The 135,849-nt window shown below is 44.4% G+C and overlaps 3 protein-coding genes and 1 long non-coding RNA gene across 12 annotated transcripts; 1 reads left to right on the forward strand and 3 right to left on the reverse strand.

The window, feature by feature from the left end:
• Positions 1-864: 864 nt before the first annotated feature.
• On the reverse strand, positions 865-24,046 carry SPARC (secreted protein acidic and cysteine rich). Of its 2 annotated transcripts, XM_061424105.1 has the most exons (11): positions 23,802-23,915; positions 14,742-14,955; positions 12,562-12,631; positions 11,636-11,698; positions 10,945-11,032; positions 9,448-9,569; positions 7,552-7,672; positions 5,701-5,834; positions 4,546-4,694; positions 2,540-2,688; positions 865-2,070 (listed from the first exon to the last, which is right to left on the reverse strand). In XM_061424105.1, exons 3-11 carry the CDS (start codon positions 12,616-12,618, stop codon positions 2,042-2,044), a joined length of 912 nt encoding a protein of 303 aa, XP_061280089.1. In that variant the 5' UTR covers positions 12,619-12,631; positions 14,742-14,955; positions 23,802-23,915; the 3' UTR covers positions 865-2,041. The 2 variants fall into 2 exon arrangements, with proteins under 2 accessions (XP_061280089.1, XP_061280088.1); XM_061424104.1 differs by lacking the exon at positions 14,742-14,955 and having other exon boundaries at positions 23,802-24,046.
• Positions 24,047-33,488: 9,442 nt separating this feature from the next.
• ATOX1 (antioxidant 1 copper chaperone) lies at positions 33,489-84,282 on the reverse strand. Of its 4 annotated transcripts, XR_009737662.1 has the most exons (5): positions 84,145-84,282; positions 76,420-76,495; positions 72,541-72,709; positions 71,211-71,348; positions 68,825-68,964 (listed from the first exon to the last, which is right to left on the reverse strand). XR_009737662.1 is itself a non-coding variant. In XM_061424107.1 (4 exons), the coding sequence occupies exons 1-3, from the start codon at positions 84,148-84,150 to the stop codon at positions 72,585-72,587; spliced, it is 207 nt and encodes a 68-aa protein (XP_061280091.1). In that variant the 5' UTR covers positions 84,151-84,255; the 3' UTR covers positions 33,489-33,756; positions 72,541-72,584. The 4 variants fall into 4 exon arrangements, 3 of the variants coding, with proteins under 3 accessions (XP_061280091.1, XP_061280092.1, XP_061280090.1); XM_061424107.1 differs by lacking the exons at positions 68,825-68,964; positions 71,211-71,348 and adding an exon at positions 33,489-33,756 and having other exon boundaries at positions 84,145-84,255; XM_061424108.1 differs by lacking the exons at positions 68,825-68,964; positions 71,211-71,348 and adding an exon at positions 62,588-63,822 and having other exon boundaries at positions 84,145-84,255.
• A 9,083-nt stretch (positions 84,283-93,365) lies between these two features.
• LOC133251518 (uncharacterized) lies at positions 93,366-99,349 on the reverse strand. Its single transcript, XR_009737664.1, has 2 exons — positions 98,839-99,349; positions 93,366-98,259 (listed from the first exon to the last, which is right to left on the reverse strand). It is a non-coding gene; the product is annotated as an uncharacterized LOC133251518 (long non-coding RNA).
• Positions 99,350-99,507: 158 nt separating this feature from the next.
• On the forward strand, positions 99,508-134,830 carry G3BP1 (G3BP stress granule assembly factor 1). Of its 5 annotated transcripts, none has more exons than XM_061424101.1 (12): positions 99,508-99,590; positions 112,031-112,143; positions 114,646-114,727; positions 115,182-115,355; positions 119,142-119,232; positions 120,004-120,097; positions 121,417-121,618; positions 122,816-122,917; positions 123,418-123,529; positions 123,745-123,873; positions 124,701-124,810; positions 127,790-134,830. In XM_061424101.1, exons 2-12 carry the CDS (start codon positions 112,049-112,051, stop codon positions 127,994-127,996), a joined length of 1,398 nt encoding a protein of 465 aa, XP_061280085.1. In that variant the 5' UTR covers positions 99,508-99,590; positions 112,031-112,048; the 3' UTR covers positions 127,997-134,830. The 5 variants fall into 5 exon arrangements, with proteins under 5 accessions (XP_061280085.1, XP_061280082.1, XP_061280084.1 ...); XM_061424098.1 differs by lacking the exon at positions 99,508-99,590 and adding an exon at positions 99,834-100,257; XM_061424103.1 differs by lacking the exon at positions 99,508-99,590 and adding an exon at positions 110,408-110,474.
• The last annotated feature ends 1,019 nt before the right edge of the window (positions 134,831-135,849 follow it).

The following is a 135,849-nucleotide window of genomic DNA, read 5'->3' on the forward strand; positions in this document are numbered from 1 at the left end:
AAATGTTTCTGGAGTGACTGAGGGACTGAATTTTAAATTTTAAGTTAAATTTAAATCTAAATAGCCAGGCATGGGGAGTGATTACCGTGGCACAAGAGTAATCCTGATTCCTTCTGTGACATACACTGCTGGTTTCTTATATTCTCCCTTCAGTGTGAAAAGTGAAAGTATTAGTCACTCAGTCCAACTCTTTGTGACCCCATAGACTGTAGCCCACCAGGCTCCTCTGTCCATGGAATTCTCCAGGCAAGAATACTGGAGTGGGTAGCCATTCCCTTCTCCAGGGGATCTTCCCAACCCAGGGATCAAACCTGTGTGTCCCTCTTTGCAGTTGGATTCTTTACTGTCTGAACCACCAGGGGAGCCCTTCAGTGCTCCTATCACATATTATCATTTGTATCTAGTTGGGCATTTTTAAAACCCATTCCTCGTTAGACTGTAAGTTCCAGAAGAACAAACGCTTTATCTGCTTTGCCACAGCTGTGTCTGTAGTACCTGGAATGGGATCAGTCCATAGTAAGTACATCATAAACATTTCTTGATGGATGGGTGAATGAATGAGTGAATGCTTAGTGAAGGCATTGCTTTCATTGGTGCTTTCCCTGGTTGCTTAGCCCGGTGCTCTGATAATGAAATGCAATCATGAAAAAGGTCAGCCTCCAGGTCATAAAATTAAAAGCTAAATCCATGCTTATAGGCACCACACATTCCCGTGTATAAGTAAGCTTGTGTGTACGAAAGGGTAATAATGCATCTGCGAGGCTTTGCCTCTGTGTATTCACGTGTGGACATGTTACGTCCACAAAGCTCCAGGTCAGGGAAATGAGGTCACTAGGACACATGCAAAGTCACTCAGGGAGGCAGTTTCTAAATCAGTACTTTTTATTTTGAAAGATTTGTCAAACTCTTCACACCGTGGCAAGAGTTTGCATGATTAATAAGAAGCAGCTTTTTCATGAAATGCTTGGAGGTGAACGAGTTCTCAGCCTGTGAGATCCGACCATCCCATTGATTTTGAAATTTCTTTTGATTAATAGAAAGAAAAAGTGGGGAGGGGAGAAGAGGAGGAACATGCTAGCGACTGAAAGATCTCTGGTGACAGCCATCCAGATGTGAAAAAAGAAAACAGAAAACCCAAAAGAAAACCAGTTTGCCACCTGCCCTTTTTCTGTTTTACCACGTTCTGCTCCTCGCTCTTGATTTTGGTCTTTCTGGCTGAAACAGCCTCCCTGTTCTGCATCTCCTAAAGGTAGTTTGGAGGGGAGCAGCCCTGCAGGACGTCGTGATCCACCTCTCAGAGGTGTGGGGGATTCCAGAGAACGGATGGGCCATGGCTCTGGAAAGTCTGAGCAAATTGCCTAATGCAAAAAGAAATGGCACTGCAAAGTGAGGAGGGGAGATGGTGAAGAACTGGGTATATGTGAGAGTTTATGTACTTTCAGAACACAGCCTCAGTTTCCTTCTCTCAGTCACAGCCCCTGACCACAAGATTCGTTATCTGCAGTTCTGGCTGGTGGATTCTGCAGCTCTCTCCCACCACTGATCCTCTAGCCCTAGAAGCATCCTTGCCAACATCACGTGCCTGTTACTTCCCTTTGTCCATCTTCAGGCCACTTAGGGATGACCCCCTGGCAGCCAATACCCTGATATAAAATTAACACAAAGTCTGACTTGGTGAATATTAGTTTCGAACAGAAAAGTAGAAAATCTGAAGATGCAATGTGTGTTGAAGGCAGACTCGAGCAGATCAAGTGTTCCACCCATGTGCCACCAAGACAATGGGCGGAGGTGCACGCGGCAAGAGGAAAACGGGACCATTCATGGGTGAGCAAGAGGCCGTGAGAGCTGAGTTACAGCTAAGAATGTCGTGACTTGGGTTAAAATGTCTGTGTTTAGCACCGTTAATGTATTCGTTTAAGTCTATATTAGCACCTTGACCCCAGGCAGAACAACAAACCATCCAAACATTTTAAACATTGGGGAAAACAGGAGGGGGAAGGTCAAAGAGAGAGAATCTGGTTCTGCAGGAGGAGGCATGGCTTTAGATCACGAGGTCCTTGTCGATGTCCTCTGCAAGGCAAGAAGGAGCAGAATTAGACTTGGGGGCCGGGGTCAATGAGGAAATGCTTCCCAAGGAGTTGGCGGATCCCGCCCATCCCGGGGGCCGGGGGCCAGGTAACCAATCCAAGGTCACCAAGGGAGTCTGTGACTGAGAACTTTGGTCTCCCCTGTCCCTGGCTGGTTCTTGTCACTTGTGCTGCCAAATTACACGTGCTGTTTCCTGTAGGTGCCTGTCAGTTCCCAAAGCAGTGCTAGACACAGAGTGAGTACTGATGCTTGAAAAGGGAGAGAGAGACAACAGATGGATAGAGAAGGACCAGGAAGTCACCTGAAAGAGCGAGGCCCACCCAGGCAGGGAGAGCAGACAGGAGTTAACCAGGCACAGAGAAGAGACGGACAGGAAGGACAGACACACAGACAGCAGCAAAGAGGGAGTCTTTGTCCTCTCGGACAGTGGATCCTTTGCTCAAACACTCACTCTCCTTGATGCCGAAGCAGCTGGCCCACTCGTCCAGGGCGATGTACTTGTCGTTGTCCAGGTCACAGGTCTCGAAAAAGCGGGTGGTGCAGTGTTCCATGGGGATAAGGGGGGCGCGCAGTGGGGCCAGCTCGGTGTGAGACAGGTACCTGCAGGGGTGAGGTGGGGAGAGGCTGAGGCTGAGCGAGCCCCACAGCCCTGCTTGGGGAGACAGAGGGAGGGAGCCTGCCCCTTGGGGCTGAAGGAGAGGATGTTCCACGGGCTCTGCCACTGACCTGCTGTGGTTCTGAGCATACAGCACTGCCCTACTCTGACCATCAGTTTCCTCCTCCATCAAAGGGGGAGGAGTTGATCATAATGTCTAAAGGGCCCTTCCAGGTCTGAGGTCTGAAAGACTCTGCACTTTCACTGCTAAGGGCCCAGTTTGATCCCTGGTCAGGAAACTATGATCCCATAAGATGTGTGGCTGGAAAAATAAAAGGAAGAGGGTGCCGACTTCTGGGGAGGGAGCGTGGGAAGGGACTGGAATTGGCAGGCAGAGGGTGAATAGAACTTTATCTTTTATGTACTGTGTCCCTTGTGAGAGGGAGGCCTTCTGGTTTCTCTCCCCATCTCCTGTTCCTGTCCTCCCAGCTGGCCTGGACTCCAGAGCACATGTAGGATTTTTTTTCCCTTGTTCCCCAGAGCCCTCCATTAGTTGTCCTCAAAACACTCTTCCCCAAGGAGCCCCAGGCCCTCCTATCTGGCCCAACTCGTGGAAGGGATTGGTTGAACTGAAGCTCCTCCCCCTTCTTTGTATATCAGTGAGGAAATCGAGCCCCAGGGAGGGGCAGGGACTCAGGCAAGGTCACGGGGCAGCTCTGGGACAAGGAGAGGGGAAGGACGGAGACTCTGACCCAGGATGCTTTCCCAGATGCAGGGTCCTTGCAGCCCCATCTGAAAGCCTCCCTCCAGGCCCCTTCCTTGCTCAGCCTGAGTCCAGATGTTCCTACTTCTCCCCTCCCCTTCACGGTATGACTCAGATGGATCCCAGCCATGGAAAGAGCCTGGGAGAGAAGCTACAGGCAGTTTCCCAGCACTCAGGAGACCCCAGCCCCCCAGGATCACCCACAGGGTAGGCTGGACCAGGAGGGAGGGTTAAGCCTCCCAGAGGGGCGCAGCCCTGGGCATCCTGTGCAAGCAGAGCGGCCCTCCTTTTGAGCTGCTCCAGGAGCACACAGCAAGGGAAGGCAGGACATGAGGGGCCGGTCCTGCTCAGCTGCAGACCATCAGCCACCACCTGCAACTTCTGGGCACATTCCTTACTTTTTCCTTCCATTGTGAGAAACAGACCACCACCCAGAGGGTGAGCTCCATGGGGGCAAGGGCCTACGTGGTAGTTCTCACTACAGTTAAATCCCCTGCCTGGAATTGTGCTCGACATGTAATAGACACTCAATAAATGTTGGTTGGCTGACCAACTCCTGGCCTATCCCACAGGGCGTTTACACAGCACTTCCTAACTCATTTCAACATGGGGCAGGAGTGATCAAACCAAAGCCTTGCCATGGAGACGGGATGGGCACTCTGATGGTCTTAAGAACTTCCAGAGCCAGTTTGCCCCATTGGGGCCGGGTCTCAGGGCCTTGCTGCCCCACCTCAGCCTTGCCAGCCCACGGAGTCTGGCGCTCCTTCCCAGCTCCTTCTACCTTGCTGAATGGATACCCAAGGCTGGCACTCACGGGGTTAAGGAGGGGTTTTCAGTTCTGATGGCTTCTGCCTCTTAGGCAGTAAGGAGGGAGTGTCTCATGGCACTAAATCCTTTCTACATCCTTTCTCCTACACCTATCCTTTCTTGTCGCAGCCCTTAGGCAAGCTATGGGCCTCCAGGGCTGGGAGCAGCAGAGGCCACCGAGAAGTCTTCTGACCACATCTAGTGCACCTAGCAGCCCTGACCAGCGACTGCCCACTCCAGGGCCAAGCTAGAGGCAGCTCCCCTCCGTGATCCTGAGGTTCTGGGGTCTTACCCGTCAATGGGGTGCTGATCCAGCTGCCCGAACTGCCAGTGCACAGGGAAGATGTACATGTTGTAGTTCTTCTCGAAGTCCCGGGCCAGCAGTTCCACGGGATGGTCGCCAGCCTCCAGGCGCTTCTCATTCTCGTGGATCTTTTTCACCTGTGGGAGCAGAGATGCTGTGTGACAAAGGGTCCAGGGAGGTTGTCGGGGCCAGTCAAGGTCCCTTCCCCCCGACAGGAGGCCAGAGTAGGCAGAGACCAGCCAAAGTCAGGGTTCAGAATGAGGGAAGGTGGTCCAGGGGTTAAGACTGTGCTTCCACTGCAGGGGGCACAGGTTTGATCCCTGTCAGGGACCTAAGATCCCACATGCTGAGCAGAGTGGCAAGGAAAAAAAAAGACCAAATGAGGGAAGGAGGTGGTTAGATGAGTACCAGCATTATCTCATCCACAGAAGTGGAGGCATGGGGCCATCTCAATCAGAATGACTGGGGAGTGTGTCAAAATGCAGCTTCCCGGGCCTTCCTTCACAGAGACACTGGTTCATTGTGCCTGAGGTGGGGCCCAGGGAGCTGTATTTTATCAGTACTCCTAGTGCTTGATATGTGCCTTAAAGTCCACAGACTCAGAAGGAAAAAGGAATAGAATTGTTTATGTCTCGTACTTAACATGGAGCTAAACAAAGTGAGCAGGTCCTTTCATTACAGGACTCCTCAGAGCCTTTAAGACGTGAATGTGCTCTGCCTGCATGCTAAGTCACTTCAGTCATGTTCGACTCTTTTTGACCCAGTGGAGTATATAGCTTGCCAGGCTCCTGTGTTTGTGGGATTCTCCAGGCAAGAATACTGGAGTGGGTTGCCATGCCTTCTTCCTCCAGGGGATCTTCCCAGTCCAGGGATTGAACCCATGTCTCTTATGTCTCCTGCATTGGCAGGTGGGTTCTTTACCACTACGCCACCTGGGAAGCCCCTGAATGTGTTCTAGGAGCTTTCAAAGGCCGCACGGAGGAGCCTGGGACAGAGGTGCTCGTTGGAGCAGGGATGTGGGCTTACATTTGGGGGCCTCGATCTGGGAATGGGACTGGGGATCTCAGCCAGCCTGGGGCCCGAAGTCAGGGCCAGCTCAGGGTTGAGCAAGTGCCCTGAGACAGAATGAAAAAAGACCCTTACTCGCAGCTTCTGCTTCTCGGTCAGGAGGTTGTTGTCCTCGTCCCTCTCGTACAGCGTGACCAGGACGTTCTTAAGCCAGTCCCGCATGCGCAAGGGGAATTCAGTCAGCTCGGAGTCCAGGCAGGGGGGGATGTCTAGGGTCAACACACAGAGGTGGTCAGCACAGACCCTGACTCCCTGCCCGAGGGCCAATGTGCTGGCCACGTCGCTCTCCCCACCCCCGCCCTTCTCCTGCTACTGCTTCAGTCTGTGGCCTTGGCACCGGGCTCAGCCTCTCTGGGCTGCAGTTTCTTCATACCTTTTGAACAAAGGAGATTGGGGGGGTGGGGAGAATACTCTGCAAATGGACAAGTACAAAGGCACATCCCCTGTTCCCTTGACTTTGATCTGATCTGGGGAGGGAAATGGTTTGCTCCAGAGACTCCTGCTTTTCTGGGTGTTGGGCCCTGAAAACAGAGGCCAGGACCCACCATGATGATGTTGACCCTTGAGAGGTGTTTGAAGCTGGGAGACTGAGGAACAGCATTCACTCAGAGGCCCAGCTTAGCCGGGGTGGGGGTTCAGGTATGCTTAATCACCAGAACATTCTTAGTGATAGGATTTCATCCTGGTCTTTGGAACTCAAGGTGACATAATGTCGGTCCTGGAGATTTCATCTAAGTCCACCCTCATGGAATTATTAGAGATCAGTGTGGAGAGAAAGGGCTTGCTTAAGGCCACATTATCAGAGCCTCATTCAGCACCAGGGCATGTGGGTGCCAGGGGACCTAGGGGTCCATTGTTCCCCAATCCTTGGGCCTGTGGAAAGTCCCCTCTGTGGTTAGGACCATGACCTTCTTCACCAGCAGCTGGGGAGTGGAAGAGAACATCTGAGAGGGAAATGCTAGGAGTCGGAGCAAGCGATACGCCCCAGAGAACAGAAGAGCCACTGGCACAAGCGTCAGTCTCACTGCCCAAGGATTCCTCCCCTGCCCTCCTTCCCCAGGCCTGAGCTGTCTCTTTTCACATCCAGGGCCCTGTAACTAGAAGAGCGGTGCTGACCACAGGAGAACCTGGTTCCCCCTCCTCCACCTTTCTGCACTCTGCACACCTGAGACAGGTGAGTGGCCCTCCCCGGTGTCATCTGGTGCCAGAATGTACCAGACACACCATGCGGATGTTGTCTTGGAGGGGAGCAGAGGGGGCCTTGCCTGTCTCGGATGACAGGGAGGCAGACACGCTGGAGCCTGGCCAGAGCAGGAGCCTGGGCCAGCTGAGTCTGCACCTGGGATCACTCCCCAGAGGCCAGGCAAACCCTGGCATCCCTGCCCCCAGCACCTGGCTCCCAGGTTTCTAGAAGCAGGTGCTTAATCATATGTTTTACACAGGCAGATGGGAATGTAGCAGAGTAAAAGGGCCTAGGATATGACAATATTGAGTAACAGGGCCTAAAGGGAACTGACAGGATTGCTTTGATTTTAAAGCATTCAAATCAAGTATTTTTAGGCCTAGAAGAACATCATTTTTGCTTCACAACTTTGAAGCAGGAAAGATTGTGGTTATACCTATAGAAGAACTTCCTCGTCATTACAGAAAAGAAGTGAGCTGTCTCAGATGCCAGTGAGAGGCTCCAGAAATCCGCCCTGATCCTGTGTTCCCTCCACTGCTCAGTCCTTTCCTGGAGGGGTCCTGAGTATAGATACCAGCTCATAAACAATCATCTCATTTTATAACTGGGATCCCTGATGCTCAGACAGGGGAAGAGAGGTGCCCAAGATCACACAGCACAGAGGTGGCAGAGCCAGCATCAGTGCCAGGTTGGTGCCTCCTCCCCGAGACGGGAGGCTTGGCAGGGCCCGAGGAGAGACTCACATTTGCAAGGCCCGATGTAGTCCAGGTGGAGTTTGTGGCCCTTCTTGGTGCCCTCCAGTGTGCACTTGGTGGCAAAGAAGTGGCAGGAAGAGTCGAAGGTCTTGTTGTCGTTGCTGCACACCTGTCGGCAAAGCAGAGCGCCTCACCCTCATTCCCAAAGCCCTTCGCCAGTACTGCCATCCATGCCCATTTCAGAGATGGGGACACTGAGGGCCAGGCAAGGAACGTGATTAGCCCGGGGTCCACACAGTGAGTTAGGGGTGGGGCCCTGGCAAGGAGCCACTCTTTAGGCTCCTAAGTCAATGTTCAGCCCATGCTGAGAGCCGCTGCTGGTCTCTGAGCAGCAGAATGACAGAGTCAGGGCTGAGATATGGGAAAGCAAATCTGGGAGATACAGAAAAGATGAATTGAAGGTGAGGATGAGGGAAAGGTAGAGTACGCAGAAGAATTAATACAGCAGGCCTGGGACTGTTATCCTTAGAAAGGCCTTCATGCGATGTTGGCCCTTGGCTGGTGTCTGGGAGCGAGGCTGGTGAACAGTTGCCTGCACTGTTAGAAAACTGTCCACAAATGATGCAAGTGTCTCAATTTGCCTGGGTTGCTCATACAGACAGTATGGTTCATGCTGAACATCTCTTTTCCTGCTCGGAGTCTGGCATTTGGGTATATGCCAGGCATGGGATGCCTGCGTGGCCAGGCTTCAACTAAACAGTGGGTGCTGAGTCTGTAATGGGCTTCGTTGGGCAGAAGCCTTGCTCGCATGAGGCTGCAGTTCATCTTTGTAGCCGGGGAAAGAGACCCTTCATGGCAGGGGGAGAATAAGCAAGACTGTGCATGGATCCCTCCACATTCAGCCTTTTTCCAATTCCCTTTTCATCCAGCTACATATCCTTAACTATTAGCAGTGAGTGCAAAGATGTGGTGAGTTATGTTGGTCCTTCTTTCGAATCTCTGCGCATGAGGATGGCGGTCAGAGATGCTGTGGGCTGAACAAGGGCAGTGACAGGAAGGAGTTGTGTCAGGAGGAGAGAAGCCTTGTCTTGAACACCCTGCACATACTTACTGTTTACATATCACTGCAGAGGGATTACTGATGGGCACTGGTGACCAGTGTGATAGGTGGTGAAGGGGTGAGGAGGAGGGAAGAGCTGACGAAGATGCTAAAATTTGGACCTCAAAGGGTAAGTTGTACTGGGGAGAGGTTGAAGATGGAGAGATCAGGTGGAGGTTGTGGGAATCATCCTGGAACTCAATTTGTGGCCCTGAGCTAGGTGACCACTAGCAAAATGGTTGATATGCATGAGTGCTCAATAAATATTTACTTGGATAGATGGATGGACAGATGATTCCTATTGGAGACTGAATGGACAGCTTTGAAAGTTTTTTTAAATAGTACATATTGGGTACTTACTAAGTACCAGGCATTATCTGACAAATCCCTGCAATAGCTCTATGAGATAAAGTCTATTTCTGACCCATCTTTAGAGGTGAGAAAACTTGGAGAGGATCAGGAACATAGCTAAGATCTCACACTTGATGTCAACCTTTGCTGTGACCCAGAACCCACATGTTTGGACCTGATGCTTTGCCAAGATTCTCCCACATGAGAAAGTCCCTCGTGTGTGTTCCTTTCTGAGTCTCAGTAGGGCTGGAAGCTGGTGGTGCTGAGTAAATTCTTGCCCGTTGCTGGAGAGTCCAGTGACAGTCACTCTCCAGTGACTGCTGGAGCATCCCAGACAGAGACCCTCTCTGGCTGTGTCTCTTGCTGTGACTAGACCTACTGAGGGGACTTCTGAGCCTGGAGCTGCCCTGTGGGATCCCCCAGGCTGGCAGTGTTCTGGGCAGACGCCCTGAGGGCCGCAGTCCTCATCCCCCGCCCTGTCCCTTGGGCCTCACCTTCTCAAACTCGCCGATGGGGGCAGGGCAGCTGGTAGGGTCCTGGCACACACACATGGGGGTGTTGTTCTCGTCCAGTTCGCACACCTTGCCGTGTTTGCAGTGGTGGTTCTGGCAGGGGTCTGGTACAGCACGAGGGCAACGTGGTTAGCCTCACCTGGGCTAGCACATCCATCGCGACCCAACCCACATGGATCCTTGGACAGAAGTCCTCAGCGTTGGCCCCCAACTCAACCTTTGGGCAGCCCTGCACCCTCCCTTCTCTTCTGCTGAAATCAGCTTGTCGGGGAGCAGTTGGCTCTGTCTGGAGACTAGAGATTTGGTCTGAGGTCAGGGCCAGGCATACCTGCGGGGGCTGGGGATTCAGTCTGGGACCCAGGAGCACTGGGTGCCATATGGCTCCCCAGAGGATAGAAGCAACCACTGTGTTCTCGGCTGTTCATGGATCAGTGACAGTGAGGTATTTTGGACTTCTAGAATAGACTTTCTAGGATGACTTGGAAAGTCAGCTGTTGTCACGGAGCCAGGAAGCTATGCAGCCCAGCAAAACAGACCTGAGTGTCCGTAGCGGAAAAGGGAACAGAGCCCCAGGACCAGACTGAACAATAGAGTCTGCCTGTGTCTCGTAAACACCGGATAAGAGACATGGAGGGGAAGGAACAGGACTCAGTAGATGCCCTTCTGCTCCAGTGGATACTCAGGCCCTGAGGATGAGAGCTCATCTAGCCTTTCCTCCTGGTGCTTGACTACGGTGTCGTAGTCTTCCTCTGTTAGATGCCTGACCTGCCAGGTCCTGGGAAAGGGTGCCTCTACTTTCATCTCGTAGTCCCTCGACAACCCTGGGGCAAGGGTCCACTGTCTTCACCCTTCCCCACAGAAGACATGAGCAAGCTGCACTCAGAGAAGGTTTGAGGGCTGTCAGAGGACATTGCAGAAAGTTTGGAGGCAGACCTTGGTTGGTCCACCTCCAGAGTTGGGACTTTAGCCCCTGGAGTGCGGTGAGTCCCCATTCTGTGGGTTAGGGATGCTGGACTGTGGGCGGGAGCCAGAAGCCCCAGGTCATGGTTCTCACAGCCTTATAGGAGTTGTGTCAGGCTTCCAGGCTTATTTCCTCATGGCCATGTGAAAATTAAATAAGCTTATAAGTGTGAAAGCGTCTGGGGCCATCAAGTGACCAGATGGGACTGGCAATCTCAGTAGGAACCTGAAACCCAACTCTGGAACTAGATTAAAGTGCTGCAAGGGTACAAGGCCACTTCCAGCTTGAGACTTCCCTTCCTGGCACTCACAGCCTGGCTATAAATAGATCTTTCCAGATTCCAGAAAACACTCCCAATCTTTCAGTCAAGGCAGTTTGTCCTTCACAGCCCCTCCCACAGGGAGGACCCCACCCTGCGTTTCCTTGGGAAGGAACCTCACACAGGCTTGGCCCACACACCAGGCCTGGGCGGCAGAGGGCAAAGGCTTGGTGTAACAAGATAAGGAGAAGGGACCTACTCTCGGCCACCACCTCCTCCTCGGTTTCCTCGGCACCATCATCGAATTCTCCTACTTCCACCTGGACGGGGTTGGCTCCCACGGGTACCTGGGGTGGAGGGAGAAGAGTGAGTCAAATGCCCCACCCCACCCCAAGACCTGGAGGAAAGGGGCAAAGGCTGGAGGGGACTTGCCCGAAGCCTTGGGTACCCACAGGGGATGGGGATAGACATGCTGAAATGGGTGCTGGGTTCAGATCCCAGGAGGCACAAGTGCCAGGTCCAGAATCGAGACTGAATCTATGGACTCGCTGTACCTCAAGGGCCCAGAACTCTATGGAGATGCCCTAGAGGCCACCAGCGGTGTCAGGCCAAGAGGGGGTGCCAAGCTCCCTCCCCTTCCAGCTGCACCAGGGTAGTCTCCCTTTCATCAGTTGATATTTGGGGAGACTCTGGATGACCATCTGAGAAAAAAATGTCACACAATTCAAACAGTAAAAAACAAATTCAGAATCATAGCTCCCACCTATGAGGTTGCAGGGAGAGTCTGGGGAGCACTCAGGCGTGTGTCATCATTGGGGGATCCACAGGATTTACATCTGTGCTGTGCATGCACGTGGGAAGGGGAACAATGGCCTGCTCCGACGGCCCCCGTCTGGATTCCCCAGCGAGCGGGTGTTGGCAGAGAGGAGTCTGGGGCCCCCACCACCTACCTCAGCCACCTCGGCCACGGTTTCTTCCACCACTTCTGTCTCATCAGGCAAGGCTTCCTGTTGCTGTTGGGAGGTGAAAATGGGGTTCAGAGAGGTTGGGGCCCGGGCCAGCTTCCCACCACTAACATACCTCAGCCTAGACCACTGAAGCTGGGGAGCTAGGAGAGAGGCTCATGGGAGATCCCCTGAGGCTGTGCCTCAGGGCCTGCCATGGGTAGACAACTCGGGCACAGGAGAAGCCAAACACGCAGGCCCTGTGGGGCTCCGGAGCACCGCGCTTTGTATAGTTATATCTGGAGTGTCTATCAAAACCCAAAAAGCATTTCCGCAGCTTAGACTCCCATAATGATAGGAGACCAACTGGTCTGATGCAGACCAACTCCCTTCAGATGGGAACACTGAAACCCATAGGGGATGAACCCTGAATTTTAACAGATGTCAGTATCTTCCCCACAAGTGTGATACTATCATCATCATCATTATTTGGCAGTTCCTTCTTGGAGTCAATTTGGAGTGAGAAGAAGCAAGATAGCACATGACTTTGAGGTGCCTGGCTGGCTGGGGCTTGTTTTCCCATCACTCCCATCAGCATCCCCTTCTCTTCTGGAAGTCTTCATATGATAAAGAGCTCACTTCCTTCTAAAACAATCCTAGTCGCTTTCTGGGGAAGCTCTGATCGCTAAACAAGTACAACTTCACATTACATGGAAATCTCTCTTCCCTGGAATCTCCTCCCAATGATCCTCATTCAGTTTTTATTTTGAGCTTATTAGTTTAAGGGAAAAAAATCTTAAAAAAAAAAAAAAAAAGACAACTCAAGAAGGGGAAGTGCTTGTCCCCTCTGAACATCCAGGGCTGGTAGATTCAATGCCCCTGCGCTGGTGGTGGGAGGTAAGACCAAGAAGATGTGACTTTCAGGTACTCACAGGGGCTGCCAAGGCCCTCCCGGCCAGGCAAAGGAGAAAGAAGATCCAGGCCCTCATGGTGCTGGGAACCCTGTTGGGAGAAGATAGATGAATAATTCAGTGAGGGCGAGGTTTCTCGATGGAGAGTTCCTCCTGACACTGAATTCCTGTGATATGCAAAATAATTTTAGATGATCCATGGTAAACGATAGTGAAAGACAGGGAGAAAGTTGCTTCTACTTGGTTCTCTTTTAATCCTGATGGTATGAGAAAGTCTCAGTTTGGTGCTAACGAGTCTTTAACATCTAACACTCATCTCTCACCCTTTTGAACAGAGGGCAGGCCTCTGGCTCAGAGCCTCCGCAGGAAATGACATCCAGCTGGAATTTAGTACAGTTGTTCTGTCTCCTTTGTATCTAGTTTAACAGTTTCCTTCTATTTATGACAAAAGTACGCAGGTTTTTCCATTTACGGTAGGGATCTTGTCTCTTTCCTCAGTACATTTATTTAAATTTTTAAACAGTGATTGGACAAAGACAACTGGTTAATTAATCAAGTCTGGGCAATGTTGAACCGGATCTTGTTCAAGGGCCCTTCAATCGCTGATGTTCTAGGATTCTTTTCTTCCTATACCCCAGACTCTTCCCCTCCTCTTCCCCCTCTCCTGTCTTTCCCCTGACCTCCTTCTCCCTGCTGCTGCTGCTGCTGCTGCATCATTTCAGTCGTGTCCGACTCTGTGCGACCCCGTAGACCGCAGCCCACCAGGCTCCCTGATCCCTGGGATTCTCCAGGCAAGAATACTGGCGTTGGTTGCCATTTCCTCCTCCAATCCTTCTCCCTGCTGCTGCTGCTGCTGCTAAGTCGCTTCAGTCGTGTCCGACTCTGTGTGACCCCATAGACGGCAGCCCACCAGGCTTCCCCGTCCCTGGGATTCTCCAGGCAAGAACACTGGAATGGGTTGCCATTTCCTTCTCCAATGCATGAAAGGGAAAAGTGAAAGCGAAGTCGCTCAGTCGTGTCCGATTCTTAGCGACCCCATGGACTACAGCCTACCCGGCTCTTCCGTCCATGGATTTTCCAGGCAAGAGTACTGGAGTGGGGTGCCATTGCCTTCTCCGATCCTTCTCCCTACCCCTCTTTAATAAGAGAATTTAATAGGCAGCAACCCCTTGCCAATTTGAGACAGTGAGGCCTACATTCTAAAACAAAGAACAATAGTTTTCAAGTATAGCCAGTGGAGACTTATGGCATACTTTCCTCCATTCTGCCCAGGAGGGATGGCACTTCTCTAGATTCTGTGTGGAAACTACCCAAATGCTTGCATATGTTTTGTGTTACCTTCTGTTTCCCCTTCACAGCTAAACGATGTTAACTGAGATCCAGAAAGTTCTCTAGAAAATTCTCCCACTGTGGTCACTGCTGAAACCTTCCTCTTGATGCTGAGCTCTCGACTCTAACAATCTAATGACTGGAGGGCATCTTGGAGCAGAATCTCTGATGATTTGCTGCTAGAATGCTGTCCCTAACCAAGGAACTGCGGTGGGGATGTTTTGTTTCTTGTCCTAACTCAAAGAACTTCCGTTTCCAAATGGCTTTAGAAAGTCCTTCCTTCTACTGTTCAGCTTGCCTCCCTTCAAGCTTCTCCTGGTCTGCTGTGATCATCCATCTGTGCCACACAGAGCAAGCATGCTCCCCTGCTCCTAAGCAGCTTTTAGTCAATGTGGGCAGTGGCCATGTCTTCCCCCATTTGTCCCTGGCTCCTTCCAAGATTTCTCAACTGACCAAGCACCTCGGTGGGAGGTACTGTGGCATCATGGAAGAAACACTTAGCTTGGAGCTAAATCCCAAGGATTCTGGTTCTGTCTCAATATTAACTTGGTATATTGGTTCAATCCTTCATCCTCTCTAGACCATGGTTTTCCTCTTCTATTACTTGAGAGGGTTCAACTAGCTGAGCTTTGAGGTGGTAGCCTGAGCCCTTGAGATGCCCTTTAACTGTCTCAAGCACATGCTGGTCTTGACATACATCATCCCCTCCATTATCCCCATCTTCACTTAAATTATGGTATTTGCATAGCAGAAAGAGGCACCAGAAGGGAAGACTTCATAATGGTCCTCTATTGGGGTTGAAATAGACACTAAACCTCAGTATTCCATGCATGTATAAGAAATAAAACCAACAGAAATTTAAAGAAATCAACCTGGGGGCTTGGCTTTGCTTCACGGTGTCCCCAACTCCAATCTGAATGCAGTCTTCCCTTTCCAGGAGGTTTTGGAAATGTTCCTCACCCCTTCCCCCCGACACAGAGTTGTATGTTGTCTTCCCTCCTCCACTTCTCTCAAGCCTAGAGGTAGAAAAATCTCCTTTCTTGCTTCCCCGCTTGGAGACAAAAGCAAAACAACGCCTGCATGTGGCTTTGGATGAAAGGAACAGGAGAGAAAGCGTGAATGAAAGGCTTGTCTGAGATCATTAGAAGTTGAAGGGTCAGAGACTCATAACAGGAATAAAAAAAGTCACCTTGTCTGGGCTCCAATGACAGACAAGTCATACTGTTAGAGAAGCAGCCCAGCTAGGGCTGGAAATGCAATAAGCCTCAGGTTGGAGAGCCAGGAAGACTAGCGTCTCCAGGGTTTGTGTCCTTCATCCGAGCAGAGGAACTGCTCCTCCTCTGTGACCAGGGAAAGATATGTGGGTCGGCTCTTCTGTCTGTCCTACCTCACCAGCCTTGCTCTTTCCCAGTGGCACACTGACTCTTTCTGCCACCCCCATCCTTGGTGCTGCAGCCAGAAGAGAAAAGTCATTCTAGATCTCATGGTGCATTAAAATTTCTAAAGGCCTCACACACTGGCACCACGGCATGGGAGGGCTGTGAGTCCCGTTGTTCCGATGAGCGGTCTGAGTTGGAGAGGGAGGAAGTCAGACAACATTCAGGCCCCTTCCAAGTTGACAAAATTCCTCCTCATGGACTTGGGTTGTGCCTCATAGAGGTTTTCTTTGAGACTGGGGTGGGGATCGGGGAGAAGAGTGGGATGTTAAGAAAAGGACACACAGTCTTGGAGGAGGAGGTGTTTCCCTAATTTGGGGGTTTGCCCAGTTTTCTCTCATCCCAAGATCCTCTTCATCCAGATTGTTTGATGGGAGGGAAGAGCAGCATTGGACGGTTCTTGAATGTATGACCATATTCCCTGCATACCCATGAGCTTCCTGTCTGAGGTTCTCTAACCACCACTGGTCAAAGAGGCCAGGTGCCCATCCTGCAAAGGTCAGGGTGTGCATCAGTAACCCTAGCAAGGTCAGAACACAGGGCCAAACCCCAGCATCCAGAAATGATCAGCTGTGCACACATCCTTTGCCAGTCAAACCTAGGCCTGGCATGCCCATCTGGTGAAAATATAAACACCTTTGTATAAATGAGCAGTATTAAATAAAAACTCTGTATCTCTTTAGTTTGTAATGATGCCTGTGTTTATCCTTTTAAGAATGTTTTCATACTCTGGCATCCCACTGGGGGCTGAAGGCATGTTTTTCTACCTTATAGTACAGAAGAGAGGGCTGAGGCCCAGAGGGGAAAAAACCTGCCCAGAGCCCCAGGGAGAGGGTGGCAGGGCTGAATGAAGACCAAGGCTGCCCCCCTCCACCTCTGGCCTGCCCTCTGCCTCACCTGCTGTTTCCCTTGGCAGCAGTTCCTCCGCTAGGTGCTCACCTGATGGGGCCCAGTTGGGCTGTGAACTGGCCCAAGGTACCCTGGAGGAAATGAGACTGGGGGGGGTGGGCGGGGGAGCAGGAGGTGTGTTTCCCTTGGCCCAGTGGTCATCAGATGCAGACTTAGCTCACTCCCACCCCGCCACTGCCCCTGCCTCTTGTTCCGAACATCCAGTCCTTTCCTTTTGCCTTTATTTGCTCTGGAGACGGCTGAAAACCCGTCCCTGGCTGCCAGCAGGACCCGAAGCTGAGGTCACCTCTCCTCCTTTAGAAAGAGTCTGGGGATGGAAAAATACAGCCGCCACCCCCCCCCACCCCACCCAAGTTCATCTCCCTTGAAACATAAAGGGCCTCCTGTGGGCTTTCTCTGGACACTGAAGGGTTGCTGAAGGACAGAACTAGGGAAAAATCTTGGAATCATTAAATTTTAGACTTTGGATCTTGGAATCATAGACCCCTGAGGACATGAAGCACAGAATCTGGGTTACAGTCATCAAATCTGATTTGAGTAGAAGAGTTTATGAAGCAATGCAGTCTAACAGAACTTTCTAAGATGATGAAAATATTCTATATCTGCATTGTGTAATGTGATGGCTAGTGGCCACCGGTGGTTATTGAACACTTGAAATGTTGCTAGTGCAAATGAAGGGCTGAAGTTTTCCTTGTATTTCATTTTAATTAACTTAAATTCTACGTAACCACATGTGGGTAGTGGCTACCATATTAAGACAGAGCTTGCTTAGTCCCTCAGTCATGCCCAACTCTTTGCAATCCTGTGGACTATAGCCCACCAGGCTCCTCTGTCCATGGGATTCTCCAGGCAAGAACACTGGAGTAGGTTGCCTTTCCCTTCTTCAGGGGATCTTCCAAACCCAGGGATCAAACTCAGGTCTCCTTCATTGCCAGTGGATTCTTTACTATCTGAGCCACCAGGGAAGCCCATATTAGACAGAGTGGTTATCAACTTTTATAGAGGCATTATGGCAGAGAGGTAAGCCCAGGCGCTCTGGAGACAGAATATATAGGTTCAAACCCTGGTTCTGTCATATAGCAGTTGTGTGACTTTCAGAAAGTGATTTTCCCTCTCTGGGCCTCAGTTTATTTCTCCATCTTTAAAATGAAAATAACATACTTACCTTGAAAGACTCATGGGTGATTACAAGAGATAAGCATCAGAAGAGTATCTTAAAAAACAAAGATCCCAGAATCTCCATTCCCCTTGAAAATCCAGGACAAGAATCCTAGCTCTTTGTTCATGGCCCAGGGGAACAGGTGCTGGGCTGGAACAAAGTAGGCATTGCTCCTTTTGGTGTCGGGCACTCCAGCCCAGCCTCCACAGGCACAGTGAGGAAGCCAGGCCCCAGGCTGCCCTCTCAGTTGGGCTGCTGACGCAAAGCAGGCATCTTGCTTCCACCATTTGGCTTACTAACAAGGGTTCCCAAAACACATGTTCCTGGTAAACAAGCCCAAAGAGAGGAAAACAAGTCTAGAGGCTAATAAAGGAACTCGTGAGTGAGCCAGGCCCACCAGAATGCCAGGACTCAGAAGGAGGCCTGAGACAGTCCAGAGAGGTGCCACTGTGGCCAGTGTGGCCACGTGGGCACTCACACCCCAGGGAGCACACACAGCCACTCAGAGGTGATGTGGAAGTCAGGAGCCCTGGGATTGAGTCTTGGCAGTGCTGCCCCCAGCCCACCCTTCAAATTAGGATAGGCTCCTCTGCTCCTTGGCTTCACCTAGTGCCACTCCTCTGCACAACGCAGAGGTTGTTTTAGATCAGTGGTGTTCAGAGTCATACAAGCCAGGGAGCCTTTCTCTCAATGAAGTCTTCTGCGGAAGTCCAAGTTTGAAATAACTAAGAGCCGTTCACTTTTGTTGTACATATGAATGCACTATTATCTATTCAATGAATCAGCTTGAAATTAAAAAAAAAAAAAAAAAAACATTGTTGAGATGGGAGCTGGCACTGGGACACTCCCTGAGATGCCTTGGAGAACCTCTAAGTTCTTTCATGAGAAGAGTTTGAAGACCCTGAGGCCATAGTCCCTAAGGTTCCTTTCAGCCCTGATGTTCCAAGTCAGCTGAGTCAGAAGCCTATCAGAGGACCGCCTTTCCCAGCTTGGGCCTTGACTCCCTGCTTCCACTTCTAACAATCCTTGCTGGAAGGGAAGAAGCTAAGGGAAACATTTAGGGCAGCAGTCCCCAACCTTTTTGGCACCAGGGACCAGTTTCATGGAAGACAATTTTTCCACAGACCAGGGCGGAGTGGAGCATGTGATTAAAGCACATTCTATTCATTGTGCTGCTGCTGCTAAGTTGCTTCAGTCATGTCCGACTCTGTGCGACCCCATTGCTATTATTATTACATCAGCTCCACCTCAGATCATCAGGCATTAGGTCCTGGAAGTTGAGGACCCCTGTTTTAGGGTGCTTAAGCACAGGTTTGAAGAGGTTCAGAGGCAACTCAGAAATAGCCCCAGAGCATGAGACTGGTATCAGTCTGACAGATGTTCCATAAACACATCTAAGATGCCACGTTTTGCTGTGGTTAGAAGCCCCAGGGTGGAGCTTTAGGCTCTCCCCATTGGCTCCCCCTAGCGACCACTGGTGCATCTGGGTGACCACAAATGGAAGGGATGAGAAATAACATCAAAGTGTCCAGGCTGTCACATCCTAAACATAGCAAGCAAATCCATGGCACATGTGGCTCCACCTGCCCCTCCTATGCATGTGGCAGACATTACTAATCAATCATATGACCTTTCCCCCTAAAGTCCAGTTCAGTTCAGTCGCTCAGTCGCGTCCGACTCTCTGCAACCCCATGAATCGCAGCACGCCAGGCCTCCCTGTCCATCACCAACTCGTGGAGTTCACTCAAACTCATGTCCATCGAGATGGTGATGCCATCCAGCCATCTTATCCTCTGTCGTCCCCTTCTCCTCGTTGGACTCAAATCCTGGACACAGTTCTTTTGGCAGTTGCTACCAATGGATTGGTGGTATCATGCCAAGCAACACCTCTTTGCCATGCTTCTGATTTTAGAGATAGGAAGACTGAGGATCAGAGAGGGAAAATAATTCACTTGAGGTCATACGTGGCAAGCTGGTATCTGGACTGAACTTCCAGATATTCAGAAATATCAGGACGTTTGGGAAATTGTTTATTTTTCCATTTGATTAGTCTAGGATCCTATGGCCATAACTAACACATAAGGGGCCAGAAAGATCCTCATAATAAAACATAATAACATAAAGGGTGCTGCAGTCATGTCCGACTCTGTGCGACCCCATAGACGGCAGCCCACCAGGCTCCCCCGTCCCTGGGATTCTCCAGGCAAGAACACTGGAGTGGATTGCCATTTCCTTCTCCAATGCATGAAAGTGAAAAGTGAAAGGGAAGTCACTCAGTCATGTCCGACTCTTAGCAACCCCATGGACTGCAGCCCACCAGGCTCCTCCGTCCGTGGGATTTTCCAGGCAAGAGTACTGGAGTGGGGTGCCATTGCCTTCTCCGAAAGATCCTCATATGAAATGGGTTAATACCACATTTCTGAAACAACCCAGCTAGAGTGAGAGTTGGTATCTCCATTTCTACTTTGCCTACAGACATCAAGGTCTATAACTGGACAAGTGAGTGCAGAGTTAATGTCCTGTCTAGACATCTCCTGGATAAGAAGGAGACTGTTTTCCTAAATAATTCTGTCAAGTCACTGGTTGCAGTCACCTCTTAGCCACTTCCTGTTGCCCTAATGACAAAGCCATGTGGGCTGTGTCAGGCCATGGCAAGCCAGCAAAGGAGGAAGAGAGGTAGCTCTTACTACTTGTTATCCATGGGGCTTGTTGACTACAGGGAGGAGTGTCAGGAGAGTACCAAACTGCTCAAAGGAAACCAACAAAAAAAGCCAAAATGAACATCTGGATGTTTCCAGATGTCTGAAAATTTGGCTCAGACATCAGTTTGCCGCGTGACTTTGAGTTATTCTCCCTTCCTGAGTCTCAATTTCTGTCTATAATATACAACAGGTGCTCAGATGGTAAAGAATCTGCGGGCAGTGCAGGAGACTGGGGTTCAATTTATGGGTTGGGAAGATCCCCTGGAGAAGGAAATGGCAACCCCATCCAGTATTCTTGCTGGGAGAATCCCATGGACAGAGGAGCCTGTTGGTTGACATACAGTCCATGAGGTCGCCAAGAGTCAGACGTGACTGAGCAACTAACACTCAGGCGTCTATCCCTCCGCCATGACCTGTAGTTAGGTCTGGCTGTGCATGTCTGTGTGTGGCTACAAATGGCGATTGTGTATTTGCATAAGTGACCAGTGACCTTGAGTGACCAGTCACTGACCAGTGACCAGTGACCACTGTGTGAAGCTTTGTATGTGATGCTGCGTGTCTACCTGACTCAGCATCTGTGGGTTTCAGCCCATATAGGTGAGGGTCAGAGTTTGCATATGCATCAGATGGACATCCGAGACTTGTCTGTGAGTCAAGGTATTCCTCAGAGAGAGCCGTGAGTACGTGACCCCCTGTGTCTGCTCTTGTATTGAAACATTTATTTTCAGCTGTGCCAGTGGGTGCCTGTCGGTGAAATCAATGTTTATATACTTGGCATCCTCGTGGGTTTGTGTCTGTCCCTGTTTATCCCTGCACACATACCTGTCTAAATAACGTCAAAAATCAAATATTTTCCTGTTTACCTCACATCCTCAGCTCTTTCCTCCACCATCCTTTTCTATTTATAGCTTATTTTTTTAGCAAGGAAAACTGCTCTTGTGAATAGCAAACCCCAGCCACACAATTGGTTGACAAGTCTCTACAGATGGATAAAGATTTTAGCACAACTATTATGCAATCCAAGTTCCCCTAGCCCCTCCTCTCTTGTTTCCTTTTCAACTAGGGGGCCAGGAGCTGTTAAAGGGGGCAGCCAGGGGGCCGACTATTCTTTCTAATGAAAGCAGCACCTGGCAGTTGGGTTCACAGGACTTCAGAGCTGAAAGGGCACCTGGAGACCCTAGGTTAGATTCCCCATTTAACAGATTAGGGAACTGAGTCTGGAGATGGGAAGTGTCTTTCCAAATGTCACTGTGAGTTAGGTTCCACCTCTGCCTTTGCCTTGGACACTGGAGGGTGCAACACTCTTGGGAAATATGAAGGTGCCCAAATCAAAAGAATTTGGACAATATTTATTTTGCTTAAATGTGCGTGTCACCACTTTTAGTAAAGGGAAGTTGTATCCAAACCCTAAGATGATGAAGCTGCCGAACAAAAAAGCCGGGAATGATGTCACCAAGTCTTTGGATGCCATCAATTCATCCATTCTAAAAACCCATCTCATCAGGTGAGAGGGCCACAGTGTAGCAGGCGCTTCTCTGTGTATCATCCCCGTTTTGTCCACATAGTATCCCTTTGAGGTGGTGGTGTTATCACTTTTTGAACCAAGGAGGACCTGGTTCCCCTTGAACCTGGGGTTCAGAAAGAAGAAGCCATTAGTTCAAGGTCAAATGGCACCTTTGAGGTAGGGGTGGTTTTAAAACTTGGGTCTTCAAGTAGCCTATCCCAGGAAGCAGGAAGCATCTTATAGCCCCACAGCTGCCCTGGGGTCCCGGGAGATTGGGAGATCGGGAGGGCAGGACCTATAATTTGCCCTCTTGGGATAGAGTGGAGTGGGGGACATTCAGACCTACAGAGCCTGATATTCTGTTTCTAGTGTCCCCTCCCAGCCAGCAGGCAGAGACCCTGAAAAAAAGGTTACCGTGGCAACTCGCATTCCTCCTAGAGTGAGTCATAGCAAAGAAGAGCCTTTTGGTGGGTGGGACTTGGAGAAAGTTTCAAAAGTTGATTCCTTCTCCAGGCACCCTCCCTTCCCTCCCCCTCCCTCCCTCAACTCCAGCTCCCGGCTTTGTCGATGTGGCAGCTGATGGCTGCGAGTTAACTCTCTCTTCCCCCCAACCACTCCCATTTCAAAGCTTTTCATCCTCCTGCAAATACACCTTCACTTCCAGTCCCCACCCTCTCCATCTCCCACATCATGCCCTCTGGCTACTTGGAGGGGCAGGCGTCCATTTGAGAATATTTTTAAGACTGAAGGCTGTGAACACCCTCTTGGATATTGCCACTAACTCTGTCTCTATTTCTCTCTGTGTCTATCTCTCTCACACACACACACAACTGTATATACAATTTTAAGGGGCTTGCAATTTCCTCGAAAACTAGCCAAAGGCCAGTCCATGAATTCTGCTTTAAGAGACCTTCATTGGAAAGTTCAGAAGTCGTCGGGCATCCCAAACATCATTGAGTCCATTCCTCTTACTTTACAGACAGGGAGACTAACTCCAGGGGAGACATTTACCTAAGATCACATGTAAAATGTATGTCTTCAGTCTGCCCCCCTACTTCAGATGTGCTTCTCATCCTCTCTCAGCACTCGGGGTGCACAGAAATTCAACCGCAGAGAAAACCCTTTCTCTTTGTGTTCTGCATAGAATAGCATTTTCTGGAGGAAAACATGTGCCCCTCTGTTTCTTTTTGGGTGGACTGGGCTTCCTGGAAGACATGCCTTCCCCAAGGCCCCCCTTTCCACTTGGTGCTCTTAGGGACTCAGGAAGCCTGCTCATGAACCAGCCAGTGAAGCCATAGGTAGGAAGGGCTTTACCTGAAGACCTAACAGCAGCCTAGACTTTGAACTTCTCATGGCAAAGGTGTGAGAAGGTCACCCTGAAACCCTCTCCATCTTGCCTTCTCCCTCCCACTCTTTGCAGCACACCACCACCACACCCAGTCTCCCATCGGACCCTGCGCCTCTCTGGACCCTATCGGATATCAGGGGTCTTCAAATCTAGACACACGGAGGGCTACTACTGCTGAGTTTCCTGTGTTTACACCCTGGGGAGCCCGGGATGAGAACAATGCCTAACCCCGGGCTGATTGTCTGACAGTGCTATTTCAGGCTGAATGGCACCGGAATTGGTGTGTGTGTGTGTGGGTGTGTGTTGGAGAGGGTGGAGGTTGAGAGGGGAGAAATTCCAGGGCAACAGGAGCCTTCACAGAGGTGCTGATGAAAGGTGAAGACCCCCTCTTATCCCTCCAAAGATCAGTTTATCACCCAGGCCAAGTCCCTTTAGGAAAACAGAGTGCAAGAACCAAGTTTAGAAAGTTTCTCCTCCTGGAATGGGAAGCAGGGCAGACTCTGGTGGCCCATCCCTCTTGCAGCTGTGCCCAGATCATATTCCCAGGAAAGGAAGAGGTGGCCCCTATTTGTAAAGGCAGCGTCTGAAACCCGAGAGACAGGCGCAGAGAGGGACAGGGAGAAAATACTCTCTCAGAGACAGTCGGATTACTTTCTGCAAATCCAAAGGGGAGACCACATGATCTCAGTTTCACCTGAGGAGTTAACAGGCAGCAAGTCTGTGTCCCTTGCCCTTCAGGAGAGCAAGGATGGAGTCTCTCGCCCAGAGACCTCCCAACACAGCTTCTTTTCCTTGTACACAAAGTGAGGAGTGGGCCAGGGTGCAGGGGGTGCAAGCCTAGAAGAGGGACAGGCAGGGCAGGGGTCGGACATACCTCAGTGGCAGGCAGGCAGGCAGCAGGCAAGCTCCGGGCAGTCTGGAGGTCTGCAGGAATGTGAGGGGCTTAGAGCCTGGCAACAGGAAACCACTCAGAGCTCTGGGCTGGGTCTGTCTCCCCCTCCACCCCGTGGTCCCTCCTCCTCCTGTGTCTCCTCCTTCCCCTCCCCTCCCCTCCCCTTCTCCCCACAGCCAAAGCTGTCTCTGTCTTCCAAGCCTTTCCTCCTCTCCTCGCGGTGGGCTGTCCTGACCCGCCTCCCAACCCCGCCCGCCACATGGGTTCTGGAGCTCTTGCCTAGACAGACTGACCGAGCAGAGCGCTGGGACTGGAAAGGCTGGGGGAATCATCTAGAACAGTCCCCTCCTCATTCAGAGGGGAACTGAGGCCTAGAGGGGACAAGGGATCACCCACCCAGGGTTCCCAAGGGGAATATCGAGGCCCAAGTGTCTGGAGTGTCTGACCGATGATCTTTACAAGAGCTCCCTGGCATCATGCAGTGCTGAGGAGGGCAGAGCCCTGCGAGGGGGTTGTATCTGTGGCAAAGGCAAGGCCAGGACTTGCCTCTGTACAGACTGAAGAAGCTGCCATTGATGGCGTCGTCACTGATGGTTCGGGATACTGTCTAAAAATAACCACTCAAACTCTTAGCTGTGCCACCGATAGACACAGAAGGGGTTGGCCATCTAGCTGGGGAAATCTGTGTCATCAGTATAGAATAGATAAGGTGATTGCTGATACATATTACGATCACAGAGATAACAATGACCAAGGTTTACTTGGGACTTAGAATTTTCTCGGCAAACCCTTGACATAGATACTGTTACTATGCTGATTTTACTAATCAGGAAACAGAGGCGCTAAGAGGCTGTTACTTGCCCAAGATCACCTGTCTAGAAGTGGGGTAGGCAGGCGGATTCTACATTCAGTCCGGGTCACTTCTTTTTTAAATTAGGTATTTATTTTTGGCTGCCCTGGGTCTTTGTTGCTGCAGGTGGGCTTTCTCTGGCTGGCGATGAGTGAGGCATACTCATCATTGTGGTGCTTTGGCTTCTCATCGTGGTGGCTTCTCTAGCCGCGGAGCACAGGATCCAAGGTGCATGGGTTCAGTAGTTGTGGCACACGGGTTTAGCCGCTCCACAGCATGTAGGACCTTCCCAGATGAGGGATTAAACCTGTGTCCCCTGCATTAGCAAGTAGATTAGCCTCTAGATACCAGGAAGTCCCAACCTGGTTCACTTTGATGTGGATGAACTCTTGGTATGACAGGTCTTAGTTGAATATTTATGAGAATATCAGTGAGTGTATGAATATTTATGAGTGCGCAGCTCACATCTGGAGAAGTGTAAGAACTAATATCTGGTCCTTGTCGTCAAGGTGCTTGGATCTTGCTGAGATCCAAGCCTTAGGCATTCACCCACTCATATGAGTGGTTCAGACTCTGAGGTTTATCCCTGGGGGGTTAGAGTGGCAGGGTTTCTGAGTTGGAGCAGGCAGAGAAGGCTTCCTGCAATAGGTAGCTCTCAAAGCATGAACTGGGTTTGAATAAAATGAAAAGGGAGAAGGCAGAGAACATTCTCATGAATTTCTGCACAATGTGGGCTCTGCCTTCTCTGCCATCCTCTCCTCCTGTCACTCTCCTCCTTTTTTCACTCTACTCTATCCTCACTGGCTTCCTTTCAGTTCCTCAACAATTGAAACATTATTGCCACCCCAGGGGCTTTGCACTTGCTCTCACCTCTGTTGGGAACTTTCTCCCATCTGATTTTCTTGTGCCTGGAGTTTTTTTGCCCTTCAGATCTCTGTCCTAATGTCAGCTCCTAAAAGAGGCTCTCACAGGCTTAGTTCAGCACCTTGCCCTGCTTTGCGTCCTTCCTGGCACTTGTCATGATCAGGAGTGATTTGTCACCTGTGCTGGACAGACACGGCCTGAGAACAGGCACTTCACGTGTCTTATCCGCTGCAGCGCTCCAAGTCTAGAGCAGTGGTCAGCACAGAACAGGCACTTCACGTGTCTTATCCGCTGCAGTGCTCCAAGTCTAGAGCAGTGGCCAGCACAAAGCTGGCTCTCAGTCAGAGTGGAAGCTGTCTTTTACTAAGGTTCCAGCCTGCAACAGTGCCCAGTGCTGGTCTTCACTGGTCTTCAGGTGCAGTAAAGTCAGGAAGAAAAAGATAAATAGCATATGATATTGCTTATATGCAAATCTAAAAAGAATCATACGAATGACCTTACATACAAAACCAAAACAGACTCAGAGACTTAAAGAACGAATTTATGGTTAGCAGCGGGGAAGGGTTGGGGGGGCATAAATTGGGAGATTGCAATTGACATAGACACACTGCTGCTGCTGCTGCTGCTGCTAAGTCGCTTCAGTCGTGTCTGACTCTGTGCGACCCCACAGATGGCAGCCCACCAGGCTCCCCCGTCCCTGGGATTCTCCAGGTAAGAACACTGGAGTGGGTTGCCATTGCCTTCTCCAGTGCATGAAAGTGAAAAGTGAAAATGAAGTCGCTCAGTCATGTTTGACTCAGCGACCCCATAGACTGCAGCCCACCGGGCTCCTCCGTCCATGGGATTTTCCAGGCAAGAGTACTGGAGTGCGGTGCCATCACCTTCTCCCATAGACACACTACTATATATAAAACAGATAGCTAACAAGGACCTACTGTATAGCACAGGGAATGTTCCTCAATATTCTGTAACAACCTAAATGGGAAAAGAATTTGAAAAAGAACAGATACACTTACATGTATAACTGAATCACTTTGCTGTATACCCGAAACTAACACAACATTGTTATCAACTGTACTCCACTATAAAATGCAAAGTTAAAAAAAAGGGAGGGGGGAGATTCTTGAACCTGAGAAAGTCTGGGTGTCTGTGCATTTTTCATTAGAGAAGGCCCATGGCTTCCTTCAGGTTTTGAAAGGGATGAGTCAGAAATCCATGAAAGTATTTCTGCACCAGCTGACCACCAAGACCTCTCCCAGTTGCACAGATCAAGAGCTCTGCCTCAGCTGTTTAGTACAGGGTGCTGGCAGATTCCTCAGATATCTGTTTGCACTGTGGACAGATGTGTGCTTTTATAGGATTGGTTGCTATAGCTCCCAGGGATCATGGGGACTAAAATTAACTTAAACATTGTGTTTTTCTTCATAAACTAAGATAATGATTCTGATGAAAGTGAGCTGATGGAACCATTCCCAGTGTTTGGCTGGAGTTCTCACGAGGCCTTCAGCTCAGGAGCTAGAAAGCTGACTGGGGCTAGGCCAAAGCTCTGGGACAAAGATCCCATCTGGGGGCTCTCTGTGGGGGGACCCTGAGCCTGGATTCCTCAGAGGAAAACTTGGGAGGTTTTCTGTCTAGGTCCTCCCTAGCACCCTGAGGGGACAGGAGCCTCTGAAGCAAGATGGCTTGGACCTAGGGAGGGAGACCATTAGGACTAAGGCTGGTCCTCTGGCCACCACCAAGGGAAGAGAGAGAAGTACACTTGGGCCAGGGGTGCTGGTCCTGGGTGCCAGGCCCTGCTCTGACACTGCGTCGCTGAGTGACACAGGCTCATCCCTGCTCCTGTCTGAGCTATGCCTTTTCCTTGGTTAGTATACTGGACAGCATGATGGTAGTCCTGTGTGTGCTCAGCTGCTTCAGCTGTGTCCAACTCTTTGCCACCCTGTGGGCTGTAGCCCACCAGGCTCCTCTGTCCATGGGGTTCTCCAGGCAAGAATACTGGAGTGGGTAGCCATTCTCTTCTCCAGGGGATCTTCCCAACCCAGGGATTGAACCCAGGTCTCCTGCATTGCAGGCAGATTCTTTACTGTCTGAACCACCAGGGAAGCTCCATAGTAGTCATAAGAGCCAATATTTGTTAAACACCTTCTATGTGCCAAGCACTGAGCTAAGTGCTTGGTGCATATTTTCTGACCTAACCTTTATGAGATAGGAACTATTATCCCCATTTTAGAGATGTGGAAAGTGAAATTTCAGATCCATAATTTGCCCAAGCTCATGCACCAAGTACATGATTGAATCAGAGATTCAAATCCAGGTATAAGGGACACCAGTGCCCAAGTGCTTAACCTACTACACTCCACTTCTCCTAAGTTCCCCTCCATCTCTGCCGTCTGTGGGCTCTGGACTGTACCACCACTGGGTGCCCATCTCCCTAGTCGGGTGTGTTGCTGACCCCACATCAGACTGGATCAGCTTTTCACCTTGCAGAATGAGAAGTCAGCCCCTTGGGGTCCCTACCAGCTGCCCATCACCCCGTCCAGCTTCTCACCCGCTGTGCTTCTTTAGGTACCACCCCTGCTCCCTTGATCCTTCCCTTCTTGACATAGCACCCAGCACAGCTTTAGAACTCCAGGACAGTGCCCACAAGTGCACGGTGTCCAGGCTCCCATACCTCCCAGAACGTCAGCTGCCTCCATCACTCATTCATGGATTCCACTCCACAGAGGCTGTATCCATAAGTAGGGCCAAGGCTGTCTTCATGTCTTTTACATTCTAACAGCTAGAGGTAGGTGATAAATAAAGTTTCAGGTTGTGATCAGTCCTATGAATGAACTAAACAGGATGACTTGAGAAGGTAATGGGAGAATTACTTACTGATAGGGTGGTCAGGGTAGGCTTTTGGAGGAGGTCAATTTTGGGGAAAAAATGAATGATGAGTCAGTGAGAAGGGCTGGGGGAGGAGTGTTCCAGGCAAGGGGAGAATAAGTGCCAAGACCCTGACTTCTTCAAGTGACTGAAAATGTGGCTAAAATTATAGATCAGAGATTTCCCTTCTCCTCATGGCCTTCCTCATCCTCCTCTCCTTCCTCTTCCTCTGCTTCATCCCTGTTCTTCATCTCCTTTCTCAGTGAATGACAGAGCCATCCTGTGAAGGAATTGGGGAAATAGGGAATTAGAACCTAGGTTGTAGATATAGAGAAACTGAGGCCACAGTCCCTCATTGGAGATGGGACTCCAAACCAGGTCTCCTGAGCCCTGGCTCAGAGACCGAATCTCAGGCTCACTGAGAGCCTGCTCACCCTTCTGCTCGTAACTCCAGAGCTTCTGTCACCTGGACCACATGATGGACCATCTCTGGGAGCTGAACTGGGGTCGGGTGGGCCACCAGTGTTAGCAGGTACGAGCAGAACTACCTAGAGAGGAAGCGAGAGGTCCAAGCTCTGGAAACAGATGGGGAGACTGTCAATTTGACTTCTAGCAAGAAGGAAGGCAACCAAGCAGAAAGTTAAGTAAATAGAAGCAGTGCCAAGAAACGTCCCCTCAGGCCTCACATCAGAAGCAGTGTCAGCATCTCAGTGGTTCAGAGCTCCAAGGCCATAAATCCTGAGTGGGCCTTGCGAGCAAAAAAAAAAAAAAAAGTTTTGTATGTGGGAACTTGAGGGCCTCGGGGAGACCAGCTCCCCTTGGAACAATTATGAGTAAACTAGAAAGAGAGATGACAATTTCCAATCTTTCTCAGCAGACACTGGGCAAAACACTTATGTTCATTAGCTCTTTTAAACTTCCCTTAATATACACACTTAGCTAGGATATTAGTTTTCCATTATTGCTATAATAAATTATCCCAAACTTGGTGACTTAAAACACACATTTATGACTTTACATTTCTGGAGGTCCTAAAATCAAGGTCTTGGCAGGGCTGTGTTCCTTCTGAAGGCCTGAGGGGAGAATCTGTGTCCTTGCCTTTTTCAGCTTCTAGAGGCCAGCTGCCTTGCTTCACCTGTGGCCTGTTCTCCATCCTCCAAGCACATCTTTCCAACCTCTGTTTCCTGTGTTGCATCTCCTTTTACTGACTTTGACCCTCTCACCTCCCTCTTATAGAGACTCTTGTGATTACATTGAGCTCACCCAGATAATCTAGGATAATCTTCCCATCTCCAAGGCCTAACTTCACCTGCAAAGTTGGTCCCTTTGGCCATATTTATAGTTACAGGAATAAGAACATGGACTTTCTGGAGGGGAGTGGGTATTATTTTGTCTACCATAGGGAGGTACAATTGCTTCCCAGGTGGCATTAGTGGTAAAGAACCCACCTGCCAATGTAGAAGATGCAGAAGACTTGGGTTCAGTCCCTGGGTTGGGAAGATCCCCTGGAGGAGGAAAAGACAACCCACTCCAGTATTCTTACCTGGAGAATCTCATGGACTGAGGATCCTAGCAGACTATAGTCCATGGGCTTGCAGAGTCAGAAACGACTGAAGTGACTTAACATGCATGCATGGAGGTGCAATTACTGTTCCCATTCCAGAGATGAGGAAAGAAAGGTTCAGAGAATTAAATAGCTTGCTCAAAGTCCCACTGTTGTAAAGCTAGAAATCTACACAAGTAGCTTAACTCCAGACCCCAGCTCTCTGTCGCTTCCCTAATCACAACCCTGCCTGTGCCATGTGAGGTTCCCTTCCTTCCCCTATCTGACCCAAGCCCACCCATCCTTTGAGCTCAGGCTGAATCTTTGTTAGTCTTTCAAAGTTTAAAGCTGATAGAGCCCTTCAGCTCTATCCAGGCCTACTCCTCCTTGTATGGCTGGGGAAATGGAGGATTGTACAGCCCAAGGTCACAGTATAGAAAGCTAGGCTTAGAGCCCTGGTCTCCAGGCCCAAGTGGAGGCCAACTCTGGCTGCTCCAAGTCTCTGGAGGCAGGGACTGGGCCACCTGATCCCTTTGGACTTAAGATTATGTATCAAAACTCTGACACACACCATTTGTGCATCTGGCTGAAGGTCAAGCCTGCCAAACTAAGACAGCCCGGGCAGAGGGAGACTGACTCAGCCTGTCTTCCTGTTACTGTATCTTTCCCTGGGCGGGCCCTCCCATTGGCTGAAGGGCACAAAGAGCCCATTGTTCTCTGGTTGTTGGTCCCCTGGGCAGAGTGGCGAATGACCAGGGCAAGGCCAAAGGGAGAGGAGGGTGGAATTTCATGTCAGCACCCGCTGTACTCTCAGCACTCCCACCAGCAAATTCACATTCCCCATCAGCTCTCAACAGTTTATAAAGGACTTTTCTTCCCATATCTTAGGGAGCAGCACAGTCAGTCCCTCAGGTAGAAAAGTAAGGATTCACTCAGCACATTCAGGGCTTGAGCAGACAGAACGTTCTGCTCATGGTCACCCAAATGGCCCAGTGAAGCTGAAATGACCACTCCAAACTGGTCTGAGGATCTTTCTACTAACCAGCTGCCTCTACCTGGGGTCAAGGGAGAACTTACCGAGGCATCCCCTTCCCCAATGAGGTGGCAAAGCATTCATCATATGTTGGCTGCACTCTCTCGAGTTGACACAAACCACCACCCCCCACCAATGAACAGTGTTTGAGTTGCAATTAGGTTCTGCCTTTAGTAGGACCCTGCCTGTAGTCTATCCTTGAGTGGTGTATCTTTTCTCTGCACCTCGATTTTCTTGTCTTATTAAATAAGCATGATTATACATCTGACCCTCCTGAGTACAAAGTCAGTGTTAGATTCAGAGAGAGTAGGTTTCAGAGAGTGAGTTAACAAGAGCAAAGTTGAAAGGCCCAACTTTGGAGTCAGATCTCTGGGCCTGGATCCTGTGGCAAGTGACTTAACTCTAAAACTCTGGGCAGGGACTCCCCTGGTGGTCTAGTGGTTAAGACTCTGCAGGGGGCGAAGGTTCAAGCCCTGGTCAGGGAATTTAAGATCCCGCAGACTGCGAGGTACAGCCAAAAATTAAGGGAAAAACAAACAAACAAACAATAAAACTTGGGGCATAGTATTTCAGCTCCAACCTCAGTTTACTCAAATGTAATGGTACAATCCACCCCCTTCCCAGTCCCCTGCCTTTATGAGGATCTTGTAAGGATTAAATGAAATTATATATGTAGTGTGTTTGGCTCACTGTTTCATATCCTGCACTATCAAAAAATGTGAGCTATCTTATCATTAGAGCATTAAAAATTTCCCAAAGCATGTCCACATACTCTTAGTCCTCACATAAAAAGGGGGACCCTGGGTTCAAGTGAGTTTGGGAAGTGTGGCATCAGCCACCTTCCTCATGGTTATTCCTGAGCCACAAGACAGTGTTAAAGCCTCTGCAGGAAAGAAACTCTTTTTTGGTCTGTTTGTTTGTTTAGGCTGCACCATTTGGCATTCAGGATCTTATTTCCCTGACCAGGGAAAACCTTTATGTGTCCCTCTTTTCAGTGAACTTCTGAATATGTCCCAGAGAACTCTGTTTCCATGAAAATGCCTTTGAGGGATGTCTGTTGGATCCAATGTCCTTGTCCAGGAAGGTGAAGTAACTTGTTCTGGGTCATGAGGCCAGTGAATGGTAGACCCGGGGCTTGACCCAAGCTCATGAATTCTTTGGCATAGTGCTCTATTAAAGCACGCTGAGGAAAGGTCTCCTGCTAGAGGTATAGACACATCATCATCAAGTTGCTCAATTGTGTCCAACTCTGTGACCCTGTGGTCTGCCAGGCTCCTCTGTCCATGGGATTCTCCAGGCAAGAATACTGGACTGGGTGGCCATTTCCTTCTCCACGGGATCTTCCCGACCCAGGGATCAAACCTAGGTTTGATCCGCCTGCATTGCAGGTGGATTCATTACCATTTGAACCACCAGGGAAGCCCAGAAATGTAGACAAATTCTCTCTAAATGTCAAAGATTCGTGTACAGAGTACATAGACTTTTACTCTGTCTTTGAGGTCCTGTATCCATGACTGAAGGTGCCAGGCTCCATCCGGACTGAGCTATCTCCCCGTAGCCCTGGGTGGGGTTGGAGGAGCTCGACGATGGATTAGTTCTGCCTCCTCCCATCCCTGGCTCTGTAACACTCCAGCTGCTGGTCTGGGTCCAGGGAACACTCACACGCAGGCACCAATTTTCTCCTGAAACCCCACACGCCTGGAAATCTTTTCTGAAGGAGGGGGAAAGCCCTATAACCCAGTCCGGCAACGTGGCAGATCTTACATGTTCCCTGACGTGGCCAGCAAACCAAGCCTCTCTTCAGTTTTAGCAGCTGTGGACCCAGGGGTAATGACGGCCCCGCCAGCCCAGCGACGTGGCAACCGGTGCTGTGACTCAGCTGACCTGGGGAACAGCCTAGAACCTCCATCCTTCTTTTCTGGGTCTCAGGAGATGGGGACACAGAAAGGAGATCTGGATTAACCAATTACCAATTAATCCCTTACCCCTGTCTCCAAGTCTCTTTTCCCCCACCATTGCCTGGCAGACTCACTCTCTTCTGGGGCTGATCCAGTAGGTCATCTCTCCCCACTCCTGGCTTCAGTTCTCAGACAGCAGCTTCTTGTAATGAATCTTCGAGACTTTCCACACCAGTGACGTTCACACAGGCTGCTATGGGAGTTTCATAGAGGAGCCTTAAGGAGACAGAAAGAAAGCCAAAAGGGCAGATCTCCAGATTCCCAGTCCATTTCTGCCTTCGACCAGAGCAGAACTACATTAAAAAAAAAAATTATTGGAGTGTAGTTGATTTACAGTGTTGTGTTGGTTTTAGGTGTACAGCAAAGTGAATCAGTTGTATATAAACATATGTCCTTTTTTTTTTTTAGATTCTTTTCCCATATAGGCCGTTATAGAGTACTGAGTAGAGTTCCTTGTGCTACACAGCGGGTCCTTATTAGTTACCTAGAGCAGAACTACTTTTACCTGTCTGACATATCAGGCTATTGCCTAAGATTTCATTACTTAATAAAAAAATTGAAATGCACGAGTTTATTTTTAGCCCACTGGCTTTACCGGTGAAGAAAAAAATGAGCAAACAGAGAGAGAGCGAGAGCAATCTGTCCCAAGACACAGAGAATCACAAACTCACAAGCTGTACCCAGCCCCGTGGGAAAGGAAAGAGCTCCATGAGCCAAATGTGAGCCCTGGACAATGTCAGACCCACTCCCCGGAAGCTTGAAGTCTCCTCACCCCAGGTAGGTAGCCATGAGGAAGGGGCTCCATCCACCTGCCTGGTACATCCCTGGAGAAGAAACCAGTGTTACCAGGGAGACAGGGTCATCATCTTTGGGAGCAGGCAGGTGACAGGTTTGAGAAGTTCCTCTAGACAATGTGCTGCAACTAGCCGGGGGTGGGGGAAGGGCTTGGTCAACTTGGAGAGAACATGACCCACCCAGAGGCTCTCAGATCCCTTGCTGCTGCTGCTAAGTCGCTTCAGTCGTGTCCGACTCTGTGCGACCCCATAGACGGCAGCCCACCAGGCTCCCCTATCCCTGGGATTCTCCAGGCAAGAACACTGGAGTGGGTTGCCATTTCCTTCTCCAATGCATGAAAGTGAAAAAATAAAGTGAAGTCGCTCAGTCGTGTCCAACTCAGGCAAGAGTACTGGAGTGGGTTGCCATTCTCAGATCCCTTACTCCCTTTTTAAATATTTTCTCCTTCAAACAAAATCCATCTGCTGGAGGTGTCTCTTATCAGCCACCAGTCTGGCAGCTTTATTGATGGGAGCTGAGGCTGGTTCACCTTTCCCAAAGGTCCCTCTTCTGTATCCTTCTGGGAGAAAGACCAATGTCTTACTTTCTGGTCATGAAAACTTTAGAGAGACCTAGCCTTGTGCTTCCTTCTCTCTGCTTTTCTCTCCCTCTTCTCCATCTTCTCATTTCCTGTCTTCCTTTTTTTAATCTGAACCCTTTCTTTTTCAAATCTCTTAGACTATTCAGTGGAATGAGAAATAGATTTAAGGGACTAGATCTGATAGACAGAGTGCCTGATGAACTATGGATGAAGGTTCGTGGCATTGTACAGGAGATAGGAATCAAGACTATCCCCAAGAAAAAGAAATGCAAAAAAGCAAAATGGCTGTCTGAGGAGGCCTTACAAATAGCTGTGAAAAGAAGGGAAGCGAAAAGCAAAGGAGAAAAAGAAAGATATACCCATTTGAATGCAGAGTTCCAAAGAATAGCAAGGAGAGATAAGAAAGCCTTCCTCAGTGATCAATGCAAAGAAATAGAGGAAAACAATAGAATGGGAAAGACTACAGATCACTTCAAGAAAATTAGAGCTACCAAGGGAACATTTCATGCAAAGATGGGCTCAATAAAGGACAGAAATGGTATGGACCTAACAGAAGCAGAAGATATTAAAAAGAGGTGGCAAGAATACACAGAAGAACTGTACAAAAAGATCTTCATGACCAAGATAATCACGATGGTGTGATCACTCACCTAGAGCCAGACATCCTGGAATGTGAAGTCAAGTGGGCGTTAGGAAGCATCACTATGAACAAAGCTAGTGGAGGTGATGGAATTCCAGTTGAGCTATTTCAAATCCTGAAAGATGATGCTGTGAAAGTGCTGCCCTCAATATGCCAACAAATTTGGAAAACTCAGCAGTGGCCACAGGACTGGAAGAGGTCAGATTCTTTCCAATCCCAAAGAAAGGCAATGCCAAAGAATGTTCAAACTACCACACAATTGCACTCATCTCACATGCTAATAAAGTAATGCTTAAAATTCTCCAAGCCAGGCTTCAGCAATACATGAACCATGAACTTCCAGATGTTCAAGCTGGTTTTAGAAAAGACAGAGGAACCAGAGATCAAATTGCCAACATCTGATGGATCATCGAAAAAGCAAGAGAGTTCCAGAAGAATATCTATTTCTGCTTTATTGACTATGCCAAAGCCTTTGACTGTGTGGATCTCAATAAACTGTGGAAAATTCTGAAAGAGATGGGAATACCAGACCACCTGACCTGCCTCTTGAGAAACCTATATGCAGGTCAGAAGCAACAGTTAGAACTGGACATGGAACAACGGACAGGTTCCAAATAGGGAAAGGAGTACGTCAAGGCTGTATATTGTCACCCTGCTTATTTGATTTATATGCAGAGTACATCATGAGAAACGCTGGGCTGGAGGAAGCACAAGCTGGAATCAAGATTGCCAGGAGAAATATTAATAACCTCAGATATGCAGATGACACCACCCTTATGGCAGAAAGTGAAGAAGAACTAAAGAGCCTCTTGATGAAAGTGAAAGAGGAGAGTGAAAAAGTTGGCTTAAAGCTCAACATTTGGAAAACTAAGATCATGGCATCTGATCCCATCATATCATGGGAAATAGATGGGTAAACAGTGGAAACAGTGGCTGACTTTATTTTTGGGGGCTCCAAAATCACTGCAGATGGTGACTGCAACCATGAAATTAAAAGACACTTACTCCTTGGAAGGAAAGTTATGACCAACCTGGATAGCATATTAAAAAGCAGAGACATTTCTTGGCTATGATTTTTCCAGTGGTCATGTATGGATGTGAGAGTTGGACTGCGAAGAAAGCTGAGCACCAAAGAATTGATGCTTCTGCACTGTGGTGTTGGAGAAGACTCTTGAGAGTCCCTTGGACTTCAAGGAGATCCAACCAGTCCATCCTAAAGGAGATCAGTCCTGGGTGTTCATTGGAAGGACTGATGTTGAAGCTGAAACTCCAATACTTTGGCCACCTGATGCAAAGAGCTGACTCATTTGAAAAGACCCTGTTGCTGGGAAAGATTGAGGGCAGGAGGGGAAGGGGACAACAGAGGATGAGATGGCTGGATGGCATCACTGACTCGATGGACGTGAGTCTGAGTGAACCCTGGGAGTTGGTGAGGGACAGGGAGGCCTGGCGTGCTGCGGTTCATGGGGTCAGAAAGAGTCGGACACAACTGAGTGACTGAACTGACTTTCTTTTTCTGTTCTTCTCATTTATTTATTTATTTATTTGGCTGCACCAAGTCTTGGCTGCAGCATGTGGGATCCCATTCCCCTGCTTTGGGAGTGCAGAGGCTTAGCCACTGGACCACCAGGTAGTCCCTTCCCATCTTTTTGAAGAGAGTAGTGGACCAGGCATCAAGGGGCCCAAGTTCCTCACTCCATAAATAACTTAGGCAAGTCATCTCCCTTCTCTGGGCACTTGGCTCATTTGTAAAATGAGGCTGTTGGGTTAGGTCACAATTTCCAAATGGTGGGGGATGAGGATCAAGGTGAGGGGGCTCAGATTCTCTCCTTAGACACTCCCCCCCACCAAGGCAGCTGTTGTTGGGATATTTTAATCGGGTTCTGCAGCTAAATAACTCTTGAAAAGCACTATGTCATTTAATTCAAGGCCTTGAAGACTTTCAGTTCAGTGTTTCCTCTTCTCTTTCTCTACTGTTTCCTGTGTCTCTCCCTCCCCTCTCAGGTTTTCTAGTGGAGCCTTGTGATTCTCCAGGGTGGCAACCCTGAGTCTGCCCTGCTATCTCTCAGGAGGCCAGACTTTGCCCTTTGACTTGCAATGTGGGAGAAGTAATCATTTCTTTTCTGAAACCCCAGAACCGTAAGGGCCCCACCCCAGAGCTATGAGTAGTCAGAGCCAGCCACCCATCTTGGCCCCCGGTCCCAACACCGAGATCTCCACACCCTGCCCTCCCCCACTAAATGGCCCACTTCCCAGCCTTATCCCAAGTTGGGTTATTCTCCTGATTCAGACATTTTTGTGGTGTGAAATCATCCCCGCCCCAGCCAGCTGAAGCCAGGAGCTCGCTCCAGCCCACAGCAGCTGGCCAGCCCTCCCTTCTCCTGCCACGTCCCACACCCTCAGCTCCTCTGCTCCAGGGGCTCAGAATTTCCATCTGATGTCCTTCCAAGGCTAAAGAGAAATTCAGACAGAGTGGCAGGGGCATGGCTGCTCTGTCCCTTCCCTGCAGCTCCTGTGCAGCTGCTGGCACAACGTGGCTAACTCCCAGGTCAAGGCGATTAAGATGAGTTTGTGAGATCCAGACAGAGGGACAGAGTCCAAGAAAGACAGAGGAACAGGCTCAGACAGAGAAGAGAAAGACATTGACCGAGCATGCCATGATTAAGAGAGAAGCAGAAGTGAGGAAAGAGGGGAAAAGGCATCCACAGAGAAACAAATGTGGAGAAATCGACCCAAAACTCAGCAATAAGACCAGAGGGTGACTGCATGTCCTCTTGATGTTAGACTAAAGCCTGGACTAACACACCCATCCGGGGACCACCTTCTCTAGGAGATGTACTGTTGTTTGACTTGTTTACTATTGATTAGGGGGCCTGGCTCTGAAGTTACATATTAATCCATAGATTTCTGTCCAGTTGAAGGAAGAACCCCAGAGGCTGGAGTTTTAAGGCCTTGTAGGACATTAACCAGTTTTGTATATGACCTAGCAGACTCTCCAGCTTTCCTTCAGTGCCCATGTAGACATGATCTCTCTTTGAACTCTCCTGGAATCAGCTTTACCACCCTGCTATTCCTCATGAACAGGTTAAATAAATCATTGACATGTGCCCATTTTTTATTTTTATGAAAGTTTTTAACTTAAAAAAAAAACAAACTGGTTTTGACAGGAGAAGCAAAAAATAGAATGAGGCAGATAAGGAAAGAGTGAGAGGAAGAGAGAGAAAGGGAAAGAGAGAGAGAGACGCACTGAGAAATCAGCAGGAAAAAGCAACACAGAGAAACAGAAAGAGCTAAAGGCAGAGATGAGACTTCTCTGGTGGTCCAGTGGTTAGGACTCAGTGCTTTGTCTGCCAGGGCCCAGGTTCAGCCCCTGGTTGGGAAACCAAGATCCTGCAAGCCTCGTGGCATGGCCAAAAGAAAAAAGAGATCAAGGCAGAGGAACTGAGACCCAGTCAAACTCATACACAAAGTCAGAGAGAGAGAAGGAGAGAGAGAGGAGAGCTAATAGCAGAGCACAGGGTCAGCCATGCATACGCACAAAACCATAAATAGTGGTAGCTTCTGGAGAGGGGATGGATTGAGCGGAAACGGAGGTGAGCGGTACTTCATACCAACTTATTACTTCCCTAGTGCATTTTTTATGGACATATAATTGCCTGTTGTTGGGTGCTTTTAAAATAGACACAGAGGGCAAGGCCAAAAGACTCTGAGAGAGAAAAAGGAACCACCAAAGAGAGATGGCTGGCAGTAAGAGCAGCACAGGTAGGGCAAGTGAGACTTGATGGGAGGCCGTGAGGCAGGATCAAGAACGGTTCACACCTGCTCCTGTGCTCACTGAGCCTGGAGCCCTTTTGGGCTGGGTGTGGGGCTGTCAGAAGTCTGTGTGGGAGGCAGGCAGGGAGCCAGAAGAAGCAGAGAAGAGGCAGACATGGAGGAGAGAGATGAGCAGGAACAAACAGATCCAGGGCCGGTTGAGAGACAATCAGGAGCTGCGGCCAGGCCTCCTCCCTCCTCCCAGAACCTGGGCACCCAGGCCTGAAGGGAGGCACCTTTCAGAGATGTTGTGGGGTCCAGGAGATAGAGGATGGGGGAGCCTCCCAGAGATGCTTCTCCAGGGCATGGAATGTGCCCTGAGAGCTGCCAGGCCCACAGGCAACCACCTCTGGTACATCAGCCTTATAAGGAGAAGCAGACCGAGGGCCTGTCACGTTCAACCCAGTTCATGAAAGGAGATAACTCAGGCCCAGGCAGGAGGAGAGACTTGTTCAAGATCACATGGTTAATTTGAATATCATCAGGAGGAGGAGCCAAGTCAATGACTCCTTCTTTGATGTTTTTTCCATTCTAGGCTCACCACTTTCCATTTTCCACACAGCAACTAGAATGGCTCTTTTAAAATGCTCATCACTCTGTCCCTTCCCTGCTGGAAACCCTTGCAGAATTCTCTCCCCCAGTGCCATTTTCTAGCTAATGAGATGTATGGCACTTGAGAAGGATCCTTTCAGGAATCTGACTCAGCTGGGTAGTCCATCTCTCTTTTAAAATATCAAATTATACAGATAGGGGCTCTACCCTGCCCTCCCACTGCAAATTTGCCCAAGGCCACGTACATCCTAGAGGCAGCTCTTCTTGTGGCTCAATCCAAATGTCTTATGTATAATGTCCTCAGCAGGCTCTTAACATGGGCTCTCTCCTCAGATCCCTACTGGCATGTAGAGTAGACTTAGCTGGCCCTGTTCATCCCTTCTCCTTCCCAAAGTAGTGAAGTCCTATCATGAGGTAGACACTCATTCTTGGTGGGATGAAAAAGGACTCCAAAGGACAGTTGTTATTTGAAGTCATACTTAGATTTGGCATGCAGAAGTCCACCTTTTCGCCTTTTCTTCCTTCTTTCTTCTTGCTGCCTGGAATGAAGGCATAATGGCTGGAGCACCAGCAGCTATATTGGATCACAAAATTACCTCAAGAATGGAAGCCATTAGCTAAGGGGATGGAGACGAAAAAAAGAGCCTGGGGTCTGATGACCAAAGAACTGCCATAACAACCCTGGACACACTACCTCCAGCCATCTGATCTCAGCTTAGTGAATTCCTGAGAGAAGCCTTCACTAACCACCTAATCTCATGGATGGGTGATATCATTGACTCAATGGACATGAGTTTGAACAAACTCCAGTAAACAGTGAAGGTCAGGGAAGCCTGGTGTGCTGCAGTCCATGGGGTTGAAAAAGTCGGGCACTACTGAGCTACTGAACAGCAACAACCCACCCCTAATCTCCAGTCACTCTGTCATCCACCCTGGGGGGATTTTCTTTCTTATCACAAGATAAATTCACCTGTGCTTTTTCATGGGCTTGTTCTCTATCTCCCTCTCCCCCAGAATCTAAGTGTTGCATGAACAGGGCTCTTGCATGTCTTGGTCACTGGTACAGCACTTGTGTTTCACACAACGCCTACATTTCTTCAACAGAGATGGTTTTTCCTTTTTCAAGAATTCCCCACATGAATTTTGTGTTTTTTTAATCACAATTTTTAGAAAATCAGTCTTAGTAGGTGCAACGATTAGGTTTAAGGAATAGTGATACAATTTTAAAGAAATTTACACTAATAAATCTTAAGGCTCACTGAAACTTGGTTTGATTTTTTTTTAATATAAATTTATTTATTTTAATTGGAGGTTAATTACTTTACAATATTGTATTGGTTTTGCCATACATCAACATGAATCCGCCACAGGTATACACGTGTTGATTTTTTTAAATTTTTATTTATTTATTTTTTGGCTACATTATGAGGCATGTGGGAATCTTAGATCCCCAACCAGGGATCAAACCCACGCCCCCTACACTGGATTCCCTTGGACCACCAGGGAAGTCCCTATGCATTTTAAAATTGGATATTCTGTTAGATTCAAGTGTAGAGTAGAGATACAATGTGCTGGGGATTCAGGAGGAGAGCTTGCTGTTGCAAGGGTCCAGGGATTAACAGTGAGGATGGAAATGTGGAAACACAGTTGAGAGCTAGCTCTAAAGTACCATGAAGAGACTCTTGAACACGAATCTGATGATGTCACTGCCCTACAAAAACACTTCCTTCCCCACAGAATACCCTTCAAACTCCTTAAGGCAGGTTGGGTCCCTGCATAGCCTGGCCCCTGCCTACCCTCCAGCCTCATCTCTCAACACTTCCTATACCGTTCCTCCCCACCCAACACAACACACATTCTAATAAACTGACCCACAGTAACTGCTGTGGGCCACCAGGATCTCTTGAACCTATGGCTGCCTTTGTGTATCCTCTTCTCCCTACCAAGTTCTCTATGGACTTGAACTGCTCATTCTTACCCTCCATTAATGCTCAGCCTAGACATGGCTTCCTCTGAAAAGTTTCTCTGATTCCAGAGAACTGGGTTAGGTACCTCCCCTACAGGCTGTGTAGTTGTTTTTTCATCTCTCCTCCGCCCTCTGCTGTTTCCTGGGCCAGGGAACGACGCCTTGTTCATTGTGCCCCAGCGTTTGCACCGCACCCCACCCAGAGGGGGCGCTCCGTCACTCATTTGAGTGAATGGGATTATACCAAAAGGAGGGTAAAGATAAAGCAAGAGGGCTGACTCCATTTACAATGGTCTCTTACGTCTCGTCCGCCCCAGACTCATACAGCTTTCTGGCTCCCTGTCCTTAGAGAGGTCTTCTCTGAGGTCCACACTCAGCTCTCAGGCTGTAACCCCGAGCCAGGTGGGGCTTGGACTGAATACAGGTAGGGATTCTTCCACTCCTTCAGGTCCTTCTCCGGTTTCCAACCTAGAGTTTCAGCCCCAAGGACACGCAGCATCCATCTTCCCTCAACAGCTCAGCTGGTCAGAGGATAAGAAAGAAGGCCCTGTGCTCCCAGGGAGAGCAGCCAAGGGAGCGGATCTGGAGTAGGGGTGGGGATGGGACAGGACAGGGGAAGTGGGGAAGGCCGAGGAGGAGGGGGAGGGGATGGGTGAGAGTTGGGTGTGGGGGTCGGGGGTAGGGATCCACTTCAGGAGCTCTCAGAGCCCTTCACCCGTGACCTCCCAGGGCCTCTCCTCTCTGATGAAAAGCATCATTTCCCCTAATGTTTCTCAGCAACTCTCAAAGGTCCAGAGAGAGGCAGCCAGGGATGGCCAGGAGAGAGGAGGTTATCTCTTAAAATACGGGGATGGGGGATGAGGGGTAGGGAGAGGGGGACAGTGGGTCATCCTGACCAGGGTTTTCCAGATTCAGGCATAAGGCACCACCTTCACCACCCTTGCGGTGTCCTCCTGAAACCTCTCCTCTTATTTGCTTTATTTAAGCTTATTTTTTAAAGCTTCAGATCAGATCAGATCAGTCGCTCAGTCATGTCCAACTCTTTGCGACCCCATGAATCACAGCAGGCCAGGCCTCCCTGTCCATCCCAGTTCCCGGAGTTCACTGAGACTCACGTCCTTCGGGTCAGTGATGCCATCCAGCCATCTCATCCTCTGTCGTCCCCTTCTCCTCTTGCCCCCAATCCCTCCCAGCATCAGAGTCTTTTCCAATGAGTCAACTCTTCACGTGAGGTGGCCAAAGTACTGAAGTTTCAGCTTTAGCATCATTGCTTCCAAAGAACACCCAGGGCTGATCTCCTTCAGAATGGATTGGTTGGATCTCCTTGCAGTCCAAGGGACTCTCGAGAGTCTTCTCCAACACCACAGTTCAAAAGCATCAATTCTTCGGGGCTCAGCCTTCTTCACAGTCCAACTCTCACATCCATACATGACCACAGGAAAAACTATAACGTTGACTAGATGAACCTTTGTTGGCAAAGTAATGTCTCTGCTTTTGAATATGCTATCTAGGTTGGTCATAACTTTCCTTCCACGGAGTAAGTGTCTTTTAATTTCATGGCTGCAGTCACCATCTGCAGTGATTTTGGAGCCCAGAAAAATAAAGTCTGACACTGTTTCCACTGTTTCCCCATTTATTTCCCATGAAGCAATGGGACTGGATGCCATGATCTTCGTTTTCTGAATGTTGAGCTTTAAGCTTAGATCCATTTAATTTTTTAATATAGATTTTTATTTATTTGACTGTGTTGGGTCTTAGTTCCTGCATGCAGGATCTTTAGTTTCAGCATGCGAACTCTTAGTTATGGCACATGGGATCTAGTTCCCTGACCAAGGATGGAACCCAGGCCCCCTGCTTTGGGAGTCTCAGTCACTGGACCACCAGGGAAGTCCCAAATGCAATTCATTTAAATGAGAGCTTGTAAAACTTAAATGGAAATGTATCCCTGGCTGTGCCAGCTGTGTCCTGCTTGCCCCTGGGATCCACTCCCCAGCCTTTCGCATCTGCACACCTCAGTGGCCTATTTCCACTTGGGAGAGGCCAGTGGGGAGCACAGTAGGAAACTGGGAAGAGCAGGAAGAAGAATGAGGTTGGTGTGTTGATTTCCCCCAGCTCCTTCCCTGGGGGATCACAGTAAATTGACTCTGTCCCTCAACCCAGGGGCCCAGCTCTCATCCAAGGCCCCCTTCTTGTTCTTGTAACCATCTTTCCCGTCACCTCCTCAGGCCTCAAGCTATTGCTGGCCCTGGGGACTTGTACCATCTCTGTGGCTTACCTACATGGGCCCACATCTGTATAAATAGCCCCTTGATTAAATTCTCAGATTACCCATTTTGAAAGTGCCATCTGTTTCCTGCCAGGAACCTGACTGATAAACTTGTCATACACAGAAAGCAATTGACACAGTGCTAAGAAAATGATGATGTCAAATTCTAACTCAGTCTAAAAAGGAATGAGGAACATTTTTTTTTTCTTTTATTTTTTGACCATGCTGCCTGGCATGTGGGACAGTAGTTCCCTAACCAGGGATCAAGCCAGAGCCTCCTGCATTGGAAGCATAGAGTCTTAAACAGTGGACTGCCAGGAAAGTCCCTGGTAATTTCTATATAATGCTATAAAACACGGAGAAGGCAATGGCACCCCACTCCAGTACTCTTGCCTGGAAAATCCCATGGATGGAGGAGCCTGGTGGGCTGCAGTCCATGGGGTCGTGAAGAGTTGGACACGACTGAACGACTTCACTTTCACTTTTCACTTCCATGCACTGGAGAAGGAAATGGCAACCCACTCCAGTGTTCTTGCCTGGAGAATCCCAGGGACGGGGAGCCTGTTGGGCTGCCGTCTATGGGGTCGCACAGAGTCGGGCACGACTGAAGCGACTTAGCAGCAGTAGCAGCGGCAGCTATAAAACAAGCTCCAGGACATATTAGGTTAAAACAACAACAACAACAACAAAACAACAAGGTGCTAAACAGTGTTTAGAGTGCAAGAGACAAATAAAAACGTGTATATGTGTTTGCTTATATATATATTTTTTGCTTATATTTTCAAAGAGAAATGAATGAAAGATAAACCAAAACTTAACAGAAATGTTTTCCTTAAGGAGAGAGAAAAAGGCAAAAGCTAGCTTTCTGAATATACCTTGTTATAGAATTCTAACTTTGGAACTATGAAATGTTTTACATAATTTAAAATGTGCTGTGCATGCATGCTCAGTTGTATCCAGCTCTTTTCGACCCTATGGACTGTACTCTGCCAGACTCCTCTGCCCATGGAATTTCCAAGCAAGAATACTGGGGTGGGTTGTCATTTCCTTCTCCAGGGGATCTTCCCGACCCAGGGATCAAACCTGTGTCTCCTATATCTTTTGCACTGGCAGAAGGATTCTTTACCACTGCGCCACCTGGGAAGCCCTAATCTAAAATGCTTAATTGTATCAAAGAGATAAGTAAATTCTAAAAAGAAAAAGATACAGGAACAACTGAACCTCATTGTATATCAAGTTGGTGGCATAAGCATCCTAAGAATCATTATTTCAAGTAAATTTAATAGTATTTTGGCTGTTCATCCTTAATGAGATATATACTCATTATATCTGGAAGCGGGGGAAAGATGTATTCCACAGACTTACTTTTAGTATTAATATTATCCAGATATTATTATCTGGATACAGTAGGTAAAGAAATTATATGTGGTAGAGGAGTCATATTGATAGCGTTAGCACTTAGCATTTGGAGCCTAAGAGATAAATTTTTTAAAAATAAAAAATGAAAATGCTGGGCATTCAGAGCCCTGAGCTCATCACTTTTCTTTCCTTGTCTTTGCCAGCACCCTTAGAAGCAGCCAATCAGCTGCATCCTCCTCCTTCATTTCAGTAAGATGCTCTATGACAGCAAATACTTGATCACTTAGAGCCTTGGCTTCTCTGGGTACTTGGTTATGAGAATCTGTGGCTGACAGTTTGTTTGTTTATGGCTGCCCTGGTTCTTTGTTGCTGTGTCGGGGCTTTCTCTAGTGGCAGTGAGCAGGGCTTTCTCTTTGTTGTGGCGCTCGGGCTTCTCAGTGTATTGGCTTCTCTTGCTGCGGTGCACAGGCTCTAGACGTGTGGGCTTCAGTGGTTGCAGTACGTGGGCTCAGAGGCTGCCACTTGCCAGCCCTAAAGTGTGGGCAGTTTCAGCACACGGCCTTAGTTGCCCCAAGGCGTGTGGGATCTTCCCCAACCAGGGATCGAACCCGTGTTCCCTCCATTGGCAGGGAAGTGCCAGCTAATAGTGCCACCATTTGCCATGGACTGCAAGTATCCCCTTTAGGACTGAAAACAGATCATTAGTGCCTTAAAATCCAGCCAGACTAGAGAACCAATTTAAAAAACTCATTTTAATATTCTGTTCCTCAGGGGCCATTCTCATATCAATCTGTGTCTGAATCAAACCACCGGTTTTCAGGAAATGAAGGATTAGAGGAGAATATTTAGAAACACTGTGAGAATCCAACCAGCCATACCAGAATGTGAGAAATTCTGCAGGACAAATGAAATGGTTTCTTCAATAAATGGTGTAAAAAAAGGTGGGTGGGGGTAGGAACTACAATAGATTAATGGGACGTAAGAAGAGTGTAGGGTGTGGGTTTCTTTGTATCTTGATTCAAATCAGCCAAATAGAAATAAAGATTTTTAAGATAATCTGGAAAATTTGAACACAGACTGGGTATTGAACGATAATAAGAAATTACTTTTTTTAAAAAATTTTATTTATTTTCACTGGGACTGCTTTACAATTGTTGTTTTGGTCTCTCCCATATATCAGTATGAATCAGTCATAGGTATACATATGTCCCCTCCCTCTTGATCCCCCCTCCCACCTCCCATTGCATCCCACCCCTCTAGGTTGTCACAGAACACTGCTTCGAGCACATCCCCACTGGCTCTCTGTTTAGCATATGATAATGTACGTATTTCAGTGCTGTTCTCTCAGTTCATCCCAGAGCCCAGTTCGTCCCAGGGGCACTCTCTCCTGCCCCTGCTGTGTCGTGCGTGGGTCAGTTCTCTAGGTTTGAGTCTCTGTTCCTGCCCTGCAAACAGATTCCTCAGTACCATTTTTCTAGATTCCATATATATGCATTAACATATTTGTTTTTCTCTTTCTGACTTACTTCACTCTGTATAACAGGCTCTAGATTCATCCATCTGATTAGAACTGGCTAAGATTTGTTCCTTTTAATGGCTGAGTGATATTCCAATGTATATATAACAAATTCCATTGTATGTACCCACAACTTCTTTATCCATTCACCTGTTGATGTACATCTAGGTTCCTTCCGTGTCCTGGCTATTGTAAACAGTGCTGCAATGAACATTGGAGTACATGTGTTTTTTTCAATTATGGTTTTCTCATGGTATATGCCCAGTAGTGGGATTGCTGGGTCATATGGTAGTTTTATTCCTATATATACTAAGGAATTACTTTCAATTGTGTTAGGTGAGATGAGGGAATTGTGGCTCCACCAAAAAGAAAGTTCTTATCTATTAGCTTTACATACTGAAATATTTATGGTTGTGATGGTATAATGTAAATACAAGATTTGTTTTTAAATACTTATAAGAAAAAGTGTGTGATGGAGCTGGGTATGTAAACAAGTTTGATGAACTCTTGATAATGATTAGAGCTGGATGCTGAGTACTTAGAAGGTTAATAATATTATTCTCTTTGTTTTGAATTCTGCTTGAAACTTCCCACAAAACATTTAGATAACAATATTGAATTAAACTAAATTGTTTCTGTTTCTTGTGAAGGTTCTGATCCTAACATGGGCTCCCTTGTTGTTAAAAAATAAAAATAAAAAAGATTATTAGCAAGTGAGTGGTGTTAGCAATTTACTAGCTCCAAACCATGACTTTCTCCTTTGCATGATCAGAAGGCTTGGAAAAATATTTAAAGGAAATTAGTTTATTTACTCTGTGGATTCAGTGTAGTTTCATGCAAAAAATAATCTTCAGGACAGAAAGTGGTCTGTGTCCCACCTTGAGAAGCTCTGGTATTATAAAGTGAACCCGGGATTCAGGGCAGGAGGCCTGGGATCTAATTCTCACTCAGTACTGTCTCACAGGAAGTTCCCTTGCCTTGGGTTCTTTCTCTGTAAAATGGGAGAAATCAGGCTAAAAGATCTCAAGGATCCCTCCAATTATGTCCTGCTGTGATTTAGTAAATGATCAACGTGTCTAACAACTCATTCAGTCATTCAACAACCGATTTTTTCAACACCTGCTATTGATGGTGTTTATGCTGGGATGAGCCTGGACATAGTCTCTGCCTTCATAGAGCTTAGAGTCTAGCTGTAATTGGCTATTTCCAAGAGAATGTCAGTTATTCTGAAAAATAGACAGTGGCGTATTGGCACATTTTGGAAGGAGCCTGACCATTTTCTCCCAGGTCTCCTGTCCACTCAAATCCTGACTCTTCCTCCCCAAACTGCCTGCATTTCAGAACAACTGCTGCCTCTGGGACCAGGAGATGCAATCCTCTGAGTGCCTAGGTGGGGGCGGGGGGGGGGGGCTGTTCTTATCCTGAAGCAGAGTCTTCCCTCCCCACACGGGGGCTGAGAGTGGGGAGAGGGATGGGCCAGGGGGAAACTTGGGTGCAATAAAATGGGGAAAGCGTCAGTGAAGGCAGAGGGACAAAAGGTACCAGCCCACGGCTTCCCTTACCTCACTGCAAGTGCTAGAATAAAGATACCACACTTTCCTATTCCTCTGCAGGGAGATAATGTAAAATGTCACTACGCGACTTTTTAACTAACCCATCAATGGGAATCCATCCAAAGAATTGTTTTAACCTTTCTGCCTCAGTCTTCTCTGTGGGTTAGGGGTAAAGGTATCTATCCCCATAAAGCAATTAAAATCCTTAGCACAGTAACTGGAACATTTCACTGCTTCTTGTCCACTCCATGCATTCACCAGACCCAGAAACAACTGCCTAGCTTGCCTAGCCTTCCTGGAGTATAACTATCTTTTGTTTATTTTATTTTATTTATTTTGGAGTGTAACCTTCTTGTTGATTATCTGTGACCCTTGCTCTCAGTCTCCCTTTGGACCCAGAAAACTCAACTTTGGAACCCTGGTCATTCAATTTATGGCCCCTGGGTTGAATGACCCATGCAGGTATGCTTGAACACTCAAGAAATCAACCAAATTCTTTTCTATGAGTGTTCATTGGAATACTAATGACCATTAAGAACAGCCAGGAGGCTAGGATGGATCTGATCCTTTTTTTTTCCTAAAAGACTTTTGCAAATTCCCTTGGTAGACACACCCAGCCCTTGTCTCTATTAACACTAACCCCAGGCCAGTCCCATCACTTCACGGCAAATAGGGGGAAAAGTTCATCACTGACTCAATGGAGGGGAATTTGAGCAGACTCCAGGAGATGGTAAAGGAAAGGGAAGCTTGGCATGCTGCAGTCCAGGGGGTTGCAAAGAGTCAGACACAATTTAGAAACTGAACAAAAAAGCGAGAGGCCATTTCTATGTGCCTTGCTCTAACGTGCCCTATCTCATCTCCAGAATAGATCGTTTTACCCTTGGTTTAAAGAGGCATGTCCCAGTACCTCCATAACAATCCTAGACCCTTTAAAATTTATCTATCATCCAGTGGTTTCCCATCTCCCATGTAGTTAAGGCAGACTTCTCAGCTCTCCTTCAAGACTCTCCAACATCTGACCTCAACATATGCCATCATCTTTTATGCAACTTGTACTTAATTCACACTTTAGTCATTATTCTCTGCAGACTGCTCGGCTACTTTCTTGGTTTTTCTCAAGTTCAACAAATGCTTATTGGACTTTAAACAAAACCTTTCCCTTTCTGTATGATCTGTTAGAAATTTCAGATGCCTCCAGGCATATGTGAAGATTTGGTTAAATAGCCCAGTTTAACACAAGAGGGAGGGATGGAGCCTTACTGAACTGGAGAGTATCTGGTCTATAAAAGATATTCAAATTTAAAATGCTATGAACAAAGTAGTCACCAAACAAAACACATCTGTTGGCCTAGGACCTTCAGAAAATCATTGCTATCAGTTCTTTAATAGTACATCCCCAATTCCAAGTGAAATTATACACAGACTTTAAATATATTAACACATAACGGTAGCGTTTTATCAATGTAAATTTATTTTCTGATTTTAAACATTGTTTTGGGAATTTCCTAGAGGTCCAGTAGTTAGGACTCTGGACTTTCACTGCCAAGGACCCAGGTTCAATCCCTGGTAAAAGAACTAAGATCTGCAACCTTCTCAGTGGCTTGGCCAAAATAAATAAATAGCTAAACAAACATTGTCTTATCTGTTTGTGAAAGCCAGTCAACATGAAGAGCAGGCACTGATGATCACAAAAACTTAAAACTGGGATTTAGGTTTCAATTATAGACTTCAATCAGCCTCACAGCCAATTCATTGAATAATATATTTTTTACACCATAATATTGAGAGAATATCAATTTATAGATATAGTTGAAAATGGGCACAGTTTTTAAACAGCTCATTTTGAAACACAGAATATTTTGCAGTTAAACGGAGAATAACTCTTGAGAGTTCCTTGGACAGCAAGGAGATCAAGCCAGTCAATCCTAAAGGAAATCAACCCTGAATATTTACTGGAAGGACTGATGCTGAAGCTGAAGCTCAAGCTCCAATATTTTGGACACCTGGTTCGAAGAGCCAACTTACTTGAAAAGATCCTGAAGCTGGGAAAGATTGAGGGCAGGAGGAAAAGGGGGTGACAGAGGATGAATGGTTGAATGGCATCACTGACTCAATGGATATGAGTTTGAGCAAACTCCAGGAGATAATGAAGGACAGGGAAGCCTAATGTACTGCGGTCCATGGGGTCACAAAGAGTCAGACACGACTTAGCAACTGAACAACAAACAGAGAATAAAGGAGAAGCTTGATTCCAAAGTCTACACACACAAAAAAAACTTAACTTGGTAGTTAATCCCTGATATTTTGTAGACTTCTCTTTCTCAGAAATAGAAACACTGATTTTTAACTGAATGTGTGATGAACAGACTTTTAAAAACTGAATTTCCTCAAGTTCTTTGCAGATAGATGAGGTTATGTAACTAAGTTCTGGCCTAACAATGTACCCAGTAGTGTCATATGCAACTTTGGGGAAATGTCGTGCTGACAGAATGCAATTGGGGTGGGTGGAGCTTAAGCAGCCACTTTGGAACACAACATTTAAAGCCCATGTGGAGTGTGGCAGAGCAGCAAAATAGGGTGACTCCAGGTCTCGCATGATCGTGAAGCTGTGGAGTCCTATCCCAAGGAGAGAGGTGCAAGGCCTTGCACCAGGGCCACCCAGGTGGAGACCACAGCCAAGGTTGCCTCTGAAGCTAACTCTTTGTAACTGTTGCCAAAAGCCCCCTTGTTCATCACCAGCAAGCTTCCTGACCCCAAATTGGGCCAAAATGCCTACCTCGGTACTTACCCTATAGTGCCCTAACAAATCACCTAGTGCCACCCTTCCAGCAGGGATTTTCTATGTCTTGAGACTATAAAAATTGGCTGCTAACCCGTGAAAGGGCTTTCCAGGTGGCACTAGTGGTAAAGAACCTGCCTGCCAATGCAGGAGACATAAGAGATGTGGGTTCGATCCCTGGGTCAGGAAGATCTCCTGGAGGAGGGCATGGCAACCCACTCCAGTATTTTTGCCTGAAGAATCCTGTGGACAGAGGAACCTGGTGGGCTACAATCCATAGGGTCACAAAGAGTCAGAGGGGACTGAAGCGACTGAGCGTGCAACCCACGATAAAAGCCTCAGCTCTCTCTTGAGCCAGCCCTCTGTTCTAACAGCATCCTGTTGGCTCTCCCTGGTCTGTCAGGAGGTCAGCCTGATGCATTTGCAGCACCCTCATTATCTCTGCTCCCTGCTCTTAATAAACTCACTCCCTTCTGAAATACTGTGTGTGTGGAAATTCTTTTCCAGCCCACACTCAGGCTGCCCTGACAGAAGCCAGAACTCCAGTCCTTGATAACTTGCCTCCAAATTTTGTTTGTTTGAGGGAAGAACATATTTCTGTGTTATTTAAGGCATTGCTATTTTTTCATTTGGTTTTTGATACTTACAGCTGAAACTGTGATACATAAAATTAAACTGATAATGGTCTTGAATGGGTTAAAATTTGTTACCTAACACTAATAAGTGTGCCTGTTGTTCCTTAAGATGTTCAAGTGAGTCTAATATCTAAAACAGCTGATGAGGAGCAGAATATGCCACTCCAAAATATGAAGGATGATTCTCAAACTTTTGGTCTTGAACCCATTTACTGCCTTAAAAATTATTGTGAGGGAGTTTCCTGGTGGCTTAGTGGTTAGGATTCTGGGCTCTCACTGCCATGGCCCAGGTTCAGTCCCTAATTGGGGAACTGAGATCCCATAAGATGTGTGGCATGGCCAAAAAAAAAAAAAAAAAATTGTTGTGACTTTGAATAAATGTTTTATTTAGTTATATTTGTCAATATTCACTGTGTTAGAAGTGAACACTAAGACCTTTTTAAAGAACAAGAATATACACACACCCCATTAGGTATTAGAGCAAAACAACATCTGGAGCCAACACATCACGTACCCTCTAGAAAACTCCACTGGATCCTTGGGAGAGAATGATAGTGAAAGAGGCAAATAACATCTTAGTGTATTATGAGCATATAGTTTGGAACTTGTGGACCCTTAAAGGGACCCCCAGAACCCTGGGACCACACTTTGAGAACCACTGATCTAAAATATGAAATTTTGATCAAATATTTGGGGAAGCTGGACATACCTTCAGTGCTTTAAGAATCTCAGAACAGGATGATGCCTAAGAATCAGCAGTAGATAGTTCTTGGGGTTTTGGGGGGCTACCAGCACCCATTCTCCATTCTTTGGGCACCATGCCTTGATTTCCCTCTTGGGTAATGACACCCTCTCCTGCATTCTCAGTCCAGCTTAGAGAAAGAGGCTAATTAAACCAGTCTAATTCCTAGCAGTAGGGCAGTAGGAATGAGGAGAGGAGAGAATTTGATGGGGACAGGAATGGTTTAATTACTTAAGTTACTTAGCATTCCAGGCTCCATGATAATAGTGACTGTTTCACGGAGGAGCATGAGGTGGAAGGCCGGTCTGAAGCAAAGGATCTGGCTGTTTTCCTCCTGGGCTGGACTAGTAGTGGATGTGAGATCCAGAGTAGAAACAGCCTCTCCAAGTTCACACTGGGAGGCCCAAATGAACATGAAGCCAACAGGAGAGAGACAGAGTCCCATCCTGGGACATTGGTCTGAGTCCCTAAACCAGCCCAGGGCAGCCATCGCTATTTATCTGCTCTTCTGCTTAATCTGAAAACCTTCTGTTTCACTCGGGGAGCTCTCTGTCCATGTTCAGCCAATGCACCCTCCTTACAATGAAGAGAGAGGGCATGTGACCCAGGGCTGGTCAATAACTTGTAGGCAGGTCTGTGCCTGGAAGCTTCTGAGGAAACTTGTGATAGGAAGGAGCCTTTGCTCTTTGTCCCTGTCTTCTCAGATTGCAGGCATGAGATGAGAAGGGGAGCAGCAGAGGAGCGAGAGGCACCAGGAAGGCTGCCAGAGGAACGAGTTGCTTTACAGAGTGAGATAAACGTGTTTGGATGCAAACATCTGTGACACACAGCAGCCTGCGATCCCTTCATGGTAGACAGCCCTGCTCCTGGCCTTTTTGTTTACAGGAGCCTGTCAAGTCCCTTTGGGGCGTATGCTGCTTTGGCTTGGGGGCTCTGTCACTTTCAGGAGAAAAAGTCAGATTTCTGGCTCTGAGGAGATCTTGTGTTTACTCAAGCGGGTGGCTAACCTCTTCTCACATCTCTGAGACAATGTGAGCCCTAGTCATAGCTTTAAGACAAGAGGAGATGATATTTGTTACGTGGCAGAGGAGAATCACCCTGTGGTTTCAGAGGAACAGTGGAGCAGGAGGGTGAGAGAGGAAGAAAGTCCCGGGAGAGGGCAAAGAGCAGCCTGAAGGAGAGCAGAAAACGTGTCCCAGCTTTGGAAAGAAACTGAAACAGCGTCTGGGGCCACTGTCTGGGTCATGCACATAATTCTGATGACTCTACAGCCAAGCTATGTAGGGGAGGCTCCTCCAACTTTTAGCAAACTGCAGTTGGCCCTCCCACTCCTGAGACATGTGAAGAACTGCATTCTTTGGGGGCTGAGCCTCTCTGTTCTGGACTTTTCCTCTTTCCTGGGGAGGGTCAGGGAGAAGTTGGAGGGAGAAAAAGACTTCATGTGAGCATGTGCCAACTTTACAGTCAGAAAATCCGAATCGAAGTCCTGATTCTGCACCAAATTGCTGGAGATCTTGAGCAATGTATTTCATTTCTCGAGACTCAGTTTCTTCCTGTGTAAAATGATCATTGTAAGAGTCATCTCATAGAGTTGTTGCAAGGGTTAGATGAGCTGGGAAGATGTAACATGAAAGTGTTACATGAGGAGTAACCACTGGGGGAACCGGGTAGAGAGTACAGGGACCTCTGAGTACTCTTGCTACTACCTTGCAGCTTCTTATGAATCTATGATTATTTCAAAGTTAAAAGTTCTAAAAAAATTCTTCTTTTTTTCATTAATAGGAAGAAAGAGACAAAAACTTACAAGGCCAGGTGCAGGGTTTGTATTTTCCTAGCAGTCGAGCAGAGACGATGAGAGAATTTGAAGGGGACAGGAATGGATTAGTTAATTAGATTAATTAACTAGATCCTTTATAATGCTCTTAGAGATATAAAGTAAAGATTATAGAGCTTTTAAATGACTGGTGGTGGTGGGACTTTGTTTTCTTCGATCGTGGCTCTGCCCAGACTAGGCTGCTCGAAGCTTTGGAATTTTCCAGGGTTATGCTCTCACAGAGGCAGGTCAGCTATGTTGATCCCCTTTCATTGCTCCAGCCCCACCACCCTCGCAACAGGCTGCGCAGTCGTCCCAAACCCCACAACATTCCTCTCAGAAATGTGGTCAGAGTCAGGAAATAATACTTGGCTCCTGGGTTTTTCTAGAACCTTCTCTAAGATACCAAGTCTTTCAGTCCCGTGACCTCATCCCTTCCCTCCTGTGTCTCTGGAATGGATTAAAAGCCTCTGGCGCAGGAGGATATTATATTAGCAAGTAATGTGCTTAGCTCAGAGCCTGGCACATAGAAAGTGTACATTAAATTCAAGCTATCACAGTTCATGGAAAGCATCAGGACAAGTTAGTATGTGACCCAGCCCTGCTATCAAGATGCTGATGACGTTCACTAAATCTCTGAGCCTCTCTGGATCAGTTCTTCCTTCTCTGAAATAATGAAAGAGCTGAACCAAAAAATAGGTCTCTCTACTCTAAAGATCTCTGAAACTCTTGACGAAAAGTCTGAGCCATTCCCTGCTAAGAAGCTGCCCTGGCTTTGAAACACTGAGTTATCAATGCCTCAGTAAACTACACCTCCTCTAGGGAACTCCCAGCCCAAGAGGGAAGGCTACTGAATGACAGAGAGCTTTTCAAGATATTTGGCTGGGGCTATGCTGACTCAGAAGAAACAAACAGTACAATTCTCAGTCCTGAAGGTAACAAGAAGTCCCCTGCCAGTCCCCAGAGAGAAAGCCCACTGTTCGCTCATGGAACGCGGCAGGGCTTTCATAGAATTCTAGAATGTCAGTGCTGGAAAATCTCTTAGGGAGTTTCTAGTTCAGGGGTTTTTAAGCCATGTTCTGTGGGAGCTTCCACAGTTCCACAAACTGTTAATATTCATCTCCTTTTGTATACCTCAAATTGTATTTAAAACTGTGACTGGAAAACAACGAAGACACCAATATTGGTCACCCGTAACTTTCAACACATCAGAAAGGAAAATTCATTAGTATGTTGTGGCAGAGTCCACTGATATTGTCCCCTAAATCTACCCTTCCTTCTTTGTTGTGGAAACTTCAGTTGGTGTGGGTGTTGCGGGGGGGTCCATGGTCACCCAGGTTAAACACCACATTTCCCAGCCTCCCTTGTAGCTAGGTAAGGCCATGTAATGAAGTTTTGGTTAGTGGGATATAAGTAACGGTTGTGAGTGCTACTTCTGGGTGTTTTTTTTTATGTGAGGGTCTATGCTCTTCTTCCCTTTTCTCACTGGCTGTAGTGTGGACATGATGCTGAAGCTCAGTCAGCTACCTTGGACTTGGAAGTCTCATGTTGAAGATGATGGGAAAAAATAGAGAAGGGATCTTGGGTCATTGATGATCATTTCATTTACCTGCCTGTTTGTGGCTCAGATGGTAAAGAATCTGCCTGCAGTGCAGGAGATCTGGATTCAATCCCTGGGTTGGGAAGATCCGAGGGAGAAGGGAATGACAACCCATTCCAATATTCTTGTCTGGAGAATTCCATAGACAGAGGAGCCTGGCAGGCTACAGTTCATGGGGTTGCAAAGAGTCAGCCATGATGATCATTTAGTTTTAACTTGATTATATTGAGTTCCTGGACTGTTTATCTCCAGATTTCATTTATACGAAGGAGACATAAACCTCTGTCATATTTAAAGTGAAGTCACTCAGTCATGTCCAACTCTGTGACCCCGTGGACTGTAGCCTGCCAGGCTCCTCCATCTATGGGATTTTCCAGGCAAGAGTACTGGAGTGGGTTGCCATTTCCTTCTCCAGGGATCTTCCCGACCCAGGGATTGAACCCTTGTCTACCTGCATTATAGGCAGACGCTTTATCCTGTCATATTTAAGCCACTTTTATTTTCTTATTGTTGTTGTTTTTGATATTTTGGTGCTCGGCTTGTGGGATCTTAGTTCCCCAACCAGGGATTGAACCCAGGTCCTTGGCAATGAAAGCACAGAGCCCTAACCATTGGACTGCCAGGAAATTCCCAAGCCACTTTTATTTTGGAGTTAGTGCTTGTTTAGTCTCTAAGTCATGTCCAACTCTTTCATGACACCATGGACTGTAGCCTGCAGGTTCCTCTGTCCATGGGATTTCCCAGGTAAGAATATTGGAGTGGGTTGCCATTTCCTTCTCCAAGTAAGAATATTGGAGTGGGTTGCCATTTCCTTCTCCAAGGAAACCGCCAGTTGTAACTACCACTCGGGTCAGGAAATATAATTTTGCAGTCATACAGAAGAACTCCGCATGCTCTGACTCAATCACAGCAACCTCTTTGCTCCTAAAAGCACAATATCCATAAGATGTTATGGAAAAATCCAAATGAACTTTCAGGCCAACCCAATATACAGGATAAAGTTTAAGACTTTGTTTGATCAAAGTCTTCCTCTGGTCAAAAGTTAGAAAATAATGGAAATAGTGTGACCACCTCATTTCACAGAGGGAGAACATGAAGTTCAGAGAGGGGAAAGGACTTTCTAATATCAATCAGCAAATTAGTGGCAGAGAAAACTAAGACTTTCTCTGACACCTTAGCATTTCATTTTCTAATTCTTTCTAGGGGAAGGGGCCCTTGATACAAGGTATCAGCCTTACCTAGTTACTCAAGGATAGGAAAGATTTGCAAATACAGTCTGTTTAGTACAGGGCATTTCATCCTTGACCAGCACCAAACCTGGCTCTTTCCACTCAGATCTCAGGGCAGAGAGGCCGCCAGTGGTTCTCCCCAGATGGCTTTGCATTTGAACCTTGAAGGATCCATCAGCAAAGGTGGAGTCACAGACACAGAGCCATGCAGTGGGGATGCTAATTGGATGAAGTGATCTCAGCATTTCTCAGAACCCAGCATAGGGCATCTCTCCCATGGTGCTGTGTGCACCCACCCTGATACACAAAGGTCCTCAGAAAGCACTGTGGTTAAGTGTATTGCTGAGTCTCTAGAACCAATAGGAGTGAGATGCAGGCTGGAGCAAACCCGAGATCTTCTGCCATATTCAATCAAATGTTGTGATCTGCATGGGGCTACGCCCAAATCAGAATTCCAGGGAATCCCTTGTGCTCATGAAAGTCAATTATGTTACATGGTGAAAAGTGCCCCTTGTGCTTTCACGTAGGACCTGACAGCATCTCATATTGGCCAGACTCCACAGTCCTCTCTCTCCTAGGTTTTTGGATGTTTAAGGATCGGCTTATTGGCTTCTGCCTTATCCTATGGATTAAAATTAGCAATCAAAGTTTAGCAAAGATGTTATTATATATTCCATGTTTGGGGGTAGAGTTGTGTTCTGAGGACTCCAAGTTTTGAAAACAACACAATCTCTCCTTTTGGAAAATCCATGAATTATGGTATCAGTATATTGAAGGCTCTGTGAATTCCCAGACTAGAGAATTTTGCTTGATTTTGACTGACCTAGAATTTCCCAAACTTTTTTGACTTTTGGCTCTTGTGTTTCACTAACACCATGGCCAATGATGCTGACCCCCTTTGAGGGATAAAGGATGCATTAATACACATGGATCCCATATACAACATGGCTAGAAATGCACCCTTCTGGCCCAGATAGCTCATCTTTCTGGAAAAGTACAGAATTATCCCATATTCTGTAAAAACCCATTCCTAACAGACCCAAGAAGCAGTTGTGGAACTGACCTCAACCTGCCTAGTCTGGGGTGGGTTCTCACTGGCTTGGCCTCAACGCCTGGCACCTGGCTTGTTGTACCAAGATCCCTGGCCAGCCGGCAGCCACCCAGTGTGTGTCTGGGCTTGTTTTTCCTTCCTCTCCCTGCTCTTTTTAGAACACGGCTGAATGGCTCCAGTCTCCTGGCCCTTCTCCCAGCCAACACTGGACCCCTCCAAGTCTGGCCAGCTCCTCTCCCACCCGCCTTGATAAACACCAGCTCCAAGCTGGGAACCACAGTGCTGGGCTGTTTTCCTCTGTCCTGCCCCACCAGGAAGCCTTCCCTTTGCCTGGGCTTCCTTCTTGGGGCCTTGGCTGCCCACTCATTTTTAACTCATCATCAGCCCAGTCACCTGAAGAAAAAGAGACTCGCAGGAGACCCAGGATGAAAGAGTCTTTAATCCTGTGGCTTTTGGAGTTTTGTTTTTAGCAGGAAAACCTTATTTCCAAAACAAATTATTGTGAAGAATTTACCAATTTATAAACAGATAAATAAGGACATTTATGGCAGGCTTGTTTATCCCAGCAAAACACTGGAAAGAAACGAAATGACCATTGGGAGGGAATGGGTTTAATAAAATTATGGTGAAGTCATTCAATGGAATATTATGCAGCCCCCTAACAACATGAGGCAGTTCCCAATGATAATGACAAAAGTGCTAGGAAAATCCTTCTTCCTTATGGAAAATGTTTGGTTGATAATTTAATTTTGGGGCAAAAATGAAGATTACCGCTCACATTGCTATAATGGACCAATACCTATTCAAAATTGTCTTATATTTTTATGGTACTTAAATATGATGATCAAACATCCCAGTTCACCCAGAACTGAGGGGTTTCCCAGGACACAGGATGTTAAGTGGTAAAACTAAAAAAATCTCAGGCAAGGAGATGAGGTCATTCTCCTATACTCAGCAAGTTAAGACTGTTTTAGAAAGAATAAGATCATTACCAATTTTAGCCCCCAGTATATTCACAAATAAAATTGAACCAATATTTGTTTTATAAATAGAAGGGCAAAACTATGTGGATTAATATGAAATGTGGAATCATTGTAAGATGCTGTGAAATGCAAAAAAAAAAGCCAAAGTACAGAATACTGTGCTAAGTATGTTCCCATTTTATATGTTTTTTCTCTTTTGTTTTTCCTAAAGTTCAGCATCAGAGAACAGTAAAGGACTTATCTGTATAATATAAAAATGAAGTTTATGACTTCTTGTCTATTTGTGTACCCCACTGTAAAATGGCTGGAATGATTCTTACCAAGTTTTGAGAATATATTTGGGAGGGTCTGACTTAAAATATAGGCTTCACAGGTGACTTAAAATACAGGTTGCTTGGCATACAAAATTTTCATTCTAGGGGTCCTTGGTGGTTTGGTGGTTGTCACTAAGTCGTGTTCAACTCTTGTGACCCCCATGGACTGTAGCCCACCAGATTCCTCTGCCAATGGGATTCTCCAGGCAAGAATACTGGAATGGGTTGCCATGCCCTTCTCCAGGGGATCTTCTCATCCAAGGATTGAACCTGCATCTCCTGCATTGCAGGTGGCCTCCTGCACTGCAGGCAGATTCTTTACCAACTGGGCCACCAGGGAAGCCCCAGGGGTCCTTGGGAGGGTATGTCATAGAGATAAGCAGTCATTCTCCAGAGAAGCTGACTCTGGTTAACAAGAGAGGCCCACAAATTCACCAATTGGAAAAGATGCACTGGATGGGTTTGGGTCCACTGACAGAGAGAATGAAAAGTGGTTTCCAGTCAATGTCCAAAGTAGAGTCACAAGGTAGACTCTCCAAGTGGAAGACCTCGGTGTTCAGGCTGCTTCCCATGTGAGGAATGGGATCAGATGTCCATGCATGTATGGATGATTGTTCCCAGTGGAGTTACTCTTTTGGATCTTAAAGCTTGCATTTGCAGACTATTCCTGAAAGATGCTTATGAAATTGGTGATAATCAGTGCCCCCAAGAAAGAGAACCACAGATCTAAGATGAACTGGATGTTCATTTTTCATTGTATATCCTGTTGAACTGTTGGCAGTGTTCTCCACGTTTATATATCATCTTTTTTCTTTTAATTTATGAGCTATTACAAGCACACAAAGAAAGTTTAGAGAATAGTAAGTTAACATCTTTGTATGTACCTGCTGGCTTTAACAAATCTTAATGTTTTGCCATATGTGGTTGTATAGAAAAACTTATAGTTTTCTTCCTGTGTCTTTCTCCTTTACTGTCACACAGAACACTTTCTGTTTTTTGCCAATTTATGTTGGAGAAGGCAATGGCACCCCACTCCAGTAACTCTTGCCTGGAAAATCCCATGGACAGAGGAGCCTGGTGGGCTGCCGTCTATGGGGTCACACAGAGTCGGACACGACTCAAGTGACTTAGCATAGCATAGCATATGTTTGAAATGTAATTAATTTATGATGTTTGTTAGTTTCAAGTGCACAGCAAAGTGCTTCAGTTATATAGATATATATTCTTTTTCAGGTTCCTTCCCACTATAGGCTATTACAAGATATTGAGTGTATTTCCCTGTGCTATTCGGTCAGTCCTTGTTGTTTACCTGTGTTTTTTCTACATATAGTGGTTTGCATCTGCTAATCCCAAACTCCCAATCCCTCACTCCCGCACCTACCCTCATCCTTGGCAACCACAAATCTGTTGTATATATCTGTGATTATGTTTCTATTTCATAGATATGTTCATTTGATAGTTCATTTTATTCATATATATTGTTCATTTTAGATTCCACATGTAAGTGATAGCATATGGTATTTGTCTTTCTCTTTCTGATTTTGCTCAGTATGATAATCTCCTGATTCATTTATGCTGCTGCAAATGGCATTATTTCATTCCTTTTTATGGCTGAGTAATTTTCTGTTGTGTATATATTCCACATCTTCTTCATCCATTCATCTGTCTATGGACATTTGTTTGGATATGTCTTGGCTATGACTTGTGAATAATACTGCTATGAACATAAGGGAACATGTATCTTTTTGAATTATAGTTCTGTCTGGGTATATGCTCAGGAGTGGGATTGCTGAACCATATGGCAACTCTGATTTTTTGAGGAACCTCTATACTTTCTCCATAGCTACATGAATTTACAGTCCCACCAACAGTGTAGGAGGGTTCCATTTTCTCCACACTCTGTCTAGCATTTGTATACTTTTTAAAAATAACATTTATTTATTTATGGCTGCACTGGATCTTTGTTTCTGCACACGGGCTACTCTCTAGTTGCCGTGTGCAGACTCCTCATTGCAGCGGGCTCTCTTGTGGAGCATGGGCTCTAGGGCTTCAGTAGTTGTGGTTTGCGGGCTCTAGAGCAGAGGCTCAGTAGTTGTGGTGCATGGACTCAGTTGCCCCATGGCATGTGAGTTCCTAGTTCCAGGACCAAGGATTGAACCTGTGTCCCCCGCGTTGGTATGCAGTCTTAACCACTGGACTACCAGGGAAGCCCCTGTAGACTTTTTAATGATGGGCAATCTGACTGGTGTGAGGTGGTTAATCTTAACAAATAAGAGGATCAGTCATTTTTTATTTTATTTTTTAGTTTCATCATAGCATGTGGGAAATTAGTTCCCTAACTAGGGATTGAACCCGTGCTTCCTGCAATGTAAGCATGGAGTCTTAACCACTGGACCTCCAGGGAAGTCCCAAGAGAATCAATCTTGATAGAAAGGTGCTGGGGGCCTAGAACCTCACCATCTATTTCTCTTTCCCCTGAGGCACCTGTAGGAACCTTGGGTTTCCATAGAACACAGTTTGAAATTACTGATCTAGTCCATGGATTGATACAATTTCTCTGCAAAGGGCAAGATAGTAAACACTTTAGACTTTGTGGACAATCTCTGTTGCAACTATCCAACTCAGCCATTGTAGTGAAGAAGCAACCACAGATAATACATCCAGGATGAAAATGTGTCCATGGAAACTACTTAGTGAAAGAAGCAGGTTACAAAACATCAGCACCAATAAAATTATTAAAATGATTATTGAGGGCTGCCCTGGTGGCTCAGGGGTAAAGAATCCACTTGCCGATGCAGGGGACATGAGCTTGATCCCTGATCCAGGAAGATCCCACATGCTGCAGGGCAACTAAGCCCGTGCGCTGCAATTACTGAGACTGTGCTCTAGGGCCCAGGAGCTGCAACCACTGAGCCCATGGCATCCCAGAGCCCATGCTCTGCAACAAGAGAAGCAGCTGCAATTAGAAAGCTGTGCACTGAAACTAGAGAGGGTTAAAGAAATAAACTAGGTAGGTTAAATAATTTGCCAGTAGATATGGAGCTGGGATTTAAACCCACACAGTCTAGTTGCAGAGCCTGAGTTTGAAACACTACAGTATACTGCCTTTTATGTTCATATATATATATATATATATATATATATATATATATATGTTAATAGGGCTTCCCTGGTAGCTCAGTGGTAAAGAATCTGCCTGCAATGCAGGAGATGCATCAGATGTGGGTTCGAGCCCTGTGTTGGAAGGATCCACTGGAGGGAGATTTGGAAACCCACTCCATTATTCTTGCTTGGAGAATCCCATGGACTGAAGAGCCTGGTGGGCTACAGTTGCAAAGGGTTGGACATACTGGGCAACTGAGCATGCATACACATAAATATTTAAATAAGCACCAAAAAGATGTAGAAAGAAATACACCAAAACGTTACACAGACTTTCTTCATCATGTAGAGATTATAATGCAGGGAGTGATTTATAAATAAGATGGTTTTAATTCTGTATCACCATCACAACTTACATAGTTCCATTATGAGGCAGTAGGAGTTTTTCTTTCTAAAGAGCTGTCCAGTTCTAACATTCTAGAATTCCTCAAGGCCTCTGCCACCTCTGGAGTTTGGTGTGAGGAGGAGGCAGAGGCAGGAGGTGGTGGTGGAAGGGTCTGGGGAGCTTGTCTCACAGCGCTGGAGGGCACTTGAAGCTCTTAGAGGTTCCGGGCTGCTCCCCCAGCCTCTAACCTTCCACCTCTCCCTCTAGCCCTTCCTACCATCTCAGCGGCTTTTCTGGCCTCTCTAATTACCAGGAATACAGAGGAAACCACAGCTTCTGTTTAGACCAGAAGGAAGAAAAGAAAAAAAGGAGTTAGATACCTGTCAGTGGCACTTAAGGGAGGATGGTTTCCAAACTGGACCCTGGGAGGGGCAGTGACGGAGCAGGGGAGGGGTCAGGTCTGAGATGGGCGGCGACCTGACCAGGTAGCCTCAGACCTATTATGGAGCCATAGGATTCAGGAACACACTCCCCAAAATGTCAAGCGAAGTGGGGTGGGAATCAAGTCAAGTCGGGTGGGGTGGCACATGTGCCGGGTGCCAGGAACCGTATGAGTGGGCCTAGCAGCAGTGGGGGCTCAGGGCTGCTTGGCCTTCTTGTGTTTTCTCAGCTTCCACTATCAAAAGGGCATCAACGAGGACTTCCCTGGAAGTTCAGTGGTTAAGACTCCATGCTTCCCCTGTAGGGGGCACAGGTTCAATTCCTTGTCAGGGAACTAAGATCCTACCTGCCCTGAGGTACAGCTAAAAAAAAAGGGAGAGGGGGCATTAACAAGGAGGCTGGTGACCAGGTGGTCTGATGACTCCAGCTGTGTCCCCGAGGAAGAGCTGAGGGGGTGGGCCAGGGATGGGAGTAGGAATGGGTAAGGGAGTGTGTTCTGCCTCTGAGGCACCACCATGGGGAGGGGCTAGACTGATGCCTGAGTGTCATGATATATCTAGCCTCCATTATGAGAAGTGCTGGGGAGGTGTGTGTGGGCTCAACACCAGAATTTCCCCGCCTCCCAGAGCTGTCTGGAGTTGAGCCAGTTGCTTGTAGAGATCTCTCTCAGGGCTGGTGTGCAGGCCAAGACTTGGGGCCCCACTGTCGGGGGGAGGCAGGGTGGGTGTGTGTGGACATTGGACTGGACAACCAGCCAGGTCTTCTTCCCCAAAACCCTGCAATGATGATAACAGTAGTCAGGCTGAGCACCCACCGTGTGCCTGCATCATCTCATTTCACTGTGAGAAAAAGGCATAGTTATTATTTTACAGATGAGAAAACTGAGATCCTGAGGACAGTTAAGCAACCTCCCAAGCTCATGCCACCAGGCAACAGCCAGGCTGGCACTGAACCCATCTGTTTGTCTACAGAGCCTGCATTCTCATCTAAGATCCAGCTGGCTTCTAGCTGCCTGGGGATTTTTAGTCCTAAAAGGACTAGGATGCTAGGAGCCCAGGATGAGCAGACCAGTGAGGGATGGCATCCTTGTTTCCAGAGGCTTTGATATTCTCTTTCAAAGTTCTGACTGGCAGTCTGAGATCTGTAGACCTATCCCTTCCTGGGGAGCAGATAGGCTCCCCAAGCTCTCTCATCCACTTAAACTAAGTGACCACAGCCCCTAAAGACATGGAAACCTAAAAGCAGCTCTGCGGGACACTCCCCAGAAATTACAGGCTTGTGTTTTTGAAGAGACCATCCCTAATTAAAGGAGAATGCCACGGAGAGGGCTGTGACCTGAACAACCACCGCTCTCCTCCCACTCAGTGCCATGCTTGAGGGTCCATTTTTCCTTCTCATAGTCTGCAGGGTTGAAAGGACCCAGACCTGTAGATCTGCAAATTCTAGTTTTCAAACTTCAAATTGTATAATGGTGAAACTTTTTGTTCAAAAGACTTGATTTGTGGAATGCCACTATCAAGCATTAGGCACTCCTATTTCAGTCTCAGAGTCTTACGTAAGCCACCTTGTATAATCTCACAATAGCCAGCTGAGGTAGATATATCATGATCCGTGTTCTACAGATGAGGAAGTGAGTTGCACAAAAGAATCCATTACTTTTCCCTCAAGGCCATGCAGTTAGTAGGTAGTGGATGTAGAATTTGCACCCAGATCTGCTCAAGTCCTGAGTGTGGCTCAATACCTCTGGGCTCTAGGAGGGAGCTGGGTAGGTAAAACTATGTTAAGCTGCCTTGGTTTGGCTTCTGCCTTGGTTTGGCATCTGCCTTGGTTTGGCACACTCCTGTGCCCTGTGGAGCCATTGTGGAACTGGACCGGCACCAGAGAGTAGTTTAAAAAACTGGAAACAAGTCCAGTGTCCATCAATGTTGAATGAATAATACTTTGTGGTATGGCCATACAATGGCATACTACTCAGTGATAGGAAGAAATAAACTACTGAGACCTCAATAACATGAGTGAATGTCAAAGTCACTGTGGTGAGTGGGAAAAGCCAGACAGAAATGAGTCTATTCTGTATGACTGTATTTATAGAAAAGTCTAGGAACTGAAAACTGATTGATAGCGGCAGAAAGCAGATTGGTGGTTACTTGGGGGTGGAGGGAGGGATGGGAGGATTACTAAGGGGTCTGATGAGAGTTTCCCAGGTGATGAACATCACTCTCTTGATTGTGGTGATAGTTTCATGAGTGTGTCTGTATATCCTTTAATATTATATATAGGCTTAAGTTGTGTGCCATTTATCAAATGAAGTTATACCTCATTAAAGTTGTTAAAAAAAAAAAGTCAAAAACTCGTGTTTAGCAGGAGACATGGATAGGAGATGACTTGTTCAAGCTTGCTCAGGGTCGAGGGGCTCCCTCTGTGGACCCTCTGCTACCCTCTCCCAAGTCCAGCACTGGACCCTGCCCGGGCTCTGCCTCCAGCACCACAGGGCTTGTGTGGCTTCTCTCCAGCCCTGGGGATGTCAGCCCTGGAAAAGGTAAGGCTTTGGCCTTGGAGGACACGGGGGGAAGGTGGACAGAGGCAAAGGTGACGGGAGCCTGGAATAGTGAGCCCCAAGAGGGGCTCCAGACTTCTGTATTCACACAGGGACCTTTTACAAAAATATAAACCTGCTAAAAGGATTGGACCAGGTAATTTCTGCCTCTGTAAGATTAACTCAAAGGATGCCTCCTACACATCTACCATGTCTGAGTCTGTCCTGGTCCACTGTCTTACAGGGACCAGATACAAATGAATGTCATATTATTAGAGAAATGCAAATCAAAACTACAATGAAATATCACCTCACACCAGTCAGAATGGCCATCATCAAAAAGTCTACAAACAATAAATGCTGGAGAGGGTGTGGAGAAAAGGGGACCTTCTTGCACCATTGGTGCGAATGTAAATTGATACAGCCACTATGGAAGACGGTATGGAGATTCCTTAAAAAACTAGGAATAAAACCACCATGTGACCCAGCAATCCCACTCCTAGGCATATACCCTGAGGAAACCAAAATTGAAAAAGACACATGTACCCCAATGTTTATTGTAGTACTATTTACAATAGCTAGAACATGGAAGCAACCTAGATATCCATTGACAGATGAATCGATAAAGACGGTGTGGGATATATACACAATGGAATATTACTCAGCCATAAAAAGGAATGCATTTGAGTCAGTTCTAATGAGGTGGATGAACCTAGAGCCTATCATACAGAGTGAAGTAAGTCGGAAAGAGAAGGATAAAAATTGTAAACTAACACATATATATGGAATCTAGAAAGATGGTACAGATTAATGTATTTACGGGGCAGCAGTGGAGATACAGAGAACAGTCTATGAACATGGGGAGAGGGGAGGGGAGGGCGAGGTGTATGGAGAGAGTAACATGGAAAATCACATTACCTTATGCAAAATAGATAGCCAATGGGAATTTGCTGTATGTCTCAGGAAACAAACAGGGGCTCTGGGGTGGGATGGGACGGGAGATGGGTGGGAGGTTCAAAAGGGAGGGGACCTATGTACATCTGTGACTGATTCATGCTAATGTTTGACAGAAAACAACAAAATTCTGTAAAGCAATTATCCTTCAATTAAAAGATTAAAAAAAAAAAAAAAAAGACTGACATAAACATAAGGGCAGGATGCACAATAAAAAGCCCCCAAATAGCAGCCATTACACATCCAATCAAATATCCCCACTGTGCCTGCTTTCTGCACTGAGGGAACAGATGTGTGGCCTGATCGTTGAGGACAGGAAAGACACGTGGATGAAAAGCTTTGCCTCAGCCCTGAAGCTAGGAGGATAAATGCTGGGAGGGCCAAGAGGAGATATAAATTACTTCCAGTTGTGGAGGTTTCCTGGAGGCTGTGGTATGCAAGGGAGGGAAAGGAATTTGTACGTGGACAGGCGGTGGTGGGGAGGCGGGCGAGATCATTCCATCTTGAGGCAGTGTGAACAAAAGCAAGGCAGCTGGGAGATGCAGCTGGCTGCAGAGAGGGCTGGGAAGGCTGGGCAGGTGGGCTGGGGTCAGGCACTGGGGCAAGCACCGGGGTGACATGTGGACACATTTGCTCCCCCCACAACACACACATACACCCTGCTGTGGGATCTCATTGGCTCCCGCTGCTTGGGGCATTAAAGACCAAAACCTAGGGCCTCAGCTGGAAACCTGGATTCCAGCAGGGAGTGGTAGGGTGGAGAAGAATCAAAGCAAAGGAACTCCTCCAAGGACCACTTGCCCCAAGAGGCACCAGTGTCTCCATCCTTGGGCGTTCCCAGTGGGCCAACCAGCATCAACCAGGTCTCCTGGGAAACTGTGAAAATGGAAAAACTCAAGTTTGTACTCCCAGAGTCCACAGAAACGGTCTTCAACATCTCCGTGGATGGTCAAAGCCAAAGAATAGCACCATCTTGTGGCCAAGACACCTAGATCCCGGGAAGGCTGGGAGAGGCCCTGTGCCCCTGAGGGACCACAAAGGCAGAGTTGGATGAGACTTGTTTTAATGCTCTCATAATGGGCCAGAACTACACTAGCACACAGTTTAGAGCTGGCAGAGCTTTACTTAAGGCCCCGGGGGTGCAGACACTGTGCGCTGTGCAGATGAGGAAACTACTTCTGGGACAGATGGAGTGACTGCTCCAAGATCACAGGTGGCCGAAGGCAGAGCCAGGTCTCATCTCAGGTCACTGATCAAAGCAGTGATGTGGTTCCCAAGACCTTTCAGTAGGAATGCCAGGTCAAAACTGCTCCCACAAGATGCCTTTTTTCCCCTTTCTCTTACAATCATGCAGTGAAGTTTCCAGGATCTAAATGCTGTGCGATGACCTCATCTCGCCCCAGTGGCCCATGGGAGATGTGCTTATATATTCTTCTGTTTCAAACATTCCTGTTTTAATTTCTACCATGGCATAACCCACATAACCATAAACTCTTTGAGACACTCAGAAATGTTCAAGCGTGTAAAAGGGTCCTGAGATGAAACAGTTTGAGAGCTGCTGCCTTAAAGTATTTTTTAAAAAGTAAATAAAGCTATACAAACGAAAACATTCCCTTTGTTTTGATATAACTGAATCAACTCTGTGAGGCACTAACTTTTAGGTTGACTGGGATTCTAATTGCCATCTCTATAGATATTTGATTAATTAAATACACATCAAAAAAATGTACGTGAATAGAGAATGTTCACTGAGTGATTTCTAACTGGCAAGCACTCTCTAAGTGATTTACATGAGTCATCTCATGTAATCCCCACAACCACCATTTGCAAGAGATGCTGTTACCACATTTTATGCCTGTGGACACCAAGAGATTACGTGGCCCAGCTGGGAGATGTGGAGCTTGGACTCTACCCCAGACAGTCTCTCTCTTCCCATTATTCTGATATACAAGCACATCTTCCCATCATTATTCCCATTACCATACAGTTTTACATCCCTTAAATGCATTCACTTGACAGACAAGTTTTTCAACATATGGAGTCTAAGAAAGTAGTGAAAAGAAAGAGGATCACCAACCAAACCCAACACCTTCACTTATAGATGAGGAAAAGTGAGGCCCAGAGAGGGTGAGTGATCTGCAAAAGCTCACACAGCCAAGATTCAGGATCCACTGGACCTGGGAGCTGTCAGAACGCCAACCCAAGGAAGCACTGTAGTTATTTCCTTCACAGCAACATGTGAGCAGCACAGCATGTAAGCAAGTGACAAGACCAGGCAAGAGACAGTATCACCAGCAAAATTGGCTTGACTTTATTGCAGGGAAGCTACAGAGGAGCAGAACAAATGAGGGTCTCCGCAGGAACTACCATTGCTGAGCAGGATTGCCGGGTCCTAGATCTGTCTGGAGGGCAGGAGAGGATCAGCATCCTGGAAGAAATGAGAAGTGAGGTGGAACACTGGTGCCATCTGCTGTGCACATGGAGACATTACAAACGCAGTAAAGATTCACGAAGAGGCAGTCGCAGGGGGTGAAGTGGGAAACCCAGGTGCCGAGTAGGACTAGAACCCCATGTCCAGCCCTGCACGCTGCTCCTACAAGAATGCCTTGACCTTGCTAAGCCGATCACTGCTGAAGCCCTCTTCCAGGCTCTCGCAGGGCTGCTGGAGCTCTTCCTCTGCCCTGTTTCAACTTAACTGGGATGGCAACAACAAAAAAAAGCCATGAGCAAACAAATCTGCTAAGAGCCAGATGATCAAGGAGACCTAATAACCAATAAATATTCATCCTCTGGTTCCTGAACCTGGCTTCGAATCAGTCACTGAGGAGCCTCTTAAAACAGACTCATAGACAGATGCTGCCTGGTGTGTGGGAGTAAAACTGGCTTGATCAGTGATTCTCACCCAGTGCTGTGGTATGAACCTCCAGGAGCCTCTTCATACTACACATCGTTACTGACAGGTGTGCAGACCAAACACTATGATGCCTGAATTTGCTGTGAATATGGGGGTGGTGAGAGTGGGCCGTGGATGAGATGATGGCAATGACTCGATAATGTTGGATCTGGGTGACGGGCATGTGGAGATTCATTTTACGCCTACACTTGCATAGTTTTGACAGTTCCTATAATTAAAAAAAAAAAAATCTAAAATAGATAAATTATGAAAACTACTATGAGAACGTTCTATCTAGCCATTGAAAGGAATGAAGCACTGGTACATGCTAAGCTTGAGTGAATCCTGAAAACATTATGCTGAGTGAAAGAAGCCAGACACAAAAGGTCATATAATGTTTGCTTTTGTAGGAAACATCCAGAATAGGTGCGTCCAGAAGGGCAGAAAGCAGATTTGTGGTTGCCAGGGGATGGAGAGAGGAGGCATCGGGGAATGAGTGTGAGCTTCAGTGGGTACAGGGAGTCTTCCCAGTGTGATGAAAGTTTTGAAACTGGAGTGGAGGCACAACACTGTGAACACACTATACAGGCCCACGCGCGGCACATGTGAGGAACGGTGAGCTGAACGTTATGAGAATTTCACCTCAGTTTAAAAGGAAGAGCCTACTATGAGAAAAAACACACATTAAGCTATACATGGTTTACAATTGGCAGGTTTTACTTTATATATATATATATATATATATATTTTTTTTTTTTTTAATTTATTCATTTGCCTGTGTTGGGTCTTGGTTGCAGCATGCGGGATCTAGTTCCCTGATGAGGGATTGAACTCAGGCCCCTTGAATTGGGCGTGCAGAGTGTTAGCCACTGAACCACTGGACCACCACGGAAGTCTAGGTATTAATTTTTTAGTTAAAATTTACATGCTCAGTCAGGAGTTTCCAATTCAGTGTGTCTACACTGGGGCTCCCACATGTGTGGAGCCACTGAGTAACTTTTCCCTTCCTCCATCCATCCTTGCAATAGAGACTTGTATAAACACAATCTTTTACCTAATATAAAATAGGGCTACTTAGGTTAGATGGAGGGGCCCAGGGTCCCCCCTTCCCTCTCAAAACCCCAGGGACACAGGATCCACCATGATGAACACTGCTGCTGCTGCTAAGTTGCTTCAGTCATGTCCGACTCTGTGCAACCCCATAGATGGCAGCCCACTAGGCTCCTCTATCCCTGGGATTCTCCAGGCAAGAATACTGGAGTGGGTTGCCATTTCCTTCTCCAATGCATGAAAGTGAAAAGTGAAAATGAAGTTGCTCAGTCGTGCCTGACTCTTAGCAACCCCATGGACTGCAGCCCATCAGGCCCCTCCATCCATGGGATTTTCCAGGCAAGAGTACTGGAGTGGGTCACCATTGCCTTCTCTGGATGAACACTGGTATGGTGGAAACATTACTCTCCCTTTAAAGAGCGTCCTTCATATTCAGAGGGATGTCATAGCAACCCCCACAAGGCAGGAAAGCAAGGTAGAGGTTACAGCCCCATTTTATAGGAGAGAGGACTAGGTCTCAGGAATAAAAGACAAGTGTCCAAAGTCAGAGTGTGAACTGAGGGCAGAGCTAAAACTAGACCCCTGGAATACTGATTATTCACCCTGGGCTCCTTCCTGAACATGGTTGTATCCGTGGGCAGAAAGGGGAAGAGGAAGACAGGCACACCTTATCTGCATATGATGTCACCAGACACACAGGACATCGCCACGGCGCAGATTCCAACACCCACCTTTAGGAAGGAGGCTGCGGCTGAAGGTCACTGCCGTGGCCCGCCAGGCGGTTGGACACCTGACTTGCAGCCTGCTCCTGGCACTCATCTGCGTGAAGCTTTGGTCAAGTCACTTCCCTTCTCCAGGCCTCGTGTTTCCTGATTACAGTGAGAGCCATGGCCGACATTAGGGATGTTGTGATTGTTGTCATCCACGCATTAAAGGTGCACAGGGGCAGTGCCCCCTAGGAGGACTGTGCTCTGAAGGGTTCTGAGGCTGTGACTGGGCACAGACGGAAGGAACGCTACACGGATGACTAAAGTCTGCCCTGGCTCCACAGTGAAGGGTGCTGGCACGGTGCCACCTGCCTTTCTGGATTGTGTAAAATCAAAGGGAACAGCCAGCTTAAACACGCTGCTGAGGTTTGTTTCTGTTGTTTTTCACCTTTGATGGCTGTGTTATACTTTAGTGTACAATGTGATGATCTGTAACTTATCAGATGAATACACCCACATGGAGAAGGAAAGGGCAACCCACTCCGGTATTCTTGCCTGGAGAATCCCATGGACAAAGGAGCCTGGTGGGCTACAGTCCAAGGGGTCGCAGAGTTGGACACGACTGAGCGAATAACACACACACACACCCGCATACCCTCACCAGACTAGTGTTCATTTTTCTAGAATTTCCATAGATGAAAGCATACAGTACGTTTCCTTTTCTTGGCTTCTTTCACTCACTTCTTTTATATGTGAGATTCACTGAAGTTGTTGCGTGGACAATAGTATTCAATTACATGGCTATTCCACAGTTTGTTTACTCACCTAGTGATGGCCACTGAGTTGTTTCCAGCTTTGGGCTATTACAAGTCAAGCCACTACCAGTATTTACAAGTCTTTGTATGGACAGTGCTTCCCATTTCTCTTGGGTAAATACTAGGCAAGGAATGGCTGGGTCATATAGTAAGCTTTAAGAAGCTACCAAACTGATCACACTTGTTTTTGCACCAGTCTGGGAAAAGGGCATGTTTGGGAAGCTGATAACAGTTCTAAGTGGGGATGGAAGCCAAGGTGAATTCACTTACCTGGTCAGTGAGCAAAGCTTAGGGAGTAAGTGAAGTATAATACCTCTGAAGGGACCATTATATTACCAAAGTAAAAGGCACACTGCCCAGGGCCAGATGCTTACATTTAAACCCTGTTGATCACAAACTATAGCCCAAAGTCATAGAGGGGTCTCCGGGATACATCAAGCAGTGCTCTTTCTGCTCGCAGGAGACTGGAAGGAGTCCCTGAGCTTGTGGTTTGCATTAGGTAATGATATACTTGGTGGCCATGTCGGGGCCTTACCCACCTGCCCATGTTGGTCCATCCTGCAGGCTGCTGGACGGAGCCTCTCTATTTGGGGCCAAGGTAGGAGACAGCCTTTCCTGTTTTCCCCAGGGTCTCCAGCAAAGTGTCCACGCTGTGCTCAGAGTTGATACAGACCTTTTTGTTGGGCAGGTCAATGTCAAATTGAACTCCTGCAGGAAGTGGGGTGGGGAAGACAGACATATACCCAGTCAGGCTCCTAAATTGTTCACCCCACTCTTTCCCTCTCCTCTAGACCAGGGATTGGCAAACTTCTGAAAGGGGCCAGAGAGCCCATGGTTTAGGAACTGTGAGCTGCATGGACTCAGCCCCATCATCTTCTGTAGATTGTTTTGTGTTGTTGTGGCTTCCCTGCTGGCTCAGCTGGCAGGGAATCCACCTGCAATGTGGAAGACCTGGGTTTGATTCCTGGGTTGGGAAGATCCTCTGGAGAAGGGAAAGGCTACCCGTATTCTGGCCTGGAGAATTCCATGACTTGACTAGTCCATGGGGTCACAGAGTTGGACATGACTGAGCGACTTTCGCTTTTGTGTCTGACTCTTTTGCGAATGCATGTATTGCAGCTTGCCAGGCTCCTCTGCTCATGGGATTTCCCAGGCAAGAATCTGGAGTGGGTTGCCATTTCCTTCTCCAAGGGATCTTTCTGACCCAGGGATCGAACCCATTTCTCTTGTGGTTCCTGAATTGGTAGGCAGATCTTTACCACGTGAGCCACCTGGAAAGCCCCATATTGTTTTACACGCCTGAAAAAATGTAAAAACCATTCTCAGCTATGCAATAACAGACTGTGGGCCCAAAGGCTATAATTTGTCTATCTCTCCTCTAAATAAGGGTTGTAAAACATTTTTTTTTCTTAATTGCAAAAGTAATACAGACATGCCAATTTTTTTTTTGGCCACATTCTGTGGTTTGTGGGATCTTAGTTCCCTGACCAGGGATCGACCCTGTGCCCCCTGCAGTGGAAGCATGAAGTCTTAACCACTGAACTGCCTGGGAAGTCCCCAGACACACCATTAAAAAAAAAAAGACAAGCATTTTTGAATAAAATTTGAAAGTGTAAGGCCCCCGACTATTTCCTGCCTATAAGAATCACTGAATAATAGGGACCCATCCAGTGTTTCTCCTGATGGACAAATGAAAAGTCATTTTCCAAAGTAGCATCATACTCTGTAAACAAGTTACTTATACGTCACTTTCCAGTGTCCAGGACACCTTGCCATCTTAGCACATATAGAGACTTACTTCATTCTTTTTGACAGCCACACCATATCCCACAGTGTTACTGTATCACAGGGCTTCCCAGGTGGCCCAGTGGTAAAGAATCTGCCTGTCACTGCAGGAGATACAAGAGACTCAGGTTTGATCCCTGAATCAGGAAGATCCCCTGGAGCAGAGAATGGCAACCCTCTCCGGTATTCTTCCCTTGAGAATCTTATGGACAGAGGAACCTGGAGGGCTACGGGCCATGGGATCACAAAGAGTTGGACACAACTGAGCAACTGTGCACACACACACCATCCATCTACTCAGTCCCCATCTACAAGACACTGAGGTTGCTTCCAATTTCTCACTATGATCAAAACAATGTAGATATACTTGAACATATCTTATAAAACTTGTGAAAATATTTCTATACCATGAATTCATAAAATGGAAAGTGTGGGGCAAAATATTGGTGTACTTTAAATGTTCACAGATATTGCAGAACTGCCCTCCTAAAGAGCTGTGTCCATTTAAGGACCCTTGGTGGCATATGTGAGTAGGTACAAACGGGTCTTGTTGAAATAACAAAGGCAGAGTCCCAGGCTTGGCTTCACCACTGATCTCGGCTGGGTCCTGCCCATCACAGGCCCTAGTCTCCCCATCAAACATGAAGGAGTTGGGGTCATCCAGCCCTTGTGGGCGCACCAGCGAAGGGACCTCAAAAAGCACATGGCACAGGATTTAGTCCTAACCTGACTCTGGACCTACTGGACACCAGGGGCGGAGGGCAGTGCATCCTGGCTGCACTCTGGGTTTTGTCTTTTGCTTCAGAAGGGCCTCCCTCCTCTTTAGAGTAAATATTCTGGTGGCATCATAGAGCTGGAAGACACTCTGGGATCATGAGACCCAGTGGGTTTCAAAGCTGTGTTTCTAGCAACCCAGGTCCCCAGGCAGGTGTTCTGGAGCTGGCAAGAGTGAAAGCAGGCTGGCCTTCACTTCATCCAGACCTGCTGCTTGTATACAGAGGCTTCCGAGCAGGGTTTCACTCTTTTAAAAAAGAAAAAAAATGCATTTATTTTTGGCTGCGCTGGAACTTCGTTGCTGTGCGAGCTTTTCTCCAGTTGTGGTGAGTGTGGGCTACTCTCTGGTTGCGGCGCACAGGCTTCTCATTGCAGCAGCTCCTCTTGTGGAGCACAGACTCTAGGGCACAAGGGCTCAGTAGTTGCAGTTCCCGGGTTTTAGAACACAGGCTTAGTAGTGCACGAGCTTAGCTGCTCAGTGGCACGTAGGATCTTCCCAACCCAGCCCAGGGATTGAACCCATGTCTCCTGCACTGGCAGGCATATTCTTTACCACTGAGCCACCAGGTAAGCGGTGGAGTTTCACCTTAAAGCATCCAGAGCAAAGCTAAGAGACTGACATTCCCATACTACAGCTGGGGAAAGCCAGGCCCCAGAAGAGGAGGCCATGGTCACACAGGAAGTTAGTGGTCAAGTTCTTTCCATTGCTTCAGATTTTTTCAAGTTCAGGTTCCAGTTTATAGTCTAGAAATTAGCCGTGGACTCACTATGAGACTCTGGGCAAGTCACTTCCTGCTCTGGGGCCTGGTGTCAACATCCCCATTCCACAGATGGAAAGTATAGCTCAGAGAACTGTTTTAAGTGCTAACAAGATGACAACCCCATGAGAGCCCTTGGAAAACTGGGTGTTATTATTGTGGGAGGTCTGACTCAATGGACATGAACTTGGGCAGAGTCCCCGAGATGATGAGTGACAGGAAGGCCTGGTGTGCTACAGTCCATTGGGTTGAGAAGAGTCGGACATGACTTGATGACTGAACAACAAAAACAGTGGGAGTTGGGAGGAAAGTTTAAGAAGGAGGGGGCATATGAATACCTGTGACTAATTTATGTTGATGTATGGCAGAAACCAACAAAATATTATAAAGCAATTATCCTTCAATTAAAAATAAATACAAAGAGAAAGAAAATTGGGTGTTTTATTATCCAGGGTTTTAGAAATGAAAATCTTAAAAGACGGATTGCCCCCAGGACTCTGATTACAACTCTGTTGTTATCCCATGGAACCCCAGACCCTAGCCCACTCTGGGCCTCAGTTTCCGCAGATGAGAAGTGAGGGGACTGGAGAATGGTTTTCTAAATACACCCAAAAGGGGTGCTTTAGAAGTTCTGCCAGCATGACTGACTGAAAGTTTGTTTCTTAAAATGTTACAACTTTTAAAATCTTAATAGAAAATGACACTCAAATGTATCACATAACAAAAGTTACCACAGTGGAGATGAATGTAACATAGTAACTAGTCCTGCAAGGGCTCCTCCAGGCCAGATTTACTGGCTGAGTCATTTACTGGCTGTGTGATACCAATAGATCATTCAACCTCTCTGAACTTCAGTTCCCTCCTGCTCGCAACAGAGATGGTCAAAGAAACTATCTGAAACGGTTGTGGTGAGGATTAAATGACATGATCCACAGAAGCCATGAAGCAGAGTACTTGGCACATGCCAAGTAACTCAGTACGTTTTGGTTTCACTGTTATTATCAGCTTAAACTCAAGATTCTCCTGCTCCATGCCTGCATTCATTTAATGTAAGTGTACCAGTCTCCCCACCCCATCCCCACCCCAGGGCCACTCACTCACCTCCTAGCTTGTTGAGGACTCGAGTGACTGCGTTAGAGCAGCCTTCACAGGTCATATCCACGGAGAACTCGTGCTTCTGAAACAGACAAAGGGGACCATGAGCCAGGTCCTGCACAGGGACCCCCACACCCACTAGCAGGCAGGCCCACTCAGGGCCCCAAGACAGAGGGCAGAGAGAAAGGAAAGATCGGGCTGTCATCAGACTCATCAGTAGCTTGAGTCTCACTCTACTAAATTGTACAGTGGAGTAACTCAGGTTCTCTATATCTCAGAGGTGGTTGTGTTAAAGGACAGAATCCCTAGAAAATTTTTAGCAGTATCTGGCACACAGTGTATCGAATCACCTGGGAAGGAAGTTTAAGATGCGGGTTTCTAGTCTCACCTTCAACATCCTGGTTTTTCAGCTATGCAGTTGTCTGAGGATCACTAGTAACTCTGGTCAGGGGAGTGGGGGGAGGCATGCTCTGAGCAGTGCTGATCTGGGGGTCGTAATTATGCATCAGATCACTCCCTGCATTAGAATCACCTGGGAGCTTATTAAAAACTATGGGTTCTGGTCAGCAATCCAAAGGGCTGAGGTGTCCACTACCGCCAATCAGCTTCCATGGTGATTCTGAAGTACAGAGACCACTGTCGCATTCCAAGTACCTCAGAGGCAGCACTTAAGTCCCAGAAAGGGAGAGAATTTGCCTGGGTTCCCAGTGAGCTAAAGCTGGCCCAGTAAGAGAACTCAGGTTTCTGGACTCTCCATGTGGGCTCAACATCCTACCATATCCAGGATATCTAACAAACCAAGGGCATGAAGGCAAGCTCCCAGAACATGAGTTCTATTCAGTTCACTGCTGCATCCCCAGTAAAGGGAAAGGTGAGTGCCTGGCACAGGGGAGGGGCTTAATACAGTTTGTTGAGGGAATGGATAATTGATACAGCTGCTTGAAGACCCCTGGGTTCTTCCTTTGGTTTCAAACAAAGGTTATTTATACCAATACTTCCTTTATTGTAATCTCTGAAAATGAGACCTGGCTTCAGATCCCAGCTCTGGCACTTAGTAGCTGTGTGACCATGAGTAAGGAACTTTACTTATTCCTTTGTGCCTTGGTTTCTGTATCTGCAAAATGGGGATGAGAGTTCCTTTCCAGGCTGGTGAAGACGATGAACACAGGATTTTAAGCATAGCAGCCAGCATGCAAGATGGCCCCATGATCTCTTCAGTTTAGTTCAGTTTAGTCACTCAGTCGTGTCCAACTCTTTGCGACCCCATGGACTGCAGCACGCCAGGCCTCCCTGTCCATCACCAACTCCTGGAGTTTATGCAAGCTCATGTCCATTGAGTAGGTGATGCCATCCAACTATCTCATCCTCTGTTGTCCCCTTCTCCTTCCACCTTCAAATCTTTCCCAGTATCAGGGTCTTTTCAAATGAGTCAGTTCTTCACATCAGGTGGCCAAAGTATTGGAGTTTCAGCTTCAGCATCAGTTCTTCCAATGAATATTCAGGATTGATTTCCTTTAGGATGGACTAGTTCGATCTCCTTGCAGTCCAAGGGATTCTCAAGAGTCTTCTCCAACACCATAGATCAAGAGCATCAATTCTTCGGCACTCAGCTTTCTTTATAGTCCAACTCTCACATCCATACATGACTACTGGAAAAACCATAGCCTTGACTAGACGGACCTTTGTTGGCAAAGAAATGTCTCTGCTTTTTAATATGCTGTCTAGGTTGGTCATAACTTTTCTTCCAAGGAGCAAGCATCTTTTAATTTCATGGCTGCAGTCATCATCTGCAGTTATTTTGAAGCCCCCCAAAATAAAGTCTGTCACTGTTTCCCCATCTACTGGCCATGAAGTGATGGGACCAGATGCCATGATCTTGGTTTTCTGAATGTTGAGTTTTAAGACAACTTTTTCACTCTCCTCTTTCGCTTTCATCAAGAGGCTCTTTAGTTCTTCACTTTCTGCCATAAGGGTGGTATCATCTGCATATCTGAGGTTACTGGTATTTCTCCCGGCAATCTTGATTCCAGCTTGTGCTTCATCCAGCCCAGCATTTCTCATGATGTATTCTGTATATAAGTTAAATAAGCAGGGTGACAATATACAGCCTTGATGTACTCCTTTCTCTATTTGGAACCAGTCTGTTGTTCCATGTCCAGTTCTAACTGTTGCTTCCTGACATGCATATAGATTTCTCAGGAGGCAGGTCAGGTGGTGTGGTATTGCCCTCTCTTTAAGAATTTTCCACAGTTTGTGGTGATCCACATAGTCAAAGGCTTTGGCATAGTCAATAAAGCAGATGCTTTTCTGGAACTCTCTTGCTTTTTTGATGATCCAATGGATGTTGGCAATTTGATCTCTGGTTCCTCTGCCTTTTCTAAATCCAGCCTGAACATCTGGAAGTTCACAGTTCACATACTATTGAAGCCTGGCTTGGAGAATTTTGAGCATTACTTTACTAGCGTGTGAGATGACTGCAATTGTGTGGTAGTTTGAGCATTCTTTGGAACTGCCTTTCTTCAGGATTGGGATGAAAACTGACCTTTTCCAGTCCTGAGTTTTCCAAATTTGCTGGCATATCGAGTGCAGCACTTTCACAACATCATCTTTTAGTATCTGAAATAGCTCAACTGGAATTCCATCACCTCCACTAGCTTTGTTCGTAATGATGCTTCCTAAAGCCCACTTGACTTTGCATTCCAGGATGTCTGGCTCTAGGTGAGTGATCACACCATCATGATTATCTGGGTCATGAAGATCTTTTTTGTACAGTTCTTCTGTGTATTCTTGCCACCTCTTCTTAATATCTTCTGCTTCTATTAGGTCCATAACATTTCTTTCCTTTATTATGCCCATCTTTGCATGAAATGTTCTCTTGATATCTCTAATTTTCTTGAAGAGATCTCTAGTCTTTCCCATTCTATTGTTTTTCTCTATTTCTTTACACTGAGCATTGAAGAAGGCTTTCTTATCTCTCTTTGCTATTCTTTGGAACTGTGCATTCAAATGGGTATATCTTTCCTTTTCTCCTTTGCCTTTTGCTTCTCTTCTATGATATCTGCCTCTTGGTATTTATGCCCTTGAGTAGTCTCATCCCACAATGTCTCAAGGTTAGCCTGTATGTCTTGTAGAATATGGCTGAAGTGATGTTAGGGGACCTTGGAGGCTAACTCATAAAAGACATGTGTTGTCTGCCTTACTCTCTCTAGGATCATTCACTCCAGAGGAAACTGGCTGTCATGTCCTAAGGACTCTCAAGCAAACCTATGGAGAGGTGCATACAGGGAGGAACTGAGCCCTTTGGCCAACAGCCATGTGAGGGAGCCCTCTTGGAAGCTGATCCTCCTTCAGAGGGCCACAGCCCTGGACAATATGGTTACCGCACCTCCTGAGAGCCCCTGAGCCAGAAACACCAGTAAACTTCTTCCAGAGTCCTGACTCTCACAAACTGTAAGTTAATGAATATTTGTTGTCTTAAACCACTAAGTTTGGGGGGCAATTAATTAGGAGTGATAGATAACTAGTATGTTAGGTAAAGAGATTGGAGCCTAGTCGTAGGTTCCACTGGGGTAAAAAGTTAGCTATCAGGGACTTTCCTGGTGGCCCAGTGGCTAAGACTCTGCAGTCTCACTGCCAAGGGCTGGGGTTCAATCCCCAGTTGGGGAACTAAACTCTGTGGTGTGGCAAAAAAAAAAAAAAAAAAGAAAGTTAGCTATTCAGATTATTATTGTTATTACTTTATTCCACTTCCCTCTTTTCTATCCCTTCAAAAGAAGAAAAAACAAAAACCTATGGCTACATTTTTCATGGAGTATTTCAAATCTGTTACCTTAATAGGAATTCTGGGCATAGCACTGTATCTTACTGGAAGACCTCAGGCAAAATCCTTGCCCTTAAGGGCCCCAGTTCCCTTATCTAAACCATTAACCAAGTAAGTTTTCTCAGCCTCAGTGCATTTAAGAATCACATCGGGCCTTGGGGACCAGCCAGGTCTGCAGGCTGCCTCAGTGGGCACTGTGGCTCTGGGTGGGCCCTGGGACCCTCCATTTTTATTTTAACCCACTGAGGAGACAGAAGGGTAAGACCACACACCTGAGAAAAACTGGTCTAAATGGCTTCTCAGGCTCTCTCCAAGTCTCAAACCATCTTTGGTTTATCATCATGCTGTACAAGGGAAACTGAGGCCAAGAGTGAAGTACTTCGGTTTTTCAGTGATGAGTTATATAACCATCATTTGCACCATCATTACACAACCAGAAAACCACTATTTTACTGAGGCCAAATCTGCAAAACTTGCCTTAAAGAAAATAGTCTTCCTTTTCTTCTAGTTAAACACATTTGATTCTTTCAGCTAATTTTGTGACTATTCGGCAACAACCACAACAAATTCTGGAAATAAGGATTTCTAGTGAGGACTCCAAAATCTTGCCTTTAACAGGTGGTTCTCAGGAACAGCATCACCTGGGAACATGCCAGAAATGCAGACTCTCATGTCCTACCATCAGGCCTCCTGAATCAGAATCCTCGGTTTTTAACAAGACACCCAGCTCATTCCTGCCCACATAATAGTTTAAGATGCTGCTCCAGCACACAAACTGGCAAACTACAGCCTGCCTGCAACCTGGCTTTGTAAAGTTTTACTGAAACACAGCTAAGCTCATTCATTTACTTTCACACTAGAGGGGCCGAGTTGAGGACCTGTAACAGACCATATGGTTCATGAAGACTTAGATATTTACTGTCTGGCCCTTTAAGAAAAAGTTTGCTGACTCCTGCTCTAGAGTAATTGGTAATCAAGATTAGTCAGTGGGGCGGGGCTTCCCTGGTGGTCCAGTGGTTAAGACTTAGCCTTCTAATGCAGAGGTTGCAGATTCGATCCCTGGTTGGGGAGCTAAGATCCTACAAAACTTACAGCCAAAAAACCAAAACATAAAGCAGAAGCAATATTGTAACAAATTCAATAAAGATTTTAAAAATAGTCCACAACAACAACAACAGATTGGTCAATAGCTTGCATCTGTATACCAATCCAAAGCTTTAATGGGTTTGCAAGACCAACATAAGACCTAAATCTGTTGAGTACCCACTATGTGAAATGCTGTTTATATAGTATCTAAGTCAGTCCCCACCCAGCTTGGAAAGGGAGCTAGTCACCCTACTAAGGAGAAAACTGAGGTTCCAGGGGTTAATTAAGTCACCCAGTCACGTGGTGGGTATATATGGAGGTTGGGACTTGAACTCAGGTTTTCCTGGCTCCAGAGACACCTTGCTGGTTCCAGACTAGCAAATGGGGCTGCAGAAACCCTGAGATAGGGACACCTTGGGAAGGAGCACAAGTTTTTGCTGCCCAAGGACCTAAAGTCAATAGATCTCTAGAGCTTTCTTTTGTTGGCTATGAAGGACAGGTCTCTTTCAATCCTGCACAGTACAGAGGTCAGAAGCCAGCAGACGGGCAATCGTTATTCAGTGCTCTCTTCAGTACCTCTGAGTTGCAAAAGCAAATGTGGGGGTTGTGGAAAGCCTCCTTAATGAGTAGAGTAATCCGTTCTTTACAGAGAATCCTAGGACTGGCCCCACCACTGAAGGCTTGACTTTGCACAGAGCCAGCCCCTCAGCGCCTCTGCTCTGCTACCTATAAAACAGTTTCTGTAAAGAAGATGAAAAAGCCCAGTCATCTGTACAATCCTTTAATAGAATCTCAGAACTGGAAGGGCGGGAATGGAATGGAGTCATACTATCCAGACGCCTCCCAGAGGCGAAATGCTTTCTCAAATATCCAGAATATTCAGTCTTTGAACACCTTAATGATTGGAAATTTACTAATATTAGAGTGCCTACTATGTGCCAGGCATTGTCCATGCATGTCTTTGTTTAATCACAACAACCCCACAAGATAGGCCTTAGTATTGTCACTTCTTGACAGCTGAGGTTAGGTCACTCACTCAGGGTGACAGAGAACAGCCACTGTGGTCCTTGTTAACACAGGGTTGAAACCTGCCTGCTGTAGTTCTACCCAATTTGTTCTAGGTCTACACAAGAGCTACCATTCCTTCAGGACTATGTCAGTGGCTGAGCTATGAATTTTACTGGCACTTTTTTCCTGTTACTACTAATGACAGTCCTATGAGGTTGCAGTTTTTAATCCCCATTGTATGCTGAGGAAATCAAGGGACAGAAAGGTAAAGCAGTGTGTCTAAAGTCACCAGCTGGCAAGGGTGGGGGTTGGGGCACAGATTTTTCAAAGGAGTTTCAGAGATTCCAAGTGTTTGTGTGAGAAACCTTTCAGGTGACTCATTGTTCCCTTTCTGGCTTTGGTGTGAGTCCCTTGATTAATACCCTTCTTCCTTCAGCTGTTCATCTCATGATAATACTGCCAAGTGCCCTCTTCATTCTGATCATCCACTCTGGTGGGTCTTTTGTCAAAATCTCCAGAAGTATAAAAAAATAAATGCCCAGAATTTAACGTAGAATAGAGCCACCCTCAAGCTGGCTTTTCCCTCATGCCACCCAGCCACCGAAACCTGGTAGCCTCCACTATCCCAGACCCAGAATGATTAGTGTTGTTCTCTGACACTGTCACAGGCAGATTTGCTCAACTCGGAGGGCTGGTTCTCTCAGGTTCTTTGTTCATACTTTGGGTTGTCTGAGGATTTGTCTCAAGGTGCCTGGCAAGACCCAAGGGAAATGACACTTGAGATGTTTGTAACCTGGCCCGGAGGAGCCTCTGGCTCACCTGTCAGCTCCCCAAAGCTAGGCTGCTAAGACACAGGGCATCTCTGGGATACCTCTAGGTACCCACTTGGAGCAGAGCCATAAAATCAGGCAACCCTGGGGAAAAGTGTTAAGCACCACAAGACACCAGCCAAGAGCCCCGAGATCAGATCAGGAACAGAACTTCCTCCCAAGCCAGCATGACTACTTTTATTGAGCAATTATCATGTGAGTTCAGGAGAGACTTGGACCCTGAAGATTAGAGGCTTAATCTGAGTGCACCCATTTCTCAACACCACCCTGAATAAATTAGTGGACCTTGTTTTGTAATCTGAAAAAGGCCTTAATTTTTTACCTACAAAATGAGACCACGAGACTGAGTCAGTTGCAAAGGTGCCCTAAGACCTGCTCTGCCCATCCCAAACTCTGCCACTGAGCAACTGGTGACTTTGGGCAGGACCCCGAACCTCTCTGGAGCCCATGGGTTCAGGTTCATTAAGTGACCGGTAGGAAAGGTTGAAAGCACTCTCTCCATTCAGCACGGCCCAACTTGAAACTCAAGAGTGGGCAGGGGAAGGGAAGAAAAACACAGATCTCTGAACATCCGTCCTATATGGGAGGCAAAAGCCACCGCAAACCCCTCTTTCAGGCCAGCTCCGCCGGAAGAGGCATCCAGGTGGGACACCAACTCCCTCCCTGTGTGATCTCTGCGACTCCCTGCCCCTATTGGGGTGGTCTCAGTTTCGCCGTCTATGCCTGAAAGGTTTAGGCTTGTAATCGCATGAAGGCTAGGAGCTTCCATATGCTGAAGCCTGACTCCCAGATAAAATTCTTTTTGGGATCCGATTTTCTGGAGGGTCGCAGAAGCTGGGGGGAGCTAGGTGGGAGGGGCAAGAAGTGAGGCGACAGTTTCGGCCGCTGCCAGAGCCCTTGAAGAGGGACGTCTGACCCAACGGCGGTGCAAACGAGCAAGCTGGAGGCCGCGGTTCTGCGCGGGGCGGGGACGGCGCGACCACTTACCGGCATGATTGAGGAGGAGGTGGTGGCTGCGGCGGTGACTACGCCTCCACCGGCTCTGAGCGCTGACGCGGCCACGCTTCCGGGTGTGCACGCCACAGGAGCCGCCTTCTGGCCCCGGCCCCGCCCCCTCCGGTCCTGGCCCCGCCCCCTCTGGCCTTGCGGGCTGGCAGCCACCTGAAGGCCGTTGGCCTCTCCGCTGACTTCCGGCCAGCACGGGGCCCCTGGACGCCAGCCACGTCTGCGCTAGGCCGTGGGAGGGACAGCTCGGCTAGCTTGCCTTGTTGGTTGGCCATTTTTAGAACGCCTGCTCGGTGTCAGGCTGATATTAGGGGCTGGGAAGGCCGGGCCCCCCGCTGTGAACAGGCCAGACACAGCCTCCACCCCACCCCCGTCCCTCCCTAGAGGGACAATCTCAGTTACTTACTTAGTATTTGCTGATTGCCAGCCGTGGGGCGGCACTATGCTAGGCATCCAAGATGCACTAATGAAAAAGACACAGCCTAGCAGGGAGCCAGGGAAGCAAGAGGATCATGCAGGACAATACAAGTGTTAAAGGAGCTTGTGCCTTTGGAGCCATGAAAGGATCTCTCGCTCAGACTGTAGAGGATGGGGACGGTTCATGAAGAGAGGAGGCTTGCAGAGGAGGAAGTCTTGCTTCATCTCAAGATGGAAGATGGACCCATTGGGAAGGAAGGAGACAGAACAGCATGTAAAAGTTGAAAGGGGGACGTCCCTGGTGGTCTAGTGGTTAAGAACCTGCTTTGCAAGAAGATGTGTGCGCTCAGTCCTGTCTAACGTCTTTGCAACCCCATGGACTGTTGACTGTTAAGTCCACCAAGCTTAAGTGTCCACAGTCAAATAAGTATTAAAGTTGAAAGGCATTAGAGGGCATGCCTTGGGAGGCCGAGATATTTAGACTGAGAGGCAGGCACAGAAAGAGATGGGGAAACAAGCTACAAAGACATGAGACCCATATCCATGAGTGAAGACACACAGAGGCAGAGAAGTTCTAGTATCTTACAAAGAGGTGTACCAAGACCCAGAACTTCACACACACACACAGAGTACCAGGCTGGTTCTATCCTTGTAATATCCAAGGGGCTCCACCATCCAAGTTAGTAGTGTCAAAGTTCTCTCACCAGTCAAACTGCTTGGAGAGCTTATTAAAAACTCAGATTTCTAGTCCTTTCCTTAGATATACTGTCCCTTAGTTTCCAGGTGCACTTATAGTCTCCTTCCTCCTTCTGGTTTTGGGGAACCACGTTGAACACAACTGTTTTTTTCTGCTATGCTGCACAGCATTCAGGATCTTAGATCTCTGACCAGGGATCGAATCTGTGCCCCCTGCAGTGGAACCACAGAGTCTTAGAAACTGGACTGCCAGAGAAGTACCAAACTATAGTTTCGGTACATACATGGAACCCTTTTGAGAAAGTGCTGGTTGTTGATTTATTGTCTCAGTTCCAATTCAACCTTTTTGCCTGCTTGTGAAAATCTGAACCATTTAAACATTGTTTTATTGCCTAATGGTATGATATTAAGCATTGTCAATAAAGACCCTGGAGAGATACTGGAGGAGAAAAGGTTTTCCTTTCTGATTCTGGTGTGCTCATTCTCCAGGCTCTTGCAGTATGTGTAATTGGTCTCTGCTTAGCTTCTGAGGTGGAGAAGGCAATGGCACCCCACTCCAGTACTCTTGCCTGGAAAATCCCATGGACAGAGGAGCCTGGTAGGCTGTAGTCCATGGGGTCGCTAAGAGTACGACACGACTGAGCGACTTCACTTTCACTTTTCACTTTAACGCACTGGAGAAGGAAATGGCAACCCACTCCAGTGTTCTTGCCTGGAGAATCCCAGGGACGGGGGAGCCTGGTGGGCTGCCGTCTATGGGATCACACAGAGTCAGATAAGACTGAAGTGACTTAGCATAGCATAGCTTCTGAGGATGACTTCCCCAGCACCAGGCTCCTGCTGTGTAAGGGACCAGCAGGACCTAGCAGCCAGCAGCTCCCCCCAGGACCTACCCTGCTTATGTGCTTTCATACAGTAACTGGGGTGAGATGATTTTCTATGAATAGCTTTCTCCAGCATCCTAGTGGATAGTTTTCCAGCCTATAGGGTGAATTTCTAGCACATTCCACCAGCATGGTACCATAGCCACTCCTCTGCCATTCACAAGGGCTGGAGCTTAGCCTGGGTGTGTGGGGTGCAGGATTCTTCATTGGGTACAACCATTGTACTATTTTAGCCCTATAGCCAGTGGATGTGCCCCAAATCTGCTACTCCTTTATTCTTTCAAGTTCTCTTTACTTCTCAGTGGCCAGTCCCTCTTTACTCATGTTAGTTGCTCAATCATGTCTGAGTCTCTTCAACCCCAGGCTCCTGTCATGAAATTCTCCAGGCAAGAATGCTGGAGTGGTCAGCCATTTCTCTGAGAATATTTTATCAATTGCCGAAAAAATAAGAATAGGAGCATCTTGGATGATTTCATTAATAATTTAAATAGATTTCTATTTACATTAATTTATACTGATCTTATATCCCACACAAATATATTCAAAATTTTGTATCTCATACATTGTTATTAGATGTCTATCAGTTCAGTTCAGTTCAGTCACTCAGTCAGTCATGTCTGACTCTTTGCGACCCCATGAATTTCAGCACTCCAGGCCCACCTGTCCATCACCAATTCCCAGAGTTCACTCAAACTCATGTCCATCGAGTCGGTGATAACATCCAGCCATCTCATCCTCTGTCGTCCCCTTCTCCTCCTGCCCCCAATCCCTCCCAGCATTAGAGTCTTTTCCAATGAGTCAAATCTTTGCATGAGGTGGCCAAAGTATTGGAGTTTCAGCTTTAGCATCATTCCTTCCAAAGAACACCCAGGACTGGTTGGATCTCCTTGCAGTCCAAGGGACTCTCAAGAGTCTTCTCCAGCACCACAGTTCAAAAGCATCAATTCTTCAGCGCTCAGCCTTCTTCACAGTCCAACTCTCACATCCATACACAACCACTGGAAAAACCATAGCCCTGACTAGACGGACCTTTGTTGGCAAAGTAATGTCTCTGCTTTTGAATATGCTATCTAGGTTGGTCTTAACTTTTCTTCCAAGGAGTAAGCATCTTTTAATTTCATGGCTGCAGTCACCATCTGCAGTTATTTTGGAGCCCCCCAAAATAAAGTCAGCCACTGTTTCCCCATCTATTTCCCATGAAGTGATGGGACCAGATGCCATGATCCTCATTTTCTGAATGTTGAGCTTTAAGCCAACTTTTTCACTCTCCTCTTTCACTTTCATCAAGAGGCTTTTTAGTTCCTCTTTACTTTCTGCTATAAGGGTGGTGTCATCTGCATATCTGAGGTTATTGATATTTCTCCCGGCAGTCTTGATTCCAGCTTGTGCTTCTTCCAGCCCAGCGTTTCTCATTATGTATTCTGTATATAAGTTAAATAAGCAGGGTGACAATATACAGCCTTGACGTACTCCTTTTCCTATTTGTCTATAGGACATTAGAAAAACTGGCAAAAAGATATCATTACTAAATTTCAAAAAGTGGAATTCCTTTTTGTGTGATTCAGTTATACATATTCTGTGTATCATTCTTATCCTTTACAATAGTATAGGCAATTTTTATTTCCTTTTTGAAACTTTCCTTTGTCACATTTTAATTTAAAAATTTTTTCTTTGTTTTGGCTGTGCTGGGTCTTTGCTGCCTGGGCTTTCTCTAGTTGCAGCAAGTGGAGGCTACTCTAGTTATGTTATGCAGGCTTCTCATTGTGGTGGCTTAAGTTGGTGCGGCTCACAGGCTCTAGAGCTCAGGCTCAGTAGTTGTGCGCATAGACTTAGTTGCCCTGCAGCATGTGGAATCTTCCAGGACCAGGGATCAAACTGTGTCCCCTCCGTTGGCAGGCAAATTCTTAACCCGTGGACCACCAGGGAAGCCCTTGCCATATTTTCTATAAGGAAAATATATTAAAAAATCACAGGGAAAAATATTTTTAAAAAGCAGACTTCGGGAATTCTGAGTTTCAGACTGCCCAATAATCTCATTACTAGCCTTCTCAACTTGGGTAAGTCACTTCATCACAAGCCAGTGGGCCTGGGAAGTGGGCCCTTTCTGACTGTTGGGAGGATAGGAATGTATAGACTATAGTCACGTGTAGTGGTGGGTGGAATCAAGGTTGCCAGGAGAAATATCAATAACCTCAGATATACAGATGACACCACCCTTATGGCTTAAAGTGAAGAAGAACTAAAGAGCCTCTTGATGAAAGTGAAAGAGGAGAGTGAAAAAGTTAGCTTAAAACTCAACATTCAGAAAACTAAGATCATGGCATCTGGTCCCATCACTTCATGGGAAATAGATGGGGAAACAGTGGAAACAGTATATTCTGGGCTCCAATATAGCTGCAGGTGGTGATTGAAGCCATGAAATTAAAAGACGCTTACTCCTTGGAAGGAAGTTATGACCAACCTAGATAGTATATTAAAAAGCAGAGACATTACTTTGTTAACAAAGGTCTGTCTAGTTAAGGCTATGGTTTTTCCATTGGTTGTGTATGGATGTGAGAGTTGGACTATAAAGAATGCTGAGTGCCGAAGAATTGATGTTTTTGAACTGTGGTGCTGGAGAAGACTCTTGAGAGTCCCTTGGACTGCAAGGAGATCCAACCAGTCCATCCTAAAGGAGATGAGTCCTGGATGTTCATTGGAAGGACTGATGTTGAAGCTGAAACTCCAATACTTTGGCCACCTGATACAAAGAACTGACTCACTAGAAAAGACTCGGATGCTGGGAAGGATTGAAGGTGGGAGGAGAAGGGGACGACAGAGGATGAGATGGCTTGATGGCAGCACTGACTCGATGGACATGAGTTTGGGTGGACTCTGGGAGTTGGTGATGGACAGGGAAGCCCGGCGTGCTGCGGTTCATGGGGTCCCAGAGTTGGACACAATTGAGCGACTGAACTGAACTGAGTGGTGGGTGGGTTCTCAGACATTAATTGGTGCTTTCTTCCAGGAATACCCTACCCTAAACTCCACCTACTGGAGTGACCCTATGGCAGATACTGGGGTTTGTCTGTGTCTGTTAAAGTTGCTCACGTGTGTCCAACTCTTTGCCCGCCAGTCTACAGGCTGGAATACTGGAGTGGGTAAGCCTTTCCCTTTTCCAGGGTATCTTCCCAATCCAGGGATAGAACTGGGGTCTCCTGCATTGCAGGCAGATTCTTGACCAGCTGAGCTACCAAGGAAGCCCTACCCTGGGGTTAAGCTTTGCAAAGAGAAACTTTTGTAGCTGCTGTTTACTCCCTCTAGTAGACCAAGTGTCTATTTTCTGTGTTATAATAAAGGTATGCACTAGCTGCTTCATTGCTTTATCCACTGAGGAACACGTAGCCTAGATTCAAAGGTTCTGAGCTGAAAGGGCCTGCAGAGAAGCCCAGGCATGAGAAGAGAGGGGGTACAAAGCCAATATATCTCGGGCTGCAGGCTTGGGAGGGGGAGCCTAGCATCTGGCAAAGTTTCAAACTGACTCAATCTGGCCTGTAGACATATTTTATTCAGTTCCAAAAGTGTTCAAAACATTTTTGGAGTAGCTAACCACATTTAAGAACACTGAGTGTGGTTGAACAACATTGTGAATGTACTTCATGCTACTGAATTTTAAATTTTAAAATGGTCGGATTGGTAAATTTTATGTTCTGTGTATTTTACCACAATTAAAAACAAATCTACTTAAAAAAAATCTACTTGTAGAATGGCATGTAAAATTAGTTGCTTCTTTGTTACAAGAACTGAGAAGCATTTTTGGGGGGTGGGGGGCGCTGTGCTAGGTCTTTGTTACTGTGCGTGGGCTTTCTTTAGCTGCGGTGAGCAGGGGTTGCTCTCTGATTGCAGTGCGAGAGCTTCTCATGGCAGTAGCTCCTCTTGTTGCAGACAGGCTCCAGGTGCTTGGGCTCAGGAGTTGTGCCACATGAGCTTAGTTGTTCTGCCACATATGGGGTCTTAGTTCCCAGGTCAGGGATGGAACCCATGTCCCCTACATTGGCAGGTGGATTCTTAACCACTGGACCACCAGGGAAGCCCAAGGGACACATTAAAAAAAAAAAAAACACAACTAGAATTCCAAATAAAGTTTTAAAAAAGAATAAATTCAGTTATAGTCCTAGAATATGTCATTGCACTTTTAAAGTGAGAGCAAAACAGTTGTATACCATTAATAAAGTGTTAAGAAAAAAGAAAAAGAACAGAGTGATGTCATATGATGACCCAGATTTGAGTATCTCCTGAAAAACTGGAAGATCTGGAAACCTATCTGTAATTGGCAGGATAGGCCAGGTAATGCTGTGGTATTAATAATAACAAACATTCCCCAAACCTCAAAGGCTTGAAGCACAGATTTCTTTCTTGCTCATGCATTTTGCCCATCAGAGATGGGGAACCTTGGAGGAATGGCTCTGTGCAAATTATTTTTGCCCAGAGATCCAGGTCGACGGGGATTATCCATATGGGACAACACTGAATACTGGGGTGAGTGTGGGTAGGGAAAACCTTGACGAACAATCACCAGCTCAAAAGACTTCTCTGCCTGGGAGATATCTGGGTCACTTCTGCTCACACTGTTTTGATCAAAGCAAAATGCATGGTCATGTCTATCTTTAAAGGGAACAGGAAGGGACTTCCCTGGTGGTCCAGCGGTTAAGCATCCGCCTTGCAATGCAGGGGACATGGTTCAATCCCTGGTCAGTGAACCAAGATCTCACATGCCGCAGGGGAACTAAGCCTGTGTACAGCAACTACTGAGCTCTCAGGCCACAACTAGAGTCCCAATGAAAGATCCTGCAACACCCAACAAAGATCTGGAGTTCCACAACTAAAATCCAACACAGCCAAATAAATAAACATTTCAAAAAATAAACAATGAAGGGGACAGGAAAGTATAGTCCTGCCAGGAACCAGGAAAGAGGAGAAACCACAGGATCAGAAAATAACACTGAGTTGGGAAGATCCCTGGCAGAAGGGAATGGCTACCCACTCCAGTATTACAAAGTACCAAGAGTACTTTGAATGAATGAAAACTAAGCCTTTCTCCCACCCTGGCCCAATTTCATCTCCCTGATGACTGCTGGCTCCAAAATCACTGCAGATGGTGACTGCAGCCATGAAATTAAAAAACACTTGCTCCTTGGAAGAAAAGTTATGACCAACCTAGATAGCATATTCAAAAGCAGAGACATTATTTTGTCAACAAAGGTCCATCTAGTCAAAGCTATGGTTTTTCCAGTAGTCATGTATGGATGTGAGAGCTGGACTATAAAGAAAGCTGAGCACCGAAGAACTGATGCTTTTGAACTGTGGTGTTGAAGACTCTTGGGAGTTCCTTGGACTGCAAGGAGATCCAACCAGTCCATCCTAAAGGAAATCAGTCCTGGGTGTTCATTGGAAGGACTGATGTTGAAGATGAAACTCCAATACTTTGGCCACCTGATATGAAGAGCTGACTCATTTGAAAAGACCCTGATGCTGGGAAAGATTGAAGGCCAGAGGAGAAGGGGATGACAGAGGATGAGATGGTTGGATGGCATCACCGACTCAATGGACGTTGAGTTTGACTAAACTCCGGAAGTTGGCAATGGACAGGGAGGCCTGGCGTGCCGCAGTCCATGGGGTTGCAAAGAGTCGGACATGACTGACCAATTGAACTGAACTGAACTGATGACTGCTGGGGATTCCTTAGACAAGGAACAAACTCTTTGGGCCACCACAGTGCCCAGCATGCTTCAGTGGACTCCGAGTACTGTGGCCAAAAGTAAAGAGGATATTCGTCAGACACCCTCCTCTTATTCCTTTCTTGTTGTTGTTGTTCAGTCACTCAGTCGTGTCTGACTCTTTGTGACCCCATGGACTGCAGCATGCCAGGCTTTGCTATCTTTCACCGTCCTCCGGAGCTTGATAAAACTCATGTCCATTAAGTCAGTGATGCCATCCAAGCATCTCATCCTCTGTCATGCTCTTCTCCTCCTGTCTTCAATATTTCCCAGCATCAGGGTCTTTTCTAATGAGTTGGCTCTTCGCGTCAGGTGGCCAAAGTATTGGAGCTTGTTCCTTTATTCTCTGTCAAACTACTGTAGACTTCTAGGATTTAAAGCTGTGTTCCATGAGACAGTCCAGACAAACCTGTGTTCAATTCCTGGCTGTTTTGGACAATTAACCTCTCCAAATCTCAGTATCTTTTCCTGTAAAATAAAGATAATATTAATAATTTGACCTGTATTCATAGTGCTGTTGTGAGAAAAAAAGACAGGGCTCATAAAATGATCAGTTTAGTGCCTGGTACATAAAAGCACTCAAAACCTACTCTTAGAGTTATGACAAGCTAATTTTAAAATTACATAATATAGGAAACGTTTCTTAATGTAAAAAAAAAATTGAAAAATAATACAGATAAAGTGAAAGTCTCCTTCAAACTTTTAGGTCACTGTCCTCCATGGAGGTAGTAACTGATCAGATTGCTCTACATCTTTCCAGATAGTTTCCTATGCATTTACAAACACTGCTAAACACATGCACATAATAGTTGTTGGCATTTTGTTTATTTATGGCTGTGCCGAGTGTTGCAGTGCATGGGCTCTTTGGTGCTGTGCGTGGGCTTTCTCTAGTTGCGGAGAGTGGGGACTACTCATTGCTGTGGCTTCTCTTGTTGCAGAGCACAGGTTCTAGAGTGCACAGGCTTCAGTGGTGGTGCATGGGCTTAGTTGCCGTGCATCATGTGGGATCTTAGTTCCCACACCAGGAATCAAACCTGTGTTCTCTGAGCTGGCAGATGGATTCTTAACCACTGGACCACCAGGGAAGCTCTAAGTTTTGGTATTTTTTAAGCATACATGACATACTGTACATAATTTGCGAGATGCTCTTTTTTTATTAATATCCTCTTGAGATTTATGCTATATATTATTGTAGCATATACTTAAAATATGAATATTGTGAATATAAATACACATATATACATAAACTAGCTCAATCTTTAAAATCACTGCATAAAATCCTCTAGTATGTATGTATAATTATAAATTTAGATATTCCCTTATTGAGAGATGTTTAGATTATTTTTCAGTATTACAAACAATACTGTAATGAACATCTTTGCTCACTGTATACATGTGGTAGTGTTTCTTCAGAGTAAGTGTAGAAAAGTAGAACTTCTGAGTCATAGGGTTATGAATTTTTAAAAAAATTTTATTGCAGTATAGTTAATTTACAATTAGTTTCTGGTACAGCAAAGTGATTCAGTTATACATACTTAATAGTTTGCATTTGCTAATCTCAAACTTCCAATCCATCCCTACCCCATCCCCGGTGGATTTTAACAGTTGCTTTGAAATAGCCCTCAGAATGGTTATGCTAACTTATATTTCTACTAATAGTATATGAAAATAACTCTTTTCCCACACCCTGGTCAACATTTTTAGAAAGTATTGATTTATTTACTTATTTATTTTTGGCTGTGATGGGTCTTTGTTGTGGCATACGGGCGCTTTAGTTTTGGCTCGTGGCCTTAGTTGTTCTGCGGCATGTGGGATCTTAGTTTCCCAACCAAGGATTGAACACTAGTCCGCTGACTTGGAAGGTGATTTCTTAACACCTTTGTGAGGAGCGACTCAAACATGGTGCCTAGAGCACCATGCCTATCACACAGTAGGTGGTCGATACATGCTACGTTATTTGCAGTTCCAAGTTTTGTCCCTCTTTGAAGCCACGGGAAGCGAGGACACCTACATCTATAGATGGTACCAGAGTGTGCTCTTTTTGCAAAGAGCTTTGGCTGTAGCTTACAGGGATTTGCTGTGGATTCAACTCTCTTTGTCTATGCAGCAATACCTGGTGCCTTGCCCGAGAGAAGGAAAGAAAATCCCAGCCTCTCAGGGGTTTCTGAGGAGGTCTTGCCTCCTTTCTCTACCTGTGGCTGCTGTATTGTCCTTCCCTGGGCAGTACTGACAAGTGGGTAAAAGAAAATGGACTTGAAGTCAGGGAGTCCTAGTTTCTAGCCCTTGGTGTGTGACCTTGGGCAAGTTGCTTACGCTCACTGAGCCTGTTTCTGAGATAGAGTTGTTGTGACTACTAAATGAGATGAGTTTTATAGAGAACATTAGCAGGAGGCCTGGCTCATGGTCACAATTTGAAGATGTGACATGTCTGCAGACAGTCAGTCACAAAAGAGAGAGGGATTCAGTTAGGCATGCATTTATAAGCCAGTGAAGGGTCTATGGGATCTTCATATGATTTTTGTAAGGTAAGGGGAAAAAGGAAAAGAGGTTAGCAATCTGGGAGGGAGGCAGATTAAAACTTTAATGTCTCATTTCCCAAACACCTTGTATACCTAAAGGGCTAATGTAGAGTATTCCATCCTGTTTGTTTTAAAGATCAAAGTTTTCATATGTGTAGTTCCTCATATCACTGTTATGAGGCGCCTCATATCAATGTTAAGTAAAATCCATACTTAACATTGAATTTTTGAAAAATATACATGCATATGTTTAAAAAAATTAGGGCTTTCCTGATGCCTCAGATGTAAAGAATCCACCTGTAATGCAGGAGACCTGGGTTCAATCCCTGAGACAGGAAGATCCTCTGGAGAAGAGAATGGCTACCCACTACAGTATTATAAAGTACCAAAGGGTACTTTGAATGAATGAAAACTAAGCCTTTCTCCCACCCTGGCCCAATTTCATCTCCCTGTTAGCAATCATTAACAGTTTCTTATGATTCCACCTTCAAGATATTACCTGTGCATGTACAGCAAAACCATTCAGGATTGTGCATGGACAACTATAGCAATACAGAATATCTTAATAGAAATAATTGTCCCATTAATAATGGTTCCCCCTCCTTTTCTTCCTGTCTTCACTTACATCTCTTGGAGATCTTTATAACCATATACATAGATCTGCTTCATTTTCTCTATGGTTGCTTGACAGTCCACTGCAAGAGTGCATTGTATGGTTGTATTTTATCCACCTAGTCTCATATAGTTCCATATTTAGGTTGTTTCCTATTTCTACTGCAAGTAGTTAATCACCGTTTCTGAGTAATTAGCTATATTGGAAATGCTGATTCAATTTTAAAAAAAAACATTGCACCAGGTCTTAGTTGCAATCACTTCAGTCTTTGTTGTGACATGCAGGATCTTTAGTGTGGCCTGCAGATCTTTAGCTGTGTCATGTGGGATCTAGTTCCTTGACCAGGAATCGAACCCAGGCCCCCTGCCTTGGGAGCTCAGAGCCATAGCCACTGGACCACAAGTCTTGGACATACTCATTCTGATGATACTCTTAGGAGCATTCCTTACCTAATACACCACCCTTCCATTCTCTCCACAAAACTGTACTTTCTGGGGTCTTGCCCATGCATCTTTCTGTTACTATTAATAAACAGAAGTTCATGTGCCAGATGCACAGCGAGGCTAAACAATCTGAAATGTTGGAGTTTGGAGCAGAGAAAGGTTTATTGGAGGGTCATGCATGGGGAATAGGTGAGTCAGGTTAAAAAAACCCCCAAACTCCCCGACTGTTTTCAGAGTGGTTTTTACTGGTAAAATTTGGGGTGAGGGTGAAACTGTTTACCTCAGCTTGGGACTTGAATCCAGCCAAAACCCATGGAACCTGGTTTTAGGACCTAATGAAGCTCAGGTTCTTGAAGTCTCATTGCAGAAAGAATTCAGTGAGAGATAAAGTGATAGGTAAGAAGTGGATTTATTCAGATTCAGAGAGAAGGGCCTCTCCACAGACAGTGTGGGCCATTGCAGAGGGCGAGTATGGGCTTGAAATATGGGATGGTTAGTTTATATAGGCTGGGTAATTTCATATGCTAATGAGTGAGAGGATTATTCCATCTATTTTGGAGAAGGGTAGAGATTTTCAGGAGTTGGGCCATGCCCACTCCTTGGTCTTGTGAACTGTCATGGCACCTCTGGGTGTGTCATTTCATTTGCTGATTGAGGATCAAGGTCTAGTCTTGTCTGCCATCTTGGTCCCATTTGGCCACCCCCCCTCCCCCACCCATGACTATCTTCTGATTAGTCAGTGGTGAGGTAATGGGATGGTTCTAGGGAACTTGACTCTCAGCCTTAAGATACCATCCTCCTCCTGGGTGGGGGCCTTAGTTCCAGAACTCAAAAGATATTGTTATGCATATTTCTTAAGGAGGAACCGGGACCCTACCCCCAGGCTGCACTATCCTTTCCTGACTGCTCCTCCTTTGTCTCTGCATCTTCTCCCTTCCCTGACTAGCAACAATTTGAACCAGCCCTTTGGAACTCAAGGAGGGTCAAGGAGGGTTAAGTCTTTCCCCTCCCCAAAATAAGAAATAGGCCATAGAAAGGATATGTACCTGAAGAGTTCCACAGGATCTTGCTGTTTCCTTTCCACCCTGTTTCTCAGAGCTCTGGGGAGAACTGGCAGAAAAAAAAGGGTGAAGTCATATTCTGAGGGGTTTGCACAATTTGCTTACCAGTGGAAAGACTAGGAGGAGGGCGGGTACTCTCCCTTAGATGATTAGATCAGGGTTTCTCACCCCAGCAGTATTAATTTGGCCCCTTCATCAAGGGGCTCTCCTAGGCTTCCCTGGCTTGCATCTGTTAGATGCCAGTAGCCCCTCTATGTAGTTGTGAAAAGATCATGTCTCCTGAGGGCAAAATCTCCCTCATCTTGAGAACCAGCACTCCAGACACTTCCAGGGTGGTAAATTATTCACTGAACATTTACTAAGTATCCAGCATCTGCCTCCTGAGGGTTTATGATTCCAGTACAGAAATGACCACAGGAAGATGCCAACTTGCTCTCTCCTGTGGAAGACAGTCACAGCCACCTGAGGGGTCTTGTCCACCTTCTCTCTCTAGTAATCTATTTCCCTTTCCTTTCTTCCTACAGACATATTAGACAAAACCATAGGGGAAAACAGTATCATTGTAACACCTTCAAGTAACATTATCCTTGCCACTCCCAATCTAGGGGAATGACTTGTTTTAAATCCTCCCTGAGCCCCACCCCACCCCCCGCCCCACCCTTCCTCCACACTTACATACCTATTTAAGCATATGGAAATCAAGAGTTCTGGTTTTTCATTTTTAACGTAAATTGGAACTCATTGTATATTTTGTTCAACTTGATTTTTGTCAGTTAATCCAATTAACAACTGGAGATCAGCTCATATCAGTATAGTTTGACCTCATTCTCTTCTAGTTTTTTCTCATTCTCTTTTAAACTGCTGTACAGTAGTCTATATTATGGGTATATTACCGCTAGTCAGTTTGCAAATTCATGAGTAGTTATGTTTTCAGTTTTTAAATATCATAACAAAGTGGACAGTGCTGTAATGAACACCAAGTACATGCCTCTTGGTAAAGCCACATGGGTTTCAAGCAAGAAGGGAAATAAACACAATTTTAACAGACTGCCAAAAGTCCTACAAAAAGAACTGTCTGTATCACTTAAAATTCGCTCCAAATGTGATCAAGAATAGCCTGGACCCCCGATCTCAGGCCAACTGGGTTAAATTACCAATCTGTGAATTTCAAGGGTTGCTAACCAGCTCTCATTAGCTTTTCAATTTGGAAAGTTGTCTTGTAAAATGCAAAACTCTTAGTCCACCCTTTTAAGAAACCTTTGGGGGCTCTCCACCGCTCTCAGAATAAAGCTCAAGTTTCTTAGCAAGGTAAACACGATCCTGTAGGTTCCTTACTCCAGAAAACCTTTAGCAGCTTCTGCCTGAGCCGAGTTCCCTCAGGTGCCTCCACAGCCCCACACACCGGTTCCCCAGTTTGGGGAGCTCTCGGCGCGGCGTCCGGGCTAGTTGAATGGATGACAGCCAGCAGGGACAGCGTCTCGATCGTCTCTGATCCCAGCCCCTGGAGCCCAATAAATGCTGAATGAGCCAAGTCGTTGCTGGATGGGGCTTAGGGGGCCAAAGGGATGCTCCCGCTTGGCTCCTGGGGCCGCACCTCCGACTTCACCGGCTGCTGTCCGCGCCCCCTTGTCTCCAATAGAGAGGCTCCACGTGCTTCATTTCCAAATTTGCAAAACTTAACGCGAGCCCCTGCTGCAGGGTCACATGCCTGGAAGGAGAACGGGACAGAGGCGTGACCCTGTGTTTTCATATAAAACCGCTCATGGTGACCTATGGGCCCAACAAAACAGTAAGAGACGTGGACAGGACCAGTCTGGAGCGCCTGAAGTGTTTCGCGGAAGCTTCGGGGTGTTCACAAAGGCGTTTGAGAAGCTACCTTGTCAAGACATAACGACCCGAAGAAATAAACCCCCACAGCCACAGTATTGGAAATCTGAATGACAATGGTGGTGACGCCCAGGATGTTGCAGGAAGGCCCAAACCGTTAGGAGAATTTACAAACTCCCGTTTCTGAATGGACGCGCACGAATGACTTGCAGCAGCACTTGCTAAGAACCGCGGGGTGGAAATATGTCTTTAAACTCAGTGCTCTTCACGTGAGACTTTTTTTTTTTAAACAGGATCTTAGGTACACAATGGGAGTTACTTTCCCCTCTGGTTTCCCTGAATAGTTGTCCAATAGTGCTGACTAATGGTGGGAGCCACCAAGTGCCCTTAGGCGGCCACATGGAAATAAAGTTGGTATAAAAAAGAAACAAAACAACCAAACAACGGGAAACTTTATCACCTGGTTCCCCTGGTATCAAACTGTGCGGAAAAGGTGGGATCAGGGGTCTCAGGGATCGCACCCAAGGAGTGAAGAAAGGAAACGAAAAAGGAGACAGAAGCAGGGACCAGTAGAACCTCAGAACCGCCCCAGAGGGCACGGCGACTCGGGGCTCGGTCTCCTTGGTGCTGTCCAACCCCCGCGTCAATCAGCTCCTTCCCGCGCTGCGATTGGCCGGGGGCTTCCTTGGCCATCCTGGCGCCCACCTCCTAGTTGCTTGGGGTTTACTTCCCCAAAGTACACGGGCCCCACCTTGTGGAGCAACCGCTCCTGCAGGGAGAACTGATCTCCGCCCAGGGGAAGACGTTTTAACGAATGGGAGCGGTCCCACATATTTATTGGCTACAATGGACATCGATCAAAGAACTTCCCTCCCTCCTTCACACCGTACCCTTCACTTATTGGCCTCTCTCAATGCCAATTCGTTACTAGGGAAACGAGCTCTTCACAGTCTCATAGGCATGAGTTAAAGCCAATCAAGAGCCACGCCTTCATCCTGAGTAAGTACCCAATTGCTGCTCGAAAAGCCCAGAGGACGCAGTCGGGATTGGCCACCAGCCTGGCCGACCTGGCCGCAACAAGTTAGGCTGAGTCACCGTTATATAGCCCGGCGACGGAGCACGCGTGTGTGCGGACGCAGTTGCGTGAGGGGTTTTTTTACCTTTTGCCGTGCCGTGGAGCAGAGCTTGTTCCTCTCCCGCTCAGCCGTGCAGGTAAGCCGGAGCGTGGGCGGGGCTGGGCGGCCCCAGGACGCGGACTAACTGGGGCTCTGATGGGAGGGAGGAGAAGTCCGAACGGCGACCGCGCCAGGCGCGCCCACCGTCCGCCCCCCCTCCCCAACGGCCGCAGGCGCGCGCGGCGGGCGCACGGGCGCGCGGCGACTCTCCGCCCTCCGCCCCCACTGGCCCGGCGCGCGTGGCCGTGTCCGCGTCCGCCGCGTGCGCGTGCCGCGCCCAACGGCCACGCGGGGCGAGAGCGAGCCGCGGCCGCCGCCCGGGCCCCAGGGTGATCTTGGGGGCCTGGGGCCCCGCGCGGCCGGATCGTCAGCTTTTCCCGCTCGCTTTCCCCGCGCGCCAGCGAGGCCTTCCTCCTTTGGTGGGAGTTCCAGCTTAACCTAGACCAGAGGAGGCTTTTCTTTGATGGTGGTGGGGGGTGGGGGGAGGTGAGGCACGAAAGTGCAGTGATAATTTGTCGACACTGGAAGCCGAAATGCTGCTCCTAGGTTTTCGATTTTTTGTACAGGGAGTAAAGGAGGGGCAGCGAGTTCATGGGTATTGAGTGATGATAATAACTAACATTTTTCTAAGCCCTCACTATGTGCCAGGCACTGTGCGGAGCAACTTGTGTGTTTCTTCTTTACTCCTGAAACGCCCCGATGAGGTAGGTACAGTGATTTTCCTATTTTTACAGCCGACTCGAAGGCCCAGAGATGGAGTGACACGGTCAGAGGCACACGGGCCCATAAGGGGCAGGTATTTGTTTGAACTCAGGCCTTCTGACTCCTAGTCCCCGAACCCGCTTCATTCTTTGTTCCAGCGTTCTGTGCGGCCACAGGGTATCTTTGCCCCCAGAGCTCTAGTCCCTGGGGGCAACCGCAGCCTCGGAAGACCGACTGCAGAGGCATTTATTTGTACTTGGGCCACTTGCGGGTTTCCAGGGAGAAGAGGGTTGGACATGGGATTATGACAAAGGGTAAGAAAGGGTTCCTTTCTGCACATCTTCCTACAGGTTTGCTGCCCTAAATGCTTCTGGGGAAAGTGTAGAATAAAATCAATACGTCCAGGTGATCCTGGACAGTATTCCTCCTCGGATTCGATCTTTACGGCCTGATGATGGGAAGTTATCGCCAGCAGGAAGTTAGGCTCTGATATTAGATCTTGAATCTTTTTTTCCCTCCGTTTTTTAATTGGAGCAAGGTTTTGAGAAAGACCTTCCACAAGATTAACTTCCTCGTTTTCTGAAGTTGAAAAAAATGAGATTGCAGAGCGATGAGGTTCAAGTCTGGCCAGCATGTGTAAGTGAAATTTTGAAATTGGAGTGGAAAGCTTGGTGCCCACTTACAGTACAGGCTTGACCCTCTGTGGAGCCTAAGCTGGATGAATTAGGGATGATTGAGGTGTTGGAAATCTTACCCTTCTGGCAGTTAGGAACTTCTATGGATGAAAAGCTTTTGTCTTCATACATTTATTTAGTATTTTGTAGATGCTCCCGTTATATGCAAAGGTAGAAGACACTTTCAAAAACTTGAGTGTAAATTTTTCTAGTGGAGTTACATTTGAGATTTTTCAAAGCTAGTTTATTCCTTGGCTTAATGAAATAATAAATATTCCTGTGTTGCAGGTATGAATCATTACTTGGCATCACAAATGTCTCTACTTGAGCTAAAGCTGCAATGAGTTTTGGAGCTAACTCTTCCGAATTAATTTTGATTGAAATGACTGTCAACCTTTTCCTTTCTCTCTTAAAAATCTATTTTGTGTGTGCATACACTTTTTAGAATTGACCTTTATATAAGAATTTTTTTGCTGCTAAGTGAAAGTCTCTCAGTCATGTCCGACTCTTTGCGACCCCATGGACTGTAGCCTGCCAGGCTCTTCTATCCATGGAATTCTCCAGGCCAGAAAATTGTATTGGTAGCTGTTCCCTTCTCCAGGGGATCTTCCCAACCCAAGGATCAAACCCAGGTCTTCTGCATTCAGACAGATTCTTTACTGTCTGAGCCACTAGGGAAGCCCTTATTTTGCTGCTAGAGGGAACACATGATTCACATCTTCATAAGTAAATTAAAAAGCTTTGAAACACTTTTGTATTTCTATTTACCCAGTAATTTCCATATTTCTTAACTGAAAGTAGCAGTAAATACAGGATCGAAATATCTTATGAATAGGCTCTTAATCTTTGTTGGTGTTTTCCTGAATGGCAGATAGCTTGGAGTAGAACATTGTTTTCCTTGGAACTTGCCTTTTTAAAAAAAATTTATATATTAAAAAAAATTTTTTTGCCTGTGCTGGGTCTTTGTTGAGGCATGTAGGATCTAGTTCCCTGAGCAGGGAGTGAACCTGGGCCCCCTGCACTGGGATCTTGGAGTCCTAACCATTGGACCACCAGGGAAATTCGGGAACCTGCCTTCTTGTAACCATTACAGTTACCTGCATTTAGACACCAGTTAACTAGTAACATTTTAAGTTATCAAATGTTGAAACACTAATGCCCAACATTTAAACTGTTAATTTTGAGTCCACTAATTGTTACTTGAGGTAAATATCAGAATGAAAGTTTGTGCATTAAATGAGGGAAATTTTTGCTAGTTTCCCCTTTAGATATTTTAAAAAATCTCTTGACTTCAGGCAAATGGGTTCCAGTTGGGTAGGAATATGAAAATGTATTTCACAGATTGGTAGCCTGGTTGATGACTTGTGCTTTCATTTATCTGGAGCGAATTAATTAATTGAAGCAAATTGTGATAATATAAGACTTGTCTGCCTTCCAGTCTCCCATCCAAACTAGAGATTACTTTTGTTGTTAAATCCTTTTAATATAAGCTTTTGTACCTCTTCTAACTGGTAGAAAAGTAGGTAGTTCTTTGTTCTTTTATTTAACTCAGGTTTGCTGTTCTCAGCTGACAGTCTGTTAAGGGAACATTAGATTTGGTAATGTTTCTTGGTGACCTACTTCACAGCAGGTTTTGGTAATTTACATTTTTAATAATTGGTTTTAGTAGTTTGGCTAGAAAGTAAAGGGCAGAAGTTAGTTTTAAATTTGTATAGGTTTGTGAACTGTATATACTTAAGATGGATGGGGCAGTGTTAAAAGATGAAATTTGATATAAAGCCTGCATGTATGACCTAAACCAATTTTTCTTTTTGCCAGTTTATAACATTAGTCACTTGATCTCAACATTTTGCAGATTTGTTTTTTAAAATATTTCAAAATTCAAGTATAAATTGTATATTCATTTAATTGTGCTTTAAGACTGCCTTGGCAAGGTTTACTGATTTTAAAAAGAAGATGATTGTTAAAGTAGGTAAGAAAAGCTTTTTTTCCCACCTCTGGCTAGTCAGTTTTTAACAGCTATAGGACATTTAGTACAATACTATCCTCCCAGCCATGGAGTTAAATTTGAGGTTCAGCACTATAATCACTTGTAGTTGGTGATCACTCTATGGTGAACAACTACATTTATGTTTTTAAATCTCAAAAATCAGCATTCTGTTTATTTTTTTAGTATCCTTAGTCATGTCATCTGGCTTTGGTTGGGAAAACTTAATTGCAAACCTGATTAGGTGAAGAGGGTGAAGAATTAGGAAAAATTTGCACATGAAGAGTAGGAAGAGGGAGCTTTACAGAGCAGAAAGTAATTAAAAGTTCTCTTGAAGACTGTGGCCTTTGTAAATAAAATCAAGGCTTTAGATGACATCAAGTGATAGATTTCCACTTCTGACCACTGGCCAGTCTCATGTCAGACTGCTTAGCTGTTTAGCCTGTGTGATGTATTTCAGATATTTAATAAAAAGCAAATACTAGAGATGGTTCATAGAGAAAACTGGCTTCTTGCATGGGACACACTTGGACTTGGTGGGAGTGTCATCCTTTGGTGGCTGTGTGGCAGCATCCTTGCCTGTTTGTATAACCCTTTATGTATTTTGAAGTTCTTTCACACATTTTAGGTGTTCTCATGTTTTTGCTTATAAGACCTAGAGCTCCGTAACCCAAGTAATTGTCTTCAACTATTTTGTAAAGCTCGTGGTGTATCTAGTAGAGATATGTGCTAGATATATTTCCTTCTTTAAAAAATTTTCAAGGTTTTAGAATCTTGGAAGGCATCAGTGGCACCTGCCTTTTTAGGTTTTTTTTTTTTTTAACCTGGCTCAAGTATACCCCATGTTTATCAACTATCTTAAGCTTACTTCTGGCATACATCCACCTATACTTTATGAGATCTAAAGCATAGGAAATTCATGTTTAAGGAATTTCATAGACGAAGTATTATAAAAGTATTTTTTTGTCTTAGGCCAGATTTTTGCTTAATTGTAAATCTAGTTGACTGGGTTTTACTGCTGGATTGGGGGAGGGATATTAAAAACCAAGAAAAGTTAGTGAATTAAGTTTCCCAATTCTTAAGTTTTTTTCTCTTAGGGAAACTTGTTTTTGAGATAATTTTAGATTTACAGGAGAGTTGGAATACAGACATGTCTTGTATATCCTTCACTCATCTTGCTTGTTAGCATCATACCTAATCATGATGCATTTATCGACAGTAAGAAATTGATGTTGATAAAGTCCCATTAACTAAAGGACTGACGTTATTTGTATTTCCTTAGTTTTTCCACTGATGTCCTTTTTTCTGTTTCAGAATCCAGGCCAAGATACCACATTGCAGTTAGTCCTCCAGTCTCCCTGGTTTCGCTCCTCTCATTTGTGCCAGTTTGTTGTATTTTCTTTGTGTTTAATGACCTTGACACTTGATCTCAATTTGAGTGTACTTGGTGTTGGGTAGACTAAGGTTATAGAAGTTGGGGAAAATACAGAGGTGATTTAGCCTTCCCACCACGTCCCGGGGCACATAATATCAATCCTGGTTGACTTTAACCTTGATCACTTGATAATATGGTGGCTCCCAGGTAGTATTTCTTTCCTTTGCATTATTTTCATTAGAAGCTAGTCACTAAGGAAGGAGAGCCTTAGAATTTGTGAACATGTGTTAAAGCTGCCACTGTAGGTAACTGAACATTTTGCGGGGAAGACACTTGGAACTTAAGCAGATACTCTGTTTCTCTAGTTTCCCTGCTAAATTTTTTCATTTATTAGTAGATGTTGCCTGCAGCTCTTGAGGTGTTCTCATGGTAATTCTATATTTCCCTTGTTTTTTTCTACATTTAAAATTTTTTGTAAGAAAGGTGTCTATTATCATTTAAAAAAATTACTTATTTGGCTGTGCAGGGTATTCACACAGGATCTTTAGTTGTGGCTCTGAACTCTTCATTATGGCATGTGGGAGCTAGTTCCCTGACTAGGGATTGAACCCAGGTTCCCTGCATTGGAAGCACAGAGTTTTAACTGGTGGACCACCAGAAAAGTCCTGCTATATTTTTTAAGAACTTCATTTTCCCATTTTTTAAACACTTTACCCATTAATTTTTGGATTTTTAGTTATTTTAGGGGGTTGTAATCCAGTGTTCTTCTAACTTAATTTTGCTTTTTTACTTATTACTTTATTGCTTCAGTTCTAGTTTTGACTTGTGTCCTTTTGATGTTTGCCTATTTTTTTTTTTTTAAAAGCATTTCCTTTATCAGATACTTCAGACTCACCTTGTATTTTTGCCTGTCCCATTTCTCCAAGGAGTTGTCAGGAAGAACTTTGAAGGAGGGTAACAGGTGGTAAATGTGAGGAGTTTGGAAAATAGATTGAACAGTAGTAAGTTCAGTGATGGTTATGCTGCTCTTGCTGTGCGCTAGAGTAGCTTGGTTTCTGCAATAGTTTCTCTGGTTCCTGGAAAGCGTTTTTATTTCTGATAGTTAAGCCAGATTTCACATGTTTGAGTACATAGCATAGCCTTGCAGCAAACTTCACAATAGTTTAGTACACTTATGTTAGTAGACAGAAACTCTCACTGTTTATTTCTTCTTAGTGTTTTTGATAGGTATTAAAATAGAGTAAAAAAATTCCTTAAATGTCTCTGTCTCAGAATTGACAGTTAACATTTTGCATCACTTTTAAAAATTTGCTTATTTTCATGTGTAGGTTCCCATTCTCCTCTCTTCTTGTGAGACAACCTTTTGTCTTTCCAAGCTGTTATATTAGTGGGTTAAAAAATAGCTTTATTGAGGTATGATTGACATACAGTAAACTGCACATACTTGAAGTGTAGAATCTGATAGCTTTTGGCATTGTTTATACCCATGAAACCATCACCACAGCCAAGACTGCAGTGAAAATAGCGCTCATCCCCCAGAGTCGCTTGTGCTCCTTTGCATTCTCTCTCTCTTGTCCACTCCCCCTCCTCCTCTGCCCCCCGGGATCCCTTACCTGCTTTCTGTCACTGAAGATCAGTTTATACTTTCTAGAATTTTTATATAAATGGAATTATACAATATGTGCTTCTTTTTTTTTTTTTTAATTGCTGACTAGTATTGACTGTTCTGTTCTATAATATACAACAATTTGTTTATCCATCACCTGCTGGAGGAAATTGGTTTGTTTCCAGCTTTTGGCTATTACAAATAGAGCTTCTTAAAAAACTGCCTAACTTTTCCAAAGTGGTTATACTGTTTTACATTCCTGCCAGCAGTGTTTGAATGTTCCTTTTCCTCGATATCCTGGCCAACACTGTATGCTGCTGCTGCTGCTAAGTCACTTCAGTCATGTCCGACTCTGTGTGACCCCATAGACAGCAGCCCACCAGGCTCCCCCATCCCTGGGATTCTCCAGGCAAGAGCACTGGAGTGGGATGCTGTTTCCTTCTCTGCAACACTGTAGAGTCAGCCTTTGAAGTTGTCACTCTGACAGGTGTGTCAGTGGTACTTTACTGTGGTTTTGTTTTGCATTTCTGTAATTACCGATGATATTGATCAGCATTTTTCATAATTTCTTTGATGAATTGTCTCTAGGTCTTACACTAATTCTTCATGGGGTTATTCAGCTTTGAGAGTTCTTTATATATTCTGGATACAAGTTGCTTTCCAGATATTTACTGCAAGCCTTTGCCTTTGCATTCTCTTAATAGTCTCTCTTGCAAAGTGAAAACCTTTTTGGCCACATCACCCAGTGTACAAAATCCTAGCTTCCTGACCAGGGATCAGACCTGCACCCCCTGCATTGGAAGCAGTGAGTCTTAACCACTGCACCTCTAGATAAGTCCCTGAAAGGTTTTAATTTTGGTGGGAGTTCACATTATCAATCTGTCTTGTTATAGAATACATTTTTGTTATATCCAAAAATGACCCAAGGTCATTAAGATTCTCTTTAGAATTTTTATAGTTTTAGGTTTCATCTAAAACTATTGAGTTAAATTTTAATATACTGTGAAGCTTGAATTGAGGTTCTCTCTGTATATATGGATATGCAGTTGTTCTAGCACCATTTGTTGAAAAGAATACCCTTTTTCTACTGAATTGTCTGCCCTTTTGGAAATCAGTTGTTTATTTATGTGTGAGTATATTTCTTTATTCTGTTTGGTTGGTCTATTTGTCTATTTTTATATCCAGACTATTTTAAAAATATATTTACCTGTGTATCTGAACAATGTACTGTTTTACATATACTGAACACGCTTAAAAACGTTTCAGGGCTATCATACAAGTACATATTTGGCAAGTGACTGTGTTTCTGAGATCTAGTTCATACTGACTTTATATGACTGCTATAAATAGGGTGACTTTATATTGTAGTTTCCCAGAAATACTCAAATTCACTCCAGTTAAACTGGTGTAGTTATCAATTGTATCGCTTTTTAATCTTTTAAGTGCTTATGTGACTATCTTAGGGCTTTCCAGAATCTGCCTTCCAGTGCAGGAGACACAGATTGGAACCCTGGATTGGGAACATCCCCTGGAGTAGGAAATGGCAACCCATTCCAGTATTCTTGCCAGGTAAATCCTGTGCATAGAGGAACCTGGCAGGCTATAGTCCATGGATAGGGTCCATGGGGTGGCAAAGAGTTGGGCACAACTGAGCCACTGAGCATTATACATGATGCTTTGTTTATATTTTTTAAAGAGTAGAAGTTTTTATATGTAACATAGTGTGAACACACTAAAATTATTTTATCTTCACGATGGATGTTTAAAAGTTACGATACTAAGACGTGCACTTGATTTGGTTTTACAGTTTAATTGGACCAGTTACGTTCTATGGGCATACAGGCGAGTCTTCCTATGTGGCATTCATGAGTGGAACACTGTTGTCATCAAGTCAACCTAGAAGTTCAGTAAAACATAGTTTTATATTAGGTGCTTGGGCTTTTTGTAGTCCAAGGGAACTCTGTAGAAAACTTATTCTTGAAAGAGATAATCCTATTTTTATTTTGCTAGCAAAATGGTTAAGGAAATACTCTTCTGGGTGACAGAAAATGGTGGAATGTAGAAATGTTACAGTTTTGTTACAGTTGTTTGTTACAGTTAATAGTTACAATATCAATATATTGTAACAGTTAATATTAAGTGCTTACTATCATACACTTAGTTCTTGCAGTTATGATTTTAATTTTAGAGATGAAAGAACTGAGGGGCACTAGAGAAATTGTTACTAGCTCAGGAATACAGTAGTGGATATATTTCTAAGTGGCCATGTTTTCCTTTACTTCTTTAAAGCAAAAACTGTTCTGTAATTCCCCTTTCTCTAACCTAGGACCTTTAAAGTATTTCTTGAAAAAGTAAGAGAAAGTATAATTTTTAAAATATGTTTTTCTTGTCCCCTATGCCCATTTTGGTATATTATGACAGTCACAACATTACAAAGTTGGATAGAAAATTAGTGGAATGTAAACTTTAATGAAAGTGAGTGATTTCTTCCCTTTCCCTTTATTTTTGCCAGGTCCTGTTTCTTTCATCACTGATCTTTCTAGACTATACTGATTTCCGAGTTGTAATATATGCCCCCAAAAGTTTGTCCTTTAGATCTGAAGGCAGTGTTAAGAGAGTGGTCTCCAAATTAGATATAATTGGAATGTTCAGCAGACTTACTTATTTAGTCTTGGGAGTGGCATGTTATATTTTAGGAAGTCTCCCAGTCTTCACATCAGCACAAGGAAGGAGGATTTGCTGTTGATAATTAAAAAGGATAAGACTGTTTAGTTTGTTTGCTATTTCTGATTATGGTACATGCTTCATAGTCCAAGCAGTAATGTATCCATTGGCATGTGCTGTTATATAAGTAACAACCAGAATCCATAGTATTTTAAATTTGCAAAAGCTCTTCTAGAAGGACACAGTGTTTCAGGAGTATTTAATAAATAAGGGATGATCTTGAGAAATTTTTAGCATATATTTTCATTGGTATGCATAGTTTCTAATTATAATAGATCAGGAACTGGTAAAACATTAGTTTTTCTGAGAAAATGCAATTTGATTTTGTTTGCTTTCATTATTTTAGATATAATTTGATAGAACTGAGAGTTCTAGTGAACCAGGGTGAGACTTTATTCTCAGAAGGTACAATGTTAACATATTGCTGATAGCTTCTGTTTTATGTTTGAACTAGAAATGAAGATGGAGATTTCAGAGAGCTAATTTACCAAATAAAATTTTTCTGATGAGAATTGATTGAGTCTCATATAGACTAAATCTTTTGGGTTCAAATGCCAAAGTTTTCTTTTTTAAATGTATTTTCAGTTGGGCTGGGTTTTCTCGCTGCGTGTGAGCTTTCCCTAGCTGCAGTGGCTTCTCTTGTGGAGCACAGGCCCTAGTGCGTGCGGGCTCAGCAGTTGGTGCTCGCAGTCTCTGGAGTGTGCGACCAGTACTTGGGCCCCACGGGCTTAGTTGCTCCTCAGGATGTGGACTCTTCCTGGATCAGGGATCGACCCTGCATCCCCAGCATTGGCAGGCAGATTCTTAACCTCTCTACCACCAGGGAAGTCCTACAGTTTATTTTTTACTGGAAATGCTGACGTTATTCACAAAACTTGCAGAGGATGGTCTTAGATGACTGAAGAACTTCCCCAAACGTTTTGTAGTCACTGGTGCTGTTGGGTGTTCAGTATTGTTAATTACTCTACAGCATTTTATCGTTCCAATATTTTTTTTTATTTAAACTTTTGAGGCATAATTTGCAAACCACAAAATTATAGAATTTTAAAGTTCAATTTGAAAAGATTTTTAGTTTTGTACAATAAGCCATCACTCAAACGCGTCGAGTCCTCTCACCCCAGGCAGTTCCCCTCAGGTCCTTCCCAGTCTGTTCCCTCTCAGGCAGCTTAGGTTTTTTTTCCCTAAGCATCTTTGCTTAGTTTTCTCTGACTTTTTCTTAATCATTGAAAAAAAAAGTATCTGCTGTTATAATCTGAATTCTGGACAACCTTGACAGTTCAGCCTGACAAATGGATGATCAAAAATCTGCTTTGCTTGTATAAAATTCTAACCAAAAAAAAGATAAACATCTTTTGTGATGAAAATGATGAATGAAAGAAAGCTTTTTATTCGTGAGTGTGTCAGATACAGTTTTGGAGCTAGAAAGTTACATAAGAAATGGTCTCTTAAGAAACTTAACTCTTAAAGGAAGCTTGCAGCCTTCTTTCAAATGTTCTTTTTATCTGACCATGACTTATATAGAATTCTTGAAGCCATTGGCTATTTTAAGAATCAGTCCCCTCCTTTATTTTAAGCATTGAAGCAATATAGTTTTTTAGCACTAAAATAATGTGTATTCTGTTACTTTTTCTTTTTTTCTCAATTATTGAGATACGACAGAAGTATCTGTCAACTTCTGTAGTTGACAGAGGTATTATTTTTAAGTACTGCTACCATTTCCCTTGAGCTGATTGGTTGATATTTATTATAGATGAGCTTAAAGGAGAGACTTGAGCTGGAGTTTCCAATTTAATGGAACCATATAGTGCTTATAGTGTGAATATAATCCTTGGGAGTCTGCAAGACTATATGAGGTAATCCTGAAATAAAGTGTCATCTATTTGAAACATTTTAAAATGCTAATTGAGACCCTAGTTTGCAAGATACTCAATTCTATAAACTGTTAAACTAATAAGAAACTTGGTGAATAATACAGATTTTTCTGAGAAGCTTCAGAATTATAATAGTAAAAGAAAAAAATCACAAATGAAGTAAAGATCAATTTGCTATATAAATATAAATATGTTTCCCTTTCGTGGCTTTATGACAATGACCTAAGATAAAGCATTGATGATAATGGTGTAATCGAGCTGATGGAGTTGTTTTTGTTTTTGTTTTGTTTTTTTTTTTAATTTGAATTATCTAGATAATCTCAAAGGGAAAGGAGAAGTTGTAGATGGGGTCTGTAAGTTTTTCTTTTTCTTAACCTTTGATATTGTAACCTGGAGGATTTTCATCATTTTGCGTGAGAAGATTGAATGTGGTAAGCAGTATTTGATAAAGTATTATTTAGAAATTTATTATGAAACTACTTAGCAGTGTCAAAGGATACAGTTAGATTGATGTTATTAGTCTAGTTTCGTAGAGTTTGGTGAAACAAGTAATAAATGGTACAGGTAATTTAAGAATAATGCAATCATAGACTAGTGAAGGATAAACATCTCCACATCCTGCTTGTGCAAGAACCAAATTCAATCCATTTTGCCCATTCTTTAAGAAAACTGTAATGCAGTTTCTCTCGTTTCTTCTTTATGCTGTAGTTAATTATACATACCTCTCTTTGCCTTTACGTTTATAAAGTTCAGGGTGATTTTATCTCCTCAAATGAAAAATTGGGTGATCTCATGCCAGATACGTTTTTGAAAGGGTTTTTTAAAGTAGTGAGTGACAGTATTTGAAAACTTACCATGTGCCAGGTGCCTTTTTAAATATTCCAGCGCACTCACTTTAAGTCTTAATTTTGAGATGGCAGGGATTATTGTGTTGAATAAAAACATCTTGCTTGTTACTTTTTGCCTGTTTTCATTTTTTGATCTAGATATAAAATAAGCAATTTAGAGTTTTTTAAAGGTAGTAAAAATCTCTGATTTAGTTTGACTAAAAATGTGATATTGTGTATCTTTATTGTCAAAGCTGTATTGTCGCACTTGAACCTTATACCACCACGGTAGTATGTTGTAATGTTACAGGTGGAACACTGCTTTGTTTTTTCCTTGTGGAACCCTCAACTGAGTTTAGTAGCTTGGGAAAATTGAAATGCACATTGCAAATATGTACCTTTGATGTTGTTATGTTCAGTTTACAAAAATTGAATATTGGGAATAATGAGTTAATTCTTCATAGGGATATTTTTTTCCCCATAGCATTTGTCTGATTACAGTAAATTTGAACGTATAAAATCTCACTGGTCTATGTGGGTTTGCTTTGTTTCTTATAATGTTTATTCCTTTTAAAACCCAAGAATTGCTGAAGTGATCTTTTTGGTCTATGAGTCAATCTCAGCTAAATGATTCAGTCTCCGCCCCTGCTCCTTTCTCCCCTTATACTTGATCTATCAGGTAGAACATATTTGATTTTTTTTTTTTTCCAGGTTGAATTGACCAAAGCAATGGTTATGGAGAAGCCTAGTCCCCTGCTGGTCGGGCGGGAATTTGTGAGACAGTATTACACACTGTTGAACCAGGCCCCAGACATGCTACACAGGTAAATTTTTTTTTCCCTGAGTATCACCTAATTCTGTGTTTTAGTGAGTATTTAAGATGCTCTTATTCCCTCAAGAGGGAGGAGACATATGTATACCTATGGCTGATGCATGTTGATATATTGCAGAAACCAACACAATATTGTAATTAACCTTCAGTTGAGAATTAAAAAAAAGATTCTCTGATTCATTATGCTCTTTCTAGGGTTGTTGCATAAAAATGCTTTGTAAGTACCAAAAGGTGATGGGTATTCAAATTTTATAATAGTACAATATGTAAATATTTGAAAATTAGACAAAGTTTCCTATACATTATCAGAAATATAATGCTTTAAATATAAATGTATATTTGTACTTTTGGGTTTTTTTTGCGTATTTTTCTCTTGGTGAACCATTAATTATTTAGTTATAAATGTATTGAAGGTACGAGACTGTTCCTGTTCTGACATATTTTTGTGTTAATATGCTTTAAAAAATTAGGATGTATGGTTTTTTGTGGAAACGATTTATTGTAAAGTAAAACAGATGTATGAAATAAACGTGGGAGTCTTTAGAAAAACAATGCTAATTTTTCTATGTAGATGAAAATATTTTTATTATGCTGTGTTTTAGCAATAATCTGTTATCTTACAAGGATAGTGCATGTATCATTAATTTTAATATCCATGAAATTTTTATTTTCTAAAAAATTGTTATGTTACTCCACTAATGATGAATATATAAGTTGCCTTCAGTATTTGTTCCTATAAATAATGCTGCATTGTAGAAAACTCCTCAGTCTATTTCTGTGGAATTATTAGAATACTTTTTAGAAATTTCAAAATGTATGTGTATTTGTTGGACCAGAACTATTTTTTCTCCTATACCTTTCTTGATCTTTAAAAAAAAAAAAGAAGCTCTTAGTGTAAGGCCTTGTGGAATAATTAACTTCATTTCACAGGTAAAGACACGATGCTATGCTATGCTAAGTCACTTCAGTTGTGTCCGACTCTGTGTGACCCCATAGACGGCAGCCTACCAGGCTCCCCCGTCCCTGGGATTCTCCAGGCAAGAACACCGGAATGGGTTGCCATTTCCTTCTCCAGTGAGTGAAAGTGAAAAGTCAAAGTGAAGTCGCTCAGTCGTATCCGACTCTTAGCGACCCCATGGACTGCAGCCTACCAGGCTCCTCCGTCCATGGGATTTTCCAAGCAAGAGTACTGGAGTGGGGTGCCATTGCCTTCTCCGGGTAAAGACACTAAGGGCTTAAAAATTTGCTGGTATTCGCAGGACTATTGAGTGATAGAATAAGTCTTTAAACCATAAACATCCCCCTTTTTGTTATTTTTTGGTCAATTGTATTCTTTGCTTTTAGTGGTTAGATACATTTAGAATTTAAAATGGAGTAGGAGTTGAAACAAACTAACCAAATATATTTCTTGTCACTGTTGTTACTTATTGATTCTAACGTGTATTTTTTCACATTTTATCTCTGAGGTACATTTTAGATACAATGAAAAGAGGATTAGCCAGCAGTGAACTAAGCGGCTGGCTAATATGGAGCCTTTTAATAACTTAAAAAGTTGAAAGGTAGTTCAGGTATCCTTAAGGGCCCAGATCTGTCCATTTTTTGGGGATCATGGGGGAAACAATCAGGATAGAGAAAAATTTGGGTTGGTTTGTGAAAGATTGTTTGTCTGGAATACAGGTGCCAAGAAATCCTAATAGTGATTATCCCCGAGTTAGGGCATTGCATGTGTGTGTTGGCAGGGCTGGGGCGGAAGTTGTTGGCACCTTCCTAATTCAGTATTGTTGTAATGAAAACAAAACAGTTGAAGATATAGGTGAATTAAAGGTATGGAGAATTAATTAAGTCTGACGCTCCTAATGCATCAGCAAAAATGGAACTCCTTAAACTCTTCTGCCTGAGTTACTGGGTTTTAATGGGAATTTATCACATGCATTCTCAGAAAAGGATTCTCCAAGACTATGGAGAGAATAGCTGTTTAGCCTTGTCTAGCTCTTGCGACCCTTTGGATTGTAGCCCACCAGGGTCCTCTGTCCATGGAATTCTCCAGCCAAGAATGCTAGAGTGGGTTGCCATTTCCTTCTCCAGGGGACCTTCCCCACCCAGGGATGGAACCTGAGTCTCCTGCATTGGCAGGAATGAGCCACCAGGGAAGTCTATAGAAATCCTTACCTATCATCAAGACTACCTGTCTTCTCCATGAGTGAAAACAGGAACTTGTGTGTTACATGGCCTTCCTGAGGTGCACTACAAGATCCCTTCCAACACGATCATTCTTTCTTGAGACCTGGAACTTTTGACTTGCAAAAATAACTTGACCAAATTCATTCCCATTCAGCAAATGTTATGAATGTAGGGGGTGGAGCATACAAAGATGAGAAAGAAAACACATTCGTGCCTCCAAGAATGTACTAGTGAAGCAGATGGGTTCAAACATGAACAATAAATACCTGGTCTTAGGATGCTTAAAGATGACAAGTATCTTTCTGTTTTACAGGTTTTATGGAAAGAACTCTTCTTATGTCCATGGGGGATTGGATTCAAATGGAAAGCCAGCAGATGCTGTCTATGGACAGAAAGTAAGCATAAGCATAACAAGCTTTATGTAGGCTGTTGATCAGCTAGGAAATAACCCATTGAATTGAGGTGGATACATGCTTAATGTTTGTTGATATTTGAGAATTAAAATTGTCAACTTCTGTTTGGAAATTTAGATATTCAATAACTTATTGATTTTATTAGTCATTGAAAATTTTTTTGTTCATTTGGTGTGATATATTCTGAAGTTTTTTTATGTTTGAAGATAATTGGTTTTAGCATGGAGATCACCTATTGTAAACATGTTTAGATATGTTAATTGAAGACAATAGTTTTAAAAAGTTAGGGTGTCACTGGAAATATAGTATACTAAGACAAATTACAGTGGGGTCTCTGTAGTTTGTAATTCAGATGTGCACAGATCAATGCTCTTTGTTGTGTTAGAAAGTTTTTTGTTATTGGAGCTTCTGCATTATCTCTTGCCTGATTCCTTAGGAAATCCATAGGAAAGTGATGTCACAAAACTTCACCAATTGCCACACTAAGATCCGCCACGTTGATGCTCATGCTACTCTGAATGACGGTGTGGTGGTCCAGGTGATGGGCTTGCTCTCTAATAACAACCAGGCTTTGAGGAGATTCATGCAGACCTTTGTCCTTGCTCCTGAGGTATGAAAAAAAAAGATATAAAAATTTGTACATGTCTTTCTAAAGACTGTTAATTTTTGAAATTTTAAATTTACAGAAATAGTACAGTAGTAACTCCTACATGTTATCTTACCTAGAGCCATATTTGCCCACACATTTATAATTCTATTTTTTTATGTAATTCTTTTTCTATTTACCTGTGTGTTTTAATTCTAAACTGTTTGAAAAGTAAATTGGAGACATTATGGCTAGTCATCTTCAGATACTGAAGTGAACATTTCTTAAGAATGAGCACTTCATTTCTTAATCAAAGTCAGGAGGTATTTACGGGATTTCCTGGTGGTCCAGTGACTAAGATTTCCCCTCCCTCCCAGTGTAAGAGGCCCAAGTTTGATTCCTGAAGGAGAAGGAGGTGGCATCCCCCTCCAATATTCTTGTCTGGAGAATTCCGTGGATAGAGGAGCCTGGCGGGCTACAATCCATAGGGTCGCAAAGAATCAGACACGACTGAGCGACTAAGCAGCAGCAGGGAACTAGATCCCATGTGCCACAACTAAGACCTGGCACAGCCAAATAAATAAATAAATATTTAAAAAAAATTGTAATACAGTTATCCATCTATAGTCCATAATTAAATTTTGATTACTGTTCCAATAATACAAAGAATAGTATTTTTTTTCCTCATCCAAGATTCAGCTCATTATGACACATTGTGTTTAGCTCTTATGTCTTTTTAGGCTCCTTTAATCTGCTGTAATTCATTAACCTTTTGTTTATCAAGATGTAGACTTAGCAGCAGCAGACATTTTTAAAGAGGACAATCAAGTTACCATGTAGAATGTGTCAGTTTAAATTGTCTGGTAGTTCCTGATTAGTTTTAGGTTATACGTGTCTTTCCGCATTTGATATCATTTAGTCCTATTATTTGGAGGCAATGGCACCCCACTCCAGTACTCTTGCTTGGCAAATCCCATGGACGGAGGAGCCTGGTGGACTGCAGTCCATGGGGTCACTAAGAGTCGGACACAACTGAGTGACTTCCCTTTAACTTTTCACCTTCATGCATTGGAGAAGGAAATGACAACCCACTCCAGTGTTCTTGCCTGGAGAATCCCAGGGACGGGGGAGCCTGGTGGGCTGCCGTCTATGGGGTCACACAGAGTCGGACACGACTGAAGTGACTTAGCAGTCCTATTATTACTGGAGAAGGCAATGGCAGCCCACTCCAGTACTCTTGCCTGGAAATCCATGGACGGAGGAGCCTGGTGGGCTGCTGTCTATGGGGTCGCATAGAGTCGGGCACAACTGAAGCAACTTAGCAGCAGCAGCAAAAACACACATTGGTTAGCAATGGAATTAAGAGAGTTGCAATAACTCTGAAGGACATGAGATATTAGTTGCTCAGTCGTGTCTGACTTTTTGCGACCCCATGGATTATAGCCCACGAGGCTACTCTGTCCATGGAATTCTCCAGGCAAGAATACTTCAGTGGGTTGCCATTTTCTTCTCCAGGGGATCTTCCTGACCTAGGAATCAAACCCCAATTCCAGGCAGATTCTTTATCATCTGAGCCACCAGGGAACTCTACAGTTTTCTAAAAGGAGAGATGAAGGAGAAGAAAAGAATATGTGTGTGTATAAATGTATATGTATATATATGTGTGTGTGTGTATATATATGTGTGTATATATATATACATACACATAGCTTCCCTTGTAGCTCAGTTGGTAAAGAATCTGCCTGCAGTGCAGGAGGCCTCCCTGGGTTCGATCCCTGGGTTGGGAAGATCTCCTAAAGAAGCAGGGGGATGGCAACCCACTCCAGTATCTTTGCCTGGAAAATCTCATGGACAGAGGAGCCTGGTGGGCTCAGTCCATGGGGTCACAAAGAGTCGGGCACGACTGAGCGACTAACACTTACACTTAGTCCTATTATTAGTATTACTTAGTTAAGGTGGTGGTCACCAGGTTGACATGTAAAGTTAATGTTTTTACTTTTCTCATCAGAATGTAAATTATGCTTGCTTCTTTTTTTTATTTATTTTATTTTTGGCTGCACTGACTCTTTGTTGCTGTCTCTACCTGGTGGCAAGCTGGGGCTACTCTTTATTACAATGGCTTCTCTTGTTGTGGAACACAGGTTCTTGGTGCGTGGGCTTCAGTAGTTGTGGCTCACGGGCTTAGTTGCTCCAGGGCTGTGGACTCTTCCCAGACCTGCATTGGCTCGATGGGTTCTTATCCTCTGTACCACCAGGGGATTCCTTGCGGGCTTCTTTGAGACTGTGCATGTACTTATGTTCTTCATCAAATGTTTTAGGTATTAGTTTTAAGCATTCATGAATTCTTGCTACTCTGATGGGTACAAATGGTGATCATCTAAATTTTTTTTTGTCTATTCGTTGGCATTCTACTGTAAGTAACTTTACCTTTTTTCCTATCATGGGATCTTTGTTTAATAGATTTAATTAATAACTTTTATTGATTTCTAAAATGTCCCAGATCTGCTAAGTGTGAACCCTTTTGAGTGGGTTTGGTTTTTTTGTTTGTTTGGGGTGGTTTTTGGAAACAGGGCACTCCATGGCACAGGAGGTTTCAGGATCACCTTGCATTTTCCCTGCTCCATCCTCTAACCCGGTTTTGGGTTCAACTGTTTCTTCAAGGAGTCCTGGTTTTTTTTTTTTTTTTTTTAGTTATCATGAAAGGACCACAGGTTTTGTTGATTAATTGCATTTGAAGTGTCTTGTTGCCAGGTCCAGAATGAGCAAAGTTAGGAATCCTGTCTGTGATCTGTGTGAGCATGTGGAAGGGGCTCATGATGACTTGCTGGCTGAAAGTTTTCTCTAGAATTACCCTTAAGATAATTTTCTGTTGAAGGACAATGAATCTAAAATCCCTGTCATTTTACTGTTTAAATATAAACTCAGTTTATTTGAAAAATCACGTGAAGTCAGTTTAGTCATGATTTTTTGAGAAGACTTAGATTATCTGTAGTGTTAAAATTGTTGATTGACTTAAATATGCAAGAAATCATGGGATATTAATAAATTTACTTCCTATCTTTCAAGAGGAAGATTTCAGTATTACCTAAGTATAATGGATTGTTTCATAAACTGTCTCATTTAATAATCAAAACTCTAGTTTGAGTTCGTATCCCTCATTTTACAGGTGAAGAAACAGTCTTAGAAATTGAATGACTAATAAATGACATAGATTTCAACATAAGTGTCTTATACCTAGGGTAGGCAAACCTTTTTAGCTATACCACATTTGAGTGCTTGTGTCAGTATTCTTGGATACAGATTTAGGGGATTTTAAAATACGTAGTTGGTAATAACGTATTTATTGTTCAAGAAATAATTTGAGATTTGGGTTTTGGCATCTTAAATAATTGGTCAATTTTTAGATATTCAAAAATTTTATTTTATTTAAGTGGTATTTTAAGCACTCGGTATATATGAGTGCTTCTTAACAAACATGTTAAGTCTTAAAATCTTGGAGATTTTAACCTATTTGAGATTAGAGCAAGGATCTTTTCCACCTTGACTTAAAATTTGAGCCTGGATAATTTTGTTGTCAGGGCTGTCCTGTGCAATGTAGGATGCTTAGTGACATCCCTGCCCTCCACTCAGTAATTGTCAGTTCTACTCCTCGATGGGAGAACTGAAATGTCTCCAGAAGTTGCCAAATGTCTCTTGGGATGGGCAATACTGCCATTAGTTGAGAACTAATGGCCCAGGGTAATTTGATGTAGGGTAACTTGGAGTTTGAAAAGCCTGCTTATAAATGAAAACTTTTTGTTGGTATTACAGGGCTCTGTTGCAAATAAGTTCTATGTTCACAATGATATCTTCAGATACCAAGATGAGGTCTTTGGTGGCTTTATCACTGAACCTCAGGAGGGTAAGTTATTTGTCTAAATTTTTTTTTGGATGGCATCAGTTTGACTTGAAGAGAGTGTAAGTTTCTTGAATGGTTTCATAATCCTTTGTATTTTTCATTAGTAACTTTTAATTGTTAAGATATAAGAAATCTTGGCAATTTTAACCTACTTGAGGCCAACCACTTAGTCTATGCCACTGGTATTGATGGGACACATTGAACTCCCAAGTTAGTAGACAAGTTATGGCAGCAGTAGTAGCATCTTGGTCACAGTTTGCATAGGACTCTGCAGAAGTTTAGATGGTACCTCCACTGCAGTGGTGTGTGTTACTAGAGTGGAACCCTAAGTTTTAGGAATTGAAACCTTGTAATGGTCAGCAAATATGCCTGCCCATTGCTCTGGAGAGAGACTGTATTTTAGTGTTTTCTATATGACTGAGGATTCTAAGTACTTTGTATTTACTTAAGGCTGTAATACAACAACCTTACAGATAAGTACGTTATGTACTGTTGTTCCCATTTAATAAACTAGGGCACAGGAGTCATACAGCTAGTTAGGCGGTAGAACATTTGTTGGATTACCTCAGATTCCATGCTTGTAATCCAGACATTAAAATAGCCTTAGTTCTGTCCTTAAATCCTGTCTCATGATTTTATCCAGTTGCCCTATTTTATCTTTTATGTGTTATGTACTCATATCATTGCCTTTTTTTGTCATGATGAACATTGTGAAAGTGAATATATTTGTGAATTAAGTGAACACAAAGATGTTAATTTTTTTTTCTCATTTAGAATCTGAAGAAGAAGTAGAGGAGCCTGAAGAAAGACAGCAGACACCTGAGGTGGTACCTGATGATTCTGGAACTTTTTATGATCAAGCTGTCAGGTAAGGAAAACTTTGTTCATCTGTCCAGAGCTGCATGAAAACTTGAGTTGTGTAGTCCTGTTTGCTGGAGGGCAGCCATAATGCTCAGAATTGTCTCAGTGATAATTTCCCAGAAGAAAGGTTTTGCTTTTGGTGTCTAACATAAATATATAAAGCATGTTTAATATAGATTGTTCTCTGAGACCTACTTAAATAGTATCCATAAGTAGCTTTTTGGTTCAGTTTTTTTCTTCACCATAAGTGGAAATAGATTTGAGATTTATCAAGTGTTAATAGCATAAGTGTTATTATTAACACTTGATAATTAATAATAATTTATCAAGTGTTAATAAGGCATAGCATTAAGTGCTTTGAGAGAACTAGAAGGTGTGATGGGACTGACTTTACTCACCTGGGTTGCTGGTTGAAAATGAAGATTCATTATCCTACCACAAGCCTACCAAATTAGAAGTTCAGGAGAAAAGCATATGCAGTTTTAAAAGACTGTTTCTATGACTTGTGTGGAAGTTTAAGAACTGTTTTGAATTACAGCTGATTTTTTTTTTCCTCCAAAATTCCTTGTGTTTTTAGTGTGAGAAAATGTTTGGGTTGTAAAAACCACATGACATTTTAACCATTTTCAAGTGTACTTTATAGTAGTGTGAAGTATATGCACACAGTTGTGCAACAGATATCTAGAACTTTTTATCTTACACAACTGAAACCATACCTATTAAACAGCTCCCTTTCCCCCCTGCCTACCGCCTATTAAGAGTTTTGTGATATGTGATAGGTAAACTGTGATAATTTGAGATTTCAAGAAACAATGGTCTGCTACTGCTGCTAAGTCGCTTCAGTTGTGTCTGACTCTATGCGACCCCATAGATGGCAGCCCACCAGGCTCCCCCGTCCCTGGGATTCTCCAGGCAAGAACACTAGAGTGGGTTGCCATTTCCTTCTCCAATGCATGAAAGTGAAAAGTGAAAGTAAAGTCGCTCAGTCATGTCCGACTCTTAGCGACCCCATGGACTGCAGCCTACCAGGCTCCTCCGTCCGTGGGATTTTCCAGGCAAGAGTACTGGAGTGGGGTGCCATTGCCTTCTCCAAACAATGGTCTAGTTCCTTTTGATATGCTTGATGCATTTACTTAATCAGAATCTAGCAAATCTGACTTGCTCATCGAGGGCTTTTCTGAAAAGTTTTCATGTTTTAATACTCAAATACATAATTTGTAGATATTTGTGGGGAGGAGGGAGCTATTTTTAGGTTCAGGTCTCTATAGGAATTTCTTGCTAAATCAATGGAAGCAGAATGATATTTCTCAAATTTTACTGTGAAAGCAATGACTTAGAAGAACATTTAGAAGAACCTGTTGCTGAACCAGAGCCTGAACCGGAACCAGAACCAGAGCAGGAACCTGTATCTGAAGTCCAGGAGGAAAAGTCTGAGCCAGTCTTGGAAGAAACTGCTCCTGAGGATGTTCAGAAGAGTTCTTCTCCAGCACCAGCAGACATAGCCCAGACAGTGCAGGAGGACTTGAGAGTATGCAGCATGTCTTCAGTTTTATTCTGCTTCTTTCTGTTGTAAAAAATCTCTTCTCCGTTTTTGTTGCTAGGATGACTTTTGTAGGTGAATTTTTGTATTCATTTGGGGAAATTCTTCCATATTGAACCATACCTCAGATAAGATGCATATTGCATTATAAAGTCAAAAGGAATTTTTTTCCCTCCTCTAAGGAAATTTGAATACTTTCAGACAAGTTTTGGGTGCTATATTGTTGCCATATCAACAAACCTTCTTTTTAATACTGCATTCAAATTGCATGTTACTATGTGCTTGTTACACAAAAAAAGGATAGTGTATCTTCAAAAAAATTACATGGCACAGCAGACTTTTCCCTGAAATCTAATTGAGGACAACTTTACAGTAGAAGTAGAAACTAATTGTAATATGTTCTAATTAGAATAACTCATTTCAAAAGTTTGAAGCTTTTCAGTTACCTCTCATGAGTCACACCAGGATGATACTGGCTGAATTCACAGGACCTTTACAGCTGATGCTCTGTGAAGGAGTATGTTTTAGGGCTGTATTTATGCAGCCAGGGTTCTTAAATTGTTATTTGTCTAAGAGTTATTAAGTGTCTTGAAATTTTCTGAGCATTATTCTATGGGAACTGTCAGTAACCTCCCTGGTTTGTAGTTTGCTGTTCTGTATAAAATAGGTTTGTAGGTGAGTAGTAAAGAGAAATGGTGACATGACTGTAGCTTGCAGGTGGAAAATTATGTTTATTGGAGTGAGAGTAGATGACAAGTTAGGTGGTTTAACTGTAGTCCTGGAGAGAGGTAATGACATCTTGGATTAGAGTCATGGCAGTGAAGATGAAGAGATAAGAGGTAAATAAGATCTGGTGATTTTGGTACTGATTGAGATAATTCAAGAATTGGATCATAGGGTGAGAATATCCAAGGAGGAAGAGCTGGCTTTGGAGGGAGAATTTTCCTGGATTCACAAACTTGAAATTGAGTGGAAGTAGCTGCTCATATTTTGCTGATGCTTGATAAGACCTAGGGAATTTTAGTACTAAATTTTAAGTGCTGGGGCAAAGGAATCTCAAGTTACTTAGAAACCATCTTGCCTCTTGAGAATGTGATGCACATATAATGTACAAGAAATCAAAAGCCTAGAACTTTTATATTGTTTTGCTAAGTATTATAACAACTCATGGTGGTATTCCCTTAGACCTTTTCTTGGGCATCTGTGACCAGTAAGAACCTTCCACCCAGTGGAGCTGTTCCAGTTACTGGGATACCCCCACATGTTGTTAAAGTACCAGCTTCACAGGTGAGTTTATAATTAAATTTGCATGTTAGGCAAATTTACTTATATTTTCACGTAATGTGAATTTAGAGAGGTTTAACAGATAAGACAGGGTTCCCTGATGGCTCAGTGATAAAGAATCCACCTGCCAGTGCAGGAGACACAGGTTCGATCCCTGGGTTGGGATGATCCCCTGGAGAAGGAAATGGCCACCCACTCCAGTATTCTTGCCTGGAGAATTCCATGGACAGAGGAGCCTGGCAGGCTACAGTCCATGGGGTCACAAAGAGTCGGGCACGACTTGACAACTAAGGAACAGCAACAGCAACAAATAAGGCAGAGGAGAATGGGTACAAAGTGATTTTTAATGTGTTTTTATTTTTGTTTGTTTGGGTTTTTTGGAGGGAATGGTGAGAGAACTCAAGAATGGTCATTTTCTAGTTTTAAACCTTATTGTTAGTTAGAACACTTAAAAAGGAAAAAAAAGATAAGCTTGCTTTGATTTTGACGCATACATTTTTCAGCCTCGCCCGGAGTCTAAGCCTGAATCTCAGATTCCACTTCAGAGGCCTCAGAGGGATCAGAGGGTGCGAGAACAGCGAATAAATGTTCCTCCCCAGAGGGGACCCAGACCAGGTGAGAGCTCAGAAGGGCTTCTCTACGCTGGGCATGTTGAGGATGAGAGCTTGTTTTGGGAGGGCAGTTGATATTTGTGGGTACTTAGATTTAAAAATACATTGCAGAGTGAATTGAATTATCTGTGTTTAGGGGTAGAGAGAAAACTGTTGAATGGAACAGTTACTGCAAGGTGTCTTCTTTCTCATTCCTTGCTGTTTTTGTTTCCTCTTCAGTCCGTGAGGCTGGTGAGCAAGGCGATGTGGAACCCCGAAGAATTGTGAGACACCCTGACAGTCACCAGCTCTTCATTGGCAACCTGCCTCATGAGGTGGATAAATCAGAGCTTAAAGACTTTTTTCAAAGTAGGTTATTAAGGTTTTTTTTTCCCATCTTTTTTTAAGATTTAGTTTTAATTGGAAGGTAATTGCTTTACAGCGTTGTGTTGGTTTCTGCCATACAGCAATGCGAATCACCCCTAGGATACATATGCACCCTCCCTCTTGAACCTCCCTCCCACTCATGTTGTTGAGTTTTAAACACTAGATTCATCTGCTGTCCGATAGAAATAGAAGATAGTCACGTATGTAATTTTAAGTTTTCTAGTAACACTTTATTTTTTATTTTTAAGATATATTTATTTATTTGACTGCGCTGGGTCTTTGTTGCTGCACTTGGCCTTCTCTAGTCGTGGTGCACGAGCTTCTCTTTGCAGTGGCTTATTGCGGAGCACCAGCTCTAGGGTGCTTGGGCTTCAGTAGTTGTGACACACAGGCTTAGCTGCTCTGCGGCATGTGGGATCTTCCCGGACCAGGGATCAAACCCCTGTCACCTGCATTGGCAGGCAGATTCTTAACCACTAGATCACCCTGTAGTTACACTTTCAGTTCAGTTCAGTTCAGTTGCTCAGTCGTGCCTGACTCTTAGAACTGGACAATTAAATTAGTATTTCACTTAACCTAGTGTGTCTAAGACATCATCTGAATATATGTAAACATGAGATATTTTCCGTGATCCTATTGTAAGTCTTTGAAATCCTGTGTGTGTGTTGGCACACAGGGCACGTCTTTCAGAGTAGCCACAGTTCACATTCCCTATAGCCACATGTGCCTGGTGGCTGTTGGTGGACAATGTGCATGTAATATTTTTAAAAGTGTTCTAACTTATTTGATAATCTGTGTTTCACTTGCAGATTATGGGAATGTGGTAGAACTGCGTATTAACAGTGGTGGGAAATTACCCAATTTTGGGTTTGTTGTGTTTGATGATTCTGAGCCTGTTCAGAAGGTGCTTAGCAACAGGGTAAGCAATTTTTCATCTTGTATTTTTTTTTTATCTTAATGTATTCATCCATCCTTAAAACTGTGTCTTACATGTAAAGTGCAATTTATTCCAACCTGTCTGGGTAATATTTTTCATCATGTTTAACCATTATTAAAAGAATTGCCTGGGAACTTAGCAAAACAAAGTATCATATAAATAGTTTTGGCCTAAGTTGCGTGATGGAGAGTGAAGTAACTGTGGTTGCCAGTACTCTGAGATTTATGCAGATCCTTTATTGGTTGTAAGAGATGAATGAAGCACTATGTGTCTTTTAGCCAAGAACTTAGAATCAGTTTGTTTACCAGGTGTACTTGCAGTTTTCCTATATAACTGTTCGGGTATAACTACGAGGAGCGTCTCCTTTTGTTCTTTAACTTGTCTGGGTTTGGAGTCAGTCTACCTTCTCCAATAGTAGAGGAATTTGTAGAATTGGAGTCTTGTTTCTGTGTCCGTATAAGACCCCTTTCCTTCCCCCACATCTTTCATTAGCAAAAAAGCTCTGTAGTAGTAGTCTTTGTAGAGAAAAACAAAGATATAAATACTGTTAATTTACTGAGATGAGTGTGGGAATTTTAAGACCTCACTTTTTTTCAATTGAGGTGAAACTCACATAACAAAATTAGACATTTTAAAGGGTACAATTCAGTGACATTTAATACACATTGTTGTGCAACCATCACCTGTCTAGTTGCAAACAGTTTCATCAAGAGTAAGTCCCTTACCCATTAAGCAGTCTCTGCCCATATCCTCTCTCCCCAGGCCCTGGCAACCACTAGTCTATTTTGAGTCTCTGCCAGTTAAAGCTTACACATTTTATTAACCATGTTAGTTAGAAATGGTTCAGATCATTATTTCCCAGTGGTTCTCTAGAATGTCTGATATTCTCCAGAATGTTAGTGGATATACTGCAAAGTTTAATGCTGTGGTTATAAGTTAGCCTTCATTTGGAAATGTGCATTATCTATCAAACTGTTTGACCACTTTTTGTGAAGCATCTCCTGCAAAACATTGAGAAATGTGGAGAAAATAATGGCTTATCTCACCCAGAACACAGGAATACTGAACCCAGAAATGTCCTAAAGGCCTTGTTGTAAATTCACCATTAAGCATGTGATAGTTCAGTGGTCACACTTTTTGGTGCAGCCTTGAATTTGTATTTTCAATGGTGTGATAATCCCAGTGGGGCCAAACAAGGTCAGAGCTGATTGCTTCCTAGTTAATTATCCAAGAGGAGGGCTTTGGTGTTTCCTTGACGGCATGTGGGTGAGTCATGATATCTTTAGGCATAAGAATTGTTGAAGTAAAGTTCCTCAGAAAGGGGTGTATGTCTGGTACCTTTTTTCATTCAGATTGCTTCTGTTCTTTTGATACCTCCTTAGAGATGTCTTCTATAACTACCTTTTAAAATATCTGCAGTCACAACCTCTTATCTTTCAGGATTAAAATACTTCTGTTTTTCTCACTGTATGTAGAACGTTGCCAGGAATAGCACTTCATATTAATGTGTATGATTTATATAGTGTATAAAATATTTGTAATATTGGATGTGTTAAGATATTTATATATGTACAAATATATGTTTAATCAGAATATAAAATTTAAATTAGAATCAGAGCTCAAAAGGGACTTCCCTGCCCAACCCCTGTGCAGGTTTCCTCACATGCACTTTCAGATCATGTCTGTGTACTTTGGGAGCTTCAAATGTAGCTTGCTTTAGGTGGCTCAGACAGTAAAGAAACTGCCTGCAAGGTTTTAGATCCAGGTTCAATCCCTGGGTCAGGAAGATCCCCTGGAGAAGGGAATGGCAACCCACTCCAGTGTTCTTGCCTGGAGAATTCCATGGACAGAGGAGCCTGGTGGGCTACAGTCTATGGGGTTGCAAAGAGTTGGACATAACTGAGCAAGAAATGAGTTGGACATGACTGAGCGACTAACACTTAGCCTCACCTCACTGTCTGGGTAGAAGTTTACCTTATTCCCTTCAGCAGTTTTTTGTGTACAGAAATAGCTTGTAGAATATAACTGGTGTCTGTCCATGCTGTGTAGACTGAGTGCTTATACTTTGCTGTCAGTATGCCTGGGTTTACATTGCTCTTCGGTCACTCACTAGACTTGTGACCTGTGTAGTATGTGTTCTTTAACCTCCCTAGTACCAGTTTGCTGGTCTATATAAAATAGTTGTGATAATAACCCTTGAAGGGTTGTTGTGAAGATTAAAAGAGATAATAAAAGTGAAGTATATAGAACACTTCTGCATAGTAAGAACTGTTAGGTATTTCTTTTGAAAAAATACTTCTGTTAGAAAACCACAGAGTGCCAGCAAGGAACATAAATTGAGTTGATTGAAATCTTGAGTAACCCTTTGTTTACTATAGTTCTTTTGGCAAAAAAGAAGACCCAAGACTTTTTCCCCCTGCACTAAGATCTAGTATTGTTATTTTAGTATTTTCCCAAATTCTGTTAAGGCAAATTGCATTTTCTTAAGGTTATATTGAAATGAAATTCATGATGTTTTTGAGATGTATGTGTACTCTGCATAAACATGTACAGCAAAATCTTTCCACATTACATGATGATGGGATTTTATTCTAAGTCTCCCAGCCCCTGGAAAAGGTGGCAATTTTTATTTATATCCCACTTACATAATTCTATGAGAAGGTAAGGTTTACTTTAATAAGAGTTACTTGTACTGCTGTGTACAAGTGGACTTTTAAACTTTTGAACTAACTTGAATACCTAATCACTTTTTCATGTATCTGTTAATGGAAAAATTATGTGTTCTGAGTTTGAGACAAAAAGTGAACTGTGAGAAGGCAGCTGATTTGTAAGCTGCTGATTCTTTGTTTTTCTTTTTCTAGCTTTCTTTGATCTTTGAGAGCTAGCTCATAAGCTCTTTTGCTACTCTTTTGAGAGTAGTTCATAAGCACTCTGTAAATCTGTTCACCTTGATTCTTACAGCCCATCATGTTCAGAGGAGAGGTCCGTCTGAACGTGGAAGAAAAGAAGACTCGAGCTGCCCGTGAAGGGGACCGCCGGGATAACCGCCTGCGGGGACCTGGAGGCCCTCGAGGTGGGCTGGGTGGTGGCATGAGAGGCCCACCTCGTGGAGGCATGGTGCAGAAACCAGGATTTGGAGTGGGCAGGAGCATTGCTCCAAGGCAGTGAATTGCTCTTCACCAGTCTTCAGGCAGCAGTACAAACTAGCTCCCACAGAATGATGAATTTCTTCAGCCAACCTTGGTATCTTGGAATATGATCCTAGTCTATCATAAACTGCTTAAGTTTGTACAATTTTACTTTTTGTGTTAATGGTGTGTGCTCCTTCTCTCCCCTGCCCCCCACCTTTTAGTCCATCACTTCCAATTTTGTGGAATATTTTAGGAAAAATGGATTTTTAAAGAAGAAAAAAAAGACTGAATTTCTTTGCTTTATTTGCATATACAGACTGGATTTTTTTTTTTTTTTAACAGTTTCCCCAAAGGAATGTGTCTTGCTTCTTACTGACATTTGGTATGTTTCATTCATTGGACTATTTCTTACTTACTTTCTATGTATTTCAAAAGCCTGTGAGAACTACAGGATTTGATAAACATTTTGAAGACCGGAGAAACCCAAATTGTTTTCCTCTTTGAGAGTCATGACTATCTTCTGGTGTGGAGAAATTGCCATTGGAAAAATTGACAATTTTGATTCTCGTTGATGTGGTTAAAAACTGAATAAAAGGTGTTCGAGTTTTCTTTTAAAACATGATCACAAAACAGTTCTAAAATCTACTGTTTTTGACATTGGAATTTAAGTTGTGAGATAGGTTTAAATGTCTAGAATGCAACTGATAAGCTTTTCTTGAACTGTTTTTTTTTGAAGTAGAGTTTTTTTCATGTTTAATTTGTATTTGTAAAAAAAGAAAAAAGAACAAAAAAATTTTCCAAATCTAAGTAACACAAAACCAGAGCAAAACTGTTGTGCCTTCTATTTATCTTTGATTCCAGTCTTGGCAATTGTTTAAAGAAAATAATAATAATAAAAAAAAAAGACCCCTAGATTTGTTCTATCAGGTTCAGAGTATGTTGGGAATTATGACCCCATTTTTTACTCTGTATGTCTTGTGTTCATTTGTTATGCCTTATTCTGAAATTGAGTTTCAAACTGGAATGCCTTTGAGTACAGATGCTTCTGTAGAGTCCTTTGACCTGAATAGTTCAGCATTTGTATTAAGTTTTATTTCAGTGTCTATTCAGAATCCTAATCATAGCCCGTAAGAAAGAATGTGACATTAATGTTGGACTTTGATGGTGTGCTTGAGTGAGTGCTAGGTTTTTTTTTTTTTTTTTCTTTTAATCATAGCCATATGGTAAATTTTCTGTTTTGTTATGGTTCCTTTTCCCTGGTGGGCATGCAGTGGGTATTTCTTGGAAATGGCCAATTTTTATTAAAACGTTTCTGGAAGATCTGGCGACATAGACTAATACTCGTTTTGCATGGTGTGTGTTGAGTGCTGTGTGTGAGATGGGTGAAGGCTTTGTTCACACATTTGTGTAGCAAGCCTTTGTGTGATAACTTGTCACTACCAATTGAAGGGCAATGAGGTTGTCAACTTAAACTTATTTTTTTTTTTAACAGTGTTCATCTTTAAGACTATTGTTTGAGGCTAGTATATTAGTAGGAATAGGAATGTTTTGCTGTACTGGGAAACTAGGTTTACTGAAGGGCGTAATGTTAAATGAAGTTTTTGATGTTATCAGTTGGTCCTTAGTACCGCAAATATTTGAAAATTGGCAACATCTCCTTCATATATAACAACATAAAAAAACTTACATAACTGAATCCCATAGCTGGTTTTTGGGTCAGTTTAAACAACTAGTTGGTAACCACTTCATTTGGCCCAGAATTAGAAGAAATTCAGCTTGTACTTTTGTAGCTTATATTAAGCTTGTAGTAGAAAAGAAAATTTAGCCTGAGTTATTTTTGAGGAAAAAAAATTAAGTTGCAGTAACTATTAGGTGATAAAATATAGATAACCTAGAAATCATTTTTCATAAGTGAATACTAAACCATACATTTCTAAATGTTTTTCCTCCTCAGAGCAGAGCTTTAAGGGCACTAACTAAATACAGTGTTTCTCAACTTGGGGCTATTGTTATATCCTAGAGGACATGCACAAATTTGTGGGGTTTTTTGGTGGGGAGGCGGGTGGAGGGAGATGCATGCCCTGCATCTGGTGTTTGGTGAATGGGGGCCAGTGATGCCAAAATGCTCTTGGAAAATGAAGCAACCCCACTGAGAACACAGGGAGTCCTTACTCCTGTAATTCATGGTGGGTAGAATGGTGGAGTAGGACAACTGGAGTGAAGACTCATTCGTTTGAAATAGAGTCTCAGAAAAATAGCAACTAGAAATCTCTCAGGAATTATAGTAACAACTACTGTAAGTAATTAATCCCAACTTTACTTTATTTGTACCAATTGTGTGTGTATTGTGTTTTAATTTGGAGAGGTAGCAATATACTATATGCTGCTTGTAATTTATTGCAGGGAATTCCTGCATAATTTCACAAAAGGTTGCTTCAGTAATTTCAAGTTACCATAATTGGGATATTGTGGTGGTTTGACTTGCATTGGACTTTATAAATAGGATTCAGCACCCTGGTTAACACTCTTAAGTATCTAGCTATCACTGATAACATTTACTGCTGATGTAATAAACATGTTACCCTAGGTACACATCTATTCACATATTTCACAGTTAGTGAAAATAAAATAGATGAGGGCAAGATTTTCTGTAGGGAGCATCACCTCATCACATTCAACTTAATTTTTTGTCTGTTGGAATGGCCCAACATGTAATTCTTTTCTCCTGAGCTTAAAACCCTTCACACATGAACATTTTAGCTAAGGTACACTAGTTTGGTTCAGTAGATCTCAGTCTTTTAAGACCTGTTGAAAATAAATAGACCTTTGACTGTACAAAAATACTTTTGTTTGCTTTATATTGAGGGCCGTTTTGTGTTTTCCTGTGTTCTCAACATTTTGAGTTATTGCTGCGAAGTGGTGAAATGGATAATGCAAGAATAATTGTTTGGTTTTGGATCAGTAGGTTACTACCACCATGTTAGTTGAATTGCACTTTAGTTTTAGGTTAGACAACTAAATTTTTCACAGCTATACCCTGTGAATTAGGTGTTATTCCCCTCCCAAAGTAGTAGGTGAAGAAAGTACATCACGAACCTCCATGTAGTAGGAGCAGATTGGCCTCCAAAACTGATGCTTTTTTTCTAGAACCATAGTGCCTACCTGTATTTACATTTGAATACCATTAAGGGAATAGGGCATGAAATAACTACAGTGTAGAGACTTGAGTCTGCAAAACTTTCAGGTCAAGACTAGCATTACCATTTTCTATTCCCATGAGGGTAAAGTAGTTAAACATTAATTTTGTAGGGCTTCTTTTTATTTGCAGACTGTATTGTAACACATTGCTATTGAATTACTAGATTATTTTCTCATCTGGTTTGGTAATACATTTAGTACAATTTAATCTGGATGTGGAAGACAGTATTTTTAGCATCATCCAGGTTAGTTGAGTTGTGTTTTTTGCTTATAACTGCCATCCTCTGATACTTTTCTTCATCCCTTTATTTGAGAAACCTGGTAGAGTTAGTGATTTAGTGGAGAACGTGGCACTTTATAGATACCGTTTGTTAGAATATACGAAAATTTCTTTCTATGAAGTTTAAATTTGTAGTCCATTGTTTCTCTTGTGGCTTATTTTAGGTAAGTTGTTTGCATTTGTCAAATCTACTGATCTATAAAAATAATTTTTATATTAAAGCTTTATTTTTGTGCTACTTAAAAGAATCTCTGTAGGAGCTGTATACAGATTACACAGTTGTTGAACTTGTAGTTGAGCAATTTTGAATCTTGTAAAAGAAGCAACTTCAACATTTATTTGAATATGGAGTTCTAGCTAAGTGCCTAATGTACCACACATTGGCAGTGGACAATTAGGGGTAGTCTTTTGCAAATGTTAGAAACCTTAAAGCATGTGTTAGAAACTTAGCAATACTTTATGTGGGATGGGTTGTAGGTTAAAGTTGCTTGTCATGTTGTACTAGGTCATTAAATGAGGACTTCTGGTTTTAGGGTAGTAATACCTTTTGGAATTTGTGTTTACTGTAATATCAAGGTTCTGGGGACCATAGATGGGCTTGTGAACTTACTAGACTGAATTAAAGATACAGTGGCACATGTGAGATAAAACTTTGATTTTTATTATTTTTAGTGGATATGTATCTAACTCTGAATGATGCTGAAATTAGATTGCTTTGCTCATGCGTTCATGCAGCAGTCTTTAATAATGGCCTGAATGAGTGAAAGGTTGATTAAAGGTGGCCTACAACCCTTAACCAGTTTTACTTTTGATCATGCTTATGTATTGGCTTAGAATCAAAGTTGTTGTCTTTTGATTGCATGACTTTCGAAGTCTCTCCTCTTCAGTTTCCACTCAAACCTGGTAACCTCCAGTGAGAAGAATATAGTATTGGAAATCAGTTCTCTTGTTACTTCCATAAACCATGTGACCTGGTCAGTTACAGAAATCTATGCAGGGTTATTACTTTGAAATGTGTCCAATGTCACAGATTCCTAAGGGACTTGTATCCATTCAGTGTGTCTTTGTGTGTTTTTTTTTTTTTTTAAGTAAGTGATGCTTACCCAAAAATTCACTATTGAAGTACTTTAGCAAGTATTTATTTTTCAGAAACCCACTTGTGGGAAGTTTTCCTGTATTTTTGGTAGTAATTAGAGGGATGATTATATCATTTAATATGGATATAGTTTTAACTATTGCTGTAATTAACCACTTTGGTTACTGATACTCTCCCTAAGTTTTGTTGTCACCTGTTTGGGTTTGGTTTAGATTCTTAAATTTTTTATGAGGAGTGTATGTACAATGATTTGGCCCTTTTAAATGAAGACGTAAGGAATTAGGGAAGAAGGGACTTCATTTAAAGATTCAGTGTACAATTTAAGTAGACTATGTAGAACATACATTGTGTTAAAAATAAATTTGCATAGGTATCTACATTGGTTTTCAAGAAGAGTGGGATGGGGTGGAATTTAGCTGATGGAATATGAATAATTTATGGTTTATATAAAAGAAAGTCATAATTTTAAGTGAGAAACTATTTCTATAAAGTCCACCCCCCCCCCGTACTGATGATTATCACAAGAAACAGGAGGAGACTCCTAGATTTCTTAGAATATCAGTGCTGGAAAGGACTAAGGTGATTTGTATAACCCTTGCAATTTTCAAAAGGTGGATGACTCAGATGACTAGAACAGCACATTCAGGAGTTTCCAGTCCTGCCGTGTGTTTGCTTTAGTAAGCCAAAGCTGTTGAAAGGTAGGATGTGGGGAGGAAAGGGAAGGAGCCACACTGTGTGCTTATCCAGTTGCTTCATTAGCTCAGTTTTCATACCCACGTTTTTTGTTTTCTTCCAACTGTTTTAATGCCCCGTTCCAGGGCCTTTTGTCAATAAGGACATTAACTTGTGTTCCCCTCAGGGATGGATTTACTACTAGCCGTCAGAAAGCTATTGGGTATCCTAATGTGTTAATAGCTGAAACTCAGCTGTAATTTTCTCCTAAACCCGTCAGCAGTTTGCATTCTGTACATTGTGGTGCTTTCCCCACCTTGTATTGTTACAACTGTAAGCTCCTAAGGGGCAGCAATTTGGTCTTAGCCATATACCCTGTTCAGTGCCTGGCAGCACCATGTTTGAATCAGGGTCCTAATCTGCCTTTCCAGTGGTTTTTCCTATTCTTCACGGAAGGATGTGTATGGTTTGCTGACAAGCTAGGTATTACTGATTCCGTGGCTTCAAGTGCCTTCACTCTCCTGAAGATAGACTTGCATCTGCATTCTCCCTGCTTCCCCTCCCCCCCCACCTCCCGTCTCCACCATCAAAACCTTTTTTCCAAGACCTTGTTCAAGAGCTTTTTTTTTTCTCCTTAAGAGAAAAGATGTCTTAAGATGTCTTAGGAGAGGTTAATTCATTACCCTGAGGGGGTTGGTCTGTCCAGAATTTGAAGTAAGGAGCAAATTTATTTTCATCTGCTTTTCTTCCACATTGTCCCTCCTGTTGGAAATTCTATCCCAATCTTCATTTTGAAATGTGTTCCTAGAATATTTAATACCTTTCTCTTAGCTTATAACTTATGCCTTCAACCTAGAACTAGAACATACCATAATCTCCTGGAGGACAAGGACTGGAGGATTAATCCATTCCTCCTGGAGGTACATGAAAATGAAAGCACCCTTAAATGAGGACTCACTCAGTTGAATAATGTATTCCTGTTTTCATGCTTATGAGGGAGGCATGCCTAGGGATTGGCCATAATTCAGTAAATTATAGGCATCACGCATTTCATATCAGAGGGGATTAGTGTGAAACTGAGGGGTGGGCAGAAGAGGGAGAAGTCACTGGTCATTTTGAAGTACTTCCATCCCTGGTCTGGGCAATTACCTGTTTCTTTCTGATTGCGCCCAGTATATCCTGGGCATTTTGTGTTGACGCGCAGGAGCTGTATGTGCCAAGTTTCATTGTACACCATTTCTTCCTGTACACCTACTCCGTTCTCAGTTTGCCATCACCCGTGCTACAAGTCAAAGCCACCCTAGTCACCTGCTTCCTGTCTCCTTACTCCTTACATCCTGTCTCCAGCTAATTCCTGTCAGTTCTACCTCAGCAGTCTTTCACATCCTTCCTCCTCACTTCCTTTCAGTGGCCTCTCAGCTTTCTTTACCTCTTTCTACTTCCAGTCTACTTTCTACACAATGTTAGATTCATCTTACTGAAACCTAGCTCTGACCATGTATCCCATGTACGTGTTCTGTCTTCCCTGCTAGACTGTAAGCTCCTTATGGGCAGGATCTGTGTTTCAGTCATCTTTGTATCCCATAGCACCTATCAATAAATATATCTTGAATGAACAGCATAAAGCCTTGTCTTAAGTGAAATGATGTTTTCCAGATGATACGTAGGTTTCTCTCGGGTAATTGCAAGATTTCAAAAGTGCTCCTAATATCAAGTTGGTTAAGTAGTAACAACTATGAATTAACCACAGGGAAAATTTCAGAAAACTTTTAATTTTTTTCCATTGGAATCAGCATGGATGTGTGTATATGGATGGTTCAATAAATATATTTTTATATATACATGTATCACAGAAAGTTTACATTCCATCTTCAAACTGCAGAAATAGATTTTTTTTTACAAGCCAAAAAATAACTGCCATAACATTTATGACTTCATGCAAAAAACAGGGTTGAATAAGGGACAAAGGGGAATTGGTTGTTCAAGGTTAAGAGTCCAGGGAGAAGTAAAAATATACCATAAGGAGGCGATTGCTTAACACGCTGCTTAAGGTGGTAGCCAAACAAATCCTTAACTGCAGCATTAAGGCCATACCAAGTTTATACATATATACAAAGAAATTTCCATATAAAAGACATACTATCACATTTTCTTCCAGGAAAGGATGAGGAGCTTTGTGAGTAATCCTGACCCAGTTTTCCAGGCCCGTTCATTGTTTAAGATGTCCCCAGGCTACTGAGAAATGTCTTCTACTTTGGCTAGTTGTCAGTTACTGCTGTGTGGGCTTGTGATTTTTGCAGTCTCCTACAGGGAACTATGAATTATTTTGAACCTCTTCCATCATGGATGATGAAGCATTTAGCAGCTTAGCTAACACTGCCCAATCCAGCATAATTTTTACATCTCCCAAAAAGTACTGTAATTACAGTCAGAATTGTAATTTGCATTTGTCTTACCTGTAACAGACTCTACAGTCAGTGTTGGCATTGTGACCTAAGAACTACACAGTGCCTTTCTATTCTTTGGAGTTAAAAGAGAACTTTTTGAATAAAGTGTAATGACCAGAGTGTGAGGTTTCAGGTAACAACCCCTAGAGTCACTGAAAGTTAATAACTTTGTTTTTGTTGGCGGTGCCACAAGGCAT

Source organism: Bos javanicus, chromosome 7 (assembly GCF_032452875.1).
Source record: "Bos javanicus breed banteng chromosome 7, ARS-OSU_banteng_1.0, whole genome shotgun sequence".
Classification (NCBI taxonomy): domain Eukaryota; kingdom Metazoa; phylum Chordata; class Mammalia; order Artiodactyla; family Bovidae; genus Bos; species Bos javanicus.

Excerpts from the sequence above, each read along its gene's own strand:
- G3BP1 (XM_061424098.1), top strand. The coding sequence starts at position 100,159 with ATGATAATAACTAACATTTTTCTAAGCCCTCACTATGTGCCAGGCACT. Across the intron at positions 122,918-123,417 it reads TTAAAGTACCAGCTTCACAG|CCTCGCCCGGAGTCTAAGCC; the intron begins GTGAGTTTATAA and ends TACATTTTTCAG. Across the intron at positions 123,874-124,700 it reads GCTTAAAGACTTTTTTCAAA|ATTATGGGAATGTGGTAGAA; the intron begins GTAGGTTATTAA and ends TTTCACTTGCAG.
- SPARC (XM_061424104.1), bottom strand. The coding sequence starts at position 12,618 with ATGAGGGCCTGGATCTTCTTTCTCCTTTGCCTGGCCGGGAGGGCCTTG. Across the intron at positions 11,699-12,561 it reads GGAGGGCCTTGGCAGCCCCT|CAACAGGAAGCCTTGCCTGA; the intron begins GTGAGTACCTGA and ends ACCTCCCAACAG. Across the intron at positions 5,835-7,551 it reads CTACATCGGGCCTTGCAAAT|ACATCCCCCCCTGCCTGGAC; the intron begins GTGAGTCTCTCC and ends TGTTGACCCTAG.
- ATOX1 (XM_061424107.1), bottom strand. Across the intron at positions 72,710-76,419 it reads AGTCCTCAACAAGCTAGGAG|GAGTTCAATTTGACATTGAC; the intron begins GTGAGTGAGTGG and ends CACTTCCTGCAG.